Raw genomic sequence first — 144,179 nt, 5'->3', positions numbered from 1 at the left:
TAAAAAATTTTTTAAAAAAAATTTTAAAAAAATTTTTTAAAAGTGTAAATTTTCCCGGGAAAGGTTTTTTTTTTCTAAAAAATCGGTAAATTTTTTTTTGATTTCTTAAAAAAATTTTGGGGGAAAAAGTGCAAATCTTAAAATTTTTCCCCCCCTTTTTAAAACTATGGGGAAAACCCCGTACCCCCTTTTATTGCATCTTAAAAAAATAAAGGGTTTTTTTTTTTGGGAGCTCGACGCCGATTTTAAAGGGCCCCCAAAATTTTTTGTGAAGTCCCTTTTTTAAAAACCCCAAAAACAAAGACAAAAAAAACGGGTTTTAGGGGGTTTTCGCTTTACGCTGGGTTTTTACTTAATTTCTGGGGAATTGGGGGAAGTTTACTTAAAAAAAGGGGGTACGTTTAAAAAAAAGGGGTTTTATAAAGATTTAGTTCCCCAAAAAAACTTTAAAAAAAAAAAAAAAAAAGTGTTTTTAAATTAAAAAAGGGGGATTTTTCCCCCAAATTTTTTTAAAAATTTTTAAAAGAAAATGCCCCCTTGCTTTTCAAAAGGGGGAAACATTTAAAAAGCTGAAAAGGGGGGTCCAAAAAGGGGGAAATGGGGGGGTTCCGTTTGACGTAAAATCAAAGAAATAAAAAAAATTTTGTTTTAATGTTTAGCGTCGGGCGAATCATCGTTAATCTCCCAATAAATAAAATTTTACTAAGGTTTTTCGGGGGGGTTTTTTCTGTAGTAATTACGAAAAAATTTTCCCCGTTTAAAAAGGAGGAAATTTTCGGAAGTTTCACAAATCCCGTTTTTCGCGAAAAAATTTTGGGGGGTTTTCCCCGGGGAAAGGGAAAAATCGCGTAAACCCCCAGTTAGATTTCGAAATACAAGAAAAAAGTTTTTTTTTTTTTTGGGCCCCCCCGGGTAAAAAAAAAAAATCAGGGGCGGTTTCCCAACCCCAAAAACCCTCCCCCCGGGTGAACCGGGGTTTTTAAAAAAAATTTTTTCACCCCCAAAAAAAGGTATTGGGGGCAGGGATTTTCGCAAATATCAACCCCAAAATAAATTTACCCACCCCCAATATTTTGGGTAATGCACCCAAAAAATTTTGGGCGAAAACATCGCCGATAATTGGGGGGTTGGGGGTTTCCCCAAATTTGCGGGCCAAAAAACCCCCAACCCCAAAAACCCCCGGGGGGGAAAATTTTTTGGGGCGTGCCCCGGGGGGGAAGGGGTTTTTTTAAAATTTTAAAAAAAATTTCCGAAATTTTGGTGTGGTTTTAATTATTTAAAAAAACGGGGTACAAAACCCCAAAAAAAAAAGCCCCCCCCAAAAAAGGGGGAAAATTTTTTATTTTTTATCCCGCTTTTTGGGCAGGGACTGTCCCCCGGGGGTTTAAAAATTTGGGTTTTCCCCCAAATTTTTAAATTTAAATTTTTTTTATTCCATCATGATCGTGATCATGAAATTTAATACTTATGGTAAAGGATATCGATCAAGCCTACTTAGAACTTGATTCGTTCACTCGTTATCGAGATCTCAACATCTCGGGTACTCGCAACCCGTCGCGTCGCGTAAAAGAGTCACGGTCGGTCTCGCTCCGCGTGTACTTGGCGCGAGACACTACCGTGTCTCTTGATATTTTAAAAAAGTAACAAAAAATTTAAATATATATATACAATATATATATCTACAATCTCTAACAAATTACCTAAATATTAATTTTTTAGATAAGGTGCGAATTATGCGGGAGATGTGACCCGAAACGGAGATAGAGAGGATACAGTCGGAATATGACGCTCAATTAAATTGGATTTTTCATAAAAACTTTAAATACACATATTTTATATTTAATTAATAGATCCGAGATACCTTTTACATTAGCGATATACATTAACAATAAAACTTACATTTAACGAATATAATTAATGGATCTGAGATATACATTTTACACTAGCGATATAAATTTGCGATATTTTGACCTAATAAAAAAAAATATGTGCTGCATATATAACATGCAATTTATTCTCGCTCCTGTACAAAGTTACGCGTGGGCCACTTAGAAATTATAGATAATGACAGTATGGGTACAAAATCGAGACTATATAGTTTTTTATAGTCTTTTTTTATTACAAAACTTACACGAAAATAAAAATAGTACAATCTCTGAACCTTAAAACTGAAAAGATAGCGATAATTAACGTCAGGAACATTTCTTTACAATTACACATACAATGTAATGATCATGTTCGACACGAATAAAAAATATTTCAACACAAATCTACCCGACCTCACTTGCGCGTTGCAAATCAGATGATTTCTGAATCACGAACTAAAAAAATATCTATTACGAACGATGTCAATTACTACGAAAACGAAATAAACCTATATATATGACTGTTCCACAGTACCGTGTGATAATAACACAAACTAAAAAAATAAAATATCTATAGGGAAATATCCTCCCCCTTTCACGTGGAAAAATAGAATCTTAGAATATCTTTTTTTTTTTTTTTTTTTTTTTTTTTTTTTTTTTTAATTAAATAAAGGAAAGACCGTGGAGGTAACCCATGTGGCCATAATAGAGAAACCGAAACTATAATCTGTATCACATCCAAAGTAAGACTTATGACTGGATTAACATGAACTGCGCGGATCACTTCCCCCTGCGGCCAGTTATTATCTTGAGATTATCTTGAAGAGTAAATATCTTGCTACTCTGCTTTTGAGCGTCGGATGATCTGAAACAGTAAAGTTGCGTGTGTCACAATAAGTTTTTGATTTGAATATATACCAAATATTGAGCATTTGTATAAAATATCTTGCACATACGTATACCTTGTATCTGCTGTATATGCTGTACTGTATATGCTACTTAATCTCCTTGACTTCTTCCTCTGCCTCTTCCTCTTCCTCCATCTCCTCTTCCTCCATCTCCTCTTCCTCTTCCTCTTCCTCTTCCATCTCCTCTTCCTCTTCCTCTTTCTCCGCCATAATAGTGGTTGCTATATGTATCGCTCATGTGAAACAAAAACTGGAAGAATGTTTTTGCCTTACGATGTTTACCAGCTTTCGTGCCCCTTCCTCTTCGTGCTATGATAAAAAAGTAAGTCATTAATATTCATAAATATAAATATAACCAATTATATGTGTAAATATAAATAAAATAATCAATATGTACAATTCACCTAAATCAACAAGGCCGGCAGCAGCGGCGGTACTAGAAGGGCCGGCAGTAGCGGCGGTACTAGAAGGGCCGGCAGCAGCGGTGGTACTAGAAGGGCCGGCAGCAGCGGCGGTATTCGAAGGACCGGCAGCGGTGGGGATACTCGAAGGACGGGTAACAGTAAAGATACCAGGATTGGCTGCAGCAGCAGCACTCGAAGGACCGGCAGCAACAGGGATGCTAGGATTGGTTACAGCGGCAGCACTGGAAGGGCCGGCAGTAGCTGGGATACTACGATTATTGGCTGCAGCGGCAGCACTCGAAGGGCCGGCAGCAGCGACGGATCTCGAAGAGCCGACAACAGGAGCGATACACGTAAAATCAGAGGAATCTTTGAACAGGAGTTCCATATTTTCCATATCAATCTGAAATATTTTCAATGTATTAAAATTAAAAAAAAAACATGTTATAAATATGCATTTTTTATACTTACGTCATCTTCAGTTTCGAGAGACGGAATTTTTTTTTGTCCAGAAGAAATCATTTTCTGCGCGACGAGCGACGAGCATGCGATGAACAACGATGCGACGAGCGACGAGCGACGATGCCAAGAGCAATGAAAAATCTGAAAACGAGACGTTTGTCGTAAAAACGAGACGTTTGTCATGGACGTAATACATGCACTATAAAAATCGCAGATTCAGTTAAGAAAGCATTAATGACCGCGTGGTACACACAAAATAGTCTTTGACGACTTATAAAGCCTTTGCTCAAGACTCTCATATAACGTAACGTGCAGTGTCAACGCATAAGAAACCGTAACCGATACGTTTTTTATGCGTTAACCCATGTTACGTTATACTACGCTATCACACGAGTCTTGCGCAGAAACTCTTACGTTTGTCTCTGCTAATTTCATAACTACAATAGACATAAGCACTTACATGTCTCTCTGCTTCTTCCTTGTTTCGGAATGGCACTTGATCCGGGCTGGATTTTCCGAGAAACGACGCGACGAGCGACGATGCGACAGGCGACGACGCGATGAGCAATCTAATGGCAAAGAACGAGACATTTGTCGTAGTCATGAACGTGATATTTTTACGACTTACAATTAGAGCCTTTGCACAAGATTCTCGTATAGTAACGTAGCGTAACGTAACATGCAGTGTCAACGTATAAGAAACGTATCGATTACGGCGTTATACGTAAGAGACTGCATGTGAAAGAATCGATCTCGATCCGAGGCATCTATTAAGTAAGTTTATAACCGATGCGTTTTTTGTGCGTTAACCCTTGTTACGTTATACTACGCTATCACACGAATCGTTTTTTACGTCCACAACTACAATAAACGTATGTACTTACGTGTCTCTCTGCTTATTCTTCTTTGCTGTATACGACTTCTTCTTCTTCTTCTTCTATTAGATTGGTTCCTGCCGCTTTTCAGCGGGCAATACGGCCAGCTTTTTCCCCTGTTTGATTACTAAGTCTGGTATAATGTTGAGTGGCGAGGTCTAATTGGCAATTGCTATGCAGACAGTATCAGTCGCAGTACTTCAAAAAAGGTTTTTCGTTCGGGTGGAACACGTCCGAACACGTTTGAACGTGTCGTCCGTGTCTTCACGCGAAACACGTCCGAACTGGTCCGCGTACGTTGTGCGAATTTGCTGTATACGACGAATAGCACTCGATCCGGGCTGGATTCAATAACGACGCACGTGTCGACCGACCATCAACAATCGCGAAACCAGCGCAAAACGCAACTTTTGTGTGTGGCGCCTTCGCTTTTGTGGTGCAAAGCATTGATTGGTTGATCAGAAAATTTTTATAAGATGGTAACATTGATAAAATGGTAACATTGAGCACGTTCAGCAGACAAAAGAGACCAGTAAGCGCTCAGTGATTCTGTAACATGATTGGTTCTTGCCTTTAGTTCTTCACTGGATTTAAGGCTGGTATTCATAGTCAAATCTTATATTTACGACCGTCTTAAATACAATCTTAAGATGTCATTAACCAATCACAAAGCCGTATTAGCATCTTAAGACATTACTTAAGACGGTCTTAAAATAAGAACCGACTATGAATACCGACCTAAAAACTTTCGCACATGAATTGCCATAATAACCATAAACATAAAACGTAAACATAAGCTGAAGAACCAATCAGTATATTGTTATTGCTTTAACTTTATGTATTCTAGAAGACGATAGAAATGAGCCGTAAACAGAAGTAAAGTAAAACCGGTTGAAATCGTACTTACTCCTGCTTACGGCCAACTCGTTTCATCATTTCTATCGTCTTCTGAAATACATAAAGTTAAAGCAACAATATACTAATTGATTCTTTCGAAACCTTACTGTTATGTTCTACTACGGAAAAGTGTGTGTGCCCTGCTTTATACATCATCCAATTTTTATTAGACATAATTTTAATTCGTCCAATTTTTATTATGTATAGACTTAATTTTAATTCTGCCACTAGGAAATTTGTAAGTCGTTTCTTATGAATCAAGCTTGAATTCGATGTCTAGGGCTGCGTTCGGGGAGGCGGCCGGGGGAGCGCGCTATTGCATTATAGAACAAGGATAGAATAAACATAGTTTTCGGTGTCCAGGTGTAATAATACGTTGAATTGGATGTCTACGTGTCCCAGGTTGCCGATGACGAGGTCCACATAGTGCGCTCCGTAGTTTTCGGTGTCAACGTGTATTTATACCTTGAATTTGATGTCCACGTGTCCCAGGTTGCCGATGACGGGATCCAGATAATGCGCTTCATAGTTTTCGGTGTCCAGGTGTAATCGTACGTTGAATGCGATGTCTAGGTGTCCCAGGTTGCCGATGACGAGGTCCACATAGCGCGCTCCGTAGTTTTCGGTGTCTACGTGTATTAATACACGTGGACACGTGGACATCGAATTCAAGGTATTAATACACGTAGACACCGAAAACTACGGAGCGCACTAGGTGGACCTCGTCATCGGCAACCTGGGACACCTAGACATCGAATTCAACGTACGATTACACCTGGACACCGAAAACTATGAAGCGCACTATCTGGATCTTGTCATCGGCAACCTGGGACACGTGAACATCGAATTCAAGGTATTAATACACGTAGACACCGAAAACTACGGAGCGCACTATGTGGACCTTGTCATCGGCAACCTGGGACACCTAGACATCGCATTCAACGTACGATTACACCTGGACACCGAAAACTATGAAGCGCATTATCTGGATCCCGTCATCGGCAACCTGGGACACGTGGACATCGAATTCAAGATATTAATACACGTAGACACCAAAAACTACGGAGCGCACTATGTGGACCTCGTCATCGGCAACCTGGGACACCTAGACATCGAATTCAACGTACGATTACACCTGGACACCGAAAACTATGAAGCGCACTATCTGGATCCCGTCATCGGCAACCTGGGACACGTGGACATCGAATTCAAGATATTAATACACGTAGACACCAAAAACTACGGAGCGCACTATGTGGACCTCGTCATCGGCAACCTGGGACACGTAGACATCGAATTCAACGTATTATTACACCTGGACACCGAAAACTATAAAGCGCACTATCTGGACCTTGTCATCGGCAACCTGGGATACATAGACATCAAATTCAAGCTTGATTTATAAGAATCGACTTAAAAATTCCCTAGCGGCACTTTCTGCCAAGCATAGAGAACCTACTTTTCCGTTGACTCAATATTTATTATATATATATACCTAATTTTTACTTAAATAGAAATCTTCCTCCTGACCGATAAGTTTATCGACCTAATTTTGAAATACGCGCGCGATATCGAAACTGGCGATACCTGCGCCGCCAGCGTCGAAAAAGTGAAAAGGACGTTTCTCTGATAATCATAATAATATTGAATGAGAGCGTTAGGAGTATCTTAAAAATAAATTTTCACATTTGGACTTTGCGTCGCAATATCTCCGCTCGTAAGGCACGTAGCGGAATATTATGAGAGAAACCCCCCCCTAATTGGACCCCAAGCTATCGATCAAGCCTACTTAAAACTTGATCCGTTCACTCGTTATCGAGATCTCAACATCTCGGGTACTCGCAACCCGTCGCGTCGCGTAAAAGAGTCACGGTCGGTCTCGCTCCGCGTGTACTTGGCGCGAGACACTACCGTGTCTCTTGATATGTATATACGTCACATTATACCGCTCCTATAGGAAACGAGTGACTCGTTACGGAGTCTCGTGGTTGACGCGTCGTCGTAACGCAAAAGGCGTAATCTTAATCGCGATGTACGTACGATCGCGGCTAATACTTCACGGCACGATATAATAGCTTTTTACCGCGTTTTTATGCACCGTATTATATGCACGACATTCGATCGGCGGCTCACCTAACGCGGCCCAGTGACCCAAATAAGCCACGGTTTCGAGCCCAATCATGCTCCTTCGAGAGGGCCCACCTTCTTCCACGCAGAATCGAAGTCCCCTTCTCCTAATTCCGTTCTGATGCTCGTGTGTGTATACAGCTTCTGTCTCATATCCTCATATCTGCAAACCGCGTCAACGCGAACGTCCGTTCATCTTCATTTCATCTCGGACGCAATCTTGCGTGTGATGGTACCTTTGGATAATACATCTGAATGACATGAAGTACCGTTTCGGTTTTTTTGCGAGAAACATTCCAAGACTGCGCAAATCGGCGATTTAAGCAGAAAATTTTTTTTATCTCGACAAGAAGAAAATAATTAATTTGTTAATAACGTTCTTGTCGCGCAAAACTTTATTTCAAGTTTAATTCTAGATGCAACAGATCGTGAAAATACTCTTTTTTTTCTTTCCTCGTTCTTTTTCATTCAACGTTTTCCTGACTCGTCTCATCCACTTTCCTTCGCGGTACATTCTCCGCCAGCTGCTGCCGTTAATTATCCCCGCGTATTTTTCACTCGTTGGTGCGTCGTGGTGGGACGATTAGCCATTTATCACGCGCGACGCGCACGTAGAAGCGATCTAATTATCGGCAAGATCTTCGACGTTGCGCGTCGTCGTCGTAAATTCCCTTCAAAAAAGACGCTTTGGTCCTCGACCGCGCATGTGTGTGACAGGTGAAACGACCGCGACAGATATAAGATCGTGACATCGAGCCAGAGATCGTTTTTGACGCAGATTATGCAGATGAGGCTAGTCTTCGACTAGGAAAAAGGACGGGGAAATCGGTAAATAGAATTGTGAATTTATCTTATTCTTTCGTGATCGCAATTTTTGATTGAATCGCGATTTTATTTTGTTCAATGGAAAGTAACAATAATAAGATTGACATCTGTTATTTAGAGCGTCTTGATGCATTTAGATCCAGTTCCAGGATCCAAATGCATACGTTGTTGCAAATTACTCTTGTCGCTTTTGACAACCTGCTTCGTACAAGTTTCCTGCTTTTATTTTTATCGCCTCTTTCCGTTCACGCGACGGCCTAATTAAGACAAGTGTCCGTAATATATTTTGACGTTTCGGAGATATATTGGAGATATTACATTCCACACTCTTTTTTTCCGCGTTAACTGTTCAACGGCAGAAATGTAGACCGTACAAATCATCGTACGAACTATTAATATTTCGACCAGAGTGAGTATTAAGTCGTCATAAGTCATAAGCAATACGTCCCCAAGCGATACGTCGTTTGTTTGAAAGTTCTGGAGCATGACGGTGAATGTGGCACGATCGAGCGAGAGCGCACGCGTTTGACATGGACCGCGCGTTATCGGAGGATCATTTCTGTCATACGATTGTTTGATTACGTCATAATGAAGACCGTGCGCGTGCATAATGAGCAATCGTGCGAGCATCGGTAGGGATCTTCTTGCAGGAGAATTGCGTAAGACGTGACTAATCGTAATAGCGAGAGTCGTCAATCTCTAGTACAGTCGTGTCTTGTTCGTGTCGTGTCTGTTGCACGAATTGATAAAATCGAAATTCTTTTATTCTTTATTCTCGGCGATAGTCTACGCGCGTATCCCGTGTGTGTTATTGAGCGATATGCCATAAATAACTCTCGTGTGAAGCTGTGAAGTCAGGGGCAGCTGCGCTGGAAAGCCTTTATCCAGCGAATTCGGATGCGCGGCGATTACTCACTGTCCAGCTATACTAAATACCGTCATTTTTACACTCAGGCAAAGCTGTACGCGCTATTCTCTGGGAACAACGCGCATGTTTTAGCGCGGTTTGTTTGATACAAATCCATCCATTGTTACGAGAATTCTATTTTCCCATACTTAGCGTTCAACGTTAACAATGCGAAAGCAACGCACAGAAATTTTGAAATATGTTTTCACTTCGCGAATGTAGTATTCTTGAAGGAAAAGTTGCAGGCGTCAAAGAGAGAGAGTACAAGATACGTGTTATGTCCAATGTGTAAATTATGTCTTCGTCTTCGGTTCCTTTTAAGACCGGTTACGTCTTGAAGCATCATTTCACATATGTATATGGTCTTACCTGCGACTTATTCAACAACTCATTTGAAAGAAGGAAGCATAAAGCAATTGGAACTGAAAGATAGAGCATCAATTAACAATAATGTCTTACTACATCATCGCTTTTATATTTCCGAAACTAATATTTAAAAAATAAACACGATGAGAAAGATAAAAATAATCCAATGTCTTATATAAATGAACTAAATATTTTAAATATATTTTTGCGCTCTGAGAAAAGTTTATTGAAATCAGTTTCTATCAATAATACATATGAAATGTGCAATATGTTTCTCTAACTAAATTTAAAAACATTTTTTATTAACTAAATTGCTCATCGGATAATTGCTGATATTTAGTCTATATTAATGACATTTTAGCAATCTAAATTAATATATCTGTGTTTGATTTTTTAAATTACAGGTATTATCGTGGCTTTGCAAGAAAAACGAGGATATCGCACAGCACATAGCGACGAACTTGACGTCGGCGCGTCTTCACGAGTGAGAATTCGAGAAGTTTTACTTCACGTCGATGGTAAGTAACGTTGATTGTCCCATAACAGTTAATGGAATCGAAAGGAGAGCTCCCCCCCAAGAGGAATCAAGTCGCTCTCCTAAGAGAAGATTTCACTTTTTTCGCGACCCATTGAGCCGCCCGTCACGCTTCGATGCGAAAGAAATTCCGTCGCGGAGGAACTTGAAAGGTGGCTGCTGCAACAAGCGCGAGATAATAAAAGATTCCTTTGTGACAGGTGGACTGTTGCAAAGACCCCTGCTAAGTGTGCGCACTTCCTCCTTTTTTATTTATTTCTGCCAGCGAAATGAAGAAATAACGCGAAAGGAGTCGTGAAAGACGCCGAAAAAGATAAAGGCGAAAATGATTATTTCTCTCGCATCTGATGTAGACTTAATATGGTCAGAAAGCGCGTTCTTGAAATATGCGAAATAGGGAATGGCGTAAAATAATGAAGATATTCACTTTAGCCATACATTCGCTTTCGCGTCGAATGTTTGCACGTTAAAACTATAGGATTAACGTAAGATAGGATCTTAATTCATTGCGCTTGAACGGATTCATCTTTGGCCGATCCATTCATGGAAGTTGAGTATACTTTTCGAAATACTGCTTTTTGTTCAGCATTAATTGTTTCTCAAAAACAGTTTTACATGATTTACGTGATTTGAAAGACATGTAGCGTCAATATAAGACAGAAGGTCGATATTTATTTATAAAATAAGATCAATATGATTTTTAACAAATACGCGCGGCACGATAATTTTTGTTCGAAAATTTATTTTTACCGTCAATTTATATATAATTTTGTAATATATAAATTGACTGATCGACCTACACATATAACTTGTTCTTAGAAAAAAAAAACAGTGTGAATATATTTAGTTGAAAATATGTAGTTTGTGAAAAATGATCACACGTACACTTTCAACTTTTTGCTTTAATTTTACAAATCTGAAAAATCCATGAAATCTTATATTTTATTATTTAAAATAATAAAGTAAAAAAACATTTTTTATATTATTTTTTTAAAGTTGCATTTGATGGTTCCTGAAATAAAAGATATTTTTCAAAATATATGTTTCTGAAATTGATAAATATTAAGTTATTTTTTATTTAAAATAATGCATAACTATATAAATGCAACAGTTCGCTATATTATCTACTAAACAACAAATCTAAACGCGTTCTCTACTCAGCCGGTAACATATTTCTTTTTATAGTTCCTATATACAATCTAATATTAAACGTATGTACATTTACCTTTTTACAGATATTTACATTTGGAAATAATTTATTAATTGTGTGAAATAGTTTGGACGTAGTAACAGTAACAGTTATCAATAAATTATTTTTTATTCGATCGTTAGTCGAGTTATCTATGATCGGTAAGTAGATCGGCTAATCTTGTGGCGCCGTCTACTAAGGTTTTTTCTTTTGAATGATTCTCAAACCGATGCAGGTCTTCATAACCGACTGAGCGTGGCGCGTAAATTACAATAGCGCGGTTGTGAGTGAACTATAATAGTGACACGTATTTTCTTTTTGACACTTGTTGCCTAGTTAATCGGCAAAATCTCACCGACGTAATATAATGGGCTGATTTGATCGTGACTATTAATTTGAAGTAGCGGAGGCCGCTTTTTTGAATAAGTTCCACTCGCAGTGTCGTACACTTCAATTACTATAATACCTGCTAAGATGGATGATGGAGAGTCGATTAACATTCTATACAGCAGGTGAAACTTGTCGATCTACTACTAAGTGCATACCGCGGTCTTTTCTTCGCAATTGATGGCGCGGTAGCATATTTGCGGATTCTCGCTTCCGTCCTCTGATAACGTATATTGATAGGACTTGTTGCGAACTTGACCTTTGACGGTTTTCCGGTGATTTCTCAAAACTTTCACAATCGATTATATAGTAAACATTTTTTTTTTTTTAATTTTTCGTCAGAGATTGACTAGAAGGCCCGGTCAATTAAATTAGCAAATTTTTTCCTATTATATATCACTTATTCTTAAAATAATTAACTTTTTGATTGTCTCGTAATCGTAATTTTGTTTAGAAATAACGCAAAAAGAAAGTAGTTCGATATCGAGAGTATTTGCATATAAATGAGAGCAACGTCGAGAGATAAAAAAGCTGCGATCACATATACAGCACGGCGCATTTCCGTAAGCTTACGTAAAGCGCGATTACGTGAACGTTAGCACAGCAATTAAGCGAGTTGAACGATCGTAAATGTTACGTTATCGATGTTACGCGACGAGTCACAACTTAGCGCGATAATACGACGTTGGGTCCTTGGCCGGTTCGTGTCGTGGAAAATTATTGCGAAAGAACGCGACGTTCCGCGGGGGCGTCTTTCCTTTTTTGCGAAAGACTAAACTTTCTCTCCGGCGGTAGTATTGCCGAAGTATAGTATTACGCGTAGCACAGACAGTTTTAGGGCCCAATAAAAGTCCATCGGTGCGCCGACGGACAGTTGTTATTTAATTAATCAGCCTCAAAGCGATGCGAAACGTCGGGGCGAACGATCAGAGAGATATAAAAGCCGGTCGGGCCCGACGGTGCAACGTGCAACAGTCGGTTGTGCGTGGACGTTAATTAATCACGTTGCACCCACTTCAATTATTCGTTTCATGCAGGATGCGCTCGAGCGCGTGGGTCATTATCCAAAAATGTGTACCCATCTCTCGTGCTCTCCTCCATTTTCTCTTCTCTTTTTTTTATAATACTTCTTACGCGGCCCAATAACCCCCATTGCTACCCACACGCTGTGTCATAGGTGTCACCGATTATTGCCGCGATGGTCGAAAAGCGCCATTATTTGGGTCATCTTGACGGAACTGGAACGGAATTATTGGCGATTTATTTATTGAACGATCCGCCGCGCGCGTTTTGCTCCCTGTACGACGACGGCGGTATATATGGAGCATCAAGTAATTACACGACACTGCTCGAACGGCGAGCGCGTCAATTGAAGCCGCCGTAAGTTTAATGGCGACGAAAATTGCCCCCATCTGACTATTTCGGAAAGATCGCGCAATATCGCTGTACCCTGTTTTTCTGAATCAGTTACTCGGTAGTGGCAGATTTTATGTTTCGTTTCGAAGCCAAGATAATCGAAAACGTGTTTCGCAACAACGACCGCGCTTCGGTGTTTTTCCACGAGTATATTTGCTACGAGTGTTGCGCGAATATTGATGACCGCGGATACAAGCTGGCGTAGAATGCAATCGTCGATAAGAATGCAAAAATTATCGTAGACCTTGGGTGAGGTTGTGACCGGACGGCACGAGTTGAGCGGATTCCGGCGGATAATATTCCTATCAAACGGTCGCCACTCGGTTTTACCTTAGTCTACCGAGAAGGTAAGTTTGCATCAACGCCCCGATTATTTGCAAGACGCTAATAGGATTTATTTGTTTCAGAAGGATATCCCTGATGGATCACTGTTGCTGCTTCTCATCCCTGGATCCTCGCTTTACATCGCATACCAGATAAAGGTAAGTAATTATAAAATAATTATGTGATAATTATTTTATGGTTTTGTTGCAGATCGACGCCCGGAATGGATCGCCGTTGCCGTTACCCGTCTTTGGATCCTCGCTTTACCTCGCACATAAGGGTAAGTCCCGATAATTATGTTTTAATTATGTACTAATTCGCTTCTTTTTTTTCAGGTTCCCGCCTCGGATGGATCGCTGTTCTGTTGTTGCTCTGCTTCCCCGGATCCTCGCTTTACATCGCATACCGAATTGCCGCTGGCCAACGTTGGATCATCGTCGAAGGACAAGGTAAGTAGAAGGTAAGTATCGATAATTTTTTATAATTAGTCAGGAGAATTTGTTTCAGAATTAATTAATCTTTAATTCCAGATCATCATTTCAACGTTACAGGCCGTTTCACAATATCGTAAAGGTGTCTCACAACGCGAGTTTCTTGCCTCGGTGTGAACGTCGCTTTATTTCAATAAAGTTGCACAATTATTCGATTTGCGTATTTCGGCTTATTTGTTTAATCGTCACGATGCTTTTATTCCAGATAATTATTCCGATTGGAGGACTCTATGTCCCACGATTGTTAACTATGATCACGCACTCGGCTATGATCATCACTCTATTATACAATGTTCGTGCGCAGTATTAACGAACGAGTATTCGGTAGTTAAATACAATGATTAATAATGTCCGCACAATATTCCGTATCCGCGTGACCCAATGCCCGTGGTTGTTATATACTCGATAATTGCACTTCCGTTAATTAACAAAGTATCCGATTTTCAACTCGCGTATTGTTGCTTACACTCGATTATATTTGGCAATTAATTGCCTTTCGCTGTTAGTTAAGACGAGTAATTTAACGCGATAGTACGCGGGAGTTCTCGGTTGTAAAGTATAACGCGTATGCCGATTGTACAGAGTGTGATACGTGTGTTCGCCACGGCTATACCCGAGAGACTGCCTCGAGCGGTCGCTCTCGCTTGGGCTCCCCACTTATGCCGGCGCGTTCCCACTCCTCGGAACTTTCTCGATCGTCTATTGTTCGCGGCCGGCACATCTGGCGCGATCCCGCGAAAACACGATGATTTTCACTACCCTCTCGCGTGTCCTTTTGCGCATCGCCCGTTCTAGAAGGTTCCCGTGGAAATTTCCACGCGCAACGCAGTGCGAGAACCTTCCCTCCTTGGCACCGCTGCACCAGGTTTTCACTCGCGATTAACTTTCGACGCGGACTGTGCGACCGCGCGCTTCGGAGGCGAGTTCGGAAACGATCCGACGAGCATCCTCAATGGAGAAGATACCGACTGAGGGGACGAAGGCGAGGATCGATAACGTGAGACGCCCAAACCGTAGTGACCGGCAGAGGCAATGGACCAGAGGACCATCCCGCATACCTGGCGCACGAATGTGCGACGCCAGATTTACCGACGAAGCAAGGTTCCCGAAAAGGATACCGGCTTCGGGTACAAAGATGCCCGACGGTCTTACCAAAACCTGGGATACCTCCCCAGGAGGTCGGCGCCATTGTCCGACAAAGTCCGGGCGAAACGCACTTTCGCCAGGAACTTGCACATCCGACGGTCTTACCAAGACCTGGGATACCTCCCCAGGAGGTCGGCGCCATTGTCCGACAAAATCCGGGCGAAACACATTTTCGCCAGGAACTTATCGATCCGACGGTCGTACCAGGACCTGGGACATCCTCCCAGGGGGTCGGCGCCATTGTCCGACAAAATCCGGGCGAAACACATTTTCGCCAGGAATTTATTGATCCGACGGTCGTACCAGGACCTGGGACACCCTCCCAGGGGGTCGGCGCCATTGTCCGACGAAATCCGGGCGAAACACATTTTCGCCAGGAACTTATATATCCGACGGCCGTACCAGGACCTGGGACACCCTCCCAGGGGGTCGGCGCCATTGTCCAGCCAAATCCGGGCGAAACGCACTTTCGCCAGGAACTTATATATCCGACGGCCGTACCAGGACCTGGGACACCCTCCCAGGGGGTCGGCGCCATTGTCCAGCCAAATCCGGGCGAAACGCACTTTCGCCAGGAACTTATATATCCGACGGTCTTACCAGGACCTGGGACACCCTCCCAGGGGGTCGGCGCCATGATCCGGCAAAAACCGGGCGAAACGCATCTTCGCCAGGAACTTATCCATCCGGTGGTCGTACCAAGTCCTGGGACACCCGCCTAGGGGGTCGACGTCGAGCTCCGACAAAGATCCCCAGGATACGCATCATCTCCGGGAACAGTGGCCCGGAACAGCGATACCAGCACCTGGGAGACACAGCCAGAGGGTCGGCGTCAACGGCCGACGACATCGACGTCACCCGGACGTCGTCTACAGGGAGAACACCCAAATTCACCTTCAGGGGCATCTTCGAGGAGGTGCGCATAGGTCGACGTCGTCCGCGTCGAACATTTTCCGGGAGTGAAAACCTGGTGCAGCGGTACCAGGGAGGGAAGGTTCTCGCACTGCGTTGCGCGTGGAAATTTCCACGGGAACCTTCTAGAACGAGCGATGCGCAAAAGGACACGCGAGAGGGTAGTGAAAATCATCGTGTTTTCGCATGATCGCGCCAGATGTGCCGGCCGCGAACAATAGACGATCGAGAAAGTTCCGGGGAGTGGGAACGATCCGGCATAAGTGGGGAGCCCAAGCGAGAGCGACCGCTCGAGGCAGTCTCTCGGGTATAGCCGTGGCGAACACACGTATCACACTCTGTACGATCGGCATACGCGTTATACTTTACAACCGAGAACTCCCGCGTACTATCGCGTAAAATTACTCGTCTTAACCAACAGCGAGGGGCAATTAATTGCCAAATACAATCGAGTGTTAGCAACAATACGCGAGTTGAAATTCGGATACATTGTTAATTAGTGGAAGTGCAATTATCGAGTATATAACAACCACGGGCATTGGGTCACGCGGATACGGAATATTGTGCGGACATTATTAATCATTGTATTTAACCACCGAATACTCGTTCGTTAATTCAGCGCACGAACATTGTATGATAGAGTGATGGTCACGGCCGAGTGCGTGATCATAGTTTAACAATCACGAGGTTCAAAGTCCTCCGATCGGAATAATTATCTGGAATAAAAGCATCGTATCGACTAAACGAATAAGCCGAGATACGCAATTTGAATAATTGTGCAACTTTATTAAAATAAAGCGACGTTCACACCGAGGCGAGAAACTCGCGTTGTGAGACACCTTTATGATATTGTGAAACGGCCTGTAACGTTGAAATGATGATGTGGCATTAAAGATTAATTAATTCTGAAACAGATTTTCCTGATTAATTATAAAAAATTATCGATACTTACCTTCTACTTACCTTGTCCTTCGGCGATGATCCAACGTTGTCCAGCGGCAATCCGGTATGCGATGTAAAGCGAGGATCCGGGGAAGCAGAGCAGCAACAGAGCAGCGATCCATCCGAGGCGGGAACTGAAAAAAGAGAAGCGCATTAGTACGTAATTAAACATAATTATCGGGACTTATCCTTATCTGGTATGCGAGGTAAAGCGAGGATCCAGAGACGGATAACGGCAACGGCGATCCAATCCAGGCGTCGATCTGCAACATAACATAAAATAATTAGTACATAATTATTTTATAATTACTTACCTCTATCTGGTATGCGATGTAAAGCGAGGATCCAGGGATGAGAAGCAGCAACGGTGATCCAACAGGGACATCAGTCTGAAATAAAATTCAAATAATTAGGATATAATTGAAATATCCTTACTTACCTCTATCTGGTATGCGATGTAAAGCGAGGATCCAGGGATGAGAAGCAGCAACGGTGATCCATCAGGGACATCCTTCTGAAACAAATAATTCCTATTAGCGTCTTGCGAATAATCGGGGCGTTGATGCGAACTTACCTTCTCGGTAGTCTAAGGTAAAACCGAGTGGCGACCGTTTGATAGGAATATTATCCGCCGGAATCGGGCTCAACACGTACCGTCCGGTCACAACTGCGCCGACCCCTGCGCACCTCCCTGGAGATGCTTCCGATGACGAATTTGGGTGTTCTCCCTGTAGAAGATGTCCGGGTGACGTCGATGTCGTCGGCCGTTGACGCCGACCCTCTGGCGAGGTTTCTCGGGACCTGGTATCGTCGTTCCGGGCCACTGTTCCCGTAGATGATGCGTTTCCTAGGGATCTCCGCCGGAGCTCGACGTCGACCCCCTTGGCGGGTGTCCCAGGACCTCTCGCGACGGATTACGTCGTTTGTTCCCGGGGAAGATGCATTTCCCGGGGAATTTGTCTGACCTTGACGCCGACCCCCTGGGAGGGTGTCCCAGGTCCTGGTATGGCCATTGGATGGCGGAGTTCCTGGCGAAAATGTGTTTCACCTGGAGTTCGTCGGACGCTGGGAGGGTGTCCCAGGTCCTGGTAAGACCGTCGGACGGCTAATTCCCTGGCGAAAATGTGTTTCGCCAGGAGGTTGTCGGACGTTGGCGCCGACCCCCTGGAGAGGCTCCTCCGGTCCTGGCGAGTCCGTTGGACCTCTCTTTCCCTGGGGAAGTTACGTTTCCCGGTGGTTTTCACCGGGTCATGGCGCGCACCCTCTGGAGCTATGTCCCAGGTCCTTAGATGATACTTCGGCCTGGTTGTCCCTGGGGAAGATGGTTTTCTCACGAACTTGGTCTCTTCCTGGCGCCCACCTCATGGACGCACGCACCGGGTCCGGGGGATATTCCTCCGTGCCCCCAATACGGATTATCGCCGTAACTTTATGTCGGCGATTCGGTTAACCGTGCTTATCGACCTCCGATCTTTATCGTTCCGCTTATACCGACAACCGCTAAATAATATAATACTTTTCTGATCGACGGTTAATCAAAGCCTCAACTAAACTAGGTTTTATCCCTATCGGAGGTGTGTTGTTCTTAACCTAAAACTACGCGCGGTCTTCGCCGTCTTACCGAGCTTGTATCTTAATACTACGCAAAATCCTAAATCTATCCGGCCACATGGGCTTTCAACGCAACGTAATCTTGTATCTTTCAGAAGTGCCGTAAGTGTAATCTTAAAATAAATTGAATCATGGCAAAATTAAAAACTCAAACGAAAATAAATGTGACCATTTTGTCAAGCAACGAAAATAATAATTAAACAAAAGAAACGTGTATTTTATCCGTATCTCTCCGGGTGCCTCTCCGGCCTCGGGATCGTCCTTCACTACTCTACCCCCTTTTACCGGGGCTCCCATGCCTCGTCTTCGCTATCACTCTCCCCTGACGGTGACTCGAAATCGTCTGAGGGTTGATCGACCGGGCCGATTGGGAAATCATAATTTGCAAATTCCGCAATCTCGTCTATTAGCGGACGCGGCGCGGGAGTCGCTATCGGGAGCTGTAATGCCGACATTAACAGCGTGGGCATGCATCGGAGTTCGGTTTCCCGTGATGCGGATGTCGCTACTGCGTTTCCTTGAGGCGGCTGCTCTCCCTCCACCTCTCGTTCGGCCTGTGCCGCGCGTGGCCCCGCAACGGGTAGTCTCTGTAAAATCACCCGGGGTGATCGTTTCGTCAATCGACGCGGCTGCTGGGAAGCGGCCGGTCTCAAGGTAAGCGGCGAAAAATACAACCGCGATCAAAGTACAAAACGTTGTTAACACGACGGCGGAACGAAAGGATGATGTTGAGAGGGACCGCCAGGGAGGAGTACGCGTAAAAATGTACACGGTCGTTCTCGTAACCCAATTACAGGCGCACCGCCGCGCGCCGGTGGATAAGGCGAGGAAGTCGCGCCAGGAATAGGAACGAAGCATTATGTCGGCACCTATAACGGCGACTCGCGCGACTCGTGAAATCACGGCCGATTCTGGGAAAGAAATTCCATCGAGTTTTAGAAACCGCTGTGGCCGCGTTCGTACCTCGCGCGCGTGTTGCGAGCGTGCCTGGTGAACACTCGACATCGGGTGTAACGGATTCTGAGGAATTTGGTAACGATCGATCGATCGTGAAAGTGGCACGAGTCGTGCGACCAAAGTGCAAAACTCAATGCAAACGAAAACGCAATCTTACTCGCGGAATCTTACGCTAAATGCTCGATTAACTCTGTCAACTCCTAGAACTCACATTGAAAAAAAATTAAGATACCAAAGCACACATTATTCACATTATTCACATCTTATGTTTTTTGGTAATAATAAACAACGATATAAAGATTTGCCAATGATGCAAATCAACTGTCCTTTTATGTATAACATCAATATAATACCTGCATTAATATCTACGCATGAGAGCGGAGCGGATCGCCTGCAGCCATGCCGTCACGCGCAAGTAGTTCCGGAGCGAGAGAAGCGGAGACGCTCCTCAGGTTACCTCGACCGCGGCAGTCCCTGGCACCGCCACGTGGACTCGCACGCGCTCGTCGGCAGGCCCGTCCCCTTTTCGAGTGCGGCAGCAGAAGCAGGCCATGTCGAGGGGTCCTCTTTAAGCCAGGCGGGGCCCTGCCACCAGAGCTGGTGGCCGATCAGCTCGCCCGGGGAAAGCCCCCGCGAAGCGCAGTCTGCCGGGTTGTCTCCTCCTGGCACATAATGCCACAGGGCCTCCGGCATCATCGTCTGTATCTCCGAGACCCGGTTAGCCACGTAGGTCTTCCAGCGGGTCAGATGCCCACGGATCCATCCCAGCGTCACCATAGAATCCGACCAGAAGTGGAAGGTGGCCCCTTGTAATTCGAGGACGGTCTTAAAGTGAGAGGCGAGTTTGACGAGCAGCGCAGCGGCGTTGAACTCGAGTCGAGCCAAGGTGACCTGCTTGAGAGGGGCGACCTTTGTTTTGGCTGCCATCAAGGTGACTCGCCATGATCCTTCCTCTGTTTCCGCTCGTAGGTAAATTACGGCAGCGTACGCTCTCTCGGAGGCGTCAGCGAAGCCGTGCCAATCCCCGGCGCGTCCGAAAAAATCCTCTGCGGAACTCGAATCTGCTCCAGTACCGGAAGCTCGGTCTGATACTCCCTCCATCGTCGGGCGTCGTCTTCCGGGGTCGTCCCAGTCGAGACCCTGCAACCAAGTGGTCTGGAAGGCTATCTTGGCACGCACCACGACCGGCGCCAGCCAACCAAGGGGGTCAAAGAGCCGGGCAGTGAGCGACAACACTGACCGTTTAGTGACTGACGTCACCGGGCTCGTCCGTGTCGTGAAGGAGAAACTGTCGATGCCTGGGTGCCACTGTAAGCCCAGGATGCCGTGCGATTCCTGAGGTCGCCAAGCGCGAAGCTCGCGCTGCATGCGATGTTCCGCCGGGACTCCCGTCAAAATCGCCTCATCGTTAGCCGACCACTTGCGCAGCGGAAAGCCGCCCGCCGCACAGAGTTCCGTTAGCTGCTGCCGAAGGGCCATAGCCTCTTCGAGGGTGTCGGCGCCCGAAAGTACTTTGCGAGCGCAGAAGCAGCGCTAGAGCGGCCAGCGGGAAGCGTTCCTTTTCTTCTTCGGCTAGCTGAAGCAAAGCACGAATAGCCTGGAAAGGAGAACAGGTTAGCCGTAGGTAACGGTGTTGAGAATATACTCCCGTAATCTTCGCGTCTGTGTGGTACCGCCACAAGATCCGCTGAAAATCACGATCTTCCTCGTGAACCAGAATCTGCGGTACATTTTTTCCACGTCCGTGGCCAGGACGTAACGGTAACGACGCCAGCGCAGCAGCACGTCCGCGAGAGCCGGCAGCAGATTCGGTCCCGCCCGTAGGTACCGGTTTAGTGAGTCGCCCGAAGGAAGCGCCGCCGAGCCGTTGAACACCACGCGCAGCTTTGTCGAGGAGCTTGCCTCCCGCATGACGCCATGGTGTGGGAGATAACACACTCGGCTCTTCGCGATCTCGTCCGGCGCGACGGGGGTCATGTGGCCAAGTTTCTCGTACTGCCGCATGAAGTCGACGTACAGGCTCTTCAATGTCTCGTCGCGGGAAAGCCGCCTTTCCATCCGAGTTAGCACCTGTAGCGCGTAGTTACGCGTTCCCCGGAGATCGGGCAGCGGATTTACGACGGGGAGTCTCACGACGAATCGGCCCTTCGCGGTACGCGAATGAGTTCGTGCAAAGAGGTCCTCGGCCTCCTGCTCCTCACTAGTTAGCGCGAGAGGGCCGACGGGCAGTTCCTCCTGCCGCCAGAACCCCTGCACCAGAGCGGAGAGCTCCGCGTCAACGTGGCACTGATGCGCTACTGCGGCCTCCGGATTCGCCACCGCTCCGGCGGCCCCGGAGATGATCCACCCTAACGCCGTCTTCTGGACAACAGGCTCGTGTGCCCCGCCTTTGAGCAGTCCCGGCTGGAGGATCTCGGCGACGACATCGGCGCCCAGCAGGAGATCCACCGGGTCCGAGCCTAGAAATTCGGGATCGGCAAGCTCCAGCCCGCGGAGATGCGTCCACGCCTCTTTATCCGCACGGATTCCTCCCCCGTAGAGGGAGAGCCGAGGGAGTATTAAGGCCGACACTGCGATTGACGGCGACGGCCCTCCTCCCCGGGGTGAGATTTCGAGGGTCACCAGGCCTCGCGCACGAGCCGTCCGCTTCCCGCCAACCCCGAATACCGCGACCGAGGCGGGTGCGCGGGACAGTTTTAGGGCGTTGCACCAACGATTCCGCGACGAGCGANGACTCGGAACCCTGGTCNATTAGAACTCNCGNGGTACGCTCGATGCCGAACCGATCACGCACGCGGACACGGGCCGGTGGCGAGGAGCACAGCCACAGCGGTCTCGGAGGGTCCCTGGGCGAGATGCGAAATGAGGAACGTCGGTTCCTTGATACGCGTCGTGCAGGCTCGAATAGTGTCGGCCGTCACACACAGAGCAATTTCGTTTCGAAATCACACTCGTTTAACTTGTGTTTTCCGAGGCAATTGAGGCAGAGATTATTGCCTCGACGTGCTGTTTTTTTTTCCTTTATACGCGGCGCAAAACATAATAAAATGTCCCTTTTGGCATACGGAACAGCGACCGAGTCGGTTTTCCTTTGCCTTTGCATGCAAGGCTCGCGTTTGCTGCGCGGAATTCCCCCCGGCCTTCGCGGAAGTCGCGTTCTCCGGTTTCGCCGGCTGGAGCGATTCGAGAGTGTGCAGGCGTCGGTCCAGAAACTGCTGCAAGACGGCGAACGACGGCGGATCCGGCGTTTCGCTGACAGCGTTCTCCCACTCGCGACGCGAACGCGGGTCGAGAAGATCTACGACGAGATGGACGAACAGGTCCTCACTACGCGAAATCGGCCGCCCGATGCTGTCGAGAGCGCCGACAGTGCTCACGACTCGGTGATACACTTTGCGTAACTCGGATACTGACTCACCCTTTAGTTTTTGCAGCGACGTAAATTGAGCGAGGTATGAGCGCACCAGGAGTCGCTTGTTTTGGTAGTAGTCCGTCAAGGTCTTCTAAGCGAAGCGCGCTCGAAGTTCTCGTCTGTCGTGGGCAGGCTGCGCACTAGGAGTTCCGCCTCCCCCTTTAAGCACGACTTCAGGTAATGTAGCTTCTCAACTGGAGTCGTGGCGGCATCCTTCCCGATGATCAAATGAAATAGGTCACGGAAGGCGGGCCACTCTTCGTATTTGCCCGCGAACTCCGGCAGCTGAATGCGCGGCAAGGTCGTACGAGGCGGGTTCGTCCCGGCAAGCGGCCGGTGCGGGAGCGCCGTCCGCTTAACTCTTGAGCTTGCGGAGCGTCTCGAGGAACATGCCTTTTCCCTGTACGAAACCCCTCCTTTTGCGGTGGAGGGCCCCGCCCCTTCTTCCGTAGTCATGATCCACAAAAATTTTCCCAAAAAGCCGGCATATATTTTTTTGGGGCTGCGCCCTAAATTTCCCGCCCAGTTGGCCCGAGGGCCTGAAAAACGCCCCCTCCCCCAAACCCCGTGGTGATTTTTGGGGTGCCCCACCTTCCTCGGGTTCTCTTACGACAGCAATGCCCCGAAGCTAATTTGGCTGCGGTAATTCCTTCCATCCTCTATTGGGCCCCCTTTGGAAAACAGCTCCTGCTTTTTCCCCGGGGCTTTTTCCTTACTAAACCCCCCCCCCTCCTGTTTTTTTGAGGGAACGTGGATTTGGGCCCCCTTAAGAAACTAAATCACAGCCCACCCCGGGTTCACAGCTTTCCGGCTCAAAGGACCATAAATGTTCGAAAGGACCGCGCCCGCGAGCGGGGAAACACGAACCGCGGTGGAGGAAAGCCCAAAGAGCAAAATTTAAACCGAAAACCCACAGTTTTTCTTTTTTTACACAATTTCCCAAAGGTTTGATCGAAATTTAAAAACAAAGGGGAAGAAAATCGCTTCGCGAAAGCTTAAGAAAGCGCCAAATGCAAGTTATTCGAGCAAAAAGGGCGACAACGTGCGAAAATATACCTTTAAATTGAAAACGTCTTTGGGTCGTTTTTTCCCACCCTATGACGTGTTTATCTACTCCTTTGGGAAAAACATTTTTACGTTTTTTATATAGTTAACGGCCTCCTTTTGGCTTTTTTTTTATCGAACGGGGAAGCTCGCCCCCCCAAAAGGGTTTCGATGGAAAGGCCCCAAGACGGGAACATTTTTTGTTTACAAACGGGGTTTTTTTAAACGGGGTTTTAATTAGTTTTAGGGAAAACCAAATTTTGGTTTTTATCGGGGGGCCCCCGGGGGATTAATATGCTTAAAAACACCCCGCGATAAGTAAAAAAAAACGCATTGGGGTGTTGCCCCGGCCGAGGGGGATTATATTCTATAAGAGGGCCCGGGGAAATTTAAAAATTTCGGGAGCGCTTTTGGGATTTGTGCGGCGGACCGGGGGGATTATTTTCTATAAGACGGTCGCGAAAATTAAAAATTTTCGGGACGCTTTTCGGTTTTTTGGGGGCGGCCCGCGGGGGGATTTATTCTATAAGCCCGGGCCCGCGATAATTACAAATGTCGGGAGCGCATTGGGTTTTGCGGGGACGCGGGGGGTTTTGTATTCTTAAGCGGTCCCCGATAGTTAACAAATTCCCTTCGCTTTTCGGTTTTTTGCGCGGACCAAATCGGGTGGCCCGCCCCGGGCGCAAATGGGGTTTAACGCGGCCGAACCGGCCCCTTGGGGGGCCCCCGGGCCCAAATTGCTGGGTTTTTCCGGGCCCCCGCCGGGGGCGGGGGGAAAACGGGGCCCGGGCGGGGGTCTTTGGGGGGTTGTTAAACCCCCCGGGGGGCCCCCCGGGTTTCCTTTTTTTTTTCAAGGGGAAATTTTTAAAAAACCCCCCCCCCGTTTTAATTAAAAATTGCCCCGGGGCAAAAAAAAACAAAATGGGTTAAGGGGAAACCACCCGGGAACCCCCCGGCCCCAGGGGGGTTTAGGGTTTTGGGGGTGGGGAATTTGGGGGGGGTTGGCCCCCGATTTTTTTTTTTGCCCCCCCCCCCCCCCCCCCCCCCAAACCCCCCCCCCCCCAAACCCCCCCCCCCCCCCCCCCCCCCCCCCCCCCCCGGCCTTTCCCCCCCCCGGGGCCCCCCCCCCCCCCCCCCCCCCCCCCCCCCCCCCCCAACCCCCCCCCCCCCCCCCCCCCCCCCAAACCCCCCCACACCCCCCCCCCCCCCCCCCCCCCCCCCGCCCCCCAAACCGGGCAACCCCCCCCCCCCATCGGGCCCCCCGCCCCCTTTCCCCCCCCCCCCCCCGGGCCCCAAATGGCCTGGGAAAACCCCCCCCCCCCGCCCCCCCCAATCCCCCCATCCCCCCCCCGGGGGCCCCCCCAAAACCCCCCCCCCCCCCCCCCCCAACCCACCCCCCCCCAAACCCCCCCCCGGCCGCCCCCCCCACCCCTTTTTCCCCCCCCCCCCCCCCGGGGTCCCCCCCCGGGGCCCCCCGGCCCCGTCGGGCACCCCCCCCTTTTTCCCCCCCCGGGGCCCCGCCCCCCCCGGGAAAACCCCACCCTGGGCCCCCGACCCCCCCCCACCCCCCGCCCCCCCCCCCCCCCCCCCCCCCTCCCCCCCCCCCCCCCCCCCCCCCCCCCCCCCCCCCGGGGAAATTTTCCCCCCCCCTCCCCCCCCGGGCCCCCCCCCCCCCGGGACGCGGGGCCCCCCCCCCCCCCCCCCCCCCCCCCCCCCCCCCCCCCCCGGGGGACCCCCCCCCCCCCCCCCCCCCCCCCCCCCCCACCCCCCCCCCCCCCCCTCTCGGGGGCCCCCCCCCCCCCCGCCGAATCTCTCCTTCCCCCCCCCCCCCCCCCCCCCCCCCCCCCCCCTCCCCCCCCCCGTCTCTAAAAAGGGATTTCGCTCCGTTTTTTGGGCCCCCGTCGCTGTGTCTTCCGTAAATGGTGGGGGGAAAAATCTGAGGGGTCGGGGGCCGCGTTGTTCGCTCGCTTCCTATCGTCGGGGGGGTTTTCCTTTTTTAAAAGGGGGGGGGGGGAAAAACCCGTCCCATTTTAAAATTTTTTTGGGGTTTGGGCCGTGACAATTTTTTCCCCCACGGTGATCTTCCCTTTTTTACAATAATTTTGGGGGTCCCTGAAAAAATATTTTTGTCGCAAAAAATTTTTTCCCCCCCCGGCGTGGGGGGGCTGGGTTCGTAAGGACGGTCCGGCGGGGGTTTCGTCGGGGGGGCCCCCCCTTTCCCCCGGTTTGGGGATCGTCCCCCGACGGGTGTCGTATCGTGGGCGCGCGTTTGAAAACCTGTACAGCACGGAGGGAAAACCTTTTCCCCCCCCGGGCGGCGGGGGAGTCGTTTTTAAAACTGGCGAGTGATCGACGTTTTTCCCGGGGGAAAACCAAAAAATTTTTTGGAAAAGCGAGCTTCGCTTTGGGGAATGGGGCTTTTTTTGTTGCCCAGGGTCGGCTGCGCCTTTCCACACCCACCCCCTTTTTTTCCCGCGGTCGCCAATACCGGGGGGGGAAATTTAAAAATTTTTTTTCCTGGCGTTGGAAGGCGGGGGCTAATTGAACGCGGCACGATTTCTTACCCCGAAAAAACGAAGGGGGCCCCGGGGGGGGCCCGGACCGGCCGGGGGGGGGGGGGGCCCCCCATTTTCCCCGGGGGGCGGCTTTTTTTCCCCGGGGCCTTTTTTTTAAAAAAACCGGGGGGGTGTAACCGGTCGCTTCGTCGTTGCGGGGGTTTATGCAACGGGACCCCCGGGCAGGTGCCTCGCCCCCTTTTTAATTTTTCTTGGCGTACTTTTCCCAAAATCATTTTTTAAAAATGACCATTATTTTTTCTACGGGGTTCCCGGGGGGGGTTTCTTTCCCCCTTTTCAAAAACCGTTGTGGGGATACCGCACTCTTTAGTAGTTGGGGGTTTTTTTTGGGGACTTTTTTTGCGTACCATTGTCCGAAAAAATTTTCTCCGGACAGCCTGTGGGGGGAAAAAAAGGGTTTCCCCGGAATTTTCTTTACGATCGCGGGCGGGGGGTCGTCGTACGGGGGGGCCCCCCCCCATTTCGAAAAGGGGGGGTTTTTTCATATTAAAAACCCCATATTTGCCCGGGCGGATCGTGGAAAACGGACCCCGGGTCATGGTAAAAGGGGGTTTTTTGGTTTTTTTCCCCGGGGGGGGTCGGGTGCGGGGGCCCCGGGGGGGTTTTTTTTTCCTTTTTGGCCCCAAACCCCCTTTATTGCAAAACAGGCCCCTTTTTCCGCGGACCCCGGGGCGATATCGCAAAAACCCCCGGGGGCCAGTAAAACTTGGGGCGCGACCCGGGGGTTTTTGGTTTTGGCGTCCCCAACCCGGGGGGTTTCGGGGCGCCACCTTGTTCAGTGTCCCTTTGCGGTATTTAACGTCGAAGTCGTACTGCTGCAATTCAAAGGACCAACGTCCCAATCGGCCGGACGGCGACTCTAGTTTCTGTAGCCACTTTAACGATTGGTGATCCGTGATCACCGTGAACCGGTACCCCTCGAGGTAATCGCGCATCCGCCTAATTCCCCATACGACTGCCAGACACTCCAGTTCGGTAGCGCTATAGTTTCGCTCGGCGTGATTCAATGTGCGGCTAGCGTACGCGATGACACGCTCGCCCTCCGGAAAGTACTGCGTGAGTACGGCTCCCAGACCCGTGGCGCTGGCGTCCGTCTGGAGGTGAAATTGCCGCGTAAAGTCCGGACAGGCAAGGACCGGCGCGGTGGTCAGCGTGCGTTTGAGTGTGTCGAACGCGTTTTGCTCGGCCTCCCCCCAGGCCCATCGGGCCTGCTTGCGCGTCAGCGCGGTGAGCGGCGCGGCGAGGGTGGCGAAGTCTTTGATGAACCGGCGGTACCAGCTCGCGAGCCCTAAAAATTGTCGGATGTGTCGTACGCTCTGGGGCACGGGCCAGTTCGCGACGGCGCTAACCTTGTCTGGGTCGGTGCGGATGCCGTCGCGGTCGTCGATGTGGCCGAGATACTTTATACGGTCGGTACAAAAACGGCATTTTTCCGGGTTAATCCTTAGCTTCGCGGCCCGGAGTCGGCGGAAAACTTCGCGCATAACGCGTAGGTGCTCCTCGAACGTTTCAGTGGCGATCACGATGTCGTCCAAGTATACGAACACGTGCGGCCATAATTCGGGGCCGAGGATTGAGTCGAGCAAGCGCTGAAAAGTCGCCGGGGCCGAATGCAAGCCGAATGGCATAACCCGGAATTGCATCAGCCCTTTGCCGGGGACCGTAAATGCGGTTACGGGTCGGCTCTCCGGCGCGAGGGGCACCTGCCAGTACCCGTTTTTTAGATCGAGGGTTGACAGGTACCGAGCCCCCCGTAATCTATCTAGCGTCGCGGTGATTTGCGGTAGTGGATACGCGTCTTTTTCGGTAAGCTCGTTAACCCAGCGGAAATCAATGCAAAAACGCGGTTTGCCGTCTTTCTTTCGTACGATCACGATCGGCGAGCTCCAGGCGCTGTGCGACGGCTCGATGATGCCGTCCTGCAGCATTTTTTCGACTTCTGCGTCTATGATCGCCTGCATCGCAGGGTTCCGCGGTCGATACCTCTGCTTAACCGGGCGGTCGGTTTTTACGCGGATTATGTGTTCCCCGCGGTCCGTGGGGCCCTGCACCCCTTCGAACTGCGCGAGTTCGTCCGCCAGAAAACGGCGGAGGCGGTTCTCCTCGGTCGCCGCGTCCTCCTCGTGAACGCCCCCGACGGTGGCTGCTATCGTGTCGGTGCTGGGCGGCGGCGGGGGCAGGATGGCGAAGTCCATTTTGCCCCACAGGTCTACGCCTATCAACATGTCGCAGTCTAGCTTGGGCATGATTTGGAACCGGTGCCAAAACATGCGTCCTTGTACGGTCACGGGGAACGTAATTAGACCCGGGATGTCTGCGCGCGTCCCATCGGCGAGATATACCCGCCCGGTGATTGTCGTGATTGTGAAGTTTGCCGCCAACGTTTCCGCGGTGCTCGCGTTCACGAAGGAGGCTTCGGACCCGGTGTCTAAGAGAGCGTCGAATGTTTGGCCCGCTACGCGGTCGCTCAGGTGCGGACGCGGTTTGTACGTTATGCGGAGGACCGGGGGGCGGCCGTCTCTTCCCCGGCCCGCGTGGCATTTCCCGACGGCGGGTGACAATCACGCGTAAACACGCCGTCCCGCCCACATTGTGAGCAAAACCGTTTGGGTGGCCGGCGGCAATCAAAACGGGTGTGCCCGCGCTGTTTACAGCGCCAGCAACACTCGTGTCGGTCGTATGCGGTAGCGGCGAGCGCGGGTTGCGGGGCGGCAGGCTGTCGCGCGCGAGTCCGCTCTTCGATGCGCTCGAACTCTTCCGCCTGGCGCAGGATCTCGCGCGTCCGGGTGACGGAATCGCGTCGGATGTAGAGCTGGTACCGCGGGTGCATATTATCGTAGAGCGCGTCGAGCCGGTCTTCCTCTGTGAACCCGGTCGCTCGGCGCATCATGGTGAGCATTTCGGTGGCAAATTTGCGGTACGGTTCGTCTGGTCGCTGCATTCGCGTCTGTATTTCGCGGATGAGTTGAGCGCGGTATCGTCGCGGGAGGTAATACTCGCGGAAATCGGCGTGGAAGTCCTCCCAGCCCTGCCATGTGTGCCGGTTATTTCGGTACCAAAGAAGCGCGTCGCCCTTAAGTAACTCCGGAAGCCCCGCCAGTATTTGCGCGCCGGAAATCTGGTACGCGTCTTTAAGTTCCTCTAGCCGCTCGAGAAACGCGACGGGATCTTTGCCATCAAAATGGCACCCCCATTTTCTTATTTGATCCACGACTTGACCGGGGAATCCGGCCGGGCGATCGCTTGCCGCCGGAAAAAAAACTTCGTACGGGGTTGCCGGAGCCGACGGCGGGCCGGTCGTTGTCGGCGCGAGGAGCGATCCCGGCGGCTGTATGACGATCGGAGGCACCGTTTTCGTCTCGTTGCCCCCCGCGGCGTCGGTTCGCGTCATCTCGGGATGATCGGTCGCATGGGCACTCAGGCGTTGCCGTAGCTCGTCCATCGTGCCGTCGGCGTCGAGTTCGCGTCGCGTGAGTTCTTCGATTAGCTCGTTTTTCGGTAGTTTATATATCCACGCTTTGGCCATTGCGTATCCTGGTCTTCTGTCTCTCGGAACGATCAAAACGGTCCCTGTTCGGGCGCCATGTAACGGCCTGCCTTTTGGCTGTTTTTATCGAACGCGGACTAGCTCGCCGGACCAGGAGTTCGATGGTAGGCCCAGAGACAGAAGGCAGTTTTGATACGAAACGTGGTTTATTACAGTGGTTCAATTACAGAGTACGGAAACGCATTCGGTTTATGCGGCGGCCGCGGGCGGATTATATGCTATAAGACAGCCGCGATAAGTACAACGCATTCGGTGTATGCGGCGGACGCGAGCGGATTATATTCTATAAGACGGTCGCGATAATTACAAATTTCGGGAGCGCATCTGATTTGTGCGGCGGACGCGGGCGGATTATATTCTATAAGACGGTCGCGATAATTACAAATGTCGGGAGCGCATTCGGTTTATGCGGCGGACGCGGGCGGATTATATTCTATAAGACGGTCGCGATAATTACAAATGTCGGGAGCGCATTCGGTTTATGCGGCGGACGCGGGCGGATTGTATTCTATAAGACGGTCGCGATAGTTACAAATGTCGGGAGCGCATTCGGTTTATGCGGCGGACGCGAATCAGGTGGTCCGCACCGGCGCGATGCGGTACGCGTGCGAACGGGCCTTGAGGCCGGCCAATGGCTGGTCGGCCCGCGGCGCGAGAATCGCGGCGCGGGCGCGTGTGTGTTATCCGGCGCGGTTTCTTTTCTCGCGATATGATCCGGTGTTAATTATGCGGCGTGGAGGTAAGGGAAACGAACGGCCAGGGGCTAGGCTGGTCGATCGGTTGACGAGGAGGTCCGACTGTTCCGGCGGCAAGAACTCTTGTCGAGAGGCCGAGCACGCTCGACCCCTGGTTACCGTGGCAGACGGGGTGTCCTGGGTAGGAAGGCGGTCAGCGCTCGAGAACTCTCGAGCGAGGCACAGAACGCTGTACCCCGTTTCGTGAGCTGGCCTAGGAAGCGGAAAGGTACTCGTCTCCGAGGGTAGCGGAGCACAGGTAGCTAAGCTCGGATTGCGAGTGTCGATCTGTCGCGGCGCCGGTATTTTATACTCGCCCGGGTGGTACGCTAGGGAGGGGAGGCCGATTCCCGCGTGAGCCGCGCCGCCGGCGGAGCGGAGCGGGATCGGCGTGGCGGTAAGCGTGCTCGCGCTCGGCGGCGTTCGGCTCCCCTCGGTGTCTGTCGGAGACCCGGGAAGATGTCGGTGCGGCGGAGTGTCGCGCACACGATCGCAGTTCCTTCGTTTAAAAAATAAGGTGGGCGCACCGCGCCCTTTCCTCGCCTGACGGAGATCGTCGGGCGGCATCCGGCAGTTCTTCGCCGGGAATGATGCATGTGTGGGGGTGCATCGTTACATAGATAGATCTTTATCTTGATTTTCATTTATTGTCGTCGCCGAGAAATTTTTTACATTAAGAGTATCACCGGATAGAACTCTCCTTCAACGAATGGTTTCATCGTATGTAAATATAACGATAATAAACGCGAACACGTATGGTATTCGTTGAAGTTTAACGATATCTTAATGAGCAGCGGGAACACGGCCAAAGCGCGCGATAAAGTATCGATAAAGTTTTACGACCCATAACTATGCACGTGGCCTTTTGCCATCTGTCGTAAACATTTTCCAGCGTTTATCATAAACTAGGAACATAATATTTAGTTAGAAATTATTCTTTTTTTGAATTGCCTAAATAAAAATAAATATAAATTTTATTTATCAAAAATCTAAAGAATGCACTTGTTTAATTTGCTCTATATATGAGACAGTGTCTGTTAAATAAATAAGTAATCAAATTAATCCCTATTTTTGTGTTATTTTTATCGTAATTTTTTTTTAAATTGTTAATAAACTAAATATAAGTGCATTTTATCGCGCGTTACTAATGGCTATTAATTAAATATATGTGCGACGACGTTATTTTAAGAGGGCAAGCTTATTCTAACATGGATGTTGGAAAGTAATTGTATGTAACTGGTACTATAAAATACTGCCGCCAAAAATTGTAAAACCTGCAATTTATTTAACCCAAGAAAACGTCAGCCCGAAAGAACTCGTGTTTGAAATATCGTTCCGCACGTGCGAGACGCGCATTTCTTACACCCATCAGCGCGCGGTTTGGTGCTAAACGGAAGAGAAAGGAAGGCGAAACGGGAGGTGACATCCCGCGAAGGTCACCGTAGGGACACCTCGAGGCGTTTTACTTTCCGGCGTGAATTACGAGACGACGCGAGGCAGGTTTTGCTCCACTTCGAGCCGTCGATTAACCCACATTTTCGAGGTGTACCGCGTTTTATTATTTTTTTTTGCGCTATTGCACCTACGCGCGCAGTCATTTATGCGTAACGCGCTTTCTCCGTCTCTGTCGCACCTTCCCAGATGAGTGCACCAATGGACGTGAACCCGCATGCTGTTCACGCGCAAGCACATAAAGAAACGGTGTCGTTGCACCGCGTACCGAACGACATAACTCGGCATAGTTTCAGTAGGCCCGCGTTGCTCGCGTTAAACGCTTCTTCGCGCTGCAGACAGATTTGTTAGAGTGACGCAGCAAAGCGCTGCGCGCTGTGATGACGGCTACTAGCGTATACTTACTAAACTCCGCGCGCTCATTCTCGAAGTCTAAACATACGCGAAACGAATGAGTGATGTCGAGGACGTCCACTCGTCACCGTTATGAAATTTTAAATTAAGAACGAACGTTCAAATTTTGGTTTTTCCGGCGTGTTCTAGTACGCATGGATCTTTGATTTCTACAGATCCTTGGACTGACAAGTTATCAGGATCTTAAAGAATTGCCAGTACCGCGAATCTTGAAACCAACAACTGTGTTAAATCTTTTTTTATCCTCATTCTCGAAACTCTCGATTCTGGGTACGCGAGGGGTAACGGATATCAAAGACTCTTGGTACTATAACGCCTTGAACCCTTATAAATGATTGCGCAATCGTACATATTGAGAATCTCGCATATTTTATATGATCCATGAGCGCATTAGATTATTTCTTGTAATGGAGACGCAAAAAAAAATACCGCGTAGAATTCGTAAGTACATAAACGAAAAGAAAAGCAGCTTTTATGTTAGTGCCTTTTTTTACACTTGAATTACACCACCGATATTATTACCCATAAACTTATTTCTTCCATAATTATACTATTATATGAATTAACTTAATAACGTAATTTGATAAATTTTTGTTTTGCAAATTCCGAATGATAGCAGTGTGCGGGCGAGTCAGTCTAAGAAAGGACTAAAAAAGATATCACCATGTCACTCCTGTGAATATTTTCTCTTCCAGCATTTCTATACTAAAAATTTTTCTTTTTTTTTTCCATATGTATATTGATACCGTCTCTCTCTTTCGGTTATAATAAACAATCGAAAGAATTATGAGCTTGGTCCAACATAGCACACATAGATTACAGTATTAATTAATTAGACGTTATTTTGTTTATTTCGATTATAATAGACACGTTTTTCGATTTTAATTCGGTACCGGACGATCACGGTAACGCTAAGTTTAACGAACTCCCGAATACTACATACGGCATCCATTTTGTTACTAACGCGTGTACGACGTTTGGCGCCGACGCGTTCGTACTAACCGTGCTTGCTTTTTTTCCCGCCGCCGCCGCCGCCGCCGCCGCCGCCGCCGCCGCCGTGATTTCCACGTCTTGTTTCAAAAGTGCTAACTTTGCATATTTTTGAAAAAAAATGGAAAGCTTCTCGAAATTATATAGTTTATTAACTTTAGCAGCCGAACAGCCAGAAAGTGAACTTGGTTTACAATCATTTCCCCATTCATTCACACACACACTCCTCCTCCGGCTCCTACCGAACCTATTAAAATTTACAACTTTACAAATGAAAAGATTACAACGTCGGGCATATTTAATATTTAATATTTTACCTATTTATTTAATAAATCTATTTAACAACGCACGCACGGGCCTCGCGTCTTCGTGAATCTTCGTGCACTACCTACTTTGCTCACAGCCTCTCTCACAACTTCGTGACTTTCTCGCGCTATTTTCTTTTTCTTTCGCATCCTCTTTTCGCTAACAACTTTTAGCAGTACCTCCGCTTTGGTGGTGTCCACGTTATCTGCCCAAAGTTTTTCCAACCTTTCCTTACTATCCTTTCCTAATACTATAAACCATTCTTTTGTCTTAACGCACGCTTCAACATAGTGGTTCATATTATCCTGGCCTTCCCGCATCTTAAATTTAACAGCGCTCCGATACTATTTCCGAGATCTTGCCTGTCTAACGTGTCCACATTTAACGCACTTGGGCCTTCCAACGCCATACTTAGCTCCTTATCGTTCTTGTTATACCTTGCATCTAAACGTCTGTTTTCCTCTAACTGCCTCTGTACATCCTCATCCCTCTTCCTCATTTCCTTACCTAACGTTTTCCTCTCCCTTCTCAAGGCTTCCACCGCCACAACACTCCAACCATTCCTATTAAAATATTTCTCTCTTTCCTTACCACCATACCTCGCGTTCCACGTATTACTTTTTTTCTCCAGCCAACACTTTTTAATCCACCTTTCCTCCGTTGTTTCCCTGACCTTATCTTCAACGTTCATAGCCCTACGTCCCCATCCTCGCCTTACGTTGCTCAACCCTACGTCTCTAGACCGTATATATCTCGGCGTGCAAAACTTTATGTTGAACACCCATCTAGCGTACGCCAACAATATCTTTTCTAACGTTTTCTTTTTTTTTTAATCCCATACGTCCACCCCATCGGAACGCACGCTTCTAACTAACGATCTAACGAGCATCCTTCTTCTAATAAAATCCGTCCTACAACGTCTTTCGCCTAGCCCCCACGTCCTGTTAGACGCTATCCTGCCTATCCTACACAACTCTTTAATATGCTCTGTATATTTACCCGTCCTACTAAATACAAACCCTAGCGATTTAAACACGTCTTGACTTCTTCGATTCCGACTTTATTCTCCCCGTTCCATTTTTTTACCTTTTCCCTGCCTCTCTTATTGAACACCACCCGCTTAGTTTTATCCGTACATAAAGTCCGTTTTCTTTTCCTAAAAAATCTCCTACGTGTCGCCATCATATCTAGCCGCGCATCTCTGTTCTTAGCTAAAAATACCATCGCGTCTGCATACTCTAACGACCCCACATTCTTACATCTCTTAATTGCACGCCGCCTATGATGTTTCTTATTTCTAATGCTTTTCTACGCTCCGCAATATACAGGTTAAAAATAGAAGCAGGCTCAGGACACAGCCCTGCCCAACTCCTTTTGTTATGAAAACGTCCTTCGTGCTCGACCTTCCTTTGTTCTACGCGCGTTACCTTTGTGATCTCGTAACGCTTTTCTAACTTTCCTATAAGCTCTTCTTCTATTCCCCGTTCCCTAAGAATCTTCCAGAATTGTCTTCTCTCATCGTTGTCAAAAGCTGCCTTTAGGTCCACAAAGAGTGCATAAACTTTACCTTTCCTACCCTTCCTTTTTTCTTTCTGAGTTAGATGATCCAGCACAAAAATATTGTTTCGCGGTGATCTACCTTGTCTAAAACCGGCTTGGCTTTCTGGTAACAAGCCTTTCTGCTCGACAGATTCCTCTAACCTTCCTCTGTGATAATTTCAGCATATATTTTGTAAGCCGAGCATAAAAGAGAAATACCTCTATACGTCTCTACTATGTTTTCATCCCCTCTTTTATGTAGCGGGACTATGATCGAGGTCCTCCAGTCCTTTGGGGTAAGATTTCTTTCTTCCAGACCTGATTTAGAACCTCTCGTAGACCTTTCCTAACTGCCCTGTCTCCATACAGCCAAGCTTCAAGCGGTATTCCATCCACACCCACAGCCTTGTTTTTCTTCAATCTTCTCACCGCCTTAGCTCGTTCTTCTTCTTCCTCCTGTGAGCCTATTAGAACAGGCCCGTCTTCTTCTTCTTCTTCTTCTTCTTCTTCAGTTCTCATGCTATTATTTCCTACCTTGTCTTCCGCCATATCTTCTGTACCTCCGAGAAGCTCCTTAAAATACTTCATCCCGTCTGCACCCCCAATTTTCGTTTTCTTCCACACCTTTTTCTTTCTTTTCCTCGTAATGAATTTCCAGACCTCTGATCCTTGCCTTAGACGTTTCACGTCCTCTTCTTCTTTTTTGCGTCTCTTCTCCTTCCTCTTCTGTTCAAACCGCGCTTTCATAGTTTACTTCTTTTTTCCAACGACCTTCCTCTTCCTATTATTCCTTTTCTCCATTTCCGGTGTACATCCTCTTCACATTTCTCTTTTCTTCCTAGTGCAGTTTCTGTCCCACCAGTCCTTCGAACCACGCTTCCTTTTTCTACTTATTATTTCCTTCCTTATCGTAGACTCTTGACGTATCTTCTTACGTTTGTTCCACATCTCTTCAATTGACACGTCCTGATAATCATCTTCCCAGATAGCCTCTTCAGTTTTCTCTTTATAACTTTTACGAGCCTCCCTATCCCAGCATATTTTCCATCTTGCCTCTTCCGTCCTCGCTTCCTCTTCTTCTCTCTGTACATTTTTCGTCTTACCTAACGCCCTATCTCTTACATCTAACCGCGCGACTAAAGGCCGGTGATCTGAGTCCACCCTCGCCCGCTATTTTAACGTCCCGGAGCTACCCCTAGCACCTCGAACGGTATATTCACCTTCCCAATCACCTTTTGTTGTACCATTCAGCAAGTACCCCATCCCTTCGTTTGAACCCCGTCTACTAAGTTCCTGCCTCCCGTATCTAATAATGTATCTTTACTTTTCCTTTCCCACTCTGCCTCCTTTTCCTCCCCGCCACCTACGTCTCCTGTTCTGATGTTAAAATCTCCTCCTATAATCACAAGTTCTTTATCTACTTTTTCTATCCACCGATCTAACGTTTCGTCCATCTTGTTCCAACCCCCCCCCCTCGTACATACTGATATGATCGTTCGTTCCGTTCATCTTCCTCAAATCGTTCTGACAAAACTAAACACACCTTCTTTTTCTTTCTTGCGCAACTCTGTGATCCTTCCTTCCCCCATCCCTTCCTTTTACCTAAAATAAAACCCCCCTTTGCCCTACCTTTCTTCGTGACCCTAGTAGCCGTACTCTACACATCCAAAAATGCGTATCCGGTAACCTTACTTTGCGTGTCTCCCAACTAACAGACGCTCGCCATGTTTCACTCAGACTTCGGAAATCAAAATCTGTAATATAACCCCAAAACGCGCGCGCCTTGTTATTTATTCCTGCCACCGTCTAAACGAGGCGGTTTCTACCTTTTTGCCGCGTTTCACTGACCTTCTCCCCCTTTCTACGTTCATCCCTTCCTTTCCTTTTATCCTCCCTTCGTCTTATTTCTACCACCTTCTGGCTCACTTCGTAAACGTTTCCTTAGCTCTCCCCTCCGCCCCTCCTGCTGCTTGACTACCCCCACTACCATCACTCGCTTCCAACGTCCTCGCGACCTTCTCCCACGCGTTCCACACTCCATTTCGTCTTACTCTCGCCGAACCTGCCTTAACCTCTACCCTTTTACCTTTCTCTACCTTAACCCACCTCGAACGTTCTTCCTGTACCTTCATTTCCTCCCAGGTTAGATCATTTTCACGGAATATCGTTCCACCCTTTAGTTTGTACTTCGTCCTCCGCACTTCTTTTTTGTCCTGCTCCTCCAGTTTAACTCTACGGTAACCGTGCCACTTTTCCTCACATTTATTACTTTACATCTTACACCTAACGTATCTCCTAAAAACGTCTGCGCCCACTCCTTCCAGTCTCTTTCTTAGCTTCTCGAACGTGTATCTCACCGTTTCTTCTTCTTCATTAAGGAGCGTCGTTCGACGCCGTCGTCTGGAAGCGTTTCAACGCTTTCATACGCCATTCGTTTTTCAGACGTTTTTTTGCTAAGCGTTGTTAGAACGGTAACACCCGCGGATACTTTCATCTCGTCTTTAGACACGAAAAGCGTACAAACATGCTTAAATACGTCCGTCATTTGCTTTAGCGTTCTACAAAGGCCGCGGAGTGCTCGACATTCTAATAATAAACCGTTAAAGTTTTTATCGTCAGAAACGTTCTTTTCCACGGCTCTTGCTACAATATGCATAAACGGTGCCGAACATATTTTTAAAATAGTTACGTCGCGGCTAGGACGTATATTATTATTACAGTACTGAAACATTATTTGTAAATATTATACTTCTTTATGCTTCGTGAGTTTCATTCTTGTGAAACAGACGGACGTAAAGCCCAAGACCACGTTCACGTGTTCGACATTGTGCCAGAGGCCACTTGTTTAATTTTTCACGAGCACTACGTCGGGTTATATATCCGACGGAGCGTTCAACCGTTTTCGAACGCGACTCAAAAATATTTAAGCGGCACGATGGACTTCCGCGTTCCGTTAAAACTCTTTGCGGCGAACGTTTGCACCACAGCGCGCGTCGTACATTTTCGCCGCGTCGTTGTTCCTCGCCGGCGTAACGGCACACGATAAGGTGAAGGGCATCATAAGAAGCTGTAAAACCCTAGTAGTACTTTTCGTTGGACGATGGATATAAAATACTCTAGTAGAAAGCATATACGAAAAGGAGAAGAGATGGAAGAGGGAAGAAGGAGAAAGAAGAGGGGCGGGGGAGAGAAAGAGCGACAAACCGTTTCGCCGTACATAACGCACCGACATACATGCACTCGGTCGTGTTACGTGTGAAACAACGCAGTAGCCACGCATCTTTCACCACGTCGTGTTCGTTCCCCCCCAAAAAACGTGAAGTCTGCGTGGCCCGTGCAACAGTTCGAGCGTGTTATTCCCTAACGTGTTTGCGCGTTTTCGGGCTGGGTTCGTCCGCGGTGACGAGCGTGGAAAGCACCTCTATGAAGAAGTTGGCCGGACAACTTCAACGTCGCGAAGACAACATCTTTCTGCTGCGTTTACTTTCGATGCTGTATCAACGGTTCGTAACGCTTACACATGTCCCGCTTCGTTGAACGCTATCCTTGTATTTTTTTGACGTTCTCCTAAAAAGTCAACAACGCAACGCGGTTTTAGTTCTTTTGCGCACTTTTTCCGTTTTTCTCCTTTCACGGTTCTGAAAACTGGAGGTCCTCACTTGTTTCATCGTGAACAACTTTCCGCACGTCGTTCGCGCTAGTTCGTGTTAAGCGTGCAACTGGATCTTGCGTATGAACTTTCCTACATTTCGCCGAACATACAACGTCTTGTTGGTTAACGCGGACAGACCCATCTAGAATCTTAAAATACAGGTACACGGTACGGTATACAACCGTATTTTTTCTCGTGTAGTTCTTCGTTTGTCTTCATTTACGTCTCCGTAGTCCGCGTTGAACATGTGTTAGCGTTAACATCTACGGTTGCACGGTCAACTGTAAAAGTCACGGGGCTTTTTTTATACGTGTTTTCATTTTCCGCAAAAAATGCGTCCGTTGATTGTTGCATACTCGCGCTCGCATTCTCACTCGTGTAAAGCGTTTGTGGTTCCGTTTTTTTTTGCTCGCTGCGCTCGCATTCTTACTCGTGTAAAAAGCGTTTGTGCGTCACTTTTTTTCGCAACGGTACTAGCCGTTAAGTCGGAATCTTCCGTATTATTCACTTTAACGTCAACGTAAACGGCGACGCGTGTAATATGTTTTTTCATATGTTGACATACGTCGTACGAACGGTGTAAAAACGTAGACGCGTCGGTTTTCGAGTTTTCTTTAAAAAAAAAAATCCTTCGTTTTAGTGCATCGACATGAAACGCGGTTCTTACGTCGTACGTAAACGTTAAAAAGCTAGATTAGGTTCGGAACGTCTTTGCAACAAAACGTTCTAAAAGCGACCAACGACGGGAGATAAAACGTTTTAAACACTTCCGCCCTCTGTTAGGGGAGGTTCCCCTTCTCGGAAGTACTCCAAACTGATGTAGGTTTCTTCTGAGAAAACGTGTTACGTTTTAAAGCAAAAAACGTTCGGAGACGCGCGTAAACACAGAAGATATTACGTTTTTTTTACTTTTCGCCATAGTTTAGAGGTAGTTTGGGGGTGTTGTGTATCGTCGTCTTTCTTTTCGTTTTTTTTATAAACGTATGTATAAAAACGTGCATGTTAACAGACGCTAAAAGATTTTTCGTTTCGTTGCTTAGCAACGTTGCAAACTTCAACCTGCATCCATGGCGGTGGCGGGCAAGAGTTAGGAGACATGAAGGAAAACACGGACGACGCTTATCGACAGTCATTTGACGAAATGATGTTCAAGAGGTTCTTCGTCACTTTAAAGGCGACCGAAAATGTTTTTCAGGTACGCGCGCGACAGTGTACTCCGTTTCGCCATGTACGAAACGTTTTTCCGCACATGTTTCTCTTCTGCGTTTCCAGGATGAACGAAGACGAAAATATATCTGTACGTCAGTCGCGCCGCTAACGTACAAGACTTACCTAGCACATCTGCAAAACAAGGTCTTCAAGTTGCGACACTGCTACGGCGAAGACGTGAACACCAACTAACGAGGCGTTTGTACGTTTTGTTTAAAAAGAAGTTTAAGAAGCGGCGTCGATTTTCGATGTTTCGACGTTTACGTGAAGTTGTCGGCGCGCGTTTTTGTCGTTTTTCGAAGTGTCGTCCGTCGCAAAACGTGACTCTTTTTGGGAACTCTAGAGTGGCGTTACCCCCTTTAGGTAAAGATGTCTCGGGTACAGTTAGCCCCGCAGAGCGGAAAGTTACAACGAACGTAGTAACGCGCTTTAAAAGTCGTCAAGTGTTTAAAGCGCGTCACCTCACCTACGTGGGTCACGGGCTTGCCTCAAACAGTGCCGCGTGCGTAAAGCTACCCCGCGTGGTGCATGGGCTCGCCTTCAAACGTCGTCTGACGGTGTAAAGTGCGTCACCTCACCTACGTGGGTCAGTGGGTCAGTGGGTCAGCATGGAAGACTAGGTCAGTTTCACCGTTAAAACGCGGCGACCGTCCGCGCGTTTCGCCGACCGGACTGCGGCAGCTGATTTTCTCGAACGCGCCATTCGGTACAACGGACTCGTCGCGTTTTCGGCTCTCGTTGAACGACTTTGAAAATACACTTGCGGCCTTTGACTAGAGCGGCAAACTTTACCATGTGTCCGAAAACGCAACTTTCTCCTGCAAGCTTAACCGCGTCTTGTGCGTGCGAGTCGTTGCGACCACGCTCGAACTGATCTGTAGAGTTTTTCGTACGTTAACGGCAAACGGCAAACGTTTTTGCGCCAGAGCCCCGCAGAGGCCCTCGTCGCCCTTGACGGCGGCTGGTTTCTATGCGGTTAGTTTGACTGTCCGGACTAGTTTTCCGTAACTAGACATTGGATAGTAACGAGAAAAACTGACTTGCCCCGCGCTTTTTTTTGGCGCTGACGTTCCCGACGGTATACAACCCGTGTTATTACTTCGACGAGCGTGCGGCTAGTGCCTATCCAGAAGTACTGGATACGGAAGACTGAACGTAACCTCTACGACTAACCATCTTACACTAAATAGCGTAGGGGTATTGAACGAAGTTAAAGTTTAACGGTTTCCGACAGGTTCGGTCGGGTTAAAGTCGAGTAAAAAGTTACGTTTTACACTTTTAACCCAAAGCGTACGGTGATAAGTTACGGAGCAGCCCCCTGACACGACTGTAGTTTTTGTGTCTACGTACGGTCCGCGTGGCGCTGGTGACATTCATGCCGTGAGATATATCGATATGTACAAATATAGAAAGAAAAAAGATCGAGGAAATGATGTGCAAACGACAAAACTACATTTTTAATCGTATGCTACGAAATAAATAAACAAATATATACACGATATGTATATATATACAACCTATACACATAAATTATAAATATAAAATATATAATATATCATTTTTGTTAAAATTATACAAGTTAAAATAGAAAATAAAAAAGAACGTATTAGATAAATATATATGGTAAAAATAAAATACAGAAATAACAAATGATACATTTTCTATTTAACTTTCATAAAAAAGTTGACAGTTTTTTTAACTTGCCGGTTAATTTTTTTTCTTGATTTTTTTTTTATTTGTGTGTTGTCGCATACGCATACGTATATAAAATTCTATAATAAGTGATAATATTTTATCAACCGGGACTTCCGTTTCCGGTTGGTTAGGTGTGAGTTGGCGATTTTTGCGAACAAAAAGCGAAGTGCGAGTGTGAGAGATAGATCGAGTGAGAGAGTGTGGCGAGTGAGAAGTGAGCACGGTGAAAGAAAGGGAAGGTGTGAGAGTGGAGGCAGCGCGGAGGATAGGGGAGGAGAATCCGTGGAGGCGGAGGAGAATTGGGAAGGTTGAGGTTAAAGAGACAAGCGTAGAAGGGGAAGGATAGAGAGCGCGAGAGTGAAAGGCTAGGGAATTTTGGGGATTTCGGGATAACGCGGGGAAGTAGTACGGCCGTAGAGTAGAGGATAGATGGCGCAGTTTGCGGATAGGTTTGGGAAAGAGAGACGCGGAAGTACGGGGAATCAAGATGAGCTTTCCAAGAGAAAAGGGAGTATAGACGAGCTGTTTAAGAGGAAGAGGGATAAAATGGAGAAGGAAGATGGTGCGGAAGGGGGAAGAGGACGAGGACTTCTCGAAGAGAAGTAACAACACGGCGAAAACGCCACCAGGAGGGGCAGGGGGGGAGGATATGGATGTGAAGGGGTTGTTGAGAGGAATAAGGGAGGAGATGAGGGAGGGGTTAAGAGGAGTGAGAGAGGAGATAAGAGAGGTGGCGAAAGGGCAAAAGGAGGTAATGATGGAAGAAGTAAAGAAAATAAAAAGCGAACTGAGGGAGAGAGAGGAGAGGTGGAGAAGGAAGAGAGGAGAGCTTCAGAAAAGAATAGAGGACATGGAACGAAAGCTGGAGGGGATGCAGATGGAGGTAAAGGGAGGAGGTCTTGGGGGAGGAAGAGGTAGAGAGGAAAGCGGAGGAGGGTTGAGGGAGGAGGGGAGGGGAGAGGCTGATTGGAAGGAGAGGGTGAAAAGGCTGGAAAGGAGGTACGAAGTAAAGGAGAGGGGAGAAAGGAGAAGAAACATTCTGATAAAAGGAGTGAAGGAAGATGCGGGAGGAATAAAGGGGGGAGTGGCGGAGGTGATGAAAAAGTTAGGCGTGGAGGTGAAGATAGAGGAGATTAGAAAAATAGAGGCGGGGAGAAGAGAGAAGGGGGGTATGGCATTGGTGAAAGTGGGAAGTGAAGAAGAGAAGGCGAAAATAATGAGAAATAAGTGGAAACTGAGAGACGAAAATACGTGGATAGACGAAGACTTGACATGGGAGGAAAGAAGGATAAAATGGAAGATAAACCAAGTGGCATGGAAGGCAAGAGGAGAGGGTAAAAGGGTACGGATAGGGATGGGAAGGGTATGGATAGAGGGGGAATGGTGGGTGTGGGATGAGGTAAGAGGTGTGCTTAGGAATGGCAGAGAGAGGTGCTGGGAGGAAGGGCAAGGGAAAGGAAAAGAAAGTGAAAGAGAGGAAGAGCAAAGGCAGGGGAAGTAGAGGAGGGAGAGGGAACGGGTAGGGGGGAAGAAAAAGGAGCAGAAATTGAGAAGGATAAGAGAGAGGAACTGGGTGGAAGAGTGGGAGAAAAAGAGGGAGAGGAGGGAGAGAGGAGAGGGAGAGGGGAGGGAAGTAGTATTTATAAGGTGGCCTTTTGGAATGTGGCGGGGCTAACAAATAAAGATAAAGAGTTTTGGAAAAGGCTGGAAGATTGGGACGTAATGGTGTTATGCGAAACATGGGTGGACGGTAAGGGGTGGGAAAGGATAAAAGAAAAGATGCCAAGAGGCTACGTATGGGAAGTGCAGAGAGCAGGGAGGAAGAGCCGGAAGGGAAGGGCGATAGGAGGAATGATAGTAGGGGTGAGGGTAGAGATCAAGATGGAAAGAGAGAAGACGAAAAAAGATAAGGAAGGGATGGTATCAATAAAAGTGAAACTTGGAAAAGAGTGGTGGAGGGTAGTGGGAGTATATATAAATAAGGATATGGACCGGAAGTTGGAAGACCTGAAAGAATGGGTGGAGGAGATTGAGAGGGGAGTGAGAGTGCTGATAAGAAAGGATTTTAACGCAAAGACCGGAAAAGAACGAGGGTTCGTGGAAGAGGGAAAAGAAGAGAGGGGGGAAGGAGAGAGGAGATCGAAGGATGGCAAGGTAAATGGGGAGGGAAAAAAGCTGTGTAGATTCTTGGGGGAACGTGGGTGGGCGATTTTTAACGGAGGAATAAGAGGAGATGAGGAAGGAGAATGGACGTATACAGGGGGAAGAGGGGAGTCGGTGATTGACTACGTGTTAGGGGACAGGAGGACAAGGGAAAGGGTAGAACGGGTGGTGGTAGAAGAGAAGGTCGATTCAGACCATCAGCCAGTGACGGCGTGGGTGGAAGGGTGGGAGGAAGGTATGGATAAAGGGAAGGGGGGAAGGAGCGGAAGTGGGAGAGGGGACTGGTCAGAAGAGGGCAAGGAAAAATTTAGAAAGTTAATGGGGGACAGGCAAGCTCGGGGAGGGGGAGTGGAGGAGGAGTGGCAGGGGTTGAAGGGGAGGATAAGGGAGGTATTAAGGGAAGTGAATGGGAGGGGCAAAAAAAGCGGAGGAAGGGGCTGGTGGGATGAGGAATGTAGGGAGGGAAAAAAGAGAGTTGGCAACATGTTAAGGAAATGGAGAAGGGAAGGGGAGAAAGGGACAGTTACAGGGAGAAAAAACAGCGATACAAGAAGCTATGAAAGGAAGAAAAGAAGAGAAGTGGAGAAATAGGAAGAGGAAGTAAAGGAGGTCAGGACGGAGGGGCAGGTACGGAAGGTGGTAAACAGGGAGAGAAAGAGGAGAAGAAGGGTGAATGAGGGAATTAGTATGCAAAAATGGGATGGGTACTTTAAAGAGCTGTTGGGAGGAGTGAATGGGAAGGTGGTGATGGGAACAAGAAGAGGGGAGGGAAAGGAAGAGGAGGAGGAAGAGGAGATAAGGAGAGAAGAGGTGTGGGAGGTAGTGAGGAAGCTTAGAGAGAGAAAAGCGATGGGAAGTGATGGAATTCCAAATGAGGTTTGGAAGTTTGGAGGGGAGGTAGTGAAAAAATGGTTATGGGAAGTGTGTAATAGAGTGTGGAAAGGAGAGGGTTGGCCGGAAGATTGGAGGGAGGGAATTATAGTGCCTATAGGAAAAAAGGGGGAGGGGGAGAGAGTGGGGGACTACAGAGGGGTGACGTTAGCACAAACGGCATACAAAGTGTATGCTGCCGTGTTGGCGGAAAAGTTGAGGAAGGAGGTTGAAGAGAAGGGCTTGCTGCCACCGAGTCAGACAGGGTTTAAAAGAGGGGTTAGGACCACGGACAACATTTACGTACTGAATTACCTGATAAACAGGCAAGTAAATGGGAAGAAAGGGAAGATGGTGGTGATGTTCGTGGACTTAAAAGCAGCTTTTGACTCGGTGGACAGGAGGATTCTAGTGGAAGCCATGAGAAAAAGGGGAGTAAGGGAGGGCTTGGTGGAGAGGTGTAAAGAACTGCTGGGGGAGACGATATGCAGAGTAAGGGTGGGAGAGGAGATGGGAGAGAGATTTTGGACAGGAAGGGGAGTCAGACAAGGGTGTCCGTTAAGTCCAAATCTGTTCACCTTGCTGCTGGCGGACATTGACGATGAACTGAAAATAGGGGGCTGGGGTGGAATAAAGCTGGGAGGGAGAAAGATATATACACTGGCTTATGCAGATGATATAGCGATGTTGGCGGAGAATGAGGAAGATATGAAAGGAATGATAGGAAAACTGGAGGGATATTTGGACAGAAAGGGATTGGTATTGAACAGTGAAAAAACAAAGATAATGAGATGCAGAAAAGGGGGAGGAAGATGGAAAAAGGTGAGTTGGAGGTGGAAGGGTAGGATAATAGAGGAGGTGAGAAAATTCTGCTACTTGAGATATGTAGTAAAATGTAATAGGAGGCAGGATGAACATGTAAAAGAGAGGACGAGGAGAGGGGCGGCGTTGCTGGGACAAGTATGGAGGATTGGAAAGAGGAGGTTTGGGGGGGATTGGGGTAGGAGAATATGGTTGTTTGATAAGTTGATATGGACGGTGATAAGTTACGGAGTGGAAATATGGGGGTGGAAGGAAAAAGGGGAAATAGAGAGATTGCAGGAAAGATATTTAAGGTGGGTGTTGGGAGTGGAAAGATGTATACCGGGATATATAATTAGGGAGGAGTTACAAAGGGAGAAACTAAGAGGAAGGGCGGTTATGAGAGTATGGGGGTATGAGAAAAAATTGGAGCAAGGAAAGGGAGGAGGCTGGCAAGGGAGTGCTGGGAGGAGGTAAAGAGGAGGGCGAAAAGAGGGGTGAGCAGGGGGAAATGGGAGGAGGAGAGAAAAGAAGCGGCGGAGAGCAGGGGCTGGAGGATAGAGGAGGTGGAGGAGCTGAGGGAGAAGGAGATGTGGAGGGGGGAGGACGTGCTTGAGAGAGAAAGAAGAATGCAAAGAGAAGAAAGGTGGAAGGAGATAGGGGAGGCAAAATTTAACAAGTGGTATGGCATGATAAAAGGGGAGGGGATACCGGAGTACTTAAAAAAGAACTGGGGAGAAAATAGGTGGCAAAGGGTGGTTAGATACAAGCTGGGGGGTGGTATGAGGGGGGTGAAACATTGGATGGCGGAGGAGAGAAGAGTGTGCAGGGTGTGTGGAGGGGGGGAGGAGACGTGGGAACATATGTGGGAAGATTGTGCAGATTGGGGGGGAGGGAGATCATGGCAGGAAGCGGTGGGGGAGGTATTGGGGGAAGAGGTGGAGGGGGAGAGATGGCTGAGGAAATTAGAGAGAGTAAAGGAGGGAGGAGATGACGGAGGGGAGTGGGAGGTAGGGGAGGGGAGGAGTGAATGAGAGAAAGAGGATGAGTGAGGAGTTTGTAAACGGAAACGGAAGTCCACAGAGATAGGGAACTTGCGAACGTGTGTGTGTGTGTGAAGATAGGCAGGGCAATTAGTATGTAAGGTTAAATGTAAGATAAGCTAAGGTAGGTTAAGAGATTATATGTAAAGGGTTGGGAACGTCCCTCCAAAACGCCTTGCAACCCTGAGGGGAGTCAATAAATATATCTATCTATTTTATCACCCGGAGTTTTACATGGAACGGATAAAGCAGGCGTATAACGATCTTCAATAATTAAATCAACGACCGTGGATCGCGTATAAGTTTTCTAACGGCTTGATTAGATAATATAGTTTTAAATTAGGATGTATTCGACGCTCCTCTTGTCCCTCTGTTTTCATATCAGTTAATAGCGTGCCGTACACGTTTTATACTACAGGTACACGCAAAAAAATCTTATATTAACGTTAATATTCGCACGACGACTCGTATACAATCGTTACTGCGTACAATGATAACCGTTAACCAACCTCCAGTGACGCTTGATTCAAGCGTCCTGTTGGAACATAATCAAAACCAGCATTTAAGGTCAAATACTGTATTAACGCAATCGTTGACTTCAAAGTAACGCGGAGTCCTTCTGCAGTCTGTCTTGTTAAAAACGTAGCTTTTGAACGTGCACCATTATGGAGGTATTCTTCCCAACTATCCAATTTTTTAAGAGATTCTTCAATAGTCTAACAAAAATATATTTAGTATTATCAAATGTTTTGTAATGTTAACATAACGCAATATAAAGTTAATCATATTAACATAAACATCAAATAAAAACGTAATAAATTGTTCAAAATTATATTAACCTTGTAATAATTATCTTCACGCTTCACACCTTGCTTCTGATTTAAAGCGTCAAAGAGATCGTTGCGCCACGCGCAAAACGTAGCTGTATTCTCACACGCGCGTAATTCAGGTAAAAACGTTTTGTAAAATCGGAGTCCATGGGCCATAGGCACAAAATTATATCATTCTGTCGCTAAAAAATTGTATTGATATATTTATTAAAAAATATATGTGCGTGCGTGCGTGCGTGCGTGCGTGCGTGCGTGCGTGCGTGCGTGCGTGCGTGCGTGCGTGCGTGCGTGCGTGCGTGCGTGCGTGCGTGCGTGCGTGCGTGCGTGCGTGCGTGCGTGCGTGCGTGCGTGCGTGCGTGCGTGCGTGCGTGCGTGCGTGCGTGCGTGCGTGCGTGCGTGCGTGCGTGCGTGCGTGCGTGCGTGCGTGCGTGCGTGCGTGCGTGCGTGCGTGCGTGCGTGCGTGCGTGCGTGCGTGCGTGCGTGCGTGCGTGCGTGCGTGCGTGCGTGCGTGCGTGCGTGCGTGCGTGCGTGCGTGCGTGCGTGCGTGCGTGCGTGCGTGCGTGCGTGCGTGCGTGCGTGCGTGCGTGCGTGCGTGCGTGCGTGCGTGCGTGCGTGCGTGCGTGCGTGCGTGCGTGCGTGCGTGCGTGCGTGCGTGCGTGCGTGCGTGCGTGCGTGCGTGCGTGCGTGCGTGCGTGCGTGCGTGCGTGCGTGCGTGCGTGCGTGCGTGCGTGCGTGCGTGCGTGCGTGCGTGCGTGCGTGCGTGCGTGCGTGCGTGCGTGCGTGCGTGCGTGCGTGCGTGCGTGCGTGCGTGCGTGCGTGCGTGCGTGCGTGCGTGCGTGCGTGCGTGCGTGCGTGCGTGCGTGCGTGCGTGCGTGCGTGCGTGCGTGCGTGCGTGCGTGCGTGCGTGCGTGCGTGCGTGCGTGCGTGCGTGCGTGCGTGCGTGCGTGCGTGCGTGCGTGCGTGCGTGTGTGTGACATATTATTAAAAAAAATAAACATATTTACTTTTTAAAAATTTTAAACAAATAAATCAAAATAAAAAATATTAATTTTTTCTCTCAATTTTCTCAAACAATCCGTTTTGCTCTTTATTTTCAAATATATTTTCCGAAAAATATCAATTATTTACATTACATTTACAAAATTGATGATAAAACCACAAAAAATGTCATATTAAATCAAAAAGTTGACATTTTAAAAACTTCATAACTCGGAAACCAATTCTATTCCAAAATTGAAATTTTCAGGGTTATTTAAGGATATAATGAAGTATATTCCCTGATGAAAATTCCCTATGAAAATTACAAAGGATTTCGAGTTGAAAGAAAAAAGTTCTGGCTATCTGAAAATGGCGATTTTTCAAAAATCGATCGGCTTTAGATGGCCATAACTTAACGAAATAAAAGCAATCAAGCAAAAAGTGGGTACATTTCTTCAGAGTATACCTGAACAAAAAATATCAGCAGCTGATCAACCTTCTAATTCGAAAACTGTAGATATGACAGCATTTCAAAAATAGGCAAAATTTCTCTAAAACAGTGGTTTAGTTAGCAGCTCGCCGTGAAGCCGGACTTGAGTGTAAACCAATGACCAATTTTTTTTCTTAAAAGTAGAGAGTTTACAGAAAAGAATGCGGCCTCAAACGAGTCTCTAAATTATATAGAAGCTGAGATATACATTTTTGAAAATGACTGAAAAATCGACTTTCTTCAAAATTCAAAAAATTCTCCAGCGGCCGGATTTGATCGAATCAAGCTAAAATTTTCAGGATTATCTCTTTTTCTAGTGTACTTTCGAGGAAAAAATTGGCATAAAAATCGGTGACCCACCCCTGGAACCTTTGGTCGAAAAGTAATGGATCTGCCCATATGGGTACCTAAGTCGTCTACAGACGATTCCGAGTCTCGACATCGAACTCGCGAAACTCATGTTCGACCGTTAGACGCCGTGCCGTCGTAAGTGGTGTGATCCCGACGACGGCGACGGGCAGAGGCGCCGTACGGCAAACCGGGCTCGTGCGACGACCGGGTCTCCCGTTTAAGGGGGACCGGCCGCCTAGTAGTGTGTCACATTGTTTTGAGCCTTTCGACTCACGAAACTCCTAGAGATATCATTGCCACCTTTGACTAGAGAGGATACGGCCTTAGAGGCGTTCAGGCATAATCCCACGGATGGTAGCTTCGCACCACCGGCCGCTCGACCGAGTGCGTGAACCAAATGTCCGAACCTGCGGTTCCTCTCGTACTGAGCAGGATTACTATCGCAATGACTGGTCATCAGTAGGGTAAAACTAACCTGTCTCACGACGGCCCATTTGCACAATTGCCTCGATCGCGAGGAAGACGTTGGCGATGAGCGCGCCCGTGCGGGCGCGAGCTACCGCGGTGATGCGCAGTCGATATCCGATCGATGCTGCCATCTGATTGGGTGGCGCAGTAGTAACGGAATCTCGAACATTAGTATATATAAATTATATATCTTATTCAGCCTATCTCCATATAAGTCTATGGTCATAACTAATCTTTGATTAAGAAGCAGAAAGTACATCTTGTATCTAAAACACAATTTTGAGATAAGATACAGAAAACAATGTAACTAGTAGAGCTCAGATACAATGCGAGGAATAAGGAACAAGAAATAGAATTCATAGTCGCATCCTTTTTCAATAGACGTGCATTGAAAAAGGATGCGACTATTAATATCTATTCTTTGATCCTTATTCCTTGCATGGTGTCTGAGTCCTTATAGTTACAGTTAATGGGTAAGAAAATGTAACTAATGATAGTTATAGATACACAAAAAGTATGTAGATAACGTAACTAAATGCATGTAACTAAATATCTTATACTACTGCCTGCATACATACATATGTATGGGCAGATCCATTACTTTTCGACGAAAGATTGCGGGGGTGGGTCACCGATTTTGATGCCGATTTTTTCCTCGAAAGTACACTAGAAAAGGAGATGATCCTGAAAATTTGAGCCCGATTCGATCAAATCCGGCCGCTGGAAAATTTTTTGAATTTTGAAAAAAGTCGATTTTTCAGTCATTTTCAAAAATTTATATCTCAACTTCTATATAACTTAGAGACTCGTTTGAGGCCGCATTCTTTTCTGTAAACCCTCTACTTTTAAGGAAAAAATTGGTCATTGGTTTACACTCAAGTCCGGCTTCACGGCGAGCTGCTAACTAAACCACTGTTTTAGAGAAATTTTGCCTATTTTTGAAATGCTGTCATATCTACAGTTTTCGAAGTAGAGGGTTGATCAGCAGCTGATATTTTTTGTTCAGGTATACTCTGAAGAAATCTACCCATTTTTTACTTGATTGCTTCTATTTCGTTAAGTTATGGCCATCTAAAGCCGATCGATTTTCAAAAAATCGCCATTTTCAGATATCCAGAACTTTTTTCTTTCAACTCGAAATCCTTTGAAATTTTCAGGGAATATACTTCATTCTATCCTTAAACAACCCTGAAAATTTCAATTTTGGAATAGAAGTGGTTTCCGAGTTATGAAGTTTTTAAAATGTCAACTTTTCGATTTAATATGACATTTTTTGTGGTTTTATCATCAATTTTGTAAATTTAATGTAAATAATTGATATTTTTCGGAAAATATATTCGAAAATAAGGAGCAAAACGGATTGTTTGCAAAAATTGAGGGAAAAAATTAATATTTTTTATTTTGATTTATTTGTTTAAAATTTTTAAAAAATAAATATTTGTTCATTTCTTTTAATAATATGTTGAATACAAATTTCCAATGTATTTGAGAACTATCATGTCATGATTAGCAAATTATACTTTGCTCATAATTTACCGCCAGTCTATTGAAAAATTTAATTTAAGGAGATCATTCTTACCGACAGTCAAATGTGTCGGAGCATTTTGTATTGTTGACGTTTATCTCAGTTTATCCCTTGCTCCATAGTTAAATAATATTTTGCATTTTTCATTTAAAATTTGTCGTGTATTTTGTGTAGTTTTAAATTTCTAAATAAACTTATTTATTCGTGTGCTCACAAGTTACAAATTTCTAATAAAACTGATTAAACAACTGTTGTCGTAATTCATAACCTCACTTTTTACAACTAAATTTATTTGTGAAATGTGTTTGCTAAAAAAATTTTTAATTTATTCAAATTATAATGTATTTTTTTTTTTCAAAATTTTGTGAAGTTTTGTCGTAATTTAATATTAGTAATATTGCAAAATGGATAAGTGTACTGTTGGATTGTTGACAAACTCTGAATGTCACAGACAAACATACACAGATACACAAAGTCTTCATGATTTCAAAGATTTGACAGAAGGAGATATTTTGCTTTTAAAGTATTGGTTATCAGATTATCAATTTAATGATTAAATGTTAGCGGAGAAAATTTGTAATTTTCATAAGCTTCATTTTTTAGATTATTACTCTTCACTTAAACGTAAATGTTGTGACCCTTTTAGTAAACATAAAAAAAATATTACTGCACATCTTCGAATTATAAATTTAGAAACTTGCCAGCAATTGAATAGAGTTTTATTTCAAGGTAGTTCCATAAATTTAATTCCTGGTGAAAAAATATGTAAAGTATGTGATGAAAAAATTCACAAATTGTGTCAAGAACATAATGAAAGTGTACCACTCGACGAATCGGCGACAAATACAAAAAAAACTCAAAAAATTCTGCCATCCCAGGGAGTTTCATTACATTCAAGCAATTCATTCGGATCATTGTACCAAACTAAAAGTCAGGAAATAAATGTCATCAATAGTTTATTAAATCTACTTAATCAAGATCCAGTAGATAAAGATAGATTGTCTAAAGAACGCTTTGCACTTAAGGTGGAACAATTATTGATAGATATTACACAAAAAATTACTAAGAAAATAAATACTGCTTATGACTTGGATATTAACATACTGGAAAATACTGTCACACAAAATATTATAACAGATAGTAAATCTTTTAAAGATATTATTTGTTCATTACAAAATCGATTTAATTCTGCGAAAACGATTAATAAAAAAGTACAATGTGCGCGAATGGGCTTGGGATTTAGAGTTCAAAAGTCAATAAAGTTTATCCTTTTATAACAACGTCTATAATAGTCAATAGTTACAAACTATATTTACAGCTATTTTACAATAGAGATTCGATATTCTTGCGGGCGAATGCGCGAGACGTGAGCCGTCACTCGAAGCACGAGCTGAATCCCGAGAGCAGCGAAAAGGCGCTTTGAGACCGATCGAAGTTGAAAACGAGACGCGGAATCGCAATAGCTCGCTAATTCGGTATCGTCGTTGATAGCAATTCTCACTTTTCTCTCAATATGACTCGGAAAACGAATGTCCCTTTGCGCGCGGAGGGCCGGAGCTTTTATCAGCTCGCACTCCGCCTCCCCGTTCACGCTCCGAAATTTCGCTGGACCAATCGGCAATCGACCCCTCGAGACGTACGTCACTTGACAATTTCAGCAGTCCTTGGGGCCGACGACCGATCAGCTGTTTTGGTATTTGTCTCTCCCTGTGTCCCGAGCGTTTACCTCTCGCTTAGAGGTTCTCGAGACAAAGGGAGCGTATCGGTACACGCGGAAACAGCGTGACACTGTTTATGATCTCTCGCAACTTCTCGGAAACACGGTACTTATTCTTCGAAACGAGAATACATTTAGCTTGAAATATTCGAAATAATCCGATTACGTTGCTCGAGAAATTCTGCTATCATTTTGGCAGCAGTTCGATTTCGAACATACAAGTACTTACTATTTTACCAGGAACATGGAAATTTTACGATGTTAAAAAATATTTTCCATGTACGGATTATGTATTTCGCGAATTTCGAAAATTGAAAGAGATTGATGGTAAGTTTAATGCTATAAAGTTTAAAGTATAAACTCTTAAACATTTTACAACAGATTATTAATTATATTTAATTGGAATGTACAAAAGATATTTAAGTTTTAACTTTCTAATTAATTTTGATTTGTTATTCATTTCAGATGGTTTAATCGTTCGCAAAAAAAAAACATATAGAAAAGTATCGGACGCTATGAATGAAAAAATTCAGAATTATTATCTGGATGAAAATAATTGCTAGATTTGCCCTGGAATTAAACAGTACAAGAGAAAACGTAGTGATTCGGGACAAATGGAACTAGTGCAAAAAAAATGTTGTTATACACACTTCGAGATCTATATAACAACTTTGTCAATGATTACACCGGAGACGAACGTTTACCAAAATTTTCTTATTTTGCGACTCTTAAGCCAGAAGAGTGTATTTATGCTGGTGATCCTGGTACCCACGATATATGTCTATGTGCTGAACATGAAAACGTTAGACTCAAAATATTTGCTTTGACAAATAAATTTAAATACAGAGATTTAATCACTGCTTCTGTTTGTAGTACTGATAGTCGAGAATGCATGTTACATAAATGTAAAAATTGCCCTGGAATAAAGGAAATGAAACATTTGATCGACGATTCAAGTTTTGATTTGCAAAGTGATGTAATTAATTTTAAACACTGGGACACGACAGGAACCAGAGCTTATCTAGCAAATTATTCGGAAACAAAAAACGATTTCTTTAATAATTTATTTTCTGATGTGTGGAATTTGACAATACATTCTTACATTACGGATTGTCAGAAGAACTATCTATCTGATTGTAAAAAAAAATTACAACCTGATACTTGCATAATAACAATGGACTTTGCCGAAAATTACTCTTTTATAATACAGCGATCAGTACAAGCATTTTATTATAACAATTTACAGGCCACAATCCATCTTTTTTGTCTGTATTATAAAGATCCTCACAAAGAAGATAAGGACCAACTGGAACAACTAAGTTTTTGTGTAATAAGTGACACAAAAGATCATTTTGCATACACAGTTCATGCTTTTCAAAACCAATTGATTCAAGTTCTGAAAAGGGATTTTTCATGGATTAAAAATATTATTTATTTTTCCAATGGAGCGCCAAGTCAATATAAAAATAAGTAAGAATTTCGAAAAATTAATAAAAATAGAAATACTAACCTTGGAATATAATACAAATTTTCTTAAATAACATTATTTTTTCTACTATTATGATATATGTATCGCAATTAAAATTCTTTTGTTTGTTTACATAGAAATAATTTAGTTAATGTTTGCTACCACGAGAGAGATTTTGGAATAAAAGTAACCTCCTACAATTTCTTCGCTACGAGCCATGGAAAAAGTGTTTGTGATGGTATTGGAGCAGTTGTTAAGCGAACAACAATGAGATATTGCATTCGATCACCACCAGAAAAACAGATAACTAATCCATTAGAAATGTATGAGTATGTTTCTGAAGAATTAACCAGCATCAGGTATATTTATTTAAAATAGTACAATTTGATGTCTAAATTCATCTATTATAGAATCATTAATAATTACAATTTATAGAGCATTATGGGTTCTTGATACTGAAGTCCAAAAAAGTCAAAGGCTTCTAAAGAAAAGATTTGACAGCGTTTCGACCATTAAAGAGACAAGACTGCACCATTGCTTTAAGCCAATAAATGAAAACACCATAGAAATGGGAATAACTTCATTTGATAAACAAAAAAAAATTTTTTAATTCAAGTAGTATAAATAGAATAAGTAAAACATGTGTATTTCATATTATAACATATAAAACTATATCATCTTTAACAATAAACATTAAAAATAACAGTATTAACGTTAGTAGTATATATAAACTTTGAACAATTTTAAACAAATAAATCAAAATAAAAAATATTAATTTTTTCCCTCAATTTTTGCAAACAATCCGTTTTGCTCCTTATTTTCGAATATATTTTCCGAAAAATATCAATTATTTACATTAAATTTACAAAATTGATGATAAAACCACAAAAAATGTCATATTAAATCGAAAAGTTGACATTTTAAAAACTTCATAACTCGGAAACCACTTTTATTCCAAAATTAAAATTTTCAGGGTTGTTTAAGGATAGAATGAAGTATATTCCCTGAAAATTTCAAAGGATTTCGAGTTGAAAGAAAAAAGTTCTGGCTATCTGAAAATGGCGTTTTTCAAAAATCGATCGGCTTCAGATGGCCATAACTTAACGAAATAGAAGCAATCAAGTAAAAAGTGGGTAGATTTCTTCAGAGTATACCTGAACAAAAAATATCAGCTGCTGATCAACCCTCTACTTCAAAAACTGTAGATATGACAGCATTTTAAAAATAGGCAGAATTTCTCTAAAACAGTGGTTTAGTTAGCAGCTCGCCGTGAAGCCGGACTTGAGTGTAAACCAATGACCAATTTTTTCCTTAAAAGTAGAGTTTTACAGAAAAGAATGCGGCCTCAAACGAGTCTCTAAATTATATAGAAGCTGAGATATAAATTTTTGAAAATGACTAAAAAATCGACTTTTTTCAAAATTCAAAAAATTCTCCAGCGGCCGGATTTGATCGAATCGGGCTCAAATTTTCGGGATCATCTCTTTTTTTAGTGTACTTTCGAGGAAAAAATCGGCATCAAAATCGGTGACCCACCCCCGCAACCTTTCGTCGAAAAGTAATGGATCTGACGTATATATGTGTGTGTGTGCGTGTGCGTGTGCGTGTGCGTGTGCGTGTGCGTGTGCGTGTGCGTGTGCGTGTGCGTGTGCGTGTGCGTGTGTGTGTGTGTGTGTGTATGTATTTATACAGGATAACTCATAAGAGTACATGTAAATACTTTGTGGGTGTAATGTAAAGGTAAAAATACGACTAAAATGTATAAAACATTTTCTGAAAATCCTTAAATCAGAGTAATGATGCAATACATAATGTAATACCTAGCTAGGCATAAACAACATGAGGGCAGTACAAGCTTTAAGATAAAAATTGTCCTAATTTGTGAATTGTGGGAGAAATAACTTAGTTTGTATTGAGTTCGTTATCCCTTCTTTGCTGCACTAGCTCTGAAATAAAGCAATTTCAGAACAAATTGTATAGAACATTTTAGTCTTATTTTTACATTACACCCACAAAGTATTGACATATACTTATGAATCACCCTGTATACTAAAATGTTACATAACACTAAAATAACTTTAAACAATTAATAGTATCTAATTAATAAGGTAATTAATAACCAATAATAAAATAATAATCAATATATCTATTTTTTCCCATTTAATTACCTCTATCATATGTAGTATACATATAATATTATATTTTGCATAATATTATACATTTTTATTAAACATTATATTTGAAAATAATTTGAAACGTATCTAGATACATTTTAAAATTATTATAATTGTATCTACTTATTAAAAATTTATATGTATATCTACATATAGTTAATTTTTTTCAAGTAGGTATTCGTAGCTGCATTTAGATATTGAAAAAATGTATCTCTTACAACATTGGCAGTTATGACAAAATTTTGAATTATTCAAAATGTACACATATTGGAATAAAACATGAAAAGCTGTAATAAATACAATAAAATTATGCATCAGCATATATTGTACTAAAAATAATACAAATTATTTTTTATTTTATACACTTATGACAAAAAGCTGGTTTAAAATATTATATAAAAAGGTAAAATATGAGATTTGAATACATACAGGGATAATAATGATAAAGAGAACATTTTGTACAAAAATTAAACATGACAATCAAAAAATACAGAATAATATAATACATAACAATTTATATAAAAGTATTAATAAAAATATTTATAATTAATTGACTGTTTAAATATGAATAATTGTTTGAGATCGAAAACTCAGCACCGCGACGAAGTCGCGTTCGGCTGCATGTCAGCACATGCAAATTGAGTAAATTAATATTCGCGTGAAATGCCGCTCAGGAATTGTCGCGGAATATTCGGTATAGCATGGATCGTTCGGGATTAGCTTTCTAGAAACTTTAACATTGTAATCAATTATAAAGTCAAACAACAATAACGCTGGAACAAAGGGACGATCCATGCTATACACAAAGCACTCGAAAACAGGTGACGACCCCGTCGGGTCGCAACATGAAACCGGTGACGTCAGCTTCACGACGCGGGACTTCGGGAACCCGCCCGCCGTGCACAGTCCGCGGAGTTCGGCCTGTTTCGCGATCGCAGCGGACAGAGTGTTCGCGCCCGAGACAACGTCGTCGACGTAGGTGTTCTCGCGTAACGCGATCGCTCCCTGCGGATATCGCGATTGTTCGTCTCGAGCCAACTGTTGCAACGTGCGAATGGCAAGAAACGGCGCGCACGCGAGGCCGTATGTCACCGTGCGGAGCCGGTACACGCACACGAGGGCGAGGAGGGCGCACCGCCAGAGGATGCATTGGTACGTCCTGTCGTCCGGGTGGATGAGGATCTGCCGGTACATCTTTTCGATGTCCGTGACGAAGGCGTAGCGGTGCCAGCGCCAGCGCGTCAACACGTCGGCTAAAGCGGGTAGCAAATTGGCGCCTGTGAGAAGGTGGTGATTCAGCGACTCGCCGGACACTGTCTCTTGCGACCCGTTAAACACCACCCGTAGTTTGGTGGAGGAGCTTGATTCTCGGAGGACTCCATGATGAGGTAAGAAGCATCCATACTCATTCTCATTGAATGGCGAGACCGTAGCTAACTCCATGTGTTTCAGGTCTTCGTACTCTCGCATGAACTCACGGTAGAGCTCTCCGAACCGGGCGTCTCTGTGGAACTTACGCTCCATGGCGGTCAGCAGGCGTTCGGCCGGTCGGCAAGTTTTCGACAACGTTGTTGGCGTCTTGGAAAACGGTAGGCGGACCACGTACCGTCCCGTCTCCGTGCGAGAGTGCGTTTGCACATAAAAGTCCTCGCACCTCTGTTCATCTGGCGTGAGGGCGGCGGGAGTGGAAGGCTCTGCTTCTTGCTCCCAGAAGCGGCGCACGAGATCGGCCATCTCGTTGTCGGCCGTCGCTTGAAAACTGCCGCGCGCGTGGAGGGCTGAAGCACCGCAGCCGCCGGACAGAATCCACCCGAAGGCTGTCTTCTGCGCGATCGGGGCATGCGGCCCACCCTTTCGAAGGCCCTCTTCGAGGATGGTGGAGCAGACTTCTGCTCCCAGGAGCAACTCGACCGGATCTCCAGCCAAAAACTGCGCATCGGCTAGAGGCAGTCCCTTGAGATGGGGCCACGTGGCGGGGCCATTTTTGGTCCTTCGAGCCGGATCATCGCCGGCAACCGCGAGTTCGGGAGTGCCTCCTCCAACAGAAGACAACCATGAGTCTCGACCAGAGCAACATGGTCAGCAGCCAACACTAACTCTTCAGACGCATCTCAAGAGCCGAATTCGGTGGCCAATCACCCTCCCGAAATTCGGAGAAATCTGCAGGGAGGGAGTTTCGCCTCGGAAGCGTTAAAAGGACCGCCGCTGCGCCGCGGAATCGATTTCGCTCGTAGATCACAGAAAACCGCTTTTCGCACCGCTTTACGCCGCTTTGCACATCTCCTTTCGCTATTCCGCGTTTTGAACACGCTTTCGCCGCGTCGCTTGCCGTAGCTTCTGTGCGCGCTTCACGGCTTTCTTCGGCCACAAGGAAAAGAACTGTAAATACCTGTACATACATTTTTGAATATATCTGTTTTATTTTTCAATTCTGTACTTGTCTCCTTTTCTGTGGTCGTCTTCTACCTCGCGCTCTCTCGCGCTACCGCGTGCTGTCGAACATTTTTGGTCCTTCGAGAATCAAGCTCCTCCACCAAACTACGGGTGGTGTTTAACGGGTCGCAAGAGACAGTGTCCGGCGAGTCGCTGAATCACCACCTTCTCACAGGCGCCAATTTGCTACCCGCTTTAGCCGACGTGTTGACGCGCTGGCGCTGGCACCGCTACGCCTTCGTCACGGACATCGAAAAGATGTACCGTAATAATTTAGGAAAGATTTTTGTTTATATAGTTCAGTCATACTAGTAAAAAAACAAAAATTAAGAAAAAAGTTCTAGCTAGCTGAATTTTGGTATGTATTTTTAGTTAGTATACCTCGGAAATGACTATTTACACTCATGTTGCAAAATGGTGTTGGACAGCGTTATTATTCATAAAGCATATAGGCTTTAACTTGATAAGTCATATAATATGTGAAAACATTTGCTTTTGCAAAATAAGTATACGACCTTTTTTTGTAGAAAATTTGCTAATCTATACATTTAATAATAGCTATTTTAGTCATAGTGTAACCGAACAGAGGAGTGATATTCCCACCGATTTAGATTTAGGTGTCACCGACACGGTCGCCACTCAATTTTAATCCCCAAAACGAGAAAGGATAACGCTAGATATTAGGATTTTCCCAACCTTTCGACGCCTCGCTGATTCCTCTTTCCTTGTTTCTGTTTCAGGTCGCCCCGTTGCCGCTGGATCTTGGATTGTCGATGGACCAAGCACCTCGGACCTCTTCTGGACTGCAGCTGTGCATCGCTGACTGTGTCTCTGGATCTGCGCTGGACCGACTTAGGATCTCCCCGAACGGACTTGGGATCGCCAACAGGTACAGGTACAGGTACAGGTACAGTGGCAGGTGCCGCACGTCGCTTCCGCGTTCCTTTGTGACAGATGTTGCCTCAAACAAAAGGCCCATTGTGTCTTGTTATTCACATTCCTACCGTTCTGAACAATGGTTCTCGCAATAACAGGTTTTTCATACATCTCAAATATTTCGCCGAGTATCTACCCGGTGTCCCATTTCCGGAGCTCAGTGATTAAATTTTTGTTAGTCTGAATCATGTCATTAAATTCTGTCTTAGAATTGGGACCCCGCGTTTACATTTTGTTTCCTATGTCTAACGCCTCGCTCGCAGTTTCGGGACGTTGTCCGTTCACCTGGGTCATTCACGGCTTGTTGCCCTATGTACGCGTGGTTTCGGGAAGCGCCCTTTGCAAACGTTCCACTCGCTTCCTTTCGATTTGGATCGACTTATTCATCGCAACCTAGATGAATTTCGTTGTGTTTAATTGTCCCGGTAATCGGATCCCGTCTTTCCTGTGACCACTTATCCGTGGATCGTGATTTCGTTCGTTACGCTTTCGCTACGCCGGCCGATGGTCGGTCATCGTTTGTTGCCTCATTCCTCGCTTGCTCGCATAGGTTTATCGACGATCCTATCGCTAGTTACCCGTTGTCGCTTACCATGTTCCCCTGGTATCGCTACTTCGCCTTTCGCGCGCTCGGCTTGCCTACCGATGGTCACCCTTTCTTATTTCGGTGCCCGTTATTCGTTTATACGCATACGGTGTCTCTTCACTAGGTGGCTTCCCGTTATCGCGAACCGCGCCTCCGTGGCAACGTGATTACGGGTTGCACGCGTTCAATTTGTAATTCGCTAGTCTGGATAATCTATTCCAGTCGCCGGTAACTCCTTCGTACCCTTATTTCGCCCTTTGTAACGGAGGTTGTTCGAAATCGTGAACCGCGCCTCTGTGGTATCGCGATTTCCGCTTACACCCGATCGATTTGCGGATCGATTGTTTCTCATCGTTTTTCGCGACATCGTATTCGATTCTGCCCCTTTGTTCGGCCTCTCAATCCGCCGGTTTCTCCCATCGCATTACCACGCGGGGTGGTAAGGCGATTTCCGGATTTACCTATTCGCGACGCCGGTTTTTCATGGTAACCCGTTTAGTTGGTTCTCGTATGTCCCTTTACGTCGCGATTTCTCCAATCGCGCTGCCCGTTCGTCCGATTTGCTTACCACGTTTTTGGTATGCCGATTTCCGGTTACGCGCGTTCCATTGGCCCTTCGATGGTCAGATTACGTTTCTGCGGTAGTTGCTACTTATTCCCGTTATTTTTATCCCGATCTATTCGGTGGCTAGGTGATTTCGTGTACCGCCTCGCTTGTTGTGTACGCGCCTTTACTCTGGCTTGCGCGCCAGTAGTTCTCAATCCCCTCAGGGGTTATCTACTCGAGTCTTATCGACTCTTAATCCTTTTTTTTTAACTTGCCGGGTTTTCTATTTTTAACGTAAATTCCTGGTTTTTCGGGACAAATTACCCTCGCGCTTATTTAAATCAAAATAACATAATCTCTATATTCAAACAAAATAAACATCTTTCTCGTTTACGAAAGTGTGTATAAAATCAAACACAAAAAAAACATCTGGGAATTAAACAAAGGAAAATAAATTCTGTCTGACTAATTGTCACGTCGGCTTCTCCAATGACTAATTGTCACGTCGGCTTCTCCAATGGTTTTACCTCACCATATTCCATATTATCGGGAACTTAACCCCTGTACTTCGTATCTTAACCATACTGCCATGCTCGCGCGTTAACTAAAGCTTAACCTAATTGCCTTACACGTTACTAGCTTAACCCTAATATTTGAACTCTTAAGCCTAACTATATCTATATATACACATTGCGACTTATATCGTCGCCCCGCGTCGCATAGCACTCAGCCGCTCCGCCACTGTCGCCGCGTCTCGCTTGGCCGCTTGGATCCTACGCCACTGGGCCCTCACCGTTTCGGGGCTTGCTCGGTCGTCTCTCTCTTCCGGCGGTGCCACCGACTTATACCCCTTTCTTCCTTCGTCGTACGTCACCAAGGGGTGCGGCAAGATTATGTCTCCCATAATTTTTGGCTGCTTCCTCGTCTCGTCGCCTGTCGTCGTCATTGCAGCCGCCGGCTGCAATAGGACCAACAAATAAGGAAATACTTACTAAAAATTAATTTTTTTACACCTATTATTCGCTGTAAAATTTTTTGCCTACAATGGATTGATGGGGATTTTTGACATATTATTTATAACTACTAAATGAAAATACATACCAAAATTCAGCTGGCTGGGATTTTTTTCAAAGATAAAGTCTAAAGTGACTGGACTGGAATGTAAATGTAAAAACAAAATGTTTAATGTTGAAGTAAAAATAATATGATAATTATTTATTTTAACAGATATATGTCCGATAACTTTGACATATGTTGTTATAGTCATAAGTCTGATCAATCGTCAAGTGGTTTTAGCCGCTGATCATTGTTTATTAAAAAGTTATACACATATAAATCTTCAACGTTACTTTACGACTTTTATATACAATCATTAAATTTAACAACTTTTAATGTAAAGCGATACCTTTCCCTCACCAACCGATGCTTTCTGCATGCAACTTAATAATTATTTTATTTTTTATGAGTACAATTATCAACGCAATGTAATAGTAATTCTTGCCTGTACATTTCAACCTCATTAAATCGTTATCTAAACCTATGTGTAATAAGTTTAATGATTAACTTTTCAATATAAAATGATCGATGGTTACAACTTACAACTATTGCGAAACTTGGCCTTAGAGACATTGATCCAAATAAAACAGTGAAAAGATGTCTTGTAACTTTTTAATTTTCTTAATCTAATAAAGAAACAGTCGTACTTACAGAAAATGTTCCATCCACATAAATTTCGGTAGCGGAAGATAAAGCATCTATTAAATCATTGGTTGATAAAATTATCGCTGTATTTCCACAACTTGTAATTATGCTTCCTTTATAGAAGTCTTTCAACATAGAGTTTTGCAGCATATCACGTAATGATGCCAATGTATCAGGTATAGATGGTCTACTCTTTACACGTTCACGATGCATGGTACATCTTATAGATGGAAAAGATAAATATTGTCCTATACTTGGATTGCTAAAAAAAAAAAAAAAAATAAAGTATAACTAAAAAGTACAATAAATATATTACAAAATAATCTTACCTTCTACAAACTGAATCAAAGATTTCCTTTGGATCTCTACAAGTCTCGCGTGCAAGTTTTAGCATTTCTTCTTTCATTTCATATTGACCAAAGAATGACTAATTGTGATGTTGGATGATTATGCTCTTCCAAAATTTTAACACTATTACCTTCAAGGGTTATTAATAAGCCTTGACATTTCATTCGTCGACGTAAGCTGCATCGAAAGGTATCATCATAGCGACTGTCTTTGTGGTAAACATAATCATTATGTATGTAAAGGCTTAACCCTTTATTTTTTCCACGTACAACTTGCATCTGTAATTAAGGAAATTAGTAGCGCTAGACCACGTGTTGATAAAATAATTCATACAATCATTTAAAAAAATAATAAATGAACAATAGTCAATATTTGTAATAAAAATTGAAAAAAAAAACAAAATGTTTCTGTTAAAATCATGGATAATATATTTTAATTATTTAAGCATATGTCTTTGAAAGTATTATTTTCATGAAATTCTCGAGCGACACTAATCCAATATTAAAATTATTAATAAACTATAATTAACAAATTTTATCAGTTTACTTAGGAATTTCTTATAACATAGTTTTTTGTATTATATATGCAAAATAATTTCTGACATTATGTATGTATGTAATATAAAAATTATAAAAAATGCCACACATGCATTATTTTTTTCACACCAGAATTTGGGCCTAGCAAAATTTATATCAAAATCTATGGCGTATTAAATTAATCAATAGCTTATTGCTCTCAAATTGCTGGCGATTTATTCTGTTTGCAGAAGCGTTAGACCACGTACGGATAAAATATTTCATACCATAATTCAACTGATCAAATTCTTATAATAAAATATTTAATTTGTGGAAAAGTAATACGTAGCAGATATTTTTTTCTTGCTGTTGTTGGTTACTTACATCGGTAATGATACAATAAACATCAGATAAAAGAAACAGGCAGCGTTAAAAAATGATCACTTTTTAGAATTAAGAATGTATGAGCAACTGAGGTTACAATGACGACACGAGCACGATCGTTACCACAAAAGCATAATTATTACGACAAGGAACATCAAAAGCAGATTAACGACATGAGCGCACAAACGTTACAACAAATGCATAATTATTACGACAAGTACATCAGAAGCAGATTAACAACACGTGCATTGAACGACGACACGACGACTTTAAAATGACGAGCATTGCTAACTGCCGCGAAAAACGCGGGAAACATTTTCACGCATGTCTCGCATGTACCACGTTGTTCAAGTGTGTTTTAAAATTTACTGGCCTAGTTTACACCAATGTCTTGATACGCGTATCAAATAGTATATTTGAACTGATCAGCCAATAATCAGATTTATTTACTAGTTATTTACTATTTAATACGCGTATCAAGTGATCGGTGTAAACTACGCCACTGTCAGTTTTGAAAATTTAAGCGGGGAGCACACTTTTGCATAACGCATAATACGTAGGCATAAAAAAACTGATTGGTCTATTTCCTTATGCACATGTGTATGGACCAATCAATTTTCTTATGCTTAACGCATTATGCGTTGTGCAGAAGTGTGTGTTCCCCGCTTTATACTTTATGCCACAATATTATAAGTATCAGCAGTACAGGGGATCGATTACGGTTCTTGAAACGAGGTGAAAAATACAAAAGTGAACAGATTTACTAGGTTTCAACCAATGAAGTCATAGATACTCTAGTGAATTTCCTCACTTTTGTAATTTTCACCTCGTTTCAAGAACCGTAATAAGCCTCCTGAAGTGTATTTGAACCATATATTGATTCGTAGATGCCTTGCAGCTAGCAACACAAGTCGACAATATATACAAGAGTTATTCTTTGTTTAATACCAAACAAGGCCTACAAAATATATCGTAACAATATGACCGTAAAAGAATTGACCAATCACAGTCCATTATTGTTTGACCGCAAGAAGAATAATCGACTGTGGTAAATTTTCTTATTCCCCGTCTACAATAGATGCTTTAAGCCATAAGCCGTAAGAAATTGACCAATCACAGTCGATTATTCTCCTCAAATTCGACTGTGATTGATCAATTTCTTAAGGTTTACGGCTTAAAACATTTATTGTAGACGGGGACTTAAGGGCTCCACACACGAATTGCCGTGGCAGTAACAGTAAAGTTTCGACTAATCGCGTTGCTCGATTTGGCCGTTCGTAACCGTAGCCGCCCGAAACGGGCAACGCGATTGGTCGAAACTTTACTGTTACTGTTACGGAAATGTAGCTTGTGAGCACACATATATGTTCCGCGTGTACAATGTACATATATGAGCCGGCTTATGGCCGCCATATTGACTGCATGCCCGTTCCCAATAGATTTTCAGTACTGGCACTGAATATCGGAACGCAGCCTACTATGTTTTGGTTTATGTCGATATGACAAGTTTCATAACCTGAATTGTCGTCAACTTCAACGATTTAATATTTCGCTTCGCGGGGCAGAATAACGCTTTTTTCTGCCAGATTCTTTTGTTCCGCGCAAAAACGCGTCGAATAAGCCTAATTTGATTAAAAATGGAACTGAAATATAGCTAAACTTGATAATTTCCATCGAAAATAAATGTTTCAATAAATTTGCAGCATACGATAAACTATTGCAATATGCTGTTTCAAAGAACTCAGATGTGGGACCTTATGTAGGAAGAAAAAATAGTAAGGGGAGAGACAATTATAATGGTAAATTTATTGTTAGAATAAAAGTAAAATACATATCTATGTATATGTATATATACGTGAAGCGTAGTTTGGCAGGACCATTTTTCGATTAAAACGTATTTTAGCGGGACCATTGGCCGCGTTCAGCGGAACAATCCGCTCAGTAGCAATCGAACGTGATTGGATGTTACTTTTAGACCCAACTAATCAACGTAGCGTGTTGATAAGACGACACTCAACAGTTGTGCTGCTGAACGCGGCCAATGGCTCTTAGCTGGTCGGTCCTTGTAATAATTTTCATGTTCCGTATTGTATCGTGACCGTCCCGATAAAACCAATGTGAATACATCGTATTTTATCAGCACCACACAAAATTTCAAGTCGTTCTAATATACGGTCCAGATATTTTAGTAATTCTTTTGATGCATAGTATTTTATTAGGACCACAGCACAAACACTAGCGTAATGACTGACTATTTAGATTGGAATAATTAATTAAAAGGCTCCACTAATTGAATTAGTTCAAAATTTAAAAAATATATTATATATCTATATCTACGTATCCCAGGTCGCCGATGATGGGATTCAGGCAGTGGGCTCCGTAGTTTTCGGTGTCTACGTGTTCCAATTCTTTAAATTTGATACCTATGTGTCCCAAGTCGCCGATGACGAGGTCTAGATAGTGCGCTCCGTAGTTTTCGGTTTCTAGATATATTAATATTTTGAATCGGCGACCTCGGGTACATAGACGTCAAATTCCAAGTATTGATACATCTAGGCGCTAAAAGTAAATGCCGAATTCAAAGTATTAATACATCACGGTCCACTTAATGCTACAAATGCTTTGAAGAATTCTTTGATTTGTTAATTAGTAAAATTTTTTCTTCTGATCGAACGCTTCGAAGCATTTGTAGCATCAAGTGGACCGCAGCTTTTATCATGCAATATAAACTGACAATAATTATTTCCACGCGATGACATTACGCGATGAAAGGTTAGGAAATTTGTCATAATAACAGTACGCTAGGTAAATTTACAAACTGATACAATAAAATTATTGATTATTTACAGACACCACACGCCAGGCAAAAAACAGAAATACAATGGCTTGCAAAACGGTTAATACCGGTTATGACAAACCGGTATTCCTAACCTCTCGTAATGTCATCGCGAGGTAATAATAATAATAATTAAAATATATAAAGTAACAAATTAGTATTATTTTTGCAGAGTCATACTTAACTGCAAATTTTCCATATCTTCCTTTCCGGACGAAGTGTCCTTGCAATGTCTCTTCGTAAGGGAAACAGAGTAACGTAATCATCAAGAAAAATGACATATGAGAAACAATTAAATTTATTGTAATTGTCATCTGGAACCAATTCTTTTTGGAGCATTAATTAGATACATCACCATTTCAGTAAGTATCGTTTATTTAAATATTTCTTAACAAGACAAAAATGCAGTTTAGTGACATTCTTAGCGATACTCCAATACAATAGATCTTTCTTATTTTTAGTGACACATCAATTTCCATAACTTTGGCATAAATAGCGTACGTATCATGGTATTTTTTGCAAAATCTCCGTCAGTGCTGTGAAAGAGGTCTTTTACAATGCAAATTGCTGTTTCTGCATTCTTAGGCAATTTGCTGCTTGATACTTTGCGATACGGTTTGTACACTCATCTCATGAGACTTGATGAAAGTTTTATTGTATATATAAACTCTAATATTTTATACTATTTATTGACATTGTTGTGAGGCGGAAGTTGCCGTGCCCGAATTGCGACACATAGCTGTCAGCGCACATTCCGAATATTGCCAAACTCACCTGAGGTGGCATTCCGGGTGTCGCAAGCGGCTTCCAGGTCGCTCACATGGAAGCAAAAGCGCTGACAGCTAAGTCAGCATCGCGGAAATAATACGCGAAGAGATAAAAAGCCCGCTTTTCCGAGAAGCCGCGGGCAGTCTTGAACGTAAGACTAATCGCGCACGACCAACGCCAACTATCCTATTGTGAACGCCCGCGAGTCAGGGCATTGAAATCAACGAAACTAGTGTATCAAGTTTAAAATGTCTTTTATTAAAATACCGTTGGACAAAAACTCTGGCAACATTATTCCTCCTTCCTCCCGGCGGATTCAAAAGAACTCAGTGCCGATCCCTCGAATCAGAGGCACGGCACAACAATTGGTGGCAGCGGTGGGATCTGCCAACCGGACGGGAGGACGTCCTGCCAGATTGCGCCTGCGAAGGGAACGGATCGTTAGACGGTGGTAAAATATCCCGGAGAGGAAAAGCCAGCCGGGTCCCGAGTGCGTGAAACGACGGCAGTAGCCCCGCGTGCTATCAGCGACACCGGAGAGGCCCCGACCTACCGCACGGACACGCCAGCCCGACGCAGCGACGCAGGGACGCAGCGAGCCAGCGAAGCAGCGCAGCAAGGACGCAGCAAAGCAGACAACGCAGAAGAAGTGAAGCGGCCCTGTCAGACTCGACGCGGCAGAAAGTGGTCACGATGCGCTACGCGGCGGTACTGTAAGTCAACACGCCATTGTAAGCCGATACCGGCACGCGCCGCGACGCAAACGTTATATCTCTGCGTGCGTACCTCGCGATAGCGAACACCGGATTGCAAGAGAAATTTTCGCGATTGCAGGCAATACAACCGCGAAGCGCCGAAAGATTTTCGCGTTTTAGGACGCTTAAGTATAAGCGTCGATAGATGTCGGACGACTTGTCCCGGCATCCCCCTATCAGCAATGCGTCATTTGTGTTAAGTGAGCGCGCGCAACGAGCCATCGAAAATAGTATCAGGAATCGTTTTCGCGCTACACGACTCGCGAACGACGCGGCGTCTCAGGTAACGGAGAGACACAAGAAGGGCCCGCTAGATATCATAACACTGCCTATACAGGAAGCGGAACGAGGAGAAATGAATCTTCTATTAGATTCCGGAGCAACCCTAACATTGATTAAAGTAGGCAACCTAAAAGGGAAAACAATGGTGCGAGAGGAGAAATTGGCATTAATCGGCGTAACGGGACACCAAATTCACACGCTGGGAAAAATAAAAGCGACCGTGGATCTCGGGAAAAGGAAAATACGTCACACAATGTACGTAGTAAAAGATGACTTCCCCATCGAATACAAAGGAATATTAGGAAACAACTAAACATAAAGCCGATATCTCAAATACGTCAAAACAGTTGAAAATAGGCAAAGCCATGTTCAAGCTACGACCGTATCAAAAAATAAAGCTACCTCCCCGCAGTGAAACTATTGTAAAAGCCGTCACAGATCATAACCGGGTAGGCATAGTGAAAAGCGGTAAACCTGCTCCCGGAGTTTTCATCGGGCATTGCCTCGTAAAACCCGTCGAATTTACTTGCCCGGTCAGCATATTGAACGTGACGGACAAGCCGGTGGAGATCTTCACTCCACACGTAACGTTAGAAGACCTGCCGGCGGACGACGCCGCGAGCGTACTCACGTTACAGGCAAATGAAGAATACGAGACTGTCACAGAGCGACAAAAGAAAGTGCGCGACCAAGTACAGCTCGATCACCTAAACACAGAAGAACGAGAGGCAATAGAAAAAATTTGCGATGAATTTTATGACGTTTTTTACCTAGACGGAGATAAACTAAACGCCACTACAGCAATAAAACACGAAATAAATACACGACCCGATAGTGCGCCAGTAAATGTAAAGCCATACCGGTTACCCGAGAAACATAAGGACGAAGTGAGAAAACAAATACGGAAAATGCTGGACGACGGCATAATTCGTCCGAGCACAAGCCAGTGGAACGCGCCAATAGTAGTTGTCGCCAAGAAACCTGACGCGTTCGGCAGAATAAAATTTCGCGTAGTGATCGACTTCAGAAAAATGAACGATCTCACCATGGGAGACTCCTTCCCCATGCCAAACATTACAGACATACTTGATCAGCTAGGCAATGCGAAATATTTTTCTGTACTAGATTTAGCCTCGGGATATCACCAAATCCCGATGCATGAAGAACATAAGCAGAAAACGGCATTTTCGACTCCAGACGGACATTTCGAGCACAACAGAATGCCATTCGGTCTAAAAAATGCACCAGCGGCCTTTCAGCGATTAATGTATGCGGTATTAGCCGGACTGTTAGGATTAAAATGTTTCGTGTATATCGATGACATCGTTATATACGGAGCATCGCTGACGGAGCACATTAAGCGGTTAATCGCAGTACTGCGCAGACTACGAGAATACAATCTTAAGTTACAACCAAACAAGTGCGCATTTTTACGAAAAGAGGTCATTTATCTACGGCATGTGATATCCGAAGACGGAATATCGCCAGACCCGTCTAAGTTACAAGCAGTAAAAGAATTTCCGACCCCGAGAAAAGTGAAAGATATACAATCTTTCATCGGGTTAGCCGGATACTACAGAAAATTTATCGAAAATTTCTCAAAGATTGCCAAGCCTCTAACAAAGCTCACAAAGAAAGGAGAAAAATTCAATTGGTTAATCGAACAACAGAACGCATTTGATCTACTTAAAGAGAAATTAACGACAGCCCCGGTATTGAACTACCCTGACTTTAGCAAAGAGTTCTTGGTGACTACCGACGCGTCAGATTACGCCATCGGAGCCGTGCTCTCACAAGGAACAGTAGGCCAAGACCGACCGATAGCGTACGTTAGCCGAGTATTATGCAAGGCAGAGCAAAATTATAATACCACAGAAAAAGAGCTATTAGCAATCATCTGGGCGGTAAAACATTTTCGTCCCTATTTATATGGCGTTAGATTTAAAATCATAACCGATCACAAACCATTGATCTGGCTATTTAATGTAAACGACCCCGGCTCCAGACTAATAAGGTAGAGGCTAAAACTAGAGAAATACGATTACAAGATCGTACATAAAGCAGGAAAAAACAACGTGAATGCCGATGCATTGAGCCGAAATCCGATAGCCGAAACATCAGCGATAAATGTAACGCAACAGGACAACGACCCCCCGAGAGAGTACTCGGAGGAGGAAAAGCAGCAAATACTCTACGAGTATCATGACTCGTCTACGGGGGGGCACCAAGGAGTCACGCGAACACTAAACCGTATCCGATTACAGCACAGCTGGCGTGGAATTACGGCGTATGTAGAAGATTACATAAATAAATGCGAGTACTGCCAGAAGAACAAATTGAGTAGAAAGACGAAAATGCCAATGACTATTACAGATACGCCCGAGCGACCACTCGAAAAATGCGCGCTCGACATAGTAGGCCCACTAACAGTCACGAATTACGGAAATAAATACCTCCTCACGTTCCAAAACAATCTAACGAAGTTTAGCAAGGCAGTACCCGTAGAAAATCAGGAGGCAAATACAGTAGCAAAAGCCTTTGTAACGAAAGTAGTTCTAGAACACGGAATACCGGAGAAAATTCTCACGGACCAAGGAACAAATTTCACAAGCGAGATATTTAAGAACATGTGCAAGCTACTGAAAATCGAAAAAATACAGACAACAGCATATCATCCCGAAAGTAACGGAGCGCTGGAAAGATCGCATCGTACTCTGGTAGAGTACCTAAGACATTACATAAATAAGGACCAAACCGACTGGGATGAGTGGATACCCTACGCAATGTTCACGTATAATACGACGCCTCATACGACGATAGGACTCACACCGTTCGAACTTGTCTACGGACACCAAGCGAACCTACCGACAGCCCTAACAAGGCCCCCGAAACTAACATATTCGTACGAAGATTACGCGAAAAAATTACGAGAACGAATACGCGCCACGAATCAAGTCGCGAGAGAGCATACCAAAGAAGAGAAAGAAAAAGCAAAACAGCAATTCGACAAAAAATGCAATAAGAAAACATTCAAAATAGGAAACAAGGTACTGTTACACGACAAAACAGTACGTAGGGGACGATCTAAAAAACTCAATTCGCAATGGGTAGGACCGTACGTGATCGTGGAAAAACACAGCGACGTAAACTACACCATTAAAGTAAAACGCAAGACGATACGCGTACATGCAAATAGGCTAAAAGCGTTCATCGAGGAATAAGGCTCACGCACAACAGAAAAGTAAGCAGTAGAAAAAAAAATATATATATAGCATACATATTGTAGTAAGATTTACTTCCGGCGAGGACGAACCAGGACCACGTCCCTCTGTCCTGTTGCGGAGTGTAGCGTCACCCGCAACGGGGGGAAGGGCACCACAGTGCCACGGCGGACCACCTCATCATAAGGAGGAGGGGGCGATGGACGCGCCTCGTCCCTCTCGCTCTCCCTCGCCTCGCGATCCGCAGCAGCCGCCGCCCGAAAAGCCCTTCTCCAATACTCGCGCTGACAAGCATCGCAGAAGGAGGGTGTGAAATGTTGCGTACACCGAAAGCACCGCATAGTAAAAAGCAGCAAATAAAATGCACCCAACACTGCTCAAAAGTAGCAACGAACTGACGCAAAGTTAAGCAGAAAAATTAAAAGAAGAAATCCGACACGGACAGACGTCAGCAAAACTGACTTAGGACTTTCAAACAAAAACGCAATCCGATGAAAAAAAAATATATATACGATAAAGCGAAGAACGCTATGCGTCCACGCTAACCGTTTGAAACCTTTATCGAAAAATAAAAGGCAGAGATAAGAAGCATAAGCAAAAGACGTAGCACAAGAACAATGAAAATAAACAAAACGTACAATTAATCATGGCGAGGGGTACCACGTTCCAGATTAGCCAGCATGCGGGAACGAAGCGCAACCAGCGTCGGGAATAACACCATGGTATCAGGCGGCGTTCGTTGATCACGCCCCACCAGGAATTCACGTGTACCGACATCATAACGCACACGAGCGTGAACAAGGTCCGGAACCCCCGACCTGTCGGGAACCACCAAAGCGGACCACCGGTTTCCTCAGCTTCCTCACCATCCCGAATCTCATTCGGGTCCACAGCGCCAGCCCGAACCGGCACATATTCAAGCGGGGGCATATCGAAAAATTGAAAAATTGACGAGACCGGTGACAGACTCAGACTGAAGCGACTCGTAAAGCAATAAAAGTAGAAATCCGTGGACAGATATAGTCAGCAGAAAATGCGACGAAAAATAATACCAAGTCCAAAATAGTATTCCCGTTACAGGACACCGATCATCGTCTTTCACCTAGCGGGCGAAATGTCATCCGAACCGATGCCGAGGTGACGAGGTGACGTCATTTAGCGACGAACCAGGAATTTACTTTGAGAAAGTCGGGACAATGCAACTACAAGAAAATACATGGAAATTGGCTGACCGAATCGAGGTAGCGGTCTTTGCAATAAGATACTACCAGCTCCAACATTACCTCGGACGAATAAAAAATTTATGCGATCGCGTAAAGGACGATAACCGAGTCATATGTAATAACATACTCCGCATAACCGAGGACGACAATACGAAACTGACGCAACTGATAATACGACTGCAAACTATTTACAAAGTACCGACGAGCCGACGCGGACTGTTAGATGCGATAGGAACCATAAGTAAAACATTATTTGGAACGATGGACGCCGACGATGAGAAACACATACAAGAACAGTTAGAATTAATGCAAAACCAACAAAATGTCATGCGACACGCGGCGAAAAGTCAGATTAAAATTATAAACGCGACGTTAGGACACATGGAAGCGCTAGAGCAAACTATTAACAAAAACGAAAACCTGCTAGCGAATACAACCAGACTAGTACAGGAACGAGTGTCGAATTTAGCGCACCGCGAGGAAATAGATGAACACCTGTTAGCAATATCTGCGATAATGAACAAATTAATAAACGATGTAGAAGACGTCTTAGCGTACCTTGCAGCCGTCGGCTGCAATCGTGTCACCTGCCGTAAAAAGGAGGCAGGAACAGGACGAGGCGACCGAGGGGAGCAGCAACGAGCGCGCCAGCCCGGAAACGGTGAAGGCCTAATGGCGCAGAATACGAGCGGCCAAACTAGACGCGGCGACGGTGGCGGAGCGGCTAAACGCCATGCGACGCGGGGCGACCATCTGAGTCGCAAAATGTATATACTAGAATAAGTAGATTTAAGAGTTGCAATACTAGATTAAGTTTAATTAAGACAATAAGGTAAAAACAGGGAAAGAACCTACCGGACCACTAGTCATAGGAGTTTATGTTTTTTTTTCAATTTTGCTTTTCGTTTGTTTCCTTTTCCGACAATTTTGTCACGACAATTATGGTTTAATTCTATACGAACTCGCACAAAAGAGAAAAAATATCTATTTTCGTCGAATAAAAAGATTGATTTTGATTTGGTTAAAGAAAGTTCAAAATTTAATTTGTCCCACCACATGTGGTGGTAAGCGAACCGGGTAAATGAACGGCGCGAGCAATAAAGTTACGACGCGAGGGTAACAAGAACACCTCAAAAAGAGGATTACCGCGAATAGATAACATAGCGAACAAATAGGTATCGAGATCGCCTTACCATGCGGGATGGTAAGGGAACCACGCGAACCACGAGGTCGCATGACAAATTGAGGACGACATAGGAATAAATAGGCCGCGAAAACACCGCGGACACCGGCAATCGATAAATTCGAGAAACTTCCGATGCGATCGAAGATCGGCGATTCCGATTTCCCGACGGATCTGATATCTCGTTACATCGACGGTCCGCGGATCCCCATTCCTCACAAACGGATCGTTGATTTTCACGATCGGTTTCCCTTCAGGATAGAACACTGGTTTGCAAAGTTCTACATACTCGCTCATATCACGTTAAATTCGATGGGCTTAGATATACAGTAGCATTAAAATGGCCAGGACGAACCAATTGTCTGTATAAGCCGCACGGTAAAGCACGCCAACCGACTCTTACTTCCAGTCCACAACTACTGAGCATACCCCAAAATTCATCCTTCTATATCTCACTATTGTCACAGCGTTTGTTTAACATATCTAATTTCATCTCAGCATCCATACAATTGCGCCTTCCAAAAAATCTGCGATGTGCAGTTTTGCACGTGTGCAATGATGTCACCGCGAGACACGTATGTTCTCGAAAACGATATCGCGCCATTGACTTTCGATGATTTGATCTGTAAAACTGCTATTGAACCGCGATCAAACAGCTATTAAACAGGTATTGAACCGCTATGAAACAGCTATCAAACAGGTATTGAACAGCTATCAAACAACTGAAACAGCTCTTGAACCGTTATGAAACAGCTAAAAACAGCTAAAAACAGCCATCAAACAACTAAAAACAACTAAAAAACAGCTAAAAACAGCTCTTAAACAGCTAAAAACAGCTATCAAACAGCTCTTGAACAGTTATTAAACAACTAAAACAGTTATCTGTATAACAGCGATCTGTATAACTGCTATTGAACCGCTATCAAACTTATTTTAAACAACTAAAAACAGCTTTTAAACAATTATCTGTATAACAGCGATCTGTATAATTGCAATCTGTATAACTGCAATCTGTATAACTGCTATTGAACCGCTATCAAACTTATTTTAAACAACTAAAAACAGCTTTTAAACAGCTATCAAACAACTAAAACAATTATCTGTATAACAGCGATCGGTATAACTGCTATTGAACCGCTATCAAACTTCTTTTAAACAACTAAAAACAGCTCTTGAACAGCTAAAAACAGCTCTTGAACAGCTAAAAACATCTATATTATACTACAAAGTATGTAGGAAAAGGAAATAAAATGTATATATATATATATATATATATATATATATATATATATATATATAACATAATTGAAAATTGTAATTATAGGCTCCACCTCACAGCGGTTCCACATACTTTAATTACAAAAAACTCATAGTATAAATCTTACTGCTGTTTCTGATGCACGCTACAGATTTATTTTGGTTGATGTAGGAGCGGAAGGTCGATGTAGTGATGCAGGAGTATTCGCTAACAGTGAATTAAGAGCAAAACTTGAAGGAAATACTTTAAGTGTACCTCCACCTTCTAAAATTGGCCAGTATGAATTGCCATTCGTTTTGATAGGTGATGAAGCGTATCCATTATCACCTTACCTGATGCGTCCTTATCCAAGACGTTCACAATTAGACCTAAAAAAAAAGGTTTACAATTATCGTCAAAGCAGAGCAAGAAGAGTTGTTGAAAGTGCTTTTGGCATCCTTGTGGCACGCTGGAAAATTTTCCGAAGACCTATTAATACATATGTGAAAAAAGCTGAAATAATGGTGTTAGCCACTCTATGTTTACATAATTTTATTATTACTAAAGAACTTGTCAAGTATTCTAGAGATAGAAGATATTTAAATTGCACAGATAACGAGAGACAACAACCATCGCTTGCTATTCAAAATATAATAAACCAAGCAAACAATGTGTCTTCCAGCAATTTATCACGCGTCTATAGAGAGACATTCGCTAATTATTTTATGAAAGTGCTGTAAATTGGCAATGGGAAAAAGCTGTAAAAAATTATTTCTAAATTTTGAAAATAATGATTTGCAGAATTCTATTATAATATAATAATAATATATATATAATAAATAGGTTGCCGGCCAATAACGAGCAATGTTAGACGTTAAAATTTCAAAATTTATTAATGTAACATTACAAATGGTACGTTTCGGCAACACTGTGCCTTCCTCAGCCAATTTTAACAATTAATTGAAATGCCACGAATCATGTGTCAAGAGTAACAAATTTCCACATCGAAATTAACATACAGATAACATTGAAATCTAAATTATTACATACTGATGAAGTCCTTAAAGTATTGATAAGGTGTATACTTGCTGAACAAAAATTCGGAATCGTTGTGTATCAATCTTAATTAAACGTCGAATGATAAAATCCATGATTAATTCCTCAGTCGGCAGTGAGAACGAATCGAGTCAATCTGTGATTTTTTGTCCGTCACAATCAAGAGTCAATAATTACGATGAAAGTGTAAACTGTAATCAAGAGTCAATGGTTGAATTAATATTTTTGTAAATTATAAATTAAAACTTGTCAACGTGGGTAAATCTAAGGCTATTATTGCACTTATACGTACTGAGACCATAGCAAATTCGAGTTAGTAAAGTTTTCAGAAGGAACTGTATCGTGTCGAATCTTGTGTGTGACTGAGCATTTTCGTTCCGTGTCGGAATCGGTTGACAACAATGATGTAAATAGACCAATGTTTAACTCCCTATGAGTTGTTACTAAGTTCGTTTAGGATGTTAAAATAAGAACCATCCAGCAATTCAGTGTCTTTATTGGAATTAATACCATTTTTTTGTTCTTTGATGTGTATCATCTCTGATATTAGTCTCTTGTAGTAATTCGTTTCGAAATCTAAAATCTCCGGGTTGTTCCAATTAAAACTATGATTCAAATTAAGTATATGTTCTGTAATGACTGAATGTCTGGATGGGTCTAATTTATAATTGTTTTTGTGTTCGTTGATTCTTGTTTTCAGTTGTCGCTTTGTTTGCCCCACGTAAGAGGCGTCGCAATCATTACATTTGATTTTATAAATTACATTGTTGTTCGAGCATAATGCATTGGTATCTTTATGTGTTTTGATAAACTTGTCCAACCCGTTGCCGCTGAATCTTGGATCGTCGATGGACCAAGCACCTCGGACCTCTTCTGGACTGCAGCTGTGCACCGCTGACTGTGTCTCTGGATCTGCGCTGGACCGACTTAGGATCTCCTCGAACGGACTTGGGATCGCCCACAGGTAAGTATCAGGATCAGGTAAGTATGTCTTTTAGGTAGGTTACCCGCACACGAATAAATTTGAGTACTCTGATTTCTTTTAGCAAATAAAATATAATCTATTTTATTTTATTTTTCAGGTTGTACAAATTTCGCGTGACCGACTTAAGTTTTAACGCGTCTACCGCGGGATATGTTACGCAGAGTCTAAGTGTTGATCGTAAGGCTCTTAAGACCGAATCGACTGTACTTGTTGAAGCTCTAGCGCGGAATCCTCGATGCTTGGGCTTCGCTTGGGCTCCCGACTTCGGAGATGGCTCCCCACTTCAGCGTGGCTCCGCCTTTTCACATCTGTTGCCCACCTGTTCGCCTTACAATGGCAGGTGCCACACATCGCTTCCGCGTTCCTTTGAGGCAGATGTTGCCTCGAACAAAAGGCCTATTGTGTCTTATTATTCGCATTCCTATTGTTCGGGACAATGGCTCTCGCGATAACAAGTTTTTCATATCCTCGAATATTCCTTCGAGGATCTACCCGGTGTCTCATTTCCATTAATTCGTAATTAATTATTTGTTCGTCTGGATCTTGTCCTTAATTTTCGCGGTAGAGATGGGACCCCGCGTTTACAACTGATTACCTATAACTAACGCTTCACTCGCGGTTTCGTGAAGCCTCGTGGTACGGCCACTGGTCACTTGTCGCATACATTAGTCCATCGTTCTATACGGGCTCGTTTACTTAGCCCGCGACGGTTGTTTTATCGTTCCAATTTTATCGCTCCGGCTTTTCCTCCTTGAAATCCGTTTACCATTCTCCTTGGTAACTCGGTTTCGCGAGTTTCCCATTGTACCTATCGATTGCCGGTATCCGCGGTGTTTTCGCGGCCTACTTATTCCTATGTCGTCTTCAGTTTGTCATGCGACCTCGTGGTTCGCGTGGTTCCCTTACCATCCCGCATGCTAAGGCGATCTCGATACCTATTTGTTCGCTATGTTATCTATTCGCGGTAATCCTCCTTTTGAGGTGTTCTCATTACCCTCGCGTCGTAACTTTATTGCTCGCGTCGTTCATTTACCCGGTTCGCTTACCACCACATGTGGTAAGCCAATTTTCGTTTTCGCACGCTTCGTCGGATTTTTGTTGGTCGCTTTACGTTGTTGCTTATCTCCGTGATTCGTCCGCGTTGTTTTTGTCCCGATTCGCCCAGTGGCTCGGCTTATTTGGTTACCCTCTTGTTCGTGTGAACGCACCTTTACCGCGCACCAGTGGTTCTCATCCCCTTCAGGGGTTATCTACTTGAGTCTCCCCGCTCTTTTTAATCTTTGTTCTTAATTGATTGGTTTTTTATTCGCTAGGTACTCGGGACAAATTACACTTAGAGTTTTATTTAATCAAATCAACATTAAACTCTTTATTCGTCGAAAATAAACATTTTTCCTCTTTTATGCAAGTTCGTATATAACACTAAATCATACTTGTCGTGACAAAGTTATTTGAAAAAGAAACAAAAGCAAAGCGAAATTAAAGCGTCAAAAAAAAACATAAATTCTTATGGCTAGTGGTCTGGTAGGTTCCTTCCCTGTTTTTACTTTATTATTTTAACTAAACTTAATCTATTATTGCAACTCTTAAATCTACTTATTCTAGTATGTACATTTTTTGACTCAGATGGTCGCCCCGCGTCGCATGGCGCTTAGTTGCTCCGCCACGGTCGCCGCGTCTAGCTTGGCCGCCCGTATTCTGCGCCATTGAGCCTTTACCGTCTCCGGGCTGGCCCGTTCGTTGCTGCTCCCCTCGGTGGCCTCGTCCCGTTCCTGCCTCCTTTTCACGGCAGGTGACACGACTGCAGCCGACGGCTGCACGGTCCTCATCAGTGGCATCCCCGGAAGCAGACCCGATGATGATTTGCGATCCGGATGGACTCCTTCGCAAGATGGCGCGACACTCCGCTTGGTCAGGTAAGTAGAAGGTGAGAAATCGTTAACTTCGTATTTATGTTCGCAAATAATTCTTCCATTTATTCATTATCGTTGTTTCACACAGTTGTTTGTTAACAATCATTGGTTTCGCACAAAATGGCGGTCGCACGTCTCGCAAAGTGCGAATTGTTCGTTTACGGTACGTCCAAACCTTCCGCCTTTCGTATCGGCGGCAGTAACGCGTTTCGCGGGCGTTGCCGGTTGTTATGAGCGCTGAGGTGAATTATAATCGCAATCCGGTTGTGATCGCGATTGTTAGAACGACACTCCGTGATATACGCGCGAGACAAAACGTGTTATACCTACGAGCGTTCCCGACAGACTACCTCGAGCAGTCCGGCTCTCTCGGGCTTTCCACCTACGGCAAGTTACCCCCACCATGGGATATCGGCCGCTTTCTCATCGCAGTACTTTTCCGCTCGCCGCGTTAACAATGGTTGTTTACGAGTTTCGCACCGCCAGGTGTGCGCCAGATGTTCGTCGCTGCGCAGTTACAATAATTGTTATTCACACCTGGCTATGCCCTATGCTCGCGGTGGAAATTTCCACTCGGAGTACTACGTACTCGACACCCTGAGGCGGACCCCGGGTAGTGGTTTTCCATCTCCCGCACGTTTCACGCCAGGACGACGCCGACCCGTGCGCACGTCCTCTTCTACCATGTTTCACGCGATCCCGGGTCAACTTCCTGAAGAAGATGTCCGCGTCTCGATCGCGACCTCCGCCGTTGACGGCGACCCCCTGGTCTCCTTTCCACGGACCTTCCCAACCCGATTCCGGCCTGAGACCCCGTGGAGGACGTCCGGTTTACGAGTTCCGGCGACATGTCGCCGGATCTCTCGTCCGGGCGGTTGGATTTCGGCGCCGACCCCTTCCCTGGGTGTACCAGGTCGGGTTTATCAAGACCCGCTAGTTTTTCTTCGTAGATGACGCTCGGTTGGTCATCTCGCTTCCTGGTGGTCGCATCGCGTCCGGACTTTGTCGGTCTCATTTCGCCCAGTCTTGTCGTTCGCGTTCCGTCGTGACGCCTATCGCCATGTCCCTGCTTCTCTGACCCGCGTGCCCTGTCGCGCTAACTTGCGCCCCAGTGCACGAATCACGTCGGATTTTCGCGAGTCACTGCCTCTCGGTTCCGTTATACGGACCGCGTATCAACCGTCCGCGCGGCGCGCCCTGTTTTTGGGCTTTGGTGCCCTGTCGCGCTAACTCGTGACCCAGTGTACGAATCATGTCGGATTTTCGCGAGTCGCTTTTTCTCGGTTCCGTTATACAGACCGCGTATCAACCGTTCGCGCGGCGCACCCTGTTTCTGGGCTTCGGTGCCCTGTCGCGCTAACTCGCGACCCAGTGTGCGAATCACGTCGGAATTTCGCGAGTCGCTTTCTCTCGGTTCCGTTATACGGACCGCGTATCAACCGTTCGCGCGGCGCACCCTGTTTCTGTGCTTCGGTGCCCTGTTGCGCTAACTCGTGACCCAGTGTACGGATCACGTCGGTTTTCGGTGGGGCGCTCTCTTTCGGCCCCCTAATGCGGACCGCGTCCCTACCGTTCGCGTGGCGCACGCCGTTCTGGGGCATCGGTGCCCTGTCGCTTTAACTCGCGACCCAGCGTACGGATCGCGTTGGTTTTTCCACGATACCTTTTCTCGGACCTTCGTCGTGCGAACCACGTCGAAGATTGTGTGTGGCTCGACCGCCGTATACTTTTTCGCGCGTCACCGCGATTCATGCACGAAAACAAACTAAAATTCTCTGCGGCCGGGCCGTGTGCCTTTCAGCCCATAAGACAACGAAAATAATGACATTCGGATCGGGGAACTTACACTTATTTACTATCCTTATTCTCTACATGGAGCCGCTGCTCCTCGAGCCTCGTCGCAAACTTAATCTTAATCGCGCCGGACGGACCTTCAAAATTAAGATCAAATTGATCAACTTATGTTACCTCTAACCCCTCTTACTCCGCGAATCTAATCGGGTAACACCATATTTCTCCGGGTCAGGATTCCCTGTCGTGGTCCGTCCTCGGGACGCTTCGGAGGGCTGGCCTTAGACCGGGGCATCTTCTTCGTGCTCTGCTGCTTCCTCCCTCGCCGATGTGCCCTCGACCTCCTAGTGACGTTATCCCCTCTCGCCAGTCCTCGTCGCACGCACCACCTCCATCGCTATTGCCGACGGACTGGAGACGCGGCGCGTGCGGTCGCAAGAAAAGCAATTATTTATTTCATTATATTTATTTTAAGTAATAGGTTTCTTCAATAGAGAATATTATTTTAATAATAGCTTTAAGATATACTTAGCACAAATCTTAGAAAAGCTCATAATTTTGTGCTCAAAACAAGAATTCATTCTTCTTTTAAGAATATTATATACTTCTCTTCAGTAGACTGTATATAGTAAGTAATCCGAATTCTTGTATTAATTAAATATTCTTATTTGAAGTGTACTAGACTTGCTAATATCTATAGAATATGTTTTGAGTAAATGTGAGGCTTGCGATGACTTTATGGTAGATTTGCGGATATATGAACTTATCAAATATTTAAAACAAGTAATATTTACTTGCGGATAGTATATATTTTTCTGTGTGTATGTTTACATACGACGACACGTGATTTCTTTGTTTTCACCGGTTTTCATCCCATTTTCGTGTGAAAACTCGAGCAGCAAAGACGTAACGTTTCATTCCAAGGCATTTTTCAGTGTTTTAACATTTAACAGTGTAACGTGATTTCATTTTTCAAAAAAGTGATAATGGAAAAAGGTTTGTACGACTTGAAATCTCAATTATTGTAATGATAAAAATGGTCAAAGTGTGTATAAATGAAATTTGTGATGACAATATTACTTCACATTCCAGACAAGCATAATGATGAGAGCAGTCCCGAATTGACAGATTCAGAAAAAAAGAATAGCACAAGCTCTGAAGAAGATTTGGAAGGTACAATTTTTAATCCATTATAAGCAAAGGTGTGCACGTGCACTTGTATAGAATCAAAATTTGATTTAATATTATTTGGGTGACAGTATACACATTTATATCAAGTTTACATATTTTTTTGCTATGCCATTAAAAATATTCCTAACATTATATAATATAAAATCATATTATGATTGTTAATTACATTTTTGAGTTAAACTATGTGAAAATTGTGATTTCTCGTGATTGTGTTACGTATTGCGTGCATAGCCTTATTTTATCATTTATTTCGACGCATATGCTCTTACATATGCTTCAGAATTCGAGCCACAAGGAAACAAAAATTCACGGAAGCGTAAGAGGCAACCACACATGCATAAAAAATTCATTGCAAAAGAAAATGTGGAACGTGGCCGAGAACATACCACCAAAAAAGGGAAAATTATTCCAGAAAAAAGATTCATTCCGCAAAGTATTTGCAAATGTAAAACTTACTGCTCAACAAAAATTGATATTGCTCGCCAACAAGAAATATTTTCGACTTACTATGAACAATCAAACAAAAGTCAAAAAACATTGCTGATCCGTGCATCGATTAAGAAGACACCAACTACATCTAAAAGAGATCCCTTTTTGCCGATTATTCCAAGAAAGAGTAGAGAATTCAATTACAAATATTTCTTAACAGACAGCAATGGCATTGAACAAGAAGTATGTAGATCATTCATGCTGGGATGCTACCAGATCACTGCATCTTCAATGAATCGAGCAGTAAAAGCGAATCGGACTAGCGAGACACTTAAACAGGGTGTTCGGAATTTTATCAACCGATTTCCAAAGTATGAATCACATTATGGTAGATCAGATTCCGAGAAGAAATACTTAAATTCAAATTTAAATTTGGCAATAATGTACAGAATGTACAAAGACGACTGTGAAGTCACGAACGCAGACTTTGTATCCGAGCATATGTTTCGAGACATTTTCAACTATGAATTTAATTTGAGTTTTAAAAAACGACACACGGACACATGTAAAACCTGCGATACGATAAAAGTGAACTTAAACAACAAAGATCTGCCGAACGAAGAAAGAGTAAAATTCGAAAATATGCAAGAAGAACACGACGATTTGAGGAAAAAAATTCACGCAGAGTTCAAACGCGACGTTGAAAATGCAGATGAAGATACGATCGTTCTAACGTTCGATTTGCAGAAAGTACTGGAAACACCGTCAGTGACAACTGGTATCGCATTCTACAAGCGCCAACTTGCTACTTACAATCTATGTATTGTTAATGAGATTTCAAATCAAGGTACGTGTGTATTTTAGCATGTATAATGAAATCCAATTGTGTTATTGTATGGAGAAAAATTCTGACCTCGGATTCGGAATGAGCGGGTCTTTTTACCCCTGTACGTTCCGCCCACCGCGAAATCTCGCTTACTTCATCCATTTTTTATCAATTTTGTGTTCATTTATTGCAAAAATAGAAATTTTAGAATTTTTCAATTATGACCTCGGATCGGATTCAGCGAGTCCTTGTATCCTTTTAATCAAGTACAATAAAAAAAACACATTTGGATTTTCATAAATATTATTGACTAAAGAAGCAAAGTTAATAATAATTTCCCCTGTCATTTCAGCATACATGTACATGTGGTCCGAAGGTGTTGCTGCTATAGGGGAGGGCAAGAAATGGCGTCTTGCTTGTGAAAGCATTTCCAAAACCACGTTCCGGAAAATGTAAAACACGTCATCCTGTACTCGGATTCATGCGGAGGCCAGAATCGGAACATAAAAATTACGCTTCTCTTAAAACATTATTTGGCAAACAGCTCAATTAATTTAATTGAGGAGAAGTTCTTACTGTCTGGTCACAGCTATAATAGCTGCGACCGAAATTTCGGATTAATAGAAAAGGAACGCAAACGGCACGAAACTGTCAACACCCCGGACCACTGGATTGACATTATTAAGAATACCAAAAAAAAGCAACCATTTTTTGAAGTTAAAAAAATGCAATCGACTGATTTCTTTTCATCACAGGATTTACAAAAGCTTATTGTAAATCGAAAACAAGACGTAGATCACAACAAAATAAATTGGATGAAAATTAGAACGATCAAACTCGACCAAGAGCAGCCGTTTCATATATTTATGACATTTGATGACGAGATACTGCGCGATGTTGACATTAGCAAGAAGAAATGTACAGAAGAGAAATTTAAAGAAGCGGATCTTTCGCTTTTGTATCCCAATGGAAGACCAATTACGAAACAGAAGTACAACGATTTGATGCAGCTTATCCAATTTATCGATCCAAAATACAAAGCTTTTTATCAAACACTGAGGGTAGAAAATTCGTCTAAAGATTTTGACTTAGCGAGCGGTGATAGTGACGCAGAGTGAAACCTTAGCTTCAAGTAAAATTATGGACCTGAATGAATGTAGTGAGATTATAGAAATGTACCGAAAAGACATATGTAAAAGTTAAAACAATGTTTAAAATACATGTTTATTTTTTATGTTTATTAAAAATATAATGATAAAAAAATACTGCCAATTTTCTAATTTATCCTACCCAACATTTGGTTCAAAATCATAAATAAACAATAATTAACCTGTACTTTTAATCCAAATTCATCGTCTTAATTTGGAAAAAATTATGCAAATTGTAGTTTTAAAAGCATTTTTGAATTATTTCTTTTTTTTGAATTTGGATATAAATGTTTAAAAAACACGAAAAATCCGAGTAATATTGAATTTATTTTTCCACGCGGACGGGAACCGAGTTCATTTCTCAAAGCAGGCAAAAATCAGGTTGCTTTTCATCATAGGCAAAAACGCGTCGTTTTCTGCGCGGGCAAAATCGAGTTAATTTTTCTGCGCGGGCAAAAACGAGTTTTCTGTGCAGGCAAAAATGACTCTAGTTTTCTTCGCGGGCAAAAACGACTTATGTATTTGAGGCGTTTTTGCTCGGAGCTATTCTGTGATTCGTTTTTGCCCGGAACCTCAAGCAATTCGTTTTTGCGCGGAAACATTTCTAACTCACTTTTGCTCGGACCTTGCAGATAGGTCATTTTTACTCTCAGCCTGTCAATTAAAGGTAAACAATTACAATTTTATCGTGACGTGTTTGACTATCCTATGCCCTCACACAAGGTTAGTATAAAGTACGTCCGTAAAAGAAATATCATAAAAACATATTGTGTCCAAAATATAGAAACAAAGTGCATTTACACACGATTCAATGACAAAAAAGTAATTATAACATTACTGCATTTGTAAGGTACTTTATGTAATGTGTATGTAAGTAAAATATAAAAAGCATTTAAAAGCATTTAAAAGCATTTTAAAAGCATTTTTAAAAACATTTTTTAATACTAGTAGTATGGCATGAGAAATATATATACACGTATACTCTGTCCAACGAGAGACTGCTGTTAGGTCGAACGAAAACTCGTCCGTCTCGCGCAGGTCTCCCCCCACGGAACGTCTGTTTACGTTTACGATACGCCACGCTCTGGGAACTTTACCCCCACTTTGCTCGCCTATGCGCAGAACCAACGCAGTTGGTCGAACTCTCGTTGGACAGAGTATAAAAACGATTATATATAATCATTATAAAATCTATTATTATTTACCTTAAGTTGCATATACTTCCTGCATATACGAAAAAGCCTGATATATTCGGTGACATCAGTAGCGTCGATATCGAGTTTCCCGACGACGGCGGCTCGGTCAGGCGCAGCTCCTCGAAGATCTCGATCATCACGAACGTGGTATATATGATGTCGTTCTTGCTGTAACTAGACAGCATGTTGCAGGGCACGGTGGCGTTCAAGTAGATCGTCGCCACACCCTGGGCTCACAGTCCTGGCCCTCAAATTTCGGGAAATGGTAAAGTATCAGAATAATGTAATTATAATTGGAAGGTAGCATTGTGAGAAAAGCCTGAAAAAAATATTATGTTACAGGTATCAAAAAATTGCATTTACAAACAGTGAAATAACAAAAAAGTAATTATAACATTACTACATTTGTAAAGTAATATTTCACATTAATTGGTATGTAAAACTTAATAAAATACGGAAAGTTGTACTTTATTATAAGTTTTGTTTTTCTTTATATGTAATATAATTACATGTATGTGTGTGTGTACTGTGTTTAAAGTTAAAGCATGGACTGAATGTTACCGACCGAGGAGAGGTATAGTAACGAGCGGACTCGTGATACCATCGCGAGCGGATAGTAACGGCGGGAGGCGCAATTTGCTGGCTTGAGGATAGACGCGCGGACGTTGTGGATTCGAATCGGTCACTTAAGCCTGATCATACACCGGAAATAAGTTGGCGCTGCAAGTTCATATTTTTTAATTTACTATAGCTCAAACGATTGCTCCCTAATTTCTCCCTCAGAATCTACGATTGCTCCCCTTTTAAGATTATTATTTTTTGAGATATTTAATAAAAACGAAAAATTTCTAATTTTTATTGAAAAACATTTATAATAACTCTATGCAACTTTATAGGGCATAGAACAATTGCTTCTTCATTGCTCCTTATTGCTCCATCATAATTTTAATGATTTATTGTATTTTTATTAAAAAAATAACAAATTAAACATTTCAGTATCGGCCGCCTATTGTAACTATGGCTTGGCAGCGCATGCGCATGCTACCATAACTATGCGCATGCGCGATGGTATCTGTTAGAGCTTTTACGGATACCATAGCGCATGCGCGTATGGCTTCTGCTTTCTGCTCATGGCTCCTGTAATTTTATGTGCTTCCATCTTAACTATTTCTCGCTTCGCTTTATTGGGATTTTTAATTGCTCCATTCGTATAATTAATTTTGTATGATATTTTAGCAGAGAACTGTTTATTTTCTTGGAAAAATACATTTCTCACAGTCTTCTGCAAGTATATCCAACATAAAACGATTGCTTCTTAATTGCCCACCTGTCAGCATTGTACATGAGCCCTTATTGACGTTAGGCTTAGTTTCCACGCGTCGCGTCATCTGTCGTTAAAGCCTCTTGCACAATGCCAGGCAACAGGCAATAGGAACAGGGAATAGAAATCAGAAATCATGTATAAATGAAGAATAAACAGTGACACAGGCAATAGACACAGAGTTTCCGTCACGTTGGAAATTCTGTGCCTATTGCCTGTTGCCAACCAATCATAGCATTCGAATTTTTTAACGTTGTAATTAACGATTTTTTGGTTATTTCTTGTTTCTATTGCCTGTTGTCTGGCATTGTGCAAGGGGCTTAACCAATCTAAACATCCCATTACAAATAATGTAATAAAATAAGATGTTTTGATTGGTCGCGTTAGGCCCGGTCTACAATGGATGTCGGAAGTCGGAGTCGTAAGAAATTGACCAATCACAATCTATTATTCTCCTTGCGGCCGAAAAATAATGAATGGTCAATTGATTGGTCAATTTCTTACGACTCCGACTTCCGACATCCATTGTAGACCGGGCCTTATCCGTCGCGACCAATCAAAACATCCCATTTTGATCCCGTCACAAGTAATGTAATAAAATGGGATGTGTTGATTGGTTAACTTGTGATGACGCGACGCGTGACGCGCTCAGTGATAACTCGGCCTTAGGGCCCATCTACAATGACTACAATAGGTGTTTTAAGCCCTAAGGGTGCCTCCCCATGCAAGACGGAATCGCAGAAAATGGAATCTTGGAATCATTCTGATTGGTTAATCCCATAAGGCTATTGGTTAGCCTCCGTAAAAGCTCTAACAGATACCATCACGCATGCGCATAGTTATGGTAGCATGCGCATGCGCTGCCGAGCCATAGTTACAATAGGCGGCCGATACTGAAATGTTTAATTTGATATTTTTTCAATAAAAATGCAATAAATCATTAAAATTATGATGGAGCAATAAGGAGCAATAAAGAAGCAATCATTCTATGCCCTATAAAGTTGCATAGAGTTATTATAAATATGTTTTTCAATAAAAATTAGAAATTTGTCGTTTTTATTAAATATCTCAAAAAATAATAATCTTAAAAGGGGAGCAATTGTCGATTCTGAGGGAGCAATTAGGGAGCAATCGTTTGAGCTATAGTAAATTAAAAAATATGAACTTGCAGCGCCAACTTATTTCCGGTTGATCATACTGATATATATGTTGATATCTAATATTTTATTATGGAAAAATATAAGTTAATGAATTCTCTCTCTCTCTCTCTCTCTCTCTCTCTCTCTCTCTCTCTCTCTCTCTCTCTCTCTCTCTGTAATTGAATGTTTACTGCGAATATATAAATGTACTACCGGCAATATATGCAGCCTAGTGCTGGGTCTGTACCGCAGTCGAAGCTCTGGCTGCAGTACACACCCAGCATTGGACTGCATATGTAGCCCAATGCTGAGTGTGTATGCTTGTGTATGCGTGTGTATGCTTGCCGATAGTGCTAATCGCAGTTATCATTCAATCACAAAATTCATAAACTTGTATTTTTTCATAATAAAATATTCATTATTAATAAATATATCAATAGAGTACATATGTGATTATAATATATTATACTGTAATGTTGTTCGTTTGGATAATTTATCGTTTCTTTTGATAATTATCATTCACCGGTATTCACGAAGGAATTTACAGGACGACCTCGACAACGTGACGCGGGTTTTATGATTCCGCTTATTACGTAGGAAAACGAGGGTGGTGTTGAGGGGAAAAGAAGACAAGGATGGCTAACGTTAATTTAATATGTATTTCACTTTTACATCTCCACGAAGTCCATTGCACGGACTTACGAATTACGAATCGATACGCCGGGATACGATTACAAAGGCACGAGCCCTCCGACGCACGTCCGATCTCCTCGGAGACTTCCTCAGAACTTTCTCGAAGCTTCTCGTTTACACGACTCGTTTCGACTCGACTCGTCTGAACACGTTCGGACTTGTACGACCGTTACACATTTCGCGTAAACAACTTTCGTCATCGCCAACCGACCAATCACATACACTCTCCAATCACGCGTTGGCGGCGGTGGCCAGTACCTCTAGCCATCGTAGCAATAACCGCTCCGCTCGCGTGAGACATGTGGGGCCACCTATCGGGTGGACCTCTTTCGATTTCTTACAGATCGGCCCGCCTGGCATGACATTCGACCCGAATGTAATCTGGTTTTCAACATAACTTAAATGTAACTTATTCATTAATATTACAATACTTTGAACAATGTAACTCGAACTTAAATAAAATAACTTTACTCAATTAATTTGGTATTAATAACACAGAATGTTATAGGCACGTTCGGCCATTCACAAAATAAACTAAATTTAAATTTATACATTAATAGGAATGTCTTCAACGCTTGACTGACTGACAGGTTTAACCGTTTTAATCCACGGCTTCAGGCGATCTGGTGACAAGATCGAATTATAAGGACGGGATGTGATGTCGAAACCGGGAATACTCTCCACTACGTATCGATTTTTATTCAAAGCCTTCGCAATTCTATAAGGACCTTTATACGAAGGTTTTAACTTTCTATCCTCTCCAGTTTTAACAACCGTGTCGCGAATCATTACCAGATCACCTGCGTTATATTCCGTAGGCTTTTTGTGTATTTTATCATAATATGCTTTATTATAATTCTTTATGCCTTCAGTAGAGTCTACCGCTGCTTCGCGAACCAAATCACGATAAGCTTCGAAATTAAATTCAACCTTCGCCAACTGATTGAGACGCTCTACTAACTTAGCATCCACGTGATCACGTTGGTCATAACCTAAAAGTAGTTTTGAGGGGGAACTTTTCAGAGAAGAATGAAATGTGTTATTTATCACATATTGAACTGTACTTAAGTAATCTTTCCATCTACGTGGTTTTTCGACCAGCTTTCTTAGTGATGATTTTAAAAATTTGTTCACCCTCTCAACTATACCGTTCGCCCAGGGGGCCGCTACCGCTATTTTGCGATGCTTAATATTATTGGAACTTAAGAACTCGGTAAACTCGTGCGACGTAAAAGCAGTTCCTCTATCAGATACTATTTCGTTCGGGTTACCGAACATATGAAACAGATTGTTAAATTGCTTGACTACCTCCTTCGAATTGGTGGTTTTAACCGAGAACAACCAAGTGAATCGTGTGTACGCGTCAACGACTAACAGGACATGCTTAAACCCGCCTACCGATTCCACCAAAGGACCATAATGGTCGGTGTGCAATATTTGAAAAGGAGCTGAAGGAGAATCCGTAATCTGCATCTCACCTTTGCGTGAATTTACCGATGTGTTTGACATTAAACATACTAGACAGTCTTCAACATAATCACGAACCTTTTTGCGCACTGACGGGAACCAATAACTCCGCAGTGAGCCATGTTATCGTGATATACGCGTATAACATTATTGATCATGGAATCTGGGACTACGAATCGGGGTTTGTCTTCACCCTTTCGATAAATTAATCCTTCGATAAGCTCGAACTTATCGTTCTCTTTAAACTCCAATTCTTCGGCGATACTTTTTAACTTGACATCCGTTAATTGCTTGTACTCTAGCTCTCTTTCGATGGGCATCGAATCGACGTATGCCACGATACGGCTTAGAGCATCTACATGCGCCATTTTTTCTCCCGCGCGATGGATGATCTTAAAATTATAATCCTGAATACGTAAAGTCCAACGAGCAATTCTTGGGTTTAGATGAGCCTTATTTACGGCATAAACCAATACTTGACAATCGGTCACGATTGTGAATTGCAATCCATAAAGATAAATATGAAATCTTTCGATTGATTTCACTATAGCTAACATCTCGAGCTCAAAACTAATGTAGTTGGCTTCAGCCTTGTTTGTCGCTTGACTAAAGTAAGCCACGGGAGCGAAAACACCGTCATTCTGCTTTTGCAGTAGAATCGCGGCAATTGCTATATGACTCGCATCGGTATGCAATTGCGTCTCCGCATTTAAGTCGTACAGTCTTAAAACCGGGTAGGAGACTAAATCTTTTTTCAAAGATTCAAAAGCTTGCCTACAATTTTCATCGAAAATGAATTTATTTGACTTGCGCAACAAATTAGTTAAAGACTTCGCCTTACTCGCATAGTTCTAAATAAATCTTCTAAAATAATTTGTCAAGTCCAAGAATCGCTGAACATCTAACACTTTCCTTGGAACGGGAAACTTATGAATCACGTTCGTATGCCTTTCGCTAATTGTTATCCCGTTAGCTGACACCATATATCCTAAGAATTCAACCTTTAATTTCAAAAACTGGCATTTGTCAATGTTGATCTCGAAATGGTAACGTTTAAGCTCTGAGCACCCGTTTAATAATTTCTAAATTTTCGTCAACCGTATCGGTAGGTATAAGGATGTCATCCATGTATAGTATAATCTTTCGTAATCAAATCAAGGTTGCCAAGTCAGGGAGATTTCTTACTCGTCCGAAAAACTCAGCTCCCGATTCGCTAAATCCGAAAGGCAAACGTACGTATTCGTACTGACCGTCATATGTCGCGAACGAAAAATATTTCGTGTCATCCGGATAGATTTCCACTTGGTGGTAACCATCCTTCAGATCTATCAACGTGTACACAGATTTTTTTCCGATATCTACCAAACAATTCTCGATTACGGGGAACGGGCACTTTCGCTTGTGCACTCGAGCGTTTAGCGGCCGAAAATCTACGCATAAACGCCATTTACCATTTTTTTTCTAACTAGCACGGTTCTCGCGCAGTAAGAAGAAGAACTGGGTTTGATTATTCCCCTCCGCAGAAGGTCGTCGGTTATTTCTCTCGTTTGCTCTCGCTCTTTCCACGACACACGTCTGGGCGAGTACGCGTATACTGACTCGTCCTTGAGCGCAACTCTAACTAAATATTTTTCTCCAGAAGGGGGTATCTCTGCCGACTCTACTTCCTCGAATACCGAAATTAATCGTTGTTTAACCCCGTCGTCGAAATCCGTCTCGATAGAAGATAATTTTTCCTCTAACTTCTCAGGCGGTTCGGGGATTACATCCGCAAACGCTATCTCATTGAATAACCGCAATTTATTCTCTGGATTATCGGAAGTTGGATTATACATTATTTTTATCTTATGTTTCTTTATAAAATCCATACCAATTATTAAATCCATTGTTAAGCAATCGTTAAATAGAACATTCAATTCTATTGAAGCTGAGAATTCCGGTAACGGAGATAAAATTAACTCGGATGAAACGGTTTTGCTTATTTGTATTGGCGAGTTATTTAACGCTTTGTACGTATGGTGAGAATTTGTCGCGTTATCGGACGATTCGAAATATTTCTTATAAATGGACGGTCGGACGAAAGAAATCGGGCTACCTGTACATTCACGAGAGTTACTAAATCGGATTTCACCTTATTCAACGCGATAACCTTAATCCGGAAATCGTCGAGCTCGAGCCTCCGGTCCTGTTCTGCTACGCAGGCCACCGTCGTCGGTTCCGTGGACTGTGCCGCCGTTGTGGGCGACGCCGTTGTGTCGGCAATGTCGACTGCCGAAACCGTGGTAGAAGAGGCGGCCGGTGCGACCGACTGAGACTGCTCCTTGCGCTTTAGCTTGAAGCAATCCTCTCGTACGTGCCCCTTGGTTTTGCAATAGGCACAAAACTTGTCCTTATTTACCGGCACTGAATTGGGGCTCACTGACACTTTAGGCTGATTGTCTTTTTTCGCCGCGAAGTCCTTTCCTTTCTGCGGCTTACTCATCACATTTTTCTTCGGCATGCATGAAGACGTGATGCGATGCATTTGATCGAGGAATTGATCGATGTCCGTTGAATCTAACGCTGTCGCCGTTCCTCTCATTGCCATGTTCGCTATGCCGTCAATTATTAACTGGATCTTGTCGGTATCCGGCAACGTGACACTTTGCATCAGATCGATTTTATCCATGGCATAATCCATAAAGGATTCCTTCGGGAAATTCCATTGCCGTTCTTCGATCTTTCTCATCTGCACGTACATCGGCGTTCTTCTCTTGAACCTGCGAGTAATGGCTTCCTTGAAGACTATATATGATCGATTGACAACCCCTGTGCCGTGTTCAAACCACCGTTGTGCGTTGCCGCCTAATTTGCTTGTGGCGGCTAAGAGCGCAATCTCATGCGTGACGCCATGAGTCCGCACCACATTCTCCACTTTGTTGAGCCATATAGTGACATCTTCGTCCTCAGTGCCGTTGAATTTCGACAACTGAGACGCTAACAGCGTAACTGCCTGTGCTGGCGCTACTGATGACACGATCGTGCGATTCGTGTGGGCCGACGTTAACGACGGTTCCTGTGCGGGGCTTCTCGGAGTCGCATTTATCATGGACATTATTTGCTTCATCATCTCCCGATTCTGCCTCGACTGTTCTAACATCAAGGAGCAGAATTGTGAAAAATCGGAAGGTTCCGCCGCATTCCCCGCCGCAGCAGAAGCAGACCCTGTTTCATTCGTTTGATTTCCGAAATCTTGAAGCGGCCCATTATTTTCGAGGTGCGATACTATAGCCTTGAGGCATTGCTGCCGATCCTCCGATGCCATTAAGCCATACGTCCGGGCTTCTTCTTGGAGTTCTCCCAACGAGAGTTGTTCCAAACAAAATCGAATATCCTTATTCATTGTTCGTTTTCTTCTGCGCGTTCTAAGCACACTAAGATCACGTGACGGGAGCGTGATGAGATCGTGACGAGAGCGCGACCACGCGATCGAAACTCACGTATATTTGAACGTTATTCTTCACACAACATTTATCTCTGCGACGGTGAAACGGAAACGAGAGTATTATATGCACAGACCTCTCGGTAGAAGGTACTAAAGTATCGTCAGGACACTTCGAGGGTAGAAGACACTGGGATACCGTGGCGGACGCCAACTCTCGAACCGTCTATTGTGACGCGAGCACAAATGACCACACTCACGGTTAATGTTAATCCCACTTTTGAACTGTAATGTTGTTTGTTTGGATAATTTATCGTTTCTTTTGATAATTATCATTCACCGGTATTCACGAAGGAATTTGCAGGACGATCTCGACAACGTGACGCGGTTTTTATGATTCCGCTTATTACAAAGGAAAACGAGGGTGGTGTTGAGGGGAAAAGAAGACAAGGATGGCTAACGTTAATTTAATATGTATTTCACTTTTACATCTCCGCGAAGTCCATTGCACGGACTTACGAATTACAAATCGATACGCCGGGATACGATTACAAAGGCACGAGCCCTCCGACGCACGTCCGATCTCCTCGGAGACTTCCTCAGAACTCTCTCGAAGCTTCTCGCTTACACGACTCGTTTCGACTCGACTCGTCTGAACACGTTCGGACTTGTACGACCGTTACACATTTCGCGTAAACAACTTTCGTCATCGCCAACCGACCAATCACATACACTCTCCAATCACGCGTTGGCGGCGGTGGCCAGTACCTCTAGCCATCGTAGCAACCGCTCCGCTCGCGTGAGACATGTGGGGCCACCTATCGGGTGGACCTCTTTCGATTTCTTACAATACATAAAGAATTGAACAAAAAATAATACATAAAGCATAATTTTTTGTATTTTATTAAGTTTTACATACTAATTAATATTATTATTGATAACCAATATATTGTTATAGAAAAATATAAGTTTTCAAATTTTGTCATTGAATGTTTTTATTGAGATTATATACTATCGGCAATATTTGTATATTTACCCCAGGGCTAGGCCTGTACCGCAGCCAAACTTCGGCTGCGATACAGATCCAGCATTGAGGTGCATATATTGCCGATAGTAAATGCTACAAATGCTTTGCAGCGTTCTTCTTCTCCTTCTTTCTTCATTGAAAAAAAAGAGAAGAGGAATGATTCGAAGCATTTGTAGCGTCAAGTGGACCGCAGCCTTAGAAAAACAATTGAAGATTCGAGACAATCGAGACGCGGCTCATCGCGTGAGGTGGATCGGCGGGTGGGGTGGAGGAGGCTGTTTCGTAGTGTACGGTGTCTCCTTCAGCCGCGTCGCCCGTGTGTCGAATAAGGTCAGGTTAGTTACAAACAATTTATTATTATTTGACAAGCATATTGGATACCGAAATTATGTTACTTATGATTTTATACTATTCAAGTAGAAAAGACAGCGATCGAGTCAAAAGATGTACAGCAAACGCGTACCTACCACTCACGCGACTATTAGACAGAAAAGAAATTTGCGTGATTAATGGCACCGATGAATTGCCGAAAGAGCAGATTGAAGAAATACTGCAGCAGCATAGCGCAAAAATTGTTCAAAATCCAATGAATACAACTTTCTGCGTGATAGTAAGCAATGATAAAACGGTAGGATATATATATACATATATATATATATATATATATATATATACAATATATGTGCTACGTACGTTCTCGCGCAACTCAAGCTTGAATACACGCAATAGTTATCGAACTAATAGAACAAATTCCTATTTCAGATACGAGGGAAAGAAGTAATAAACAGTGGAAAATACGATGTTGTAACTTTGGATTGGTTTAAACGTGTCACCAATCAATCTGACTTGGCCTTGTTAGACGATTTTTTACCATGGGAATTATTGTGTAGCCGGGATATTACTAGACACAAAATTGCAGAAAACTATGATAAATATTACGATAATTTTTTGTTGACGCAGATGAGGAAAGTTTGAAGCGTTCATTCGGCAAAATAACGAAACTAAATATTTCCGAGGTAAATAAATAAAAAATATATATAAATAAATAATAAATAAAAAAAAAATAAATAAATAATAATAAATATATATAATATAATATATATAAATATATAATAATAAATATAAATATATATAAATTATTGCACTAATCTAATTGTGCAAATTATTTTGCATGCGGACAATCAGCTTACCAGTGAGCAAGAAAAAGAAATGGACAAGGAATTATTCAAGAGTACATCGCCTTATTCGCTATTTAGAGATATAATTGGATTCTTCGAAAATCAATCGTGTTGTGCTAAATTTAAATTTCGTTTTATGTCAGGTACAGTTAAAGACACTATTGATAATTCCGTTACGCATATTTTTGTAGAAGACACAAGTGAGACAAGCACTATTGTGAGAAACGTGAAAGCACGTGAGCAAACGTGTATAAAAATTGTTAAATGTAAATGGATCGAGGAATGTTTCCGAAACAGTAAAATATGTGAAATTACAGATTACCTGATTGATTATTAAATTCATTGTTCGCATATTTTAATCCAATTTTGGCTCAGTTATTATTGAGAAACTTAAATTTATATGAATATATGAGCTACATTATTTTTGAGAGCATTGTAGACATCATAATCATTAAAATAATAAAAATATGTCTTTCTCGGTAACAGCAGCATTTGATTATGTATTCTCCGAATAATATAACATGTTTAAAATTAATTTGTTCTTATGTTTATGTTGATTTTAATTAAACCATCTCTTTCTCTCTCGTTAACATAAAAAAGTACTATTATATATATTGAGTCAGAAATTATTTATATATAATTATATTAAGTTTGGATGATAACAAAAAAAATAATAAGTAATGTAGTAGATTATTGACGAGAAGGGCTAAACATATCAATAGAATAAGTGTAGTAAAATGCCATTGAAAATGATATCCACTTAAGTTAAATATAAAATAAAACTTATGTTATTTAAAACTTATATTAAAGATATATGTATGTATATTTTGCTAGTTGTTTAATTATAAATATACCCTATTAATACCCTATTATTAGATTAATAAGATTTTTTTTATATTTTTATAATAGCATAAGCGTGTAATAAATATATGAATATTGCGTAATGATTATTGCGATTATATATGTATCATATAATATATGCATCCCAGTAATGGGCCTGTACCGCAGTCAAAGGTTAGCCTGTACTGGCTCACGTCCGTATTTTGTAACGGCCCGTTATAGGCCCGACTTTTAAACCAGTACTGGGACAAGATTGGTTGCCAACTCTTGGCCGCCGATACTGGGCCAATGTTGGGCCAGTTAAACAACATCGGCAATTTCTACGTGGGACACCCGCTTTTTATAAATTATATATATTCTTATGCACACACATGTGCGTGTATATATATATATATATATATATATATATATATATATATATGGGGCATTCTCCGTGAAATCAGACACCCCCTCTGTCCAAAAATTGGAGTCACCTAAAAAATTCTTTCGGGGCTCATTTTATAGCTACACATATGTAGTTTTAGTAGAGCTGCGGCCTTTTGAAAAATCAACATGGCGGACCCCAATATGGTGGCTGAAGCCTGCGGGTAACGAGGTACGACAGATGAAATCGTTACTTGGAAGTTATAGACTGTCATAGAAAAATGTGTTAATGTGTTTATTTAGTAGTTAGCATTGAATCCATGGAAAAAATAAATTTTTAGTTTGTCCAAAACCAATATGGCGGCCAAATTATCCGTGAAATGCTAAAAAATAACTATTTTGTTCTTTAAAACGTACAAACTGCGTTCAATTTTCATGAAAATTTATATCATGATACATTTTAAGATATTGATCATAAATTAACAATTGGGACGTCGTATTTGAATATAACGAAACCCAATATGGCGGCTGTATATTCCAAAAATGTTAAAAACGAATGACGTCGATATTCAAATCATACAAACTCTTTCCAGTTACACATTTTGTTGCTTGCGATTTGTTAAGTGTTCCTAGGTAATTGTGAGGTGCAGAATCCAAGTATACCGTCAGATTTGTGGTCTATCAGATCTAGTTTACGAGATACGGCATATATGCCTTAGTATCTGAATAAGTCCATAAACCGATAAAAAATCATCTCATTTGTTAACTTAAGTACATTTCTGGTTACACTGGTCGACAAAATATGAACTTTTTCTCTATTTTGACATTGAATAAGTAAGTGAAGGCAAGACAGGTAGTTTTTCGAGCCAGTGAAGTCAAGAGAGAGAGACTGTCCAGCCAGTGAAGGCAGGAGAGACAGATTGTCCGGCCAGTGAAGGCAGGAGAGACAGACTGTCCGGCCAGTGAAGGCAGGAGAGACAGATTGTCCGGCCAGTGAAGGCAGGAGAAATAGATTGTCCGGCCAGTGAAGGCAGGAGAAACAGATTGTCCGGCCAGTGAAGGCAAGAGAGACAGACTGTCCAGCCAGTGAAGGCAGGAGAGACAGATTGTCCGGCCAGTGAAGGCAGGAGAGACAGACTGTCCGGCCAGTGAAGGCAGGAGAGACAGATTGTCCGGCCAGTGAAGGCAGGAGAAATAGATTGTCTGGCCAGTGAAGGCAGGAGAAACAGATTGTCCGGCCAGTGAAGGCAAGAGAGACAGACTGTCCAGCCAGTGAAGGCAGGAGAGACAGATTGTCCGGCCAGTGAAGGCAGGAGAGACAGACTGTCCGGCCAGTGAAGGCAGGAGAGACAGATTGTCCGGCCAGTGAAGGCAGGAGAAATAGATTGTCCGGCCAGTGAAGGCAGGAGAAACAGATTGTCCGGCCAGTGAAGGCAAGAGAGACAGACTGTCCAGCCAGTGAAGGCAGGAGAGACAGATTGTCCGGCCAGTGAAGGCAGGAGAGACAGACTGTCCGGCCAGTGAAGGCAGGAGAGACAGATTGTCCGGCCAGTGAAGGCAGGAGAGACAGATTGTCCGGCCAGTGAAGGCAGGAGAAATAGATTGTCCGGCCAGTGAAGGCAAGAGAGACAGATTGTCCGGCCAGTGAAGGCAAGAGAGACAGATTGTCCGGCCAGTGAAGGCAGGAGAGACAGACTGTCCGGCCAGTGAAGGCAGGAGAGACAGATTGTCCGGCCAGTGAAGGCAGGAGAGACAGATTGTCCGGCCAGTGAAGGCAGGAGAGACAGATTGTCCGAATTTTTAATATCTTAATGAGAGACTAGCGACGAGAAAATACTGCAGCGCTCAATTAAGTAATAAATAACACAAGTTTGTAAGTTTGAAAAAACGATCACTGTTTTAATCTGTTTTTTCAATATCTAGCGGCCATATATTTGATCAACCACGTTCAAATTTTGTTACCGCAATAACGAAATCATAGTCAAAAATAAAAAAATAATGAAAATTCTTAAAAATTTGAAAAAGTAAAAAAAAAGCAATTAAAAAATACCGTAACACTCAAATTAATAAAATTAGAACGAGTCTGTATGATTTGAATATCGACGTCATTATTTTTTAACATTTTTCGAATATACAGCCGCCATATTGGGTTTCGTTATATTCAAATACGACGTCCCAATTGTTAATTTATGATCAACATCTTAAAATGTATCATGATATAAATTTTCATGAAAATTGAACGCAGTTTGTACGTTTTAAAGAACGAAATAGTTATTTTTTAGCATTTCACGGATAATTTGGCCGCCATATTGGTTTTGGACAAACTAAAAATTTATTTTGTCCATGGATTGAATGCTAACTACTAAATAAACACATTAACAAATTTTTCTATGACAGTCTATAACTTCCAAGTAACGATTTCATCTGTCGTACCTCGTTACCCGCAGACTTCGGCCACCATATTGGGGTCCGCCATGTTGATTTTTCAAAAGGCCGCAGCTCCACTAAAACTACATATGTGTAGCTATAAAATGAGCCCCGAAAGAATTTTTTAGGTGACTCCAATTTTTGGACAGAGGGGGTGTCTGATTTCACGGAAAATGCCCCATATATATATATATGCGTATATATATAGGTCCGGAAGTATGTTCCGGGACTTTTATTTTTGATATCGGTATATTCCGGGACATTTGGCAGTTTCCAGGACAGTCCTTATATATATATATAATGAGGCTCACAGTAGAGCAATAAGCTCAGGCAAAGAACAGGACTGGGAATTTTTCAAGAATGAAAGAAATGCAGTAGTTAAACTTATTAGGGCAAAAAAAAAGAATATTATGAGAATATGATAGATAATAATAGGAGTGATCCTACAAAAATGTGGAAAACTTTGAAAGAATTAATTAAAGGTGAGCAAAGGGGTTCAGAGAACATCGATAATGTAGATTTTGAAATATTAGAAGACATAGAAGAATGCAATATAGCTGATAAATTTAATATATATTATGTAAAAAGTTAGCAACATTGTGCAATCTATTAGTAATAAGGGGATAGAAGGCACAGGTAGGAGACCTATTTATGTAATCGAGAATAAGGGAATTATGGAAAATTTTGAACCAATTAGTGCAAGTGATCTGGAACAAATTGTTAGGAAACTACCACGAAAGAACGGAACAGAGGAAGGGATAAATAGTGATATACTGAAAATGGTGCTACCTGTGATAAAAGATGAGTTTGTAGGGGTAATAAATGATTCGCTTAGGACAGGTAAATTTCCAGAAGGATGGAAAACATCCACGATAATACCGATACCAAAAGTAAACAAACCAAAAAAAGCGAGCGAGTATAGACCGATCAATATGTTACCGATATATGAAAAAGTATTAGAGTTAGTTGTAAAAAAACAATTGGAAAAATTTCTAGAAGACAATGAAATAATAACCGAATACCAATCGGGATTTAGGAAACAGCAGTCGTGTGAGACAGCAATTCGAAGTTTTATCGAGGAATGGAAGTTGATAATTGAGGAGAAAAAAATGGTGGGGGTGTTATTCCTGGATCTTAGGAGAGCGTTTGAGACAATAGATAGGGTAAGATTAGTGGAAAAATTATATCAGTATGGAATAAGAGGAGTGGTACTGGAATGGATAATATCGTATTTATGTAATAGAAAGCAACAAGTTAGATTCAATGATATATGTTCTAAAATAATTGAGACAGTATATGGCGTGCCACAGGGATCAGTATTAGGACCTCTATTGTTTATTTTATATATAAATGATATAGTTAAAATCTGTCCGGAGGGAAGTATATTTAGATTATTTGCAGATGACACGACCGCAAGTGTAACAGGAGAAAGTTGTGAGGAATTAGAAATAAAACTAAATATGGTGCTCGGTATACTTGAAGAATGGATGAATGTAAATATGTTAAAAATGAATGCAGATAAGACCAAATATATGATAGTTAGAAGTATAAGGAAAGAAATAAAAACAGACATAATAGTAAAAAGTTTGGATGGAACTATAATTGAGCGTGTCGAGATAGCGAAACATCTGGGTGTAATGATCGATAGTAAACTCCGTTGGGAGAATCACTGTGATTATATGTTAAAGAAAATAGGGAAAAAAGTGAGTTTTCTGAATAGAATAGGAAATGATATATCGGCGTACACTAGATGTACTGTGTATAAGTCTATCATAGCGCCTCACTTTGAATATTGCGCAACGATGTTAATAGGCATGGGTGAGACGCAACTGAATCGACTGCAAGTGGCACAAAACCGTGCCATGAGAGTCATACTGCAATGTTCGCGATATACAAAGGTAGAATTGATGCTGCAAACCCTTAAGTTTATGAATGTAAGACAGAGGCTAATGTACAATGTATGTATTTTTATTTTTAAGATAGTAAGAGGCATAATGCCAAAACATTTAAGTAATAGGATAGAAATAGTAGGAGATGTGAGTGGACGGCAAACGAGGCAGACTGAGAATATTAGAATTCAATATCGCAGGACGAGAAGCGCACAGAAAAGTATATTTTATGAAGGTTTAAACATGTATAACGCCCTGCCGATAAAAATTAAGCAATGCGAAAGAATTGAACCTTTCAAACGTAGGTTAAGAGAATATATTGTACCTCATGTAGAGGAATTAATTTAACGATGTTTTATGTAAAAAATAGCCGAGAAGGCTAATAAAACTCAATCAATCAATCTCTCTCTCTCTCTCTCTCTCTCTCTTTCCAAAAGTAGATAAAGCCAAGAAGGCGAGTGAATTTAGGCCTATTAATGTGTTACCTATATTTAAGAAAGTGCTAGAATTAGTAGTAAAAGAGCAAATTGAATTATATTTAGAAAATAATAGTATTATAACTGAACATCAATCGGGCTTTAGAAAACACTATTCATGTGAAACAGCGATACAAACTGTTATAGACGAATGGAAACTGATAGTTAGTGAAGGGAGAATGGTGGGGGTAATTTTCATGGATCTGAAGCGAGCGTTTGAAACAGTAGATAGGGAAAGATTACTAGGAAAATTATATCAATATGGAATCAGAGGTAAGGTTCTTGAATGGTTTAATTCATATCTAACGAATAGAACTCAGAAGGTGAGATTTAATAATAAATGGTCAAAATTAATGGCAACGGAATATGGAGTTCCACAGGGATCTGTATTGGGACCTTTGTTATTTATACTTTACATAAATGATATAATCAAAGTCTGTCCAGAAAAGTGTAAGATAAAAATGTTTGCCGATGATACTTTAATATATGTAGAGGGAGAAAGTAGCGCAGAACTAAAAAGGAAAATCAATTCGATGTTTGTTATAGTAGAGAGAGAGAGAGAGAGAGAGAGAGAGAGAGAGAGAGAGAGAGAGAGAGAGAGAAAAGTGGATGAATATAAATAAGTTAAAAATGAATGCAGGGAAAACGAAATATATGATAATTAGAAGTGTAAGAAAAGAGCTAAGAGGTAATATTATGTTGACATGCTTAGATGGAACTGAGATAGAGCGTGTCGAAATGATGAAATACCTAGGTATAATGATTGACGATAGGCTTAGATTTAGAGATCACTGTGATTATATGCTAAAGAAAATAGGAAAAAAAACGAGTTTTCTTAATGGAATAGGTAGTTATATATCGGCTTATACCAGATGCACGATATATAAGACAATCATAGCTCCTCATTTTGAGTATTGTGCAACGTTATTAATTGACATGAGTGAAACGGAGCTAACCAGGCTGCAAAAAGCGCAAAATCGAGCTATGAGAGTCATACTGCAATGCAATAGATATACCAAAGTGGAGCATATGCTGCAAGCGCTGCAGTTTATGTCCATAAGACAGAGGCTATATTATAATGTGTGTACATTTATCTTTAAAGCGGTGAACAACATGCTACCGGAACAATTAAAAGACCGTCTAGAATTAGTGGGAAAGAACACTGATAGGCAAACCAGACAAACCGGCGATATAGCAATAGTGTTTCGTAGGACGAGAAATGCGCAAAAAAGTATTTTCTATGAAGGAGTAAAAATGTATAACGCACTGCCAGCCGAAATTAAAAGATGCGAAGAACTAAAAATGTTCAAACGTGTGCTAAAAGAGTACGTTCTGTTGTATGTATAAATATGTAGTATGTAAAAATAGCTGAGAAAGCTAATAAAGGTCATTCATTCATTCATTCTCTCTCTCTCTCTCTCTCTCTCTCTCTCTCTCTCTCTCTCTCTCTCTCTCTCTCTCTCTCTTAGTACACTGGGTAGCGTACACTTAGTATGGTAATATCAGGATTTTTTGGAAGTGTAGTGTTAGGATTCTAGGATAAATTTGAAGAAAGAAAAACGGTAATGTTATTTAGGACAAGAAACTCTATATTATGATATATTATTTTTTTTATTGTTACTGTCGAAAGTAAATAATATTACATAAAACCAGTAATGCAATTCAATATAGATATACATACACACGCACACACGAATACGCAATCGCACATACATATGCATACGCACATACAAATTATTTTTATTATTTTTTCTGTGGGCTACAGGCCCCGTCCACGATGACGATATCACGGACATGGGACGTCTCCAGGATCATGCTCCGATTACTTTGTACTAACAATAAGAATAATTTTGCATACTTTTTTTATTTTGTGTCTTTATATCATATGTATTTTTCAAGCATATAATAGCAACCTCGCAAAAGATGTCTTTTTTTATTTCAATTTCTGTTTTAAAAAAAGAATGTTTTTTTTCATATATATTTGCTTGTCATAGTGATTAAGATACGCGAGAACGCGCATAACGTGCAGTTTACGCCGAAGTGGCTGTTTCGTCGCTGTTTTCGATATGTTTCGTCGACGGATGATTAGCTAATTATGATTGTATAAAATACTGGATATTTGCGTAAAGTATCGTTGCCTCGCGAATAAAGTCGAAGGACCGTCGAGAAGAGGAAGCTCGCGATGCTTTCATTTCCCTTCCGAGTGCGCTTCAATCTTTTATCCGTTTTCGCCCTCGTATTCGTTTCCATTGCCACTATGACAAGTTTTTTACAAGAAAAATTTATTTATTTTATTTTAATTAAATATTTTTTTATTTTATAATGTTACCTCTTTAATTCTTTGTGATTAAAATAATTCTTTGTAATATTATAATTTTATCAAGAAGAATTAAAACTATTATATTACCACTTGGGTTGATAGAAAGACTCTCAGGAATACAAAGATACATACCACTTGGTTTTTTTTTTAGGTATATATTCTCTTTGTAATTGGCGCAGTATTAAAAGATTTTACTTTTTTTTTTTTTTTAAATAGATACTACTTGTTATATTTAGGCTTTTTCGAAGTAGATATCACTTGGATTAAATAAAGTAACAATTTTGTAATTTAATAATTTTGTTTTAAAAAATTAAAGCTACTACCACCTAGATTAGAATAGATTTTATTTATTTTTGAATAAAATTAATGATACTACCACTTGGGTTTTTTTTTCGAGGTAACAACCACGCGTGTACTTGGCGCCCTTTTTTTACCTTTTTTGAAAAAGGTAATTTTGTACTGATATCATGTGATTTGTAGTGTTACGCATCCTCTTCTAAAAAGGGCATGTCATCCATACGATCTATCGAATCTATCGAAATATTGTTGTCGCTTTTCCGCTTTTCTCGTCCTGCTGCCGAGAGAGATCATCCTATAAATACTAAATAAATTATATACATGTATAATATAAATATAAATAATTTTAATTACACACACACACACACACACACACACACACACACACACACACACACACACTACGTTTACGCAAACGTTACTTCTGTAGTAACTTACGATAATTTCTTCGCGTAAACGGGATTTTGTAGTATCTTACGATAATTTACTCCGCGTAAACGAGTAAATTATCGTAAGTTACTACAGAAGTAACACTCGCGTAAACGTAGTACACACACACACACACACACACACACACACTATCTGTCACTTATACTATGTTTACGCGAGCGTTTTACTTCCGTAGTAACTTATACGATAATTCCTCCACGTAAATGGAGATTCTGTAGCAACTTATGATAATTCATCCCGCGTAAACGAGTAATGCCGGGATTACGATGAATTTAACGTAACGGGACGCGACGGACGCGAAGTAACGTAACGTGAACTTAAGAAATTACGATCGCCGTAACGTGAAGCAGCGTGCATTTCAGAAATGATTTGACAGCTTGGTATGAATAAAAGGTTAAGATTAAGGTTATCTTTAAATTACGGCGATCGTAATTTCTTAAGTTCACGTTACGTTACTTCGCGTCCGTCGCGTCCCGTTCCGTTAAATTCATCATCGTAATCCCGGCATAAATTATCGTAAGTTACTACAGAAGTAACGCTCGCGTAAACATACAGTTTGACAACTTTTACAAGGCAGCATATACGTACGTGTTTGTACGATTTTGTAGATACACCTTTCTTCTTAAAGATCTCTCGTCGTAAGTTACTACAGAAGTAACGCTCGCGTAAACATACAGTTTGACAACTTTTACAAGGCAGCATATACGTACGTGTTTGTACGATTTTGTAGATACACCTTTCTTCTTAAAGATCTCTCGGCATCAGCTCTTTACGATCAATACTTATATATATTTCACTATCTGTCACGACGCGGCAACGGTCACGACTATCACACACTTACACTTATCCTTTTCTAGTTGTAAAAAACTGTCACGCACTGCGACAGTGCACGAGTGCACTCTCGTGTCAAAAATGGGAAAGTGACACACCAGCCGCCATTTTTGTCCGACGTGGACGTTTCTTAAAAAAAAATTTTCCACATTTGGTTTTTGCATTGCAATATCTTCGCTCGTAGGGCATGTAACGAAAAAAAAAGACTCTTATTTATAAATCAAACCCCAAGCTATCGATCGAACCTACTTAGAAGTTGATCCGTTCACTCGTTATTGAGATCTCAAAATCTCGGATACTCGCAACTCATGCGTTCGCGTAAAAGAGTCACGGTGCGTCTCGCTTCGCGCGTACTTGGCGCGAGACACTACCGTGTCTCTTGATATTTCTGATTCTCAAAATAAATTCTTCGTGTATATTTTTTTGTGCTCATAATATTATTTGATTTTTTTATGCCCTCTATAGAAAGAAATCTGTCACACACACACACACACGCGCGCACGCACGCACGCACGCACGCACGCACGCACGCACGCACGCACGCACGCACGCACGCACGCACGCACGCACGCACGCACGCACGCACGCACGCACGCACGCACGCACGCACGCACGCACGCATGCACGCACGCACGCACACACATACACCACACGCACAAACAATATCTTGAGAAATAAAAATAATATTTACGACTTTCATAGAAATAATATTTATTTTCAAAAATAAGTAATTATATTACAATAAATATCAACATATTTCGAGATCAAGCTATTTCTTATTTAATTTATTTATTGTTGTGCATACAAAATATTAAAAATTGCTTATATATACATATATGTATATATATATTTATATGGATATACATACATTAATAATATTTTCATTATTAACAATAAAATCAATAATACGATGCAAAAATAAAATATATGGATTTGTAGAAAATAGTTATAACAATTCAATAACATTTATAATATTTATATTCAATAATATCTCTTCCTCGTAAAAAGCCTTCAGATCCTCCTTCATGTACCTCTCTCCTCATCCCATTTCACCTTCTTCCCATCTATCCAGAGCTTCCTATTCGTTAGGATCACTGATCTTTCTTTCTGCCTTTCCTGTCGCTCTTCTCCATATGAGGCTTCTTTTCTTCTTCTCGGCTCTCTCCCTTTTCTTTCTTTCGTCTTTTCAAAAAAAAAAAGAAAAATAATTAGTTACATGAAAGAAAGAAATTAATTTTTATTAAAAAGTAGAAATAAATTTTTTATTGTAAAAATAATAAGTATTTTGTAAAAAATAAATTACTACTTATTTCAAAATTAATAATTAATAGAAAATAATCACAAATTTTTTCAATAATGAACAATAATCTTAGATAAATTATTTAATTATTGCATTACGTGCTACACAATAATTATATGTTTTACATATACATATATATATATATATATATATATATATATATATATATATAAAATATATATATACGTACAAACTTATTTCTTACAAATACATATCTATGTATATTTATAAATATTGTGATTTTAAATATTAAGAATATAAAATGGGTCCCTCCAACGCCCATTTCCGTGAGAACGCAACCAATATCTTTTTTTCGTCTCTCCGATTTTTATTTACAAATGATACATTTGTAAAAATCAATAACGTCACAACAGACGCTTCTGGCATTAATTTTGTCAGTACCGTCAGAATAAACGAATTTGATTTTTATTATAATCAGTACCGTCCGAATAGACGCTTCTGACATTTACTTTTATTTTATTTTTGTATTATGGGCCCCTCCAACGCCCATTTTCGTGAGAACGCAACCAATATCTTTTTTTCGTCTCTCCGAATTTTATTTACTAATGATACATTTGTAAAAATCAGTAACGTTACAACATACGCTTCTGACATTTTGTCAGTACCGTCAGAATAAACGTATCTAATTTATATTACAATCAGTACCGTCCGAATAGACGCTTCTGACATTTATTTTTATTTTATTTTTACTTTTTTACCCAGATGTTTTCGATATTCAAATATCTTTCTAAATGTTATTACAGTGTACGTAACTTTCTAAATAATATTAGATCGTATGTTTTTATCTTGTGAAAGGCAACAGTTCATCTCCCTCTACAATTTTCATAAAGTGTTGTCTCATGCTCTTTACGTCCTTGGAATATTTTTCATCACAAGGATTGCCTCCTAAGGCTATAGTTGTGGCAAAAGCTGCGGCGTAAATTCCGCAACTTGTACCGTCTGGTTGTGCATCGACTTTCTCAAAAATAATATCACTTTGCCTTATTTTTGGATATCGACGCTTTATATATTCTCTTTTCTTGAGCACCAATCTGTCGTATGTACAGCCAGGTATACTGTCATATACGAACAGTTTGGTGCCATCACAAAATATACATCGCCAGTGTTGAATTCCCTCTGCAAAGTATTGATTTTTTCCTCCAATTATTTGTAAGCTTAAATCGCTCTTACTAGCGTCAATATAATCAGGCAATCCTTGATACTGTACACTTTGCGTTTCAAAAGGAGTACTTTGTCTCACAATGCGTAAAAATTCATCTATTGATTCGTCCGTTAGTTCGTCTCCGGACAAGACATTTTGTCTCACAATAGAAATAGGTATAATAACTTCATTTAAATTTATCATTCGTCTTGCCTTATTCTCTTCGGTTATATCTCGCTTGTAGCTTGTACCAATATATGTACAATCATCACATCCTGATCCATATCTTGAGCAATCATAGCAGTGGAAATTGCTGTTTTCATCGGCGAAATGTCACATTTTAACGTTTCGTTAATTTCATTAATGATATTTTTGCTCTTTACTGCATTTTGCTCACTAGTTTTTCGACTACTTAATTTTTTACTTGCTTTCTGTGCTTCTTTAATATAACTCGGATCCCTTATTGCCATGTGCCTGTTGTGGCGACTATCCAAGATTTCCGGAAGCATGCATTCGTTATAGAAGCGTATTAGACAAGGCAGCATATGCTTCTCCCAAAAAGCATTGTCTCTATCTACGTGCACTATTTTCATGCTTTTCGGTGTCCATATGGCAAAAATGCAATACTGTCGTTGCGTTATGTTTAATTGGCCTTGAATTTGATAAAAGAACCGATGCTTTTCATTTAATTTACCTGGGTCTTTTGCATCAAAGATGTTTTTCAAGGCGGGTAATGTTTTAATGGCTTCTTCTATTGCTAAATGTTCGGCCGAATGAGGACATTTAATCTCCACTAAGCCATCGTCATCAATGAGTCCATCAGGAGAAGCACCCAGGTATGGATATTTGCGATCAATAAATAAGCCGCAAGGTTTGATGTCTTTGTTAAGTTTTGCGGCTAAAACTTTTTTTGCTATTGGTTCGTGAACGCGATCATATGCCATGGCGGCGGTATCAACAGGCGAAGAATATAAAATATTCTTCACTGTTGTTACACAAGACGTTGTTGCTCTCATGCGACAAACCATTCCAAAATTGGACGCTGTCAACATGACACGTCTCAATGAACACCACAGCTCGGAATCACTTTGTTGTCTCGTATCGCGTTCAGTTTGTTCCCAATTTTTCCCATACTCGAACAAGTTTTCCATATGCCTTTGTCGATTTTGTTCAAATACATCAGATGGGAGATCTGGCTTTTGCGATTGTGGGCCATAATATTTATCTGTTTCTGATTCTCGTTTAAATTTCTTTCGTTTGCCATCTTTTTGTCGAGATTCTCTGGTTCTCGCAATTTTTTTTGCCGTTGTTCTTCAAGTTGTTTGACAGTAGGAGGAACAGTTTTAGACATGCCTTTATAAACTTCCGTGAGGACTTGCTGCGTATTATGTTGCAGAACTGCTCCCGTAATTCTAGCATTGTACGAACCTCGTTTGCCAAAATGAATGCGTTTTCCACCAATTTCTTTGCAGATTATCGAATTAAACGATTCTGCAGGATTATTGGTTAAATTTAAGAGCAAGCTGTCAGAATAAGCACCGAGATAAATAAGAGCACTTTCTATTCTTTCATATAGACCATGCAGTTTCAAACGTGGTACGTATAATAATTTTTATTTCCGTCAATTTCGCACTTTTGACCGCGTTCCTCACATCGTTTTGTTGTAAGTCGAAGAGAGAGTCGAGCGAGAAGTATCGTATCGATATATCGAAGTCGCAGCGAGCGACGAGCGGAAGGTAGAGAATAGAAAAGATGGCGGAATAGAGAAGGTCGTGTGTGTAACGGCGTGCAATAAAGTTTTGTTCTGGCATTGATTTCCGTTTTCTAACTATTCTCCCACAGTTCAGAAGTGGGATAAACGTCGCGATCGTTCGAATATTGCGGCCGAGAGTGGCGATAACGCGATATTTTGGACAAATTCGTGATCGAGAATTTACGCAGCGTGGCGACGTTACGATCTGGCCGAGTGTTGAAAGCTGAAGGGCGAACGGGCACGAGTGGTGAAAACGTTCGTGGAAGAGGAACTCTGGCAGATATGGCGAATACACATGACGAACGAGATAACCGGGACAACCATACAGGCGACGGAACGACCAACGGCAATGGCCCGCGTTATTTCCGAGATGTGCACGAGGCACTTCCGAAATTTGATCCTGTTATAGGGGATATTTCCATCGAAGAATGGATAAACAAGATAGAAGAGTTCGGGGAATTGTACAATTGGGACGATGTAGCCATTCGTCATTACGGGTTAGTGAAGCTATCCGTTGTTGCGAAGAAATGGCGGGATAGCCTTCCCGCGCAAAATCTCACCTGGCGGGAATGGAAGGAACTGTTAGTAGAAGCTTTTCCGTCGGACGATAGTGTCACTAAGAAGCGTTTGGAGGCGCAAAATTATAAACGGAAATCTGGACAACACATGGTGGAGTACTTTTACGAAAAGTTATCTCGCTGTAACAAAGCTCAAATGTCCGATGCGAAGACCATCGAGTGGTTAGTGTTAGGTATCGAAAATATGAAAATTCGTGAATACATTGGTCCGTTGAGCAGATATGATAAGCCTAGTAAATTATTACCTGACTTGAAGAGTGCCGAACGATTCTGTCAAGAACCAGAGAAACGAGGAAGTTCGGATAAGAAGAGATCGTCTCAGTCAATTCGATGTTTCAAGTGCAAAGAGGACGGACATCATGCTAATAAGTGTCCTCAAGCGAAAGTGATTGTTTGCTTTAAGTGTAGTGGTAAGGGACATTACGCAAAAGACTGTAAAGGTGAGGAGCAGACGAACAAAACCGGAGCAAGCAATACTGCAACGACCTCGAAGACGAATACAAGCAAGACAGTGATGCAGATCACAGGAACGCAGACGCATATAAAATATTTCAAGGATGCGTACATCAACGACAAATACGTGAAGAGCTATATTGACTTGGGAAGCAGTTGCGTGGCGTTACGAGACGATATCGCTGAGGAGGAAGGATTCACATACCTGGAAGGAGATTTCGAGCCATTGATAGGTTATGGAAGCGGAGAGGTGAAACCAAAGGGTTTATTTACAGCAAACTTAACGGTTGACGGTGTTACGGCAAGGGTTAAAATTCATGTTGTGCCAAAGGAATATCAAACTATTCCTCTGATTGTCGGTCACCCGTATACGGAGGCAAGTAACGTGGTGATGATAAGCAAGCCTGGAGAATTGAGGATTGGCACCGACGAGTCCGATCTTTTGCGGATTGAGCCAGAATCGACAAGGAAGACCGTTTTGTGGGCGACAGAAGCAACAGTGATACCGAACAACTTCTTAGGACATGTCATGGTACGGGGAGACTTGCAAGGATGTGACGTCAGTGTCGAAGGAAGAATTCAAGAAGATGGACAGTTAATTCCAAGATGTTTGATAAGTGCTGATGACGAGGGAAGATCAATATTGCCTGTATTAAACATGACGAGTAAGGACCTCAAAATTAAAGAGGGCGCAACGATCACGAGGGGTGATATCTCAACTCCATTCGACGAAACACCAAGGCGACAAGAGGTCAACGAAGAAAAAATAAAGCTGGAAGAGATAAACACCGACGCGCCGGAGGAAGATATTCCTAAACTTCTCGAAGTACTTAACCAGTATAAAGATTTGATTGCTAGAAATATGCGGCAGATTGGGTGCACAAAAAAGGCCGAGATGAAGATTAAATTGCACGACACGACGCCTGTACATTATAGGCCGTACCGAATGTCTCAAGCGGAGCGGGCACAAATTCAGCGTATGATTGACGACTTGAGGGAAGCGGAAATCATCGAGGAAAGCGATTCACCGTTTGCGAGTCCAGTTATACTTGTTCGAAAGAAGAATGGCGACGTACGTATGTGTATCGACTATCGCGGAGTAAATAAACAAACTGTTAAAAGACCGTTCCCGATGGCGAGGATTGATGATCAAGTAGACCGTGTTCAGGGTATGCGATATTTTACAACCTTAGATTTGAGTAGCGGATATTATCAAGTTCCTATGTCAGACGATTCAAAGCACATTACCGCGTTTAGTACAACCGATGGTCACTATCATTTTAAGCGTATGCCTTTTGGCTTATGTAACGCACCGGCAGAATTTCAGCGATTAATTAGTAAAGTTCTCAGTTATTTAGGGGACGATGCGATGGCATATTTTGATGATATAATAATTCCGTCTAAGACTATTGAAGAAGTGCTTAGAAAATTAAAACGTGTACTACAAGCACTTAGAGAAGCAGGCTTAACATTGAACCTTTCAAAATGTTGTTTTCTAAAACAAAAAAATTGATTATTTGGGATTCGAGATTACAGCTAACGGAATAGCGCCGGGAAAGAAAAAAGTAGAAGCGATTCAAGAGTTTCCAACTCCTACAAACATAAGGGAGGTTCGTAGCTTTATAGGTTTCGCGAGTTATTTTCGCAGATTCGTGAAAAACTTTGCTTTGATTGTTAGAGCGTTGACAGAATTATTAAAGAAAGATAGAAAATTTGAATGGGGAACAGAGCAACAAAAAGCATTCGACGAGATTAAGGGAAAATTGATTCAAAGTCCGATACTGAGTGTATACAATCTGAGTGCAGAGACCGAAGTCCATACAGATGCGTGTTCACTGGGGTTAGGAGGTGTTCTATTGCAGCGACAAGAAGATGGGAAGTTACATCCAGTATCATACTTTAGCCGAAAAACGACGCGCAAGGAATCTAATTATCATTTATACGAGTTAGAAGCATTAGCGATTGTGTGTACCTTGGAACGATTTCGAGTGTATTTAATTGGTATTAGGTTTACGATAAGAACGGATTGTAACAGTCTGAAATTGTTAGCATCAAAACGAGATTTGAAACCACGAATAGGACGATGGTTTGTTCGATTATCCGAATTTGACTATGTTATCGAATATCATAAAGGTGAACAAAATTCCGTAGCAGACGCATTGAGTCGAAATCCTGTAGGAGACGCTGTAGAAACAGAAGTTGAAGGATTACCTGTACTAGGAATTAAGATAAATACTGATTGGGTAGCAGCGATGCAACGATCGAGTCCGGAAATTCTAGAAGTACGCGGAAAATTAGAAGCGGGAGATGCGAAAACTTATCAAAAATTTACAATATATAAGGCAAGAGTCTATAAAATAACAAAGGGTAAATGGCGATTATATGTACCAAATGAATTGCGATATGATATAGTTTCGGAGGCTCATAAGGCACTTTGCCATATGGGAATTGACAAACATTAGCAGCAGTAAAAGAAACGTATTACTTTCCGAAGATGAGAGAGTTTGTGTCGAAATACGTTGGGCGATGTATTAATTGTATTTATTATAAAACACCCACAGGAAAACCAGTAGGATATTTACACCCATATGACAAGGGAAGCCGAGCACTTGAGGTCATTCATATAGATCACCTTGGACCGTTTATATGTACTGAGAACGGGAACAATTATGTAATTGCGGCGATAGATGGATTTAGTAAGTATTGCGTATTGAAGGCTGTACATAGCGCAGGGACACAAGAAGCGATCGAGTTCGTCAGAGAGTTTGTAACTACGTACGGCCGACCTACAAGGATTATCACCGATAGGGGAGTAGCTTTTACGTCTCACGACTTCGAGTTAATATGTAAAAATCTAAACATTCAACATGTAAAGGTAGCTTCGGCAACACCGCGTGCGAACGGTCAAGTCGAGCGGATAAATAAAATAATTACAACTAGTCTTGCTACAACAACAAACGAGAAAGGAGATGAGTGGGACAAAAGACTGTTAGATGTACAGTGGGCAATGAACAATACCGAGCATAGAGTAACGAAAAGAACTCCTTTCGAGATAGTATACCGTCATAGAAGTAGTGGCGTTAGCGATAATCCTTTAACAGCTGAGATTATACGATTAAATGAGGAGCAAAATTTAAGCGAAGAGAAGGAATCGGTAGAAAGTCTCCTTAAGAAAAATCGCGAAGTACAAAAGAAGCAGTTCGATAAGGGCCGACGAGAGGCGCCTGAGTTCAAGGAGGGCGATTTAGTAATGATTAGAAGCGAAGCACCGGCTACTGGTAGAAGTAGAAAATTAGAGCCAAAATACCGGGGACCTTATAAAATTTTTAAATCCTTAGAAAGAGATCGATATTTGATTCAGGATATTGAAGGTGAACAACAGTCTTCGCGTTTATATAAGGGAATCATTGCAGCTGACCGATTGAAAATCATACCAAAGTAAATGTGTGTTTTTTTTTTTTCAAGTTAAGATTGCGTTTATAACATTAAGTTCTTAAGATTAAGATAGTTGCATTTAGAATGTAAGTCTAGAGTTTATATATGTTCAATTTTTAAAAGTTTGTGTACTTTCCAAAGATTAGATATTTTATGTGTTATGTTCTGTAATGTTCAATATAATACGAGTGACGAGGACGTCACCGAGTAGGATGGCCGAATCTGTTGTAAGTCGAAAAGAGAGTCGAGCGAGAAGTATTGTATCGATATATCGAAGTCGCAGCGAGCGACGAGCGGAAGGTAAAGAATAGAAAAGATGGCGGAATAGAGAAGGTCGTGTGTGTAACGGCGTGCAATAAAGTTTTGTTCTGGCATTGATTTCCGTTTTCTAACTATTCTCCCACAGTTTATGTTCACCAAATATGTGACTAGCAATATTTAATATGTCTTTCCGTAGTTCTGTAGCCTTACAATGATGAGGTTGGTCTTGTTTTTGTCGTTCAGAAGCTAGTCGCAACACTTCTCTCCGTATTTTTAAAACGCTATTGTCTACAACTTTTCGCATTTCAATAAAACCACGCATTCTTTTTGGCTGAGTCGTTTCAGTAACGGCTTTCAGTTTTTTACAAAGATTACGCAGTAGATGATTGGTGCATTCTATTTTTTTCACCGTTATCATCTGTTCCTGGTACGGTTTATTATTAATGATTGTTTAGGATTAAGGCAAAATCAGGTGGCAGGGCGCTGTCGCGAAAGTAATGGCCCCTGGCGCAAGCACAAACAACCCTCGGGCTTGACTCGACTTTATCCGAGATCACCCGAGTATCGCGCTACCGTTTCGACAGCGCGATTGCAAAACGCGCACGCGTATTCCTAAATATGTATACCGCGCAACGCGTTACATCGCGGATCGATGTGATTCGCCCTTCGTGAGGCCCATACCCCCGCCGAGGGTCTCCTATCGGGACGAAGGATAAACGATATCGATCCGCGCTCTCTTCTGTTCTCTGCCGCGACAAGAGACACATCGAGCCGGGCGTTCGCGACATTGTGCCTATCGGGAGTGGTCTCGACCGCCAGTGCGTGAAGTCCGTAATCAAGTTTCATCGCGAGCCGCATCCGTGAGATCGCCGCGTGAAACATCTCGAATCGCTCTTTCGCTCGTGCCGCGAAGAGTGAGCCGTTTTCCGACTGCGAGGAGTTCGGTACTGGGGAACGCGAGACGCCCTGTGCGAGGGAGTTTCGAGCGTACAAGTGTTGTCGCGAGCGGCATTAGTCGTCGCGCAATATCTCTCGTCAGACGAGATTGACGAGTTGTCGCCCGCAATCGAGTGGGCAACGAGCATAAACAGATCACGTGATCACCGCGTGCGGTACCGTGATCCTCATCTAAAAGACCGCACCGACGGCGAATGAGACCGTCACCTGCAGGCAGCCCGGGTATCGTGATTGCAACAAGTGTTGTGATAACCGAGCGTAAGTGCAAGCGAGCACTTCTCAATAACTCAGCGAAGGGAGCTCGATCCCGATATCGACCCCTCTCTCGCGGCCATTTTGTCGTGCCGCGCCGTTCGTGAACACGGACCATCATCGTAAATGTACAGCGTATAGTGATTGTGTAAAAGGCGAACTCACTATCGCGTACCCGAGACAACAAGAAAGCCTGAGCATCTCGCACCTCGTGACCGCGGTCGCTCGTCTGCTTCGCGACAAGATATCCGTTAACCGCGAGCAAGATCTCCGGACGCGAGGGCGGTCATCTACCGCTCTACAAGATTTCCGTTTCGCGAGCCACGCAGACAGAAGGAGCGACTCAAGATTTCAGTTCCGCCATCCCGCGAATGCTCCGGGTGCTCGGGTGCGTGAATGCGAGAAGTACTCTATGTGCAATAAAGTGTGTTTGTCAGAAAACCCGGCGAGCGTTTTTTGAACCCTCTTTTCGCTACCTCCTTGGTTCTTGCCCCGCGCCCTGGACAGGGTGGTCCCGGCATACTTCGTGTCCCGAGGATACCTCGGTCGCGCACGAAACAATGATGGAGTGATATACGTTACTATCTCCATCGGCGATAACTGTTTTGTAAATAAGTCCGTGCATCGGAAGGCTAAGTTTGAAACCTTCTGCAATAGCATCACTCTCCGTGCTTGTAGAGGCTGCGTTGCGATAAAAATTTTTATAACATTTGTGCGTTTTCGCAGCGCAACCCTTTCGTTCAGCCATGTCACATATCGCGCAATATTTATTGCGGATGCCAACGAAGAGAACTTTCCTTGTGCGATAACCAATTATTGCACCTACACCGGAAAGTGAGTCGTAGGCTTTACCGTACGATCTCTTCATCCAGCTGCCATCCGCAACGACAGTTATATATGGAATACCATTCACATCAGTTTCGTTTCTGCCTAAGGCGAGTTGTTTTTCTTCTTCGCCTGCCTTTATCATATTTTCCATGGCTGTTTTTCCAAATTCTTCGACTAAATCTTCGCGATATTTTATATACGTAACCTTAGACATACTAGGAATATTCATAGCTGCACATTGCTCATTCAACTGGGCATAACCATTTCCAGTTGTGATAGATGCAGCTACAGCAGCTTTATTAATATCCAATATGTCTGGTTCTGTAGGTTCGGACCAGATGTTGTCTTTATAATTGCACATTTGGCATTTGAAGAACAACTGCGTCAATAACCCTTTGCGACGAGCTTTTATGAGTTTCCAATCTTTAAATTGGCACTCTATTCCTCGCGCATGATTATCGAATGTTCTGTGGATCTCATTCAACATAAATGAAATGTCGACAATGCTACGGCTTTCAAGCATGCACTCTTGGATACAATTTGTATCTAGAAGGCCCGTATTATCGATGACAAGGTCATAATCATCTCATCGCACTTTTTGACATTTAAATTGCACATACCTTTATTTTCTTGCGACGGACACTGCGTTACTTCGGTATTGCAGTTTGAATCCATCATATCGGGCAATGTTACCATTGATTCTCGGAAATTGATGGATTCGTTGTCCGTACTTGCCGCAATTTCTGCGTCATTTTCTTGACGCCTCTTCAGAGCCTGTCGCCTGTAAATAATAATAAAAAAATTAATATATGAAACAACACACTTGACAAAAAATTGGTGTAGTCAAAAATAATGTTGAGTCGATATGAAATAAGTTTAAAAGAATAGTGTACATATGACAGCAATCCTTTGTTTATTTTTATTTTATAAAACTAAGTATATAAAAATAGACGCTTCAGGTTTTACATTACTGCAGGTAACTAGCCTGTGTCAAAATAGATGCCTTTGACATTTATATTGTTATTATTAGAGGCCAGTATAATCACAACATATGCTTGTGTAATTTTTTAAACCAGTGCCGTCAGAATAGCTTTCTGTATTAAAATATTATTATTAATATTTTTCATAAATTTTTATCGTAAATGCCAGTACCGTCAGAACAGACGCTTCTGATTGTTATTAAAATCAATACCGTTGGAACAGACGCTTATGACACTTACTCTGCCAGTACCGTCTAAATAGACGCATCAGCTTTCTGTATTAAAATATTATTATTAATATTTTCCATAAATTTTTATCGTAAATGCCAGTACCGTCAGAACAGACGCTTCTGATTGTTATTAAAATCAATACCGTAGGAACAGACGCTTATGACACTGTATGTATTACCATTACATTACTAATGACTATACTACTAAGTATTATTACACGCTGCAAACATGCACAATTTTTAGTTTAATGTTAAAATAGACAAAGGATTGCGTATTTATCTTTTACAAAGATACTACTTATATTTTAGAGATTCTAAAAAAACTTTAAAAAAATAAAAATTATTAACATTTTGCAATATTTTACACTATGTCAAAGAACAAAATTTGTGTGTGTGTGTGGGTGGGTGTGCGTGCGTGCGTGCGTGTATGTGTGTGTGCGTGCATGCGCATATATGCTAATACGAGGGGGCCCCCACTCAAATTTTGGGCGTACACAAGACTATGGGATTACTTGGATTACGCTGGACTACGTGGGACTACGAGAGATTACTCGAGAGTACGTGGGACTACACGAGATTACATGGGACTACGCGAGATCACATTGTTGTCTTCTTCTTGCAATTGCATTTTAATTTTAATTTTACAGGTCTTCCTTCTCTGTAAGGTCAGCAATATCCCAGCGAGAAATGATTCGTCTTTCGACGTCGATTAGACATCGATTCGATGGGTCATTTCTCGCTGGGATAGCATAAGTTCCAAAGAACACAGAGAGGAAGAAGCTGATTAAGGAAATGTAAGCCAGCACCACTGTGTGCAGAAGGTGGTCAACACCAGCATCCTTATGCACTTTACTCAAGTAACTTGTGTGTCCGTTGCTTTCTCTAAATCTGACCTGAATGTAGTATTTTACTGGGAGTGCGAGGGGTTCAAGAAGTGGCCTAAAATATGTCAAGTTGTGTAGGGCAACCTGTTACTTGCAAGAAACATGTCACCCACTTTAATTTATGTTAAGTCTTTGAATTAATAAAATTACATATTTTTTTAAATGAGTATTTGTTGTGAAATGTGTCTTTGTATTATGAGCCCCAGTATTATCACCACCAGTACGATCTTTTAGTTGCTCTAAAATTAAAATCAGTTGCCTCCAACCTAAACTCTTCATTGATATTGGATATCTGTTAAGAATGGCGTTACATAGCTTGGGGTTTCTGAAATTTAAATTTGATAAGAAATGTCTCATATAAATACTTTAGGAGTTACAGTCAATTGTGTTAACAATACAATGTTTTGAGTTGGAATGACTCTAATATCTTTTAGACAAAAATGTAGGTGAATTATGAACATTATTTTGTAATGGGAAGAGCAGTCAGAAAATAAAAAAGAATTGACTTTTGACATTACAGTGTAAGAAAGGACTAGTAACATCTTAATATATAAAAAATATCCAAGAATGTGTGTGTGGGTCTGGTTTTTTTTCTGGATTGGTATCCTTATTGGTGTCCTTTTCTTACAATTACATAGGATTTGGTGTAAGATACACATTGCCCTACAGCAAGAAAATCAAATCGATGAAAGTAAAGGTTTAGGAAGAGATTTGAGGAAATGCTAAATAAAAAGGCTATAACTTTTGGGATTTTTTCATTCACTTTTTACTTTTGCTTGAACTGTACAGTAGGAAATTTGTGCCCCATTGAAAATAAACATGTATAATATTAAAAAAAAAAAAAACTAGGGAACAAATTAAATAAATAATCAAGTTTTATTTACAGCCAGTCTCAATTTCAGTCTTAAAGCAGTCACATTCTTTGGAATACTAATAGCAATAGCATTGGATGTTTACTTAACTAAAATAAATTGTTTAAGACAATTCAGAATTCACATTAGACATTCAGAAAGGCAGTAACACATAAAGAAATGTTTACTAAATAAAATAAACATATCAAATTAAACAATATTTAGCATTACAGAAACATAACAGATCATATAGGTTTTGTTACATGTAAAAGAAATAAACAAAATTATCTCAAAGTAGGAGAACAATAAATAAAATACAACAATTACATTCACATGAAAGAGTACAATGCAAAATCAATGTAATAAATATAACAAATCACCTTCACTAGAGTACTTGTAAAACCTATTTAAGGTTTGACTAGTTTCTTAATATCTTGAAGGTAACATTGTAGCACTAAGTCATTCTTAAGTACTTTAGGACGGGGAAGAGTACAGATGTACTTCTCAATATCATAGTATCCATGATTATCCATGGTCATACTTTTCAACTTACGGTTTGAAATTGAAAACCAAGAACACATACAGCCCAGGCCTCTTCTTGAATGATCGGGTGCTTTCACTGGAGCTGAAGTATCAGAATATTTTTGACTATGCCATGTAGGTCCACTCATGTAGCTAAATGCAAGAATTCTCCCCACAACAATAGACTTGCCCTCAGTGAAAGCACACCAATCCCCAATGAAAACTGTTTCTTCTCGGTGAGGCACCAAGCTTTTTGCATTGGGAAGAGAAAGAGAATCATAACTAACCTGGTTGGTTTGGACTCGTAAAAGTCTATCACTACTCATTTTAGTGTCACCGCTACTCAAAAGCCAACAGAATGAAGTTTTCTTAATTATGCATGTCTTGCCATTTCCATCCATCACTTTAACAAATGGGCTTGTAGGTGTGACCACTACATCATCATGGCTTTTTAATCCTAGTGAACTACTTGAAATTATTAGAAGGTCTTCAGTGACATCGACCAAATCTTCATCAATTTCACCTTCTTGAAAGGCTTCAGCATCTGAAGCTTGCTGCTCTTCTGAATCAACTTGCTCCTCATCTACAGTGTCATCAGCATCTAAAACCAGTTCTTCTAATATGTCATCTAGAGTGTCAGAGGACACCAACGGGAGCTGACAGTTAGGAACTGAAGTTTGCTTTTTAGCAATACCAAACTTGATGCACAACTCCAAAGCTGATTTGAACGCGGCTTCCACATTAGCCTCAATTTCATAATCCTCGGGCAAAACAAGAATGGTCTGTTGTTCAGGTGCAGACGAGCAATATTGTTTCTTCAGTCTAGGAAAATGGATGGTGTCCTTCAAATTAATAAAGGTGTCACCCAGAAAATCAACTCGTCTAATACGGTGTTGCATCTCAAGCATGCTAAACACAACTATTGAGCTTTGTACAGCTGACATTGCTCGCAACCGGCGAAAGCAATCTTCACACTGCTGGCTTCCACAGAGACACGGCAAGAAGATGTCTGCTTCTTCTGCTTCTCTCCGTTTGCGAATAAGCTTGATGAGTCCATGGCCATTCAGTTCGATACATATGTATGCATTACAAGTGATAAAATTATGACCAAGAGAATAACCATCAGTATCAAGTATCCACTTCCTCCAAAGTCTTAAAAAAAAAATCCACTTCCAAATCAAAAACACTCTTTCTAATGGTAGCAGCTGATGATCAAGAAAAACACTTGTTACTTCTCGCATCATGTCAAGATATAATGCTGTGGCCTCGCTGCCTGGGACTGTCTTTCTCAGAAGCTGCGTTACTTTAGAGTCACACAACTTTTGGGCCGCTCTAAAATTCATCTTGTCTTTTGGGTCAAGGATACTCTTGGTAAGCTGATGTTGATCCTTTGACACTTCATTAAGTAAGGCTACCAAGTGCCCTTTAGATGCTACATGGTTCTTACCAAAGGGAATAATTTCAGAAGGCTTGAGTAATTTTGATTTAAGTTTCACAAGTAAGTGGATGGTATCTTGAATCATAACTGGTTCATTAATTAATAGAGAAGAATGAAACCATGGCCATTTGGATGGGCCAGCAAGTGAAAATGTTCTCATAAACATGGCTTTCAAAAGTTTGCCATCTCCATCTGAAGAAAAGCCATCAATTTCAAGACCTGCCTCTAAAAATGCTTTTTCCATCCAGTGCCACCGTTTTAATACATCAGTGTGCTGGAATTTGTTGTCAGTGCCGTACAATGCCACACAAAATGCTGGTGATTTTGCATCTAATGGCTGTGCCATAATAACATATGCATTTTTGCTGACTGCATTTTCTTGAAAATGAGACTGCATTTCAGTAGCAGAAGTGGCTGGAAAACTATTCGATACAGGCAAGCCATTTTTCAGTTTGGGAACAAACCCAACAAATTGATTTGTTTTGATGTCGTACTGCACCCTTCCATTGACACTCGTCCCATCTTCACTTACATGCACTTTTATTGTTTTAATACCCATTGAGTCCATGCGGTGCTTCAGCTGACTGATTCTGAAGACACCCTCCTGAATAGGATCACTTGCAGTCAGACATCTTCTTGCGGATGTAATGGATGGGAAATGTAAGTTCTTCTGTAATATTTCATACAGCTGAGGTCCACCAAGAGTGAAACACAAGGTAGCAAATTCTTTTATAGTAGAGCTGTACCTCAGGCCACCTGGTTTTCTTCCTGCATTTGATTTGGCACATTCTAACATTAGTTTTAGAAGCTGAGAAATATCCTCAGTGGCATAGTCACAATTCTTTGGAATATTCTTGTTCAGGGACAGGACAACATTTTTCAACCGTTTGTTTTCTGCGAGGATGAGCTCCATTTGATTTAATATTGGGAAAAATTCTTCAATCTTGTGGCAGAAATCAGCAGCTTTAGTGAGCTTTAGCTGATTCCTAGCCGTCCTACTGTACTGAGACCAGTCTCTTTTTCTGTGGTGGGAAAGGGTGGTCGATTCTTCCCCACCTTCTAAACAAAATCCTGGTCCAAAGAAAAGTTCCCACTTTTGGATTGGATTTTGGCGGGAACAACTCCATATGCAGTTGGGTTTGTATTAGTCTTCTTTCCACCATCAATACTGCCTCCCTCAGAATCTGTTGTGCTACTTATAAACATTGTGCTCAAAGTTTTTTGCCCCGGATCAGTTTGTTTCCTCTTCTTTTTTTGGTGCACATTTTCTACATGCCTGTAGAAATTTGAGGGACTCCACCGTGTACCAATTTTGCTAATTTTGAAATTTTGAGAGCATACCACACATGTTACACTAGCTATAAGGCTTCCTAAAGAATTTTTCACCACTCTGGGAACGATTGTAGGAGAATCATAATCTATTTCATTCTCTTTATTCACATTTAGAAGATTTGAAGCATTTTTTTCAAACCATTTTTGGATGTTATTTGTCAAAATTTCTGTTTCTGTCAAAATATTGTCAGAATCATTTGAGCTGCTGTCAGAAGGCTGAGGCTTCTTGGTAGTAGCTAGTTTAGATGGCGCAAAACATTTTTTAAAAACAGATGCCACTTGAGTTTTCTTTTTGTTAGCTTCTTCCAGGAGATTACGAGCTAGAGCAGATGCTTCTAATATGGCATTCCGTTGTCCTCCTAAAATTTCATACTCTTCTGGAAGAAATGAAAATAATGGTCCGTAATACTTCTCCACTTCTTTTTGCTTTAAGTCTTCAGAAAGGTTAACAAATTTTTTTCCAGTATCCTGTGCAGCTTTGTGCGCATAAATTGTTCAACCTGCTTCATGTCCTTATCACAGAAGCTCTGCAGTGAGCGAACATTGTCATATCCCATAGTGGTTAGTATTTCCTTCAATGGATCTTGGAGTTGAAGAGTATGAGATGAGGATTCTTCAAGAATGTCCCAAAAGGAATCCCCACGTACCTGTGAAAACAAACAATACAAATACAAATAAATAAATTGAAAGGACCATAACTACAAAATAATAAAGCTAGACTTTGTGCAAGATACTGCTATTCATAAATACTAACTTTTTCAATATCAATCTCTGCAGATGGTTGAATTGTAGTGTTGTTATTATGTTCATTATTTAACACTTTGCCAGTATCTTTAGGATCATTTAAGACTCCGCCTCCTTCTTTCTCATTGGTGTGGTTGTTTGTAGTTTCAGTCTTATCTGTCGGGACACCCCCATCATCGTTCTCCATTTTTGTGGTCTTACAGACACTGCCAAGAAGAAAAAAAATTTGATTAATAAATTGACAAGTTGACAAAAGGAAACAAAAGTCTACATCATGTATATTTATAGTTTCAGTCAGTCAATATTTGAAATTCTAAATTTACTTATCAAATAATGAAGTAATACTTTTCATAAAAACCTTATTTATTTGATTTACTTGGAGATGGGTATCAAGGAAATGTTTCCTAAACAAACCTTGCCTAGGCGCATTCAGACACACCTGTGCACAACAGATTGCGTGGTAGGCAGGGTTTGTCTAGGAAACATTTCCCTGATTCCTATCTCTAGATTTAATAATTATAATGGCACATATTCATACCTGCTGCAATGGCAGCCAAAAGGATTTCCTCCCAGAACTACCGCCGGCTCAAGCTATAAAGGCTGCAAGCATGGAAGAACACAAACGTTATGAGTATTGAAGACATACGAATTGTGAAATACCTTGTCAGTGCCAAATGAATTATACACTAAGTTCTGAGTTACAACTAATTTACAAACAAATTATACGCAAAGTTATAAGTGGCACTGGTAACTTATAAGCTTGACAAACATTCTACACTCAAGGTGTTCTATAGTTTTAAGGTTAAGGGAGACTTTCTGGAGGGCATCATAACACGTAGAAAAAAAATGGTAGCAGTACTGCAGGTAAATGAAAGGCGCAGTTACTTTACAAAACCAAGCCGTTTCGTGGTTAAAAGTAGTTATTTTATCATAAATATCAAACTGTGCGAGCCCGCCCTCCCCCCGCCTGTGCCTGTTTAGAAGCAAAACACCCACCCCTTGCGTCCGCGATGACAGGTTTACAAGCAGATCAAGCGTAATGCACTTTAGTAAACTGTTCTTTCTACATGAAAAGCCGAAATAGAATTAAATTCAAGGTAAATCTGAAGAATAGTGGCCTCCTCACCGATTTCGTTCAACTTGGGTTTAATCGACGCGTTTTTTCACGAAACGACCGAATCAGGCAGAAAAAAGTGTCGCTCTGCCCCGCGAAGCGAGATATTGACGGTTAAAGTTGACGACTATCAGGTTATGATTCCTGTCATACCGACGCGATGTAGCGACTGGTAGCGACCACAAACATGCCCTGTGGCCACACGCGCATGCTCAGTGGCCGCATGCGCATGCAAAAGAAGGTCACGTGACAACTGTCTGCTTGGTAAGTACATACATATTTATGTGTACTTTTCACATACCAACTATTCTCTGCTTTAACAAATTATTTATGTTTTGTTAACTTAAACGCTTAATAACTGTAACAGAAATAATTTGTTAAAGCAGAGAATAGTTGGTATATGAAAAGTACATGTAAATATGAACTTTTCATATACCAACTATTCTCTGCTTTAACAATTTTATTTCTGTTTCGTTAACTTCAACACTTAATATCTGTAACATAAATAATTTGTTAAAGCAGAGAATAGTTGATATATGAAAAGTAAATATTTATGTATACTTTTCATATACCAACTATTCTCTGCTTTAACAAATTATTTATGTTTCGTTAACTTAAACGCTTAATATTTGTAACAGAAATAACTTGTTAAAGCAGAGAATAGTTGGTGTATGAAAAGTACATGTAAATACGAAGGGTTGTCACGTGATCTGCTGCATGCGCGTGCGGCCACTGAGTATGCGCGTGTCGCCGCAGGGCATGGTCGTAGTCGCTGCATCTCGTAGGTATGACAGGAATCATAACCTGATTCCTGTCAACTTTAACCGTTAATATCTCGCTTCGCGGGGCAGAGCGACACTTTTTTCTGCCAGATTCGGTCGTTTCGTGCAAAAACGCGTCGATTAAGCCCAAGTTGAACGAAATCGGTGAGGAGGCCACTATTCTTCAGATTTACCAAATTCAATAGATTCTTACCTAAGACAATGCGCTGCCTGTGCTCCTGCTCTGCCGACGTCCACTCGTCTTTTTCTTCTTATTTAATAGCCTTTGAGCAGTACTGCTCTTAAATATGGCCAGAACGAACCAATTGTCGTGTGGAGCCGTAAAACTCGTGTCACACTACGTATCGCGCACGCGGATCGGATTGAACGTAATCTAGCCAATCACAGACGAGCAGCTCATCTGTGATTGGTTAAATTCCGATTCGCGATTCGTAATCCCAATCCTCGTCCGCGTCCGCGATACGTAGTGTGACACGAACATAAGGCGTGTCACAATTTTCAATTGCACTGACACAGTGAATTTTTAACTCGCAGACGGATTGTTAATTCTTCACGTCCACTCGTCCAGTGGTGGCGAGAGGGGCCTGGCGTGATGGAAGTGGGGATAGGGTAAGGTCGGACCTGCTTCTGCGGGCGGGCCGAAGGGTTGCCTTCACTGTCTACGTGTAAGAAGGGCTGCCGTACTGCAAGGCGCTCTCTTGGTGCTGGCGCCGCTCGTAATAGTGAGAGTGTGATTACACTCATTTTAACGCGTGATTACACATGATGTCGTAAGATTGCATTGGATTACGAGGGATTACGCGGGATTACGCGGGATTACGCGGGATTACATGGGATAACACGGAATTTCGTGAGATTACGTGGGATTACAAATGTAGTCCCGCGTCCATGTACACAGGATTACAAAAGTGGTGGCCCCCTCGTGCTAATATGCACATGATGTTTACAAAAATATTCGTGAAAAAGGATATTATAGTAAGAAAGTTGACTTTATATAAAGTTTTGTATAACAAAAGTTCAAAATGTAAGAAAACCGGTCTGCCTGTCAGTCAGTCAGTCAGTCAGTCAGTCCAGTCTGTCTGTCTGATTAAATTTTTCTATTCGTAAATATCAAGAGATACGGTAGAGCCTCGCGACAAGTACACGCGGAGCGAGAGCTCACCGTGACTCTTTTACCCGAACGCACGAGTTGAGAGTACCCGAAATTTTGAGATCTCAATAACGAGTGAATAGATCAAATTCTAAGTAGGCTTGAGGGATTTGTATAATAAATATTCATCAAAGTGTTATCATAAATGCATAATGTATACTAACCTTCGTAACGCTCCTTTCTTCCGAGACCGTCTGTGTAAATACCAAGGCTTCTTCCTCTCCAAACGTTTCACACCCATATTTATTTCCTTATAGTCCTCCTTATAGTCTCCAATACTCACTTTACCGTTCACTTCACTGTATCACGTTATTACACTCGCGTCACTACACTATCGTCGCGACACTCGCGACAGTATCTATCTACCTATCTATCTATATATCTATCTCACTCCGCGATCGTCGTTGATTTGTTATAAACATATACACACGTAGATCGTGTTTACATTACCAGTACTGAAAATCTGTACCATACGTAATGTGATTTTTTACATATTTACATTTGGAATAGATTTGTGTAGTGGCAGTACACGTAAGAACAAGGCCGTAATATGTGTCATGTAAATGCGGTAAATGATATATTACGGCATTTTATCCGCGGTATTAGTAATACTATGTCATTCGCTGGAACCGGTACGTATCAGTACGAATTCATATCAATGAATTAGTAAAGAATATCGTTCAAAGAAAATTCCTAATATCTACTACAAATGCATAAATATGAATTTGTAAAAATACGTATCGGCTCGAGCGAATATCATAATACATATTATAAATACCGCGGAAATATCATGATATTATTATTTACATACTACGGCCGTGTTCCGATATATACTGCCCGTACTAAAAATCTATTCGAAATAGTAAAAAGATTCACATTACGTACTCTGTCAGGAATAAATTAGTGCAATCGACGTCGATGCGTCGATGAATGGTCGCTTTCAAATACTGGTTGATATTTTTATCTTTTTGTCTTTATCATAATTATGTTATGTTTATTGAATAATTGTAAACTGTTGTACAACATTTCTATTCGTTTTTTCGGTTCATTCTACATCAATACACAGTATATACATACACTAAGCTTTCTGACTTTGCGTCAATTCGATATAGAGTAAAGACCATGATTTAGAAATAGATAACAGCTTTACCAATGAAATATTAAAAATTATTTATACAAAGGGTGTACCATTATAAATTTGACAGCGCTATATTTCGCAAACGGATGATTTCATTGACAAACGTTTCAAGTAAAACTTACTCTGTTTTGAGGGGAACATATCTTACGATGAACACGTTTTTCTTAGGTGAAGGTGTTCCTGAGATTTTAAGGTGACCTTTGTTTATTTTAATGGAATCATACAATTTTTTTATATAATATAATTTCTCTACTTATTTGGCATATAAAAGTATAAAGGTAAAGCTATCAACAAATCAATAGTTTACGGGATATTTGATATTATATATATTAAAACTTTTATACGTAGCACATAGTGAGACGAATCAATTAATGTGAGAAAAACATAGTTACTTTCAAAAAAAAAGTATGTAATTGCACATTACAAATTGCATTATTTTAAAAAAAGCAACTATGCGTTGTCTTTAAATCAACTTACTCGTTCCACTATTTTACGCATAAAAGTAGGTACAGTTATCAAAAAATTAATAGTTTACAAGATATTTTATATTTCATGTCAAAATATATGCCAGAATAAAATATAACATCTCGCAAAATATTGATTTTTTTATAACTGCTAGCTTACCTACTTTATGTGCTAAATAACTACAGGAATTATGTTATATAAAAAAGATCGTATGATTCCATTGAAAAAAAAAACAAAGGTTACTTTAAAATCTCAGGAAAAACGTGTGTCCATCAAGATGTTCCCCTCGAAACAAAGTAAGTTTTACTTAAAACGGAGCAAGCAACGCGATGCATTTTTCAAGTATTTGCAAGAAAGTATTGAAACTTCTCGTGCGACTGATGTACCAAGTACGCAACCGAGATAGCCATGTAGCAAGCGTGGCGCAGCGACTGAGGTAACGGACTGAGACGTTGCAGGTCGCGCGTTTAAACCCTGCCTTTCCCAATTTTTTTTTTTTTTAATTAAATGTACATTAATGAATAATTAGGCAAGAATTACTTTTTCATTATTATTAAATTTATTTTCCAGTTTCAAAATGATACCACGCCGAGCATTGAGCAGCGAGCGAATTCATCGCGAATTCGTCGCAATGCTTACCGTTCACTGCGTGACAATTATTTTCCGGCGCGATATCATTGAAAACGGAAACAATTGTCACGTCGTTCGTCAAGCGAGCCGGCTATAGCAGCTCGGCGAGCAGCAAAAATGCAGCGCGAGAGAGACAGAATATGGATGTCCTTTTCTAAGCGCGATTCGTTTGTTTCCCGTCGCGAGGCACGGCGTAAGCCGGAAGTGGCGAGTATCGCGTATATTATATACGTGCATCGTGCCGCGAGCGGAAACGCGTTTGATAAAACGCGCGTTGTTTGTCCCTCTTCTCCGTCCCGGAGTGGAGTGCGCGGTCGGGCGACCAAGTGAAGGAGCGAGCGAGCGAGCGAGCGAATGACTGAAAGACGGAAGGACGGAAGGACGGACGGACAAACGGACAGCGAGGCGAGATAGTCCAGTCAAATTAGACATTTGAGCTCGGAAGTGAAGCGGTATCAATGAAACCTTTTTAGGGTTGTTGGGGGGATGTAGAAGAGCTTATTTCTGAGTTGTCGGGCTAATCGGACCGATGGGTTTTTAAGGGGGGAGGGGGAATGAAAAATTTTGTTTTTTTGCAATAACTCGGCGAATTTTGACCGTACATGATTTACTAATTTTGTAGCTCTTTTAAAGCACTACAATTCATTTCCTGAAGACCCTAACTTAAAATCAATATTTGTCGAGTTATAGCGAGTCCCGAGCGCACTCGACTCGACACGCGCCGTCGCATGGCCGATCGTCATCGCGGCGGCGCGCCGCCGCGCCGCCGGCGACGATCGGCCACGCGTTAAAAGCGCGACTTCCAGAGGCTTCCCTGGGCTCAATTTTTAACGAATCTGAACGACTGACCACTCGTTTTGTAGGTCTCTTTAAGCCCTACAACTTTGTCAGTGGCGGCACATTTCTATCTATTAATGGAAACGAGATAAACGCAAAAAACCGCGACAAAATGCATTTTTTCCCACTTTCACCGGCTAGAACTCGACAAATATTGATTTTAAGTTAGGGTCTTCAGGAAATGAATTGTAGGGCTTTAAAAGAGCTACAAAATGAAAGGTTAGTAAATCATGTACGGTCAAAATTTTTTATTCCCCCTCCCCCCCTTAAAAACCCATCGGTCCGATTAACCCGACAACTCAGAAATAAGCTCTTCTACATCTCCCCAACAACCCTAAAAAGGTTTCATTGATACCGCTTCACTTCCGAGCAAAAGCCTTTTTTTGTCTAATTTGACTGGACTAAGAAAGAAAAGCGGGAAAGAAGTGCGCGAAAAAGAAAGTGTGAGCGATAACGACCGAGCGATAACGACCGGAGAGCGAGCGAGCGAGAGAGAGAGAGAGAGAGAGAGAGAGAGAGAGAGAGAGAGAGAGAGAGAGAGAGAGAGAGAGAGAGAGAGAGAGAGCAGCCGCGACGACGGCCGTCGGGAACGTAAAATGCGTTCGGCGGGAACTCTTAGTGACCGGCGTGACCGCGTGACCGCGATGGAGGACAGACCACGGCGGATATATCGTAAATGTAAGTATTACATTTATGTCACACGTGCATGGAAAGTGGCCTATCACGCACGCGTCGCGTGTGTGATAGGCCTCTTTCCACGCACTTACAACATAAAATAGGGTATGCAACACGTGAATTTTCATCTTCCAGCACTTGTATAAATTCAGGGTTGGGAAGTAACGCATTACTTGTAACGTCGTGACCATTACCGTTATAGAAAAACGTCATGTCATTACCAAATTGTTACTATAAAAAGATAACGGTAATGGTAACGGCGTTACAAGTAACACGTTACTTACAATTAGTACTGTTTTATGAATGGATACACTTCCGTGAAGCGAGCGCATCGAAATATAATATAGAAGCACGTGGCTCACAAATGTATATCCTTGTAAAAAAACGGTGCTGATTGGATAAACTTTATTTATATATAATTTATTACAAATATAGTAATTTTATTTTTTTTATTTCAGCCAAAAGTGAGGAAGGTGTGGCGAACAAGCTGCCGCCACCGACCCCATCGACGACGACAGCAACGGCGAAAATGCCGCCGCCGCTTCCGCCATCGACGACGACAGCAACGGCGGCAATGCCGCCGCCGCCTCCGCCATCGACGACGACAGCAACGGCGGCAATGCCGCCGCCGCCTCCGCCATCGACGACGACAGCAAATGCGGCAATGCCGCCGCCGCCTCCGCCATCGACACCGATGCCACCGACGATGACGCCACCGCCGCCGCCACCGCCACCGCCACCGACACCGTCGCTACCACAAGAGGAGAGAAAGCGAGCGAGCGCAATGCATAAGGTAAGTAGAGTAAGGGCCGCTACAGCAATGTAGCGAGCGTGCATGCATGCGTTGATTAAAATAATTCACTCTATACATATACACATTTTTTTTTACAGATCGCAAATCATGTGGTGCGTCGAGCGCTGCAAAACCAGCGGAGAATCCTCGCCGGGAAGAACATGAAGTACGCCGGTGGAGTACACGCGCAGCCAGCGTATACTCCACCGACGGCGTACACGCCGCCACAGCCAGCATACACGCCGCCACAGCCAACATACACGCCGCCACAGCCAGCATACGCGCCTCCATACGCGCCCCCATACGCGCCGCCATACGCGCCGCCATACGCGATGCCGTACGCGCCGCCATACGCGCTTCCGTACGCGCCGCCATACGCACCACCATACGCGCCGCCGTCGGCGTCAACGACGCCGTCAAGATGGCCTTATATATAGACTATAATAAACTTATAAACTATTATAAATAGAGTTTCTTGTCTTATATTACATTACCGTTTTTCCTTCTTCACATATACCCTAGAATCCTAACACCACTCTTCCAGAAAATCCTGATTTTACCATACTAAGAGTAGCTACCCAGTGTACTTGTAAGAGAGAGAGAGAGAGAGAGAGAGAGAGAGAGAGAGGGACAGGGATGAGAGAGGGGGAGAGGAAGAGAGAGGAATAAATGGGTGCATGCAAATTACATACATAGGAGAGAAAGGAATAATACGAGAGATATATATCCTTGTCTAACGAGGCATCTGTACGACATATCTCTCAAAACTCGTTCTTTGAAACGGCTTCATAGATCGCAAAATAAAGGGTGGGATTGTAAAATAATTAGTAATAATTGAAAAAAATGTATAAATGTCTAACGCGATATCTGTACCACATACCTTTCAAAGCTCGTTTTTTGAAACGGCTTCATAGATCGCAAAATCCTTTTACAGGAGTAAAGTTTAGGTACTAATGAAGGGTGGGATTGTAAAATAATTAATAATAATTGAAAAAAATGTAAAAATGTCTAACGCGATATCTGTACCACATATCTTTCAAAGCTCGTTCTTTGAAACGGCTTCATAGATCGCAAAATCCTTTTACAGAAGTAAAGTTTAGGTACTAATGAAGGGTGGGATTGTAAAATAATTAGTAATAATTGAAAAAAATATAAAAATGCCTAACGAGATATCTGTATCATATATCTGTCCTGGACCCCTATTCTGTAACTCTAACGACAGTGTCGGTATCGTTATATCGTCGTTGCGCAGCTTTATTTCCATATAGTATACCTGCGCAACGACAACGTAACGATATCAACACTGTCGTTACGAGTTACAGAATAGGGGTCCTGGTTCGATTGCTGTGTAGGAACCAGACAATGTAGCCAACCCCGAAACTGCCCACAGCTGCGTGCGCCATCTCGCCAACTCTCGCAAGATCCGTGAACTACTGCTGTGACATAATTGCTGCTCTGCGTGAATATTTTTGTGAAAAATATACACGATCGTTTCAAAGCTCTCATTTTTATTCCAGGCTTTCAATCTCAATTTCAAAGGTACGTTATTGTTTGTGCACGTCTTCTGAAGGGTGGGAAAGTTTAATTTCGTACATATTACGTATACAACTGTTTATATCAGAAAATAAGGTTATGAGGTGACAGCATTTAAAAATTTTTTTTAATTATTACTAATTATTTGACAATCCCACCCTTTATTAGTACCTCTACTTTACTCCTGTAAAAGGATTTTGCGATTTGTAAAGCCGTTTCAAAATAAGAGCTTTGAAATGAATTGTCGGTAATTTGGACGGCTTTAGCATCCCTTTAACGCCTATCGCGACCTCCACGGATTCGCCATAACGCTTGTACCACGGTTCCGCGCAGTTCCGCGGCCATGATACCATCCCGAGGCCCTTCGCTCTCGTTATCGATCGCGAAATTACACTCGATCTTAACATACGTTATCCCGAGCGAGAGCGTGCACCGGAGGGCGGTGTCGTGGCTTTACATCTCGCAATTTACGGGCAACCTCACCGGTGATACGCCTCCTCCTGGGCTCCTCGCCGTCACCTTCCACTAACGATCCTCGATCCGCCAGATAAAGATCGAAAGGCCCGACTCGGAGTGGCTATCGCGTATCTTAGCCAAACGTATTATCTCGCCGACGGACGACCAGAGAGTGAAACGCTAAACCCGAAACTCGCTCGATTGCGGAATCGATACGGTACCCCTTCCTGAGGGGCGCGCGAGCCAATCGGGCGCGAGCTTGCAAGCCCGCGGTGTCCCGGCGTAGTGCTGTCGATACGAGGTCCTTCGGGCCCCGAAGTCGGGGCGGGCAACGGTCCCTCGGCGGTCGGCGGCGTACGACTCCTCAAATTTGTCCTTAGCGGCGGACGGAACTTTGCTCGTGCCGGTGTGCCTCCGGTTTGACCCTGGGGCGGTGGCCAGCCACCCCGTGGGTCGGTGTTTTATGGAGATCATTTGCTGAAGCCGGGTGTTTACCCAAGCGCTTGGGGCCCCGCTATCGGCGGCCTCGTCCGTCGCTGCCGCACGTGCCGCCCGCCTGCCGCGTTGCTCTCGCCAGCCCGCGATCTCTGCTGCTTCCGTGTTTGCCACCCCTCCTTGGTTATCGATCGTCCTTGATTTTTTTCGCCAAATACTCCCTCAAAGGTTTGCCGTGGTGTGGGTGAGATGCCGCGCGTATTACATTGCATAAAAACAAAAGAAGGTAATCAGAATGCGGAAACACGATTGAATACGACCTCTGGAGATCTCATCGTTGCCTCCCTGGTCCGTCCCTGGGCGCGAAATTCCGCGCCTTGTGACGGCGGCGGGGCGCCGCGACGGTGCGGCGAGCCGCAACGTCACAATAGATATATATGTGTATATATGTATATATATACACATGTTATATAAGGTGTTATAAGAAATTTGACATTATATATATATATATATATAATATTATATTATATTATTATATATATATATATATATATATATATATATATATATATATCAACACCTTTGTGAATTTTACCCTTTCATCTGCATATTTGGTCAAAACTCGTAAAATAGACGAAAAGTGAAAAATACATATATCTTCCATAAAAATTAAGATAGTCAATTCTTTCTAGGCTCATTTTAAAGGTCAACGTAAAGACTATATAAAAAAATCGCTTTTAATGTGGCGGACCAGACTGCTAAATTTTGTTGTAGTCACATGTACATTGATATATGGAGGGGTAAAGACAATTATAGTGGCAGCATATTTTTTTATCAGTGTCATCCTAAATTGATTGGCACAAGTTTTAGCCGTATGTTCTTTAAGGGGGTTTTACCTCAAAAAATCATACCGGAAGTGGCCTTTTTTTAACACTTCGGTCAAGTTTTAGGGCATATAAAACCCGGCACAGGGTTAACCACTAAAAAAGCTATCGATTCGAATAAAATTCAGCCGTATATGTTCAAAGAGGGAGGGTTTTGTGCTGCCGGCTCTCCTACTATTCGAGCATGCGCAATAATTAATTTAGGGCCTTGTCCTCTACGTTTGAAATTATTGTGTCGGTATCGGAATTCAGTGTGTCACGTAGGGTAGCTTTTGCGAAAGTGATCTAAATAATCTTAAATTATTCTGTTAAAAATAGTTTATTTCTGTGGCACGTACTGTCGTGCAACGGCCGCATCAGCCGTATATCGACGGCCTTTGTCGTCGAGTTAATTCGCTTTTTTAGAGGTAAAGGGAATAGTCTTTATATTATCTAAAGTCTTATTTTAAATACTATAATAATGTCTTTTTATTCTTTTGACAGAAGCATTCACGGCACTATTGCAAAAACTTGATACAAGTACGCAAATAATAATTATCATTATTTTAGCCACAATCACATTAATAATTTATTATGTATTAAAGGACCCTGCACCCAAATGAGGGGAATTTGGTTCTCGGCCAAATTTGCTGAACTGTAGTATGTTATTCTTTATGACCTCCTTTATGACGCTCTTAGCGCAATCCAGGATCAATCACGAAAAGGTGGCGAGCATACTGGTCCCTTTGTGTGTGTGTGTGTGCGTGCGTGCGTGCGTGCGTGCGTGCGTGCGTGCGTGCGTGCGTGCGTGCGTGCGTGCGTGCGTGCGTGCGCGTGTGCGCGCGTGCGCGCGTGCGCGTGTGCGCGCGTGCGTGCGTGCGTGCGTGTGCGTGCGTGGTGCTGCGTGCGTGCGTGCGTGCGTGGTGTGCGGTGTGCGTGCGTGCGTGCGTGCTGCGTGCGTGAGTGTGCGTGTGTGCGTGGTGCGTGCGTGCGTGGCGTGTGTGCGTGTGTGCGTGTGTGCGTGCGTGCGTGCGGCGTGCGTGCGTGGCGTGCGTGCGTGCGTGTGCGTGTGTGCGTGGGTGCGTGTGTGCGTGGTGCGTGCGTGCGTGCGTGTGTGTGGTGCGTGTGTGCGTGTGGTGCGTGTGCGTGGCGTGTCGTGAGTGTGTGCGTGGTGCGTGCGTGTGCGTGTGTGCGTGTGTGCGTGGCGTGCGTGCGTGCGTGCGTGGGTGCGTGCGTGCGTGCGTGCGTGGTGGCGTGTGTGCGTGTGTGCGTGCTTGTGTGCTGTGCGTGTGTGTGTGTGGGTGTGTGCTGTGTGCTGCGTCTCCTTAACGCGATCTATTAAACGCGCGTAAACGTGCGCGCTTAATAGATCTTTACTTATATCTTCTATTATGAGATGTTTTATCCATTCTTGATTCTATGCCATGGTTATGGTCTTGCTGATGAAGTCCATGAGCAGCATCTTGAACAGATTGCAATAGTTGTGTTGGTTTTTCCTTCAACGCAACTATTGCAATCTGCTCAAGATGCTGCCCATAGACTTTATCAGCAATGTTTTTTGTTTTTTTCAATATTAACAAGATAGAATCGTACCTGTAAGTCACTTAATTTTTTAATGGTAGCCTATAATTCTTTGTTTGAAACCTCGGACATCGAGCTGGAGGAGTGCTTGTCCCAGTCTGGAGTGGTGCACTGAACTTCTTCCTGAGGTGTGCTGGTATTGTGTGCAGAATCATCGTCCTGAAAAATGGCGATGGAGGCTGGCGCGGAGTTGTTGACCCTCGAAGCATCTAACAGCAGCTGCTGTTTCTCCGAATCTGACAGCGGATAGTGCGCCACGTCCCCGTTCTCCTCATAGGCTATTGCTTGGAGCTAAAAAACGACGCTCAATCGGAACTATCTCCAGTTTTTGTCAAAATGGAGTTAATACATTTTTCAGTATAACAGAAGCTGAAATTGTGTAATAGTAAAGCGTTTTATATCTATTATAATTATTAATAATTCTTAAAGTACAATGTTAAAAAAGTCGTATTGAAAATTTTTATGGTGCCTAATTTTTAAATCCGTTACAGCATGTTATTGGCAGTTGTACTATCTGCCTCTCAGGAAAATGATGTCGACATTAAATATTTATTCTTACAGTATACATACAGCCACCTTTACATTTACATTTTGAGGTGCATTTTTTTTCTCGCATGCATTTGCATGATGGGCATTTTGTGTTGCAATCTTCGTTTTTGCATCTGCAACCTTGAGTACCTGGCGGCATCGTGGGCACTTAGACTTGTATGTACGCTTTACTGCAAGAGTCAGGTGCAATTCACACTCCTCCTGCTCTGACCTCTATACGAGGTCAATATGGATTGCACCCCTCGCCGGTATTTCGAAGAAGGGGGGTTGGTTGTGCACGTCGATCGCCGGGATGCCGTCGTGAGTGTGCAGTGTGCAGTTTGCCCCAATTCGTCTGTATATCTACCCTCTGTTTTTTTCCTATTTTTGTAAAGTGGTGCCACAGCACGAAGAAGAGGGGATCGCCACCGCAAATCATCGTTACTCTTCTTTTTTAGGAATGGCACTCGATCCGGGCTTCAACTTTAAAAGCAACGATGCGACGAGCGACGATGCGACGAGCGACGATGAGACGAGCGACGATGCAACGAGCAACGATGCAACGCGACGAGCGACGATGCGATAAGCAACGATGATCAAGGCATCAACAATTGCGAAACGCAACTTTTGTGTTGTGGCGCCTTCGCTTTTGTGGTGCATAGCATTGATTACACGATTAATCTCAACTGGGTACAAAACATTCGAAATTATATTCGTATACTTTGTTCAACCCATACTCATACTTTCTAAAATCTCTATACAATCATCATCTTTTGCTAAGTCTTTAAACAGATTGAGAATTATTTCTGCAGATGCAAACGAAATATTTCTTTCAACCATTATGGTAGCAAATCGAATTTTTGCTGACATTTTTTTCTTTCTAAACGGCAAAAATGTTTTGTTTTGCACATTTCAATTTCTATTTGACGTACTACTTTCTGTATTACATTTTTCTAAATTTTTTAAATGCATCTTAGAATCTGCATGACGATAGATTTGAGATAAACCACCAACAATAGATTTATCACAAATTGAACAAGCAAATGAATTTTCTTTATGTGGGTGTCAAGTAACTACAGCTTAAATTGTTCAATCTGTAACCATTCTTGTTTAAATCGTCGTTTACTTGCTGCTTTATTTGAAGTACTTGAGTTCACATCACTATTATTGAATAATGATGTAATATTATTTTTATGACATGCCGATTCCGCATGACTTAAAACATGTGATGAACTGCACGAGAAATTATTATTGCATACAGTGCAATGAAAAAAACTATCATTAAATGATACTTTGCTAAGTATCCAAGATTTAAAGCGATCATCAGTTAGCCAATTTTCAGAAAAAATTCGTTTACATTTTTTTTAATTGATCACACGTTTTTATGTTAATAATTAAATAATTAAATAATAATAATAAAATTAACAAAAATTTGAAATCCTTTAAATTTTTAATGCGAAATTTTTTATACGACTCCACCACACGTCGAGTTGTCACATGAATCGCCACTTGAGTCACCACACAAGCCACCATACAAGTTATTAATAACGCGAATCTTCACAATTCACTACATCAGTTATCGTAAAATCTTTGTTGAAGAACAATTTTCATCAAGCTTTTATAAAAGCTCAATTCGCGAACTTTTATAAGAACACGAAGAATGGTATTACCTGGTAGTGTGCTTGCTTTAATTTTGTTCCGCTTTTTTGTTCTTTTTACTGACATATATTTTATGGGAAGACAAGTTATATTATATTTCAAAACTTTCAATATTATTGGTAACAATTCGGAGTCATTGTTATGTATTTATATAATATTATTTTATTTTAATCTAATCACCATATAAAATCACATTTTGTTTTCTTAAGGCACTAACCACGTCATTCGAATCGCCGACGATGAAGTTTTAAATATCGATGCCTAACAATTTTCTGCAGGGCATGTGGCAGACATTTTTTTATAAGCAGGTGTACGGCATGGTCTGCAAACATCTCTTCAGTTTGTATATGCCTGGCCCATGTAGTCTAGTCAAAATACGATTGGACCTAGAAAAATTGCAACACAAGGTTTTATGACGTGATTGTGTTCAGAAAAATATACTGAACAACATATTCAAATTCCGCCATTTTCCGCTATCCCTAAGTATGTTTTTTATTAACAATTTATAAACAAATTCGTTTATCTCCACAAATACGAAGAATTTCAAAATTTGTGTAGAGATCAAAGTTGTAGAGCAGACAAATATCTACAAAAAATGTTTCTATGAGTTTTTCAAAGTATCTCATATTATTTGAGATATTTGTAACGAAAGCTCAAAACATTATAGCGGTGCACGCTTACGGTCAACATTAGCCAGATAAATTAGCATCTGTTTCCAGGGTGGCCACAAGGAAGCTGTTGGATCGATTGTCACCCCCATTTTTTGTTTTTTTTTTATTGTTTTTGTTTTTAATATTTTTAAAACACTTCACTGACATTATTTTTGCATATAATGCAAAAAGACTCCATGGTGCAAATACACAATTTTTAGTGTTATCTATGCTACATGTATATGTTTATATATATATATATATATATATATATATATATATATATATATGTAGTATCCGCGATCTTTTCGAAATAGGCGTAGTTTCGCGCTTTCGAAGTGCGTGCGTTTTTGTCACGGCAAGCGGAGACCAGACGACGAGACGGCCGATGCTAGTCGTCTGCTTAATGCGTTTTTGTTTTTGGCTCTTCGGTTCGTGGCGTGAATGCGCGTTCGAATCCGAACTACTAGCGAGCGTTATACTACACTCTACTGTATACGGAAGCCGGGTTGGCTCACAGTTGACTTGTAGCCAAGTGGCGCTGCACACGGCCACTTTCAACATGTGCACAAGTTCACACGGCCACTTCCAACATGTGCACACACCCACATGTGCAGATGTGCGGGGAAAGTGCGGGTATCTACCTTATCGATTCGAGATAACAAAAAAATATATATATTTTTGTCTCTCTCTTATAACTGACAAATTTTGTAAACAATTCAATTAATCGGCGTCTCTAAGAGGTTAGGAACGATTAAAATTTCGTTTACTTTGAAAGTAAATAGAAGTTAGTTATTGAAATTACAAAAAGCATTACGAAAAAAATTGACAATGAGTTTTGTCAAAATAAAAGACAATAAAACAGCAGTTAAATTACCGGCAAATCGCAGAAAGCTAAAAATAGAAGTCGTTAGAGCATATTTTCCAGGTGCTGACGGCTTAACGTTTTTTGATGGAGAAGACAAGTGTGGAATTAATATTAAAAATGGAGAATTTGATTTAATTGAAGGTGTAGATGAATACGAAGTTTTTTACTCTCATCCTCTCAAAGGTAAATTTTTTTTCATTAAATTTATTATACGTTTGATTTTAGAATTTAAGATAACAAAAGAAAATTGCGATGCTAAAATTTATAATAATCGCGATAATAGTAATAATAATAATAATTAATATTTTTTTTATAGAAAATATTTACAGCGATGCTAAAAGGAGACGGATTGATGAAATTATGGGTATCATTGACGGACAGGAAAATAAGGATTTAATATCCCAGAAATCACCGGACATTCCAGTACGTATGACAGTCAAATTCATTTCGTCATTGGTTTATTTTCATTTCCTTAATAAATTTATTTCATTCAACAATTCTGAAAAATTTTGCTAGCATAATTGTATTAAATATGTATCTTAAAATTTATGAGTTACTACATTATTGCAGTTGTACTTAGAAAGATATTTTTTACAGATCCCATTGAAGAAAGTCATGAAAACTTTACATGTAGGTTGGAAGCACAGAGAAAATCCTAATGAAGTATATAAGCAAATTATTGCCCCAGTTGGTGGTATAAAAAAAGTTGAATTGAATCGGAACAAAAAATATTCTTTTGACGAAATTAAAAAAATAAGTATGTCTCTGTGCAATGAAAAATATATATAATAAAGAAATCTTGGCCAGTTCTCAGTGATCCTGTTAGGAAATTACCAGGAAGAAATTTTTCACAATTTCACAGATTTGAATAAGAAGAAGAATACTGATTTTTGGGACTTTAGTGATAAACTGAAAATAAAAAACTCACAGTTGCGATTATATTTATTTTCAACTATCGTTAAGTATATGAAAACAGTGTAAAAGTTTGTTCTTCCACAGTCACTTCGACAGACTCTAAACAGTGTGATATCAGTAAAAAAAACCGTGACAAAACAGTCATATACCGGAACAATTATCTCATTTTCTCAATCGAAGAAAAAAGCATCTTCTAGTATTGAAATTAACACGAGTTCTAAAAAATCGCAGGAAGAATCAAGGTCTACGGACGATAATGAACATCAATTGAGATTCTCGATACCTACGATTGAAGAATCAGATATTAAGTTCACCAAGACATTATTAGGTAGTGGATCATTTGGATGTGTAATTTTATCAATTTGGAAAAACACAGAAGTTGCCGTGAAGAAGATGAAAGCTTCTGAAGAACAGAAATATATATACAGAGAAATAAATGTGATGGATAAGATTTGTCACCCTAATTTAATTTCCATTATGGGTATATGTTCTACAGAATCTCATTTTTTATGGAATACTTCAAGAGTCAAAATTTAGCAGTTTTCATATTGAAGCGAGACGAAGCCTTGGATTATGCAGTAAAAAAGAATGAAAACTATTCCATCGCATTACAAATTTGTAAAGCAATAACGTTTCTTCATGAATTTAACCCCACTATTCTTCATAAAGATATAAAACCTGAAAATATATTAATAAATCATTTCTTAATGATTAAAATTTGTGATTTTGGGTTAAGCAAGATATGTGATGGATCGTCGGCCTTAGAAACAACTGTTGGTCAATATTTTCGTGGAACACCTTTATATATGCCACCGGAAATTCTCATTGAACATGCACAAGGTACTACATACTCTAGCTGATGTATGGTCTCTGGCATGTTGTATCGTCGAACTGTTCACAGAACGAAGAGTTTGGAACGTAGTGCCTGAACTTAGTATACGAAATTTGAAAAAAGTCGTTAAAACTCAAAAAATACCATGCTTAGAAGGTGTACCGGTATTAATACAAGACACAATTAAAAGATGTTTTGAACATGAACCAAAAAAAAGACCAAATGCCGCTATATTGCTTCACCTATTCAAACGTATTTATACAGAAGAGGAAGACAAATAATAAAATAAGAAATTAGAGAGAATGATTTTTATATAAAGTTTTTGCTGAGCACAGGTTGTGATTAAAAGCTTCAGATTCTTTAATTAAAATAGTATAAAACTGAAAGTATTAACTATTTGCAATGTCAGTTATTATAGATTAATTTATTTAAAGTACAGATAGCATTTTAAAAAAGCTGTTAAGAAGCCAGAATTATACAGTTTTAAATAACTATTATTTTTTCCATTAGATTCTTTAATTAAGTTAGTAAAAAACTAAAAGTATTAACTATTTGCAATATCAGCTATAACTTAATTAGTTATTTAAAATACAGATAAAATTAAAGAAGCTGTTATAAGAATTAAGCCAGAATTATGTAGTTTTAAGTAACTAATATTCTTTCCATTAGATTCTTTACTTTTGTCAATAATAAATTAAATGTTTTCACTATTTGCAATTTCTGTAATAACTTAATTTGTTATTTAAAATATAGGTCAAAGTTAAGAAGCTGTCCAAAAGTCAGAATTATGCAGTTTTAAGTAACTATTTATTTTATTATTTTATCTCCATAAGCTTTCATAAACTGTAAAAAAGCTGATGAAAATCTTGAAAAAATTTAAGCATTTTAGTAATTATATTTCAGAGACTTTCTTTTAAGTTTTTTTTTTTAATTTTAATAACTTTGCTGGTGCTTTATTTTCTATATTGTTATCAGAATTCAAGAAAATATATTTAGACTGTTAGAAGTTAAAAATTTAAGTTTTAGGAGTAAAATTGGATATTTTTAAAACAAGAGAGTTTTGTGAAACTTATTTTAAAATATATATAAATGTAATGCTGTGCATTTAAAACTGTACTAAACAAAAAATACTAATAAAAAATTTAAAAATGAAAAAATTAAGTTTAAATTTTATTATTACATCAAATTTATATTGTAAAAACAACAATTAGGTAAGCTAAAAAATTTTAATTTTTGTTTCTATGAGTTGCATATGCTTCTAAAATATTTTTATATAAAATCAATGCCTCCGTAGGATTTGTTGGAGTTTTAACATCGGGCACTAATAATTCCACCAATTCTGTTATGATCGGATCAAACAATTGTGGTTTTTTTGTAAACTTATCCATTAATGTTTCAACTGTATTTTTGTTAATAAGCTTTTTAAAATCTCGGCACTGGTATTGGTGAGGTAAGTTGAATAATGCATTAGGCCGTCCAGCAACTAGATTTCGAGCTGCTTGTTTTCTGATACGGTGTTCATTCCATAGCCTCCGATTATAATCCAAATCGTGTTTCAATAATGGTCCAAAACAAAATTGAAGGCACTTAATATGAAAATTACTTCCATCAAATAGACCTTTCAACTGGATACTCTTAAATAATTGGATGTAAAAATCCACTGTATGCTGACGCATTCGACCCCAATATGAT

The 144,179-nt window shown here is 42.2% G+C and overlaps 6 protein-coding genes and 5 long non-coding RNA genes across 14 annotated transcripts; 6 read left to right on the top strand and 5 right to left on the bottom strand.

The window, feature by feature from the left end:
- Positions 1 to 19,999: 19,999 nt before the first annotated feature.
- On the bottom strand, positions 20,000 to 21,025 carry LOC143906541 (uncharacterized). The gene has a single exon (XM_077422684.1). It carries the CDS (start codon positions 21,023 to 21,025, stop codon positions 20,000 to 20,002), a length of 1,026 nt encoding a protein of 341 aa, XP_077278810.1.
- An 18,096-nt stretch (positions 21,026 to 39,121) lies between these two features.
- LOC143906545 (uncharacterized) lies at positions 39,122 to 45,255 on the top strand. Of its 3 annotated transcripts, none has more exons than XM_077422692.1 (2): positions 39,122 to 40,407; positions 40,485 to 45,255. In XM_077422692.1, the coding sequence occupies exons 1-2, from the start codon at positions 40,309 to 40,311 to the stop codon at positions 40,611 to 40,613; spliced, it is 228 nt and encodes a 75-aa protein (XP_077278818.1). In that variant the 5' UTR covers positions 39,122 to 40,308; the 3' UTR covers positions 40,614 to 45,255. The 3 variants fall into 3 exon arrangements, with proteins under 3 accessions (XP_077278818.1, XP_077278816.1, XP_077278817.1); XM_077422690.1 differs by having other exon boundaries at positions 39,128 to 40,407; XM_077422691.1 differs by having other exon boundaries at positions 39,137 to 40,407.
- Positions 45,256 to 52,012: 6,757 nt separating this feature from the next.
- On the top strand, positions 52,013 to 55,535 carry LOC143906542 (uncharacterized). The gene is made up of 3 exons (XR_013259561.1): positions 52,013 to 54,822; positions 54,958 to 55,179; positions 55,256 to 55,535. It is a non-coding gene; the product is annotated as an uncharacterized LOC143906542 (long non-coding RNA).
- Positions 55,536 to 57,618: 2,083 nt separating this feature from the next.
- On the bottom strand, positions 57,619 to 59,104 carry LOC143906540 (uncharacterized). The gene is made up of 2 exons (XM_077422683.1): positions 59,092 to 59,104; positions 57,619 to 59,030 (listed from the first exon to the last, which is right to left on the bottom strand). The coding sequence occupies exons 1-2, from the start codon at positions 59,102 to 59,104 to the stop codon at positions 57,619 to 57,621; spliced, it is 1,425 nt and encodes a 474-aa protein (XP_077278809.1).
- Positions 59,105 to 60,163: 1,059 nt separating this feature from the next.
- LOC143906547 (uncharacterized) lies at positions 60,164 to 63,292 on the bottom strand. Of its 2 annotated transcripts, none has more exons than XR_013259562.1 (3): positions 63,204 to 63,292; positions 62,598 to 62,650; positions 60,164 to 62,454 (listed from the first exon to the last, which is right to left on the bottom strand). It is a non-coding gene; the product is annotated as an uncharacterized LOC143906547 (long non-coding RNA). The 2 variants fall into 2 exon arrangements; XR_013259563.1 differs by having other exon boundaries at positions 60,316 to 62,454.
- An 18,493-nt stretch (positions 63,293 to 81,785) lies between these two features.
- Positions 81,786 to 134,321, bottom strand: LOC143906549 (uncharacterized). Its single transcript, XR_013259565.1, has 3 exons — positions 134,184 to 134,321; positions 86,494 to 86,803; positions 81,786 to 82,105 (listed from the first exon to the last, which is right to left on the bottom strand). It is a non-coding gene; the product is annotated as an uncharacterized LOC143906549 (long non-coding RNA).
- On the top strand, positions 82,216 to 85,781 carry LOC143906548 (uncharacterized). Its single transcript, XM_077422693.1, has 2 exons — positions 82,216 to 84,161; positions 84,493 to 85,781. Exons 1-2 carry the CDS (start codon positions 83,219 to 83,221, stop codon positions 84,594 to 84,596), a joined length of 1,047 nt encoding a protein of 348 aa, XP_077278819.1. The 5' UTR covers positions 82,216 to 83,218; the 3' UTR covers positions 84,597 to 85,781.
- On the top strand, positions 95,985 to 97,251 carry LOC143906566 (uncharacterized). The gene is made up of 3 exons (XR_013259568.1): positions 95,985 to 96,180; positions 96,315 to 96,568; positions 96,738 to 97,251. It is a non-coding gene; the product is annotated as an uncharacterized LOC143906566 (long non-coding RNA).
- Positions 107,517 to 129,010, bottom strand: LOC143906544 (uncharacterized). The gene is made up of 3 exons (XM_077422689.1): positions 127,794 to 129,010; positions 118,223 to 118,383; positions 107,517 to 107,805 (listed from the first exon to the last, which is right to left on the bottom strand). Exons 1-3 carry the CDS (start codon positions 127,868 to 127,870, stop codon positions 107,702 to 107,704), a joined length of 342 nt encoding a protein of 113 aa, XP_077278815.1. The 5' UTR covers positions 127,871 to 129,010; the 3' UTR covers positions 107,517 to 107,701.
- Positions 131,032 to 132,604, top strand: LOC143906589 (uncharacterized). The gene is made up of 3 exons (XM_077422779.1): positions 131,032 to 131,377; positions 131,833 to 132,167; positions 132,266 to 132,604. Exons 1-3 carry the CDS (start codon positions 131,296 to 131,298, stop codon positions 132,602 to 132,604), a joined length of 756 nt encoding a protein of 251 aa, XP_077278905.1. The 5' UTR covers positions 131,032 to 131,295.
- Positions 134,322 to 140,620: 6,299 nt separating the features above from the next.
- LOC143906565 (uncharacterized) lies at positions 140,621 to 142,816 on the top strand. The gene is made up of 3 exons (XR_013259567.1): positions 140,621 to 140,923; positions 141,057 to 141,163; positions 141,338 to 142,816. It is a non-coding gene; the product is annotated as an uncharacterized LOC143906565 (long non-coding RNA).
- Positions 142,817 to 144,179: the final 1,363 nt, after the last annotated feature.

The sequence above is a fragment of the Temnothorax americanus genome, unplaced genomic scaffold (genome assembly GCF_048541705.1).
Source record: "Temnothorax americanus isolate GAGA-0224 unplaced genomic scaffold, ASM4854170v1 Scaffold73, whole genome shotgun sequence".
Lineage (NCBI taxonomy): Eukaryota > Metazoa > Arthropoda > Insecta > Hymenoptera > Formicidae > Temnothorax > Temnothorax americanus.
This window is presented reverse-complemented; position numbering and strand designations above follow the sequence as displayed.

Coding starts and splice junctions, on each gene's coding strand:
- LOC143906545 (XM_077422690.1), top strand. CDS start 43,839: ATGGTGTTATGCGAAACATGGGTGGACGGTAAGGGGTGGGAAAGGATA.
- LOC143906589 (XM_077422779.1), top strand. CDS start 131,296: ATGCGTTCGGCGGGAACTCTTAGTGACCGGCGTGACCGCGTGACCGCG. Junction 131,378..131,832: donor ACGGCGGATATATCGTAAAT/GTAAGTATTACA, acceptor TTTTTATTTCAG/CCAAAAGTGAGGAAGGTGTG. Junction 132,168..132,265: donor GAGCGAGCGCAATGCATAAG/GTAAGTAGAGTA, acceptor TTTTTTTTACAG/ATCGCAAATCATGTGGTGCG.
- LOC143906541 (XM_077422684.1), bottom strand. CDS start 21,025: ATGGCCCTTCGGCAGCAGCTAACGGAACTCTGTGCGGCGGGCGGCTTT.
- LOC143906544 (XM_077422689.1), bottom strand. CDS start 127,870: ATGGGTGTGAAACGTTTGGAGAGGAAGAAGCCTTGGTATTTACACAGA. Junction 118,384..127,793: donor AAGAAAGGAGCGTTACGAAG/GTTAGTATACAT, acceptor TATTATTTACAG/GCGACAGGCTCTGAAGAGGC. Junction 107,806..118,222: donor TCCGTCGCAAGAAAATAAAG/GTATGTGCAATT, acceptor TTTTTTGAAAAG/ACGAAAGAAAGAAAAGGGAG.
- LOC143906548 (XM_077422693.1), top strand. CDS start 83,219: ATGCATAAAAAATTCATTGCAAAAGAAAATGTGGAACGTGGCCGAGAA. Junction 84,162..84,492: donor TAATGAGATTTCAAATCAAG/GTACGTGTGTAT, acceptor CTGTCATTTCAG/CATACATGTACATGTGGTCC.